General features: G+C 33.8%; 6 protein-coding genes across 13 annotated transcripts; 3 read left to right on the top strand and 3 right to left on the bottom strand.

Moving 5' to 3' along the window:
* Nucleotides 1-334: 334 nt before the first annotated feature.
* On the bottom strand, nt 335-19,628 carry LOC127737226 (uncharacterized). Its single transcript, XM_052247760.1, has 10 exons — nt 19,469-19,628; nt 17,089-17,196; nt 15,849-16,027; nt 13,982-14,056; nt 11,253-11,263; nt 11,130-11,209; nt 8,585-8,671; nt 6,243-6,350; nt 1,349-1,524; nt 335-443 (listed from the first exon to the last, which is right to left on the bottom strand). The coding sequence occupies exons 1-10, from the start codon at nt 19,542-19,544 to the stop codon at nt 357-359; spliced, it is 987 nt and encodes a 328-aa protein (XP_052103720.1). The 5' UTR covers nt 19,545-19,628; the 3' UTR covers nt 335-356.
* A 19,694-nt stretch (nt 19,629-39,322) lies between these two features.
* LOC127739368 (uncharacterized) lies at nt 39,323-48,424 on the bottom strand. The gene is made up of 2 exons (XM_052251064.1): nt 48,381-48,424; nt 39,323-41,893 (listed from the first exon to the last, which is right to left on the bottom strand). Exon 2 carries the CDS (start codon nt 41,890-41,892, stop codon nt 39,886-39,888), a length of 2,007 nt encoding a protein of 668 aa, XP_052107024.1. The 5' UTR covers nt 41,893; nt 48,381-48,424; the 3' UTR covers nt 39,323-39,885.
* Nucleotides 48,425-58,050: 9,626 nt separating this feature from the next.
* Nucleotides 58,051-61,858, top strand: LOC127739367 (uncharacterized). Its single transcript, XM_052251063.1, has 2 exons — nt 58,051-58,107; nt 59,520-61,858. The coding sequence occupies exon 2, from the start codon at nt 59,731-59,733 to the stop codon at nt 61,528-61,530; it is 1,800 nt and encodes a 599-aa protein (XP_052107023.1). The 5' UTR covers nt 58,051-58,107; nt 59,520-59,730; the 3' UTR covers nt 61,531-61,858.
* An 8,716-nt stretch (nt 61,859-70,574) lies between these two features.
* Nucleotides 70,575-102,496, top strand: LOC127739365 (uncharacterized). Of its 8 annotated transcripts, none has more exons than XR_008000418.1 (7): nt 82,687-82,733; nt 86,568-90,285; nt 91,751-93,546; nt 94,371-94,527; nt 98,687-98,855; nt 99,655-101,613; nt 101,886-102,496. XR_008000418.1 is itself a non-coding variant. In XM_052251062.1 (6 exons), exons 1-6 carry the CDS (start codon nt 70,621-70,623, stop codon nt 99,836-99,838), a joined length of 6,042 nt encoding a protein of 2,013 aa, XP_052107022.1. In that variant the 5' UTR covers nt 70,575-70,620; the 3' UTR covers nt 99,839-102,496. The 8 variants fall into 8 exon arrangements, 2 of the variants coding, with proteins under 2 accessions (XP_052107022.1, XP_052107021.1); XR_008000417.1 differs by having other exon boundaries at nt 101,795-102,496; XR_008000419.1 differs by having other exon boundaries at nt 99,655-101,715; nt 101,976-102,496.
* Nucleotides 102,497-108,272: 5,776 nt separating this feature from the next.
* LOC127739363 (lysophosphatidylserine lipase ABHD12-like) lies at nt 108,273-128,279 on the bottom strand. The gene is made up of 12 exons (XM_052251059.1): nt 128,113-128,279; nt 125,021-125,151; nt 124,259-124,364; nt 121,481-121,585; nt 120,800-120,876; nt 119,678-119,807; nt 119,231-119,268; nt 117,969-118,048; nt 117,358-117,440; nt 114,752-114,830; nt 113,860-113,987; nt 108,273-109,550 (listed from the first exon to the last, which is right to left on the bottom strand). Exons 1-12 carry the CDS (start codon nt 128,223-128,225, stop codon nt 109,520-109,522), a joined length of 1,101 nt encoding a protein of 366 aa, XP_052107019.1. The 5' UTR covers nt 128,226-128,279; the 3' UTR covers nt 108,273-109,519.
* Nucleotides 128,280-128,358: 79 nt separating this feature from the next.
* LOC127739364 (uncharacterized) lies at nt 128,359-137,472 on the top strand. Its single transcript, XM_052251060.1, has 5 exons — nt 128,359-128,887; nt 132,010-132,144; nt 132,485-132,614; nt 134,285-134,485; nt 137,273-137,472. The coding sequence occupies exons 1-5, from the start codon at nt 128,391-128,393 to the stop codon at nt 137,453-137,455; spliced, it is 1,146 nt and encodes a 381-aa protein (XP_052107020.1). The 5' UTR covers nt 128,359-128,390; the 3' UTR covers nt 137,456-137,472.
* Nucleotides 137,473-144,179: the final 6,707 nt, after the last annotated feature.

Raw genomic sequence — 144,179 nt, 5'->3', positions numbered from 1 at the left:
TATGGTGATAGTCAGAGGGAAAACAACAATATTGTATGGTGATAGTCAGAGGGAAAACAACAATATTGTATGGTGATAGTCAGAGGGAAAACAACAATATTGTATGGTGATAGTCAAAGGGAAAACAACAATATTGTATGGTGATAGTCAGCATCACATCAGGATTTTTATTTTTTCAAAACCGAGGTTACTATTCCTATAAATATACAAGAAGCTGTTATGAAGATTTTACTCCGGGTATTGTACTAATAGAAAAGCAAATAAATAGTCGTTGTTGTTTTATGACGTTAATTGTGCATGAAAATAAAAGAAGGTATAATTAAACATATATCAACACGGTTTAATCTAATTTATTATTAGTCTATTATTGTCATTGGAAATTCAAAACAAAACAAAAAGTCCTTGTTGGCAGCCCTCAAGTCCCATTGAACGGCAAGCTGGATCTGTAAAAGATATTATCAAAAAACAATTAATGAATTCATCAATGTGATATTTAATTAACTTCCTTAATATATACTTTTAATCGACCGGAATGAAGGGCGGGAGATTGAGACTGCCACTGAAAAACAATGGTATGCTGGATAAAGGCAACAAGCCACCTACAGAACCCTAAAAGAAATGTTGCAAGGGTTCTTTGACGTACAGAAAGCGTGGCACTCTCTTTGTCCGTCCCCATTTTGCCAGGACGTGGCAGCAAATGTATGTATCCGCACAGCCAAACGTTACTACTTTGACAAAGGTTTTACTGTCGGTCGGAGAAAAAAAGACCAAAGGTGACCATATTTCCTATTCTCAAGTCACACTTAAGTTTGTGTATAGGACGACCAGTGGAAACTGATAGGTCAATCCCCTGGTTATTTTTCTGGGTCTCATCATGTATTGTCTTTTTTTCAGAACCATACAAAAAAAATTGAGGCACTACTGATATCTGTTTGTCTTTTTCACGCGAAGTCGAAGACATGATAAATAAATAAATAGCATTCTTTAAGTATTTCTAAAATAATAATAAACACCACTGACCAAAAAAGTGTGTTTTTATATGAAACAAAAATCATTTCGAGTATCACTGAGGAGTTTTTGTAGACAAAACGCGTCTGGTGTACAAAGTTAGAAGCCTGGTACTATGATGAGTTTATCTACAATTTGTAAAATTGCGTCTGCCGCATATTTTTACAGTAGCGGGAACTTGCATACAAGAAAAAATAGTAGTTCTGAAGTTAAAATGCGATATAATTGAGTTTAAAGAATAAGTTTCCCTGTCTTAATTATCTGAACCTGTCACTTTTCAGTACACATAATCATTTAACAAATTAGCATAATTATTTGTTAGCAAGATATTGTCACTTACGTTCGGGTAACTCTTCATGACGAAAAATTCACTGCTGTATACATATTCCATATTTTGTTTGATAGGGCAGGTTATTCCGCAATCATTACAACCATTTGGATTAGGCATGTTGAATTTTATTGGAATGCCTGCGAGTATGCCAAAAATTTCGGCTTCCAGCGAGGCAGAACTTGCAGCTGCAAATATTAATACAAAAGTATGTTTTATAATATGAAATTAAATAACTAAATATGCACGTATTGCCACGCTGTAGTAAGATTTGTAAGATTTTGATTAAAAGCGGAATAGACATCGCCACCGTTTTTTCTACAAATATCATCGTACTTGTAAGTTGTTTATTTCACTTGTGTCACATATGAACCCGGGTTTCTAGTACTCAGTCTAGTTTTCTATGTAGTGTCCTGTCGACTGTTGTCTTTTCGTGGTTTTTCATTTTGTCAGATTTTCTTCGACCAATGATGTCTTATTAAGTCCCTTTTTCGTGTCTTCTGTCTCTTATTCACTTCTCCCGTAAATTCTTTTTATAGCAATGTTTACGACACCAGGGCTTTTCGAGTCAAAACCTAAATCGATATGATCTTCTGACTGAAAACTTTAAATATGTAGAATTGTTAAATGCTACCATTGGTGGCCTGCTCTTTGGTCGGGTTGTTGTCTCTTTGACACATTACCTGTTTCCATTCTCATTTTTATAAGATAATTTGATAAACTGTTAACACAGAGATATGTCTCGCCTATTTGTTATTTTGATCATGCAAATGTTGAAATTAAAATAGCAATACTTTAACATGTAAGTTATGCAAATATTCAAAGTCAATGAACCATGACTGAAGGTACAGGGCTAAACAATCTCCATGGAAATGAGATGTGTCAATGCTAATACAACTGCAAACCAAATACCATTGACTTTTCATAAGTCGTTCCCTTTAAACAAACCTAAAATCAAACATTAACTTGTAAACTATGTAAAAGTTTCAAAGTCAATGAACCATAATTAGGGGGTGGGGTTATATAATCTCCATGGAAATGAAACTTGCAAATGCCAATACATTTGCATACCGAATATCATTGACTTAACATCAGTGGTTACCCTTAAACTGACCTAATCACAAACTAATACATGAAAACTAAGCAAAAGTTTTAAAAGTCAATAGACCATGAATGAGGGGGCGGGGCCAAATAATCTCCATGGAAATGAGATATGCCAATGCTTATACAACTGCATACCAAATATCATTGACCTACCACTTGTGGTTCCCCATAAACTGACCTAATCAAAATCTAATACATGTAAACTAAGCAAAGTTCCAAAGTCAATAGACCTTGACTGAGGGGGCAGGGCTAAATAATCTCCATTGTAATGAGATGTGCTAATGTTAATACAACTGCATACCAAATATCATTGACCTACCACTAGTGGTTCCCCATAAACTGACCTAATCACAAACTAATACATGTAAACTAAGCAAAGTTTCAAAGTCATCAGACCTTGACTGAGGGGACGTGGCCAAATAATCCCCATGGAAATGAGATGTGCCAATGCTAATACAACTGCATACCAAATATCATTGACCTACCACTAACAGTTACCCTTAAACTGACCTAATCACAAACCAATACATGTAAACTAAGCAAAAGTTTCAAAGTCAATAAAGCATAAATAAGGGGGCTGGGCCAAATAATCTCCATGGTAATGAGATGTGCCAATGCTAATACAACTGCATACCAAATATCATTGACCTACCACTAGTGGTTCGCCATGAACTAAACCTAATCACAAACTAATACATTGTTGACGCCACCGCCGTCGACGCCGCCACCGCCGACGCCTTCGACGCCAGAAACAGCATACCTATGTCTCGCTTTTTGACTCCGTCAAGGCGAGACAAAAACTATGGTGCATTTCACCGACGTCTTTCAAGCGTTTGCTATCTACTTGATTAACAATTTAAGGATCAAGACCACCGAGGCTGTTAACTTAACTTAGTGACTAAAACCAAGGCGAAAGCCTTTTTTACCACCACTGCTAATTGTCTATCATTCCTTGAGGATACAATCCGCACAGTGATAACTGTTCAGTGCTTCAATCTTGACATAATTCAAATGATACATATTTTCACAGTTCACAAAATTAGGTAAGACAACGACCAATCATGTTTAGAATAACGCTAACGCTCGTACTTATTCATGAAGAAAGGGATTACCATTCTCTTACATATACTAAGTGTGTGTTAGTAGGGGTGAGGGGAAGGTGGAAAATAAATAGTTTCATCATAAATTTTGTGAGAAAAAAATGTTTCTGAAAGGAAGTGAACAAAATGGTTTAAATCCATTGAAATGAGGGGAAATACAACATTTAGTTTTGATAAAAAAAAATCTTGTTCCTGTTTGTTATATCTTTATATTAAAGTCGAAAAAAAACGAGAAAAAACCATGCCCCCAACAAAAGATAAATAATCAGTGCGATTAGCCTACAATGGTACTAAAAATAACGTTGCAACATCCTCAAGCAAAATTTGAATTTAGAGGACTTTTCCTGCATGCTTTGTTCGTGCCATCTGGGTTCATCATGATCTTTCCAAACTTTATCTCGGTGCAGCTAACTAATACATGAAAACTAAGCAAAAGTTTTAAAAGTCAATAGACCATGAATGAGGGGCGGGGCCAAATAATCTCCATGGAAATGAGATATGCCAATGCTTATACAACTGCATACCAAATATCATTGACCTACCACTTGTGGTTCCCCATAAACCGACCTAATCACACTCTAATACATGTAAACTAAGCAAAGTTCCAAAGTCAATAGACCTTGACTGAGGGGGCAGGGCTAAATAATCTTCATTGTAATGAGATGTGCTAATGTTAATACAACTGCATACCAAATATCATTGACCTACCACTAGTGGTTCCCCATAAACTGACCTAATCACAAACTAATACATGTAAACTAAGCAAAGTTTCAAAGTCATCAGACCTTGACTGATGGGACGTGGCCAAATAATCCCCATGGAAATGAGATGTGCCAATGCTAATACAACTGCATACCAAATATCATTGACCTACCACTAACAGTTACCCTTAAACTGACCTAATCACAAACCAATACATGTAAACTAAGCAAAAGTTTCAAAGTCAATAGACCATGACTGAGGGGTAAGGACCACATATTCTCCATGGACATGAGATGTGCTACTGCTTATACAACTGCATACCAAATATCATTGACCTACCACTAACAGTTACCCTTAAACTGACCTAATCACAAACAAATACATGAAAACTAAGCAAACGTTTCAAAGTCAATAGAGCATAAATAAGGGGGCGGGGTCAAATAATCTCCATGGAAATTTGATGTGCTACTGCTTATACAACTGCATACCAATTATCATTGACCTACCACTAACAGTTACCCTAAAACTGACCTAATCACAAACTAATACATGAAAACTAAGCAAAAGTTTCAAAGTCAATATATAGAGCATGAATAAGGGGGCGGGGCCAAATAATCTCCATAGAAATGAGATATGCCATGGCTTATACAACTGCATACCAAATATCATTGACCTGTCAACGTATATTTGTTCCGCCTAACAGAAGTTCCACTGGAAACTTTGTTATAAACAATGTCATAATATCTGTTCTTGTTGGAACAAATATTCTATACCATTTATTCCGTTAGGAACATTTACTGTAATATTTATTCCAGTGGAAATAATATTCCAGAATATTGTTTCCATTTGGAACTTATATTATGAAGGAACTTCTATTCCGTGACATAACTAGTGGTTCCCCATAAACTGACCTAATCACAAACTAATACATGTAAACTAATCAAAGTTTCAAAGTCAACTGACCTTTACTGAGGGGGCTGGGCCAAATAATCTCCATGGTAATGAGATGTGCCAATGCTAATACAACTGCATACCAAATATCATTGACCTACCACTAGTGGTTCGCCATGAAATGAACTAAACCTAATCACAAACTAATACATTGTTGACGCCACCGCCGTCGACGCCGCCACCGCCGACGCCTTCGACGCCAGAAACAGCATACCTATGTCTCGCTTTTTGACTCCGTCAAAGCGAGACAAAAACTATGGTGCATTTCACCGACGTCTTTCAAGCGTTTGCTATCTACTTGATTAACAATTTAAGGATCAAGACCACCGAGGCTGTTAACTTAACTTAGTGACTAAAACCAAGGCGAAAGCCTTTTTTACCACCACTGCTAATTGTCTATCATTCCTTGAGGATACAATCCGCACAGTGATAACTGTTCAGTGCTTCAATCTTGACATAATTCAAATGATACATATTTTCACAGTTCACAAAATTAGGTAAGACAACGACCAATCATGTTTAGAATAACGCTAACGCTCGTACTTATTCATGAAGAAAGGGATTACCATTCTCTTACATATACTAAGTGTGTGTTAGTAGGGGTGAGGGGAAGGTGGAAAATAAATAGTTTCATCATAAATTTTGTGAGAAAAAAATGTTTCTGAAAGGAAGTGAACAAAATGGTTTAAATCCATTGAAATGAGGGGAAATACAACATTTAGTTTTGATAAAAAAAAATCTTGTTCCTGTTTGTTATATCTTTATATTAAAGTCGAAAAAAAACGAGAAAAAACCATGCCCCCAACAAAAGATAAATAATCAGTGCGATTAGCCTACAATGGTACTAAAAATAACGTTGCAACATCCTCAAGCAAAATTTGAATTTAGAGGACTTTTCCTGCATGCTTTGTTCGTGCCATCTGGGTTCATCATGATCTTTCCAAACTTTATCTCGGTGCAGCTTATTCCTGGATTTCAGAGACACTGATGTTTCGTGTTCACAGAAACCAGTATCATATGTATGTTTATAATAACTACAAAATACGTACGTGAAACAAAATCCACTTTGACTGTTACATTTACACCATGATGGAAAACACACGGAAGTTTATCACAAGGATTAATGTTGACTTTTTTTACGTTCTGGGGTCCATCCTCTGAAAAAAAGAATGTGATATCAGTAATTAAAACTATTATTTAAGTTATGTTATCATTGTCATTTTGTTTAGTTTCTTCTGTTACCTATTCTAACATCGGACTCGGACTTCTTTTAAACTTAGTTTTACTGTGCGTATTGCTGTTTGTTTGTTTATTTTACATTGGCTAGAAGTATAGGGGGAGGGTTGAGATCTCACAAAACATGCTAAACCCCGCCGCATTTTTGCGCCTGTCCCAAGTCAGGAACTCTGGCCATTGTTAGTCTTGTATGTTTTTTTAATTTCGGTTCATTTATATGTTTCGGAGTTTATTGTGACGACCATTTTCTATGAACTAATACACATTTTTGTTTAGGGGCCAGCTGAAGCCCGCCTCGGGGTGGGGATTTCTCGCAGTGTTGAAGATCCATTAGTGCCCTTGGGCTGTTTTCTGCTCTTTGGTCGGGTTGTTGTCTCTTTGACACACTCCCCGTTTCCATTCTCAATTTTATACACAATTAAGAACTACCAGCATTCGTCCAAAAAGTCGGTATTTTTTTAATCGTGGCAAATCTTAAATATAATTGCGCCACGCTCGACGCAGCAAAGATTATTTCGACATGGAACTCTTAAGCAAAATCCTGGTTCCGTATCTGGAACATGAAACAAAAATTGAAAATGTTGTAAGATTGATAATGATACCTCTGTCAACCAATGATGATTAAAAAACGGAGTGCCTATTGTTCCGGCTAGCCAGAAGAATAGTTAACAAGAGGCTGTCAGAGCGACAGCAAACCGGATTTTTTAACATTTATTTGTGTCCTGGCATTTTTCACAAGGACCATAACTCCTGAACGGTAAAAGTGACAATCATCAATATTGAACTTGACCTCCATTTTGTCATCAGTAACAACATATTAAAATTTGAAAAGCTTTTGTTGAACGGTTCATGAGTTAAAGCACGGACACAACTGGAAAGACCATTTTCCAATCTTTCAAGAACCACAACTCCTGAACGGTGAAAGTGAAAATCGTCAATATTGAACTTGACCTCCAATTTGTCATCAGTAACAACATATTAAAATTTGAAAAGCTTTTGTTGAACGGTTCATGAGTTAAAGCACGGACACGACTGGAAAGACCATTTTTCAATCTTTCAAGAACCATAACTCCTGAACGGTGAAAGTTAAAATCGTCAATATTGAACTTGACCTCCACTTCGTCATCAGTAACAACATATTAAAATTTGAAAAGCTTTAGTTGAACGGTTCATGAGTAAATGCACGGACACTGTTTGGCAGCCGCCCGCCGTACATCCCCAAAGCAATAACCGATTTTTCCTTCGGAAATCCGGTTAAAAATCTCTATTTTTCCGGCCATCCGTTTGCGGATGCGCAAATGTTCAATATCAACAGAAGTATATCATGTGGCGCGGATTGCCGGAAGAATAGACATGTTTTACTATTTTTCCGGCTATAGCCGGAAGAATAGCCACTGCCATTAAAAAAAGAGATATATGATTACCAAACTGTACGGCACTGTACAATAACAAATGACAAGAGACATTTACACAGCTCTGCGTACTCTCAATTTAACTCAAGAGTACTAAAATCAATGCGAAGCTGATATATATATATAACACAGTGCTAATAAGTCCACATCTGAACGAATTTAATGAAAAACATCACAAGTCAATCAAAGAGTCCAAGAAAAGAGTGAGGACACACAGCGCTTTTTAGTTACTACAATTATCTTGTATATTTTTAGTTTCCAAAAATTATAACGTTATTTGCGCGGAATAGATTTTGGTCTTTGACGTTCCTTGTGAAAGCAGAAGCGGATGAACTGAGCGGAGAGAGGGATTTATGCTCGATAAAATTGCTTTTTATGACATTTTCCAGAATTTTTAATCCCCTCCCCCAACTTAATGTTTGCAAACTTTTTCATTAGGGCACTCCGGGTCCTCTTATGGAAATCCTGGATCCGCCATTGGAAGGCTATTCCTGAAAGACATGTCGTTTGAATCGGACTTTGAAAAGTGTATACCTGTATACGTGTAATGGCAAAAGCTTCTTCCCATACTTTCTCTCTATTATTGTTGGTCAAAATTATTATCAGTTTATGATATTATAGTTTATATACTGTTGTTATCAGTAAAGTATTAAATTCAAACAATGATCTACAATTTTAATCCATTTGATGATTTAAACTTGTTCGTATTATAATTTAAATAAATAAAACAAAGAAATACATACTGCAGTATTTGAATTGAATATCTATCGCTACCGACAACCCAGCAAACATCAGAAGAATCAGAGATGTTGTCGATGTTTCCATTTTTGTTCAGGACTCGTGAAGACCGCCGTTCCACGCGTGATTCCTTTAATTATCAGAATTCAATCCATTGTCTTTGGTTTTTATATAAAACTAAGTCACGTGAATGCACTGTGGGATAGTTCAATTACCTTCGGGTATATGGAAGACTGAATGGGTCAAAATTGGTGACGATCCAAAATATTTAAAGGTTAAAACTATTCAACTCACACAATATTCTAAAATGAAAATTATAGTCTTTTATTGACAGAAGAAAATAGAAAACTCGTAGTAATTTTTTTTATTAAATTTTTCAATAAAGGTATCCTTCTCCTGCAGCTCCCCCCCCCCCCCCCCCCCCCGTCCCCCAAAAAAAAATCCAAAAAAAATCCAAAAAAAAATCTAGAAATAATGTTATGGAAGACTGAAAAGGTAAAAAGTAGTGACGAAAAATATTCAAAAAATCCATTATGAAAATGATTGTCTTTTATTGACGGAGGAAAATAGAAATGTATGAAAATCATCCACACACACGGTCTAAGAATAGTTACAATCTCGTTAAAAATTTTGTTAATTTCAATTTTTTAATAAAGGTAGCCTCCTTTACCTCCCCAAAAAAACTAAAAACAGAATTAATTATTTTTGGTCAGCTCATTGATTATTTGTAAATTTAGTATGAAATCAATAAATAAAAAAGGCTCTCCCTTATGAGAGTCGGGTATGGATTAGAAAATAGAGAGGGCTAGAGAGAATAAAGGTGAAAAAAGGTGGTAAAACGAATAGAGAAAAAAAAGCATGAATATTAAAGATTTCGGACTGGCATGAAGACCACCTCTCCTAAATCCCTCTTAAATAATAAATGAAAATCGAGGGATCAGCATATAACTTAACTTGTCTGGTGGCCTAAGTATCATTGACCAAACTGGGGTGGGGTCGAGTAACGGACATTTTTTAAAACAACGCTTTCTCAATATTAGTATACAATATAAGTTTTCACTGTCATATTGTGTCTTTCACAATGCATGATATAGGAGAGTTAAATTATCCCCGAACCATATCAAATCATGCAACGATTAACTATGTGCTTGTCCCAAGCCTAGAACTTTGTCAGTGGCTGTGATTCTCGTTGTCTCTACAGTGTTTTGTTCAGTTGGGATTGTTGGTGACGAATCATTGTTTGATTCATTTCAAACTTTACTACACTCGTGGACTTCATGGCTTGCGTTATTCGCTATTCCTTTTTGGTAGGCAGTCGTTTGCCGATTGATGTCTCCCTTCGGTACACTTGTATTGTATACTTGCTGTCCCATTGACGTTTACCCCATCTTTGAATTTTGACATAAATAACCGTTGTCAAATAAGGCTTATATTTTTTCTTAATAGCAGATGTCATTTCTGTGTCATTTGGTCTCTGGTGGAGAGTTGTCTCATAAGAAATCATACAACATCTTCTTATTCTTAAAATCGAATTATATTTACAAAAAAAAGAAAATAGTGTAAGGGGGCAGTCAAAATTCATAAGTCCAATATAAAACCGACAACACCATCTTGGATTTGCAAACATATCTATAGTTTTTACAAAGCAAAGGATTGGCGAGAAAGCATTGATACTCTTGCATGTTCTAAATTTATATCATTATCTATCGTATTCTCAAATTTTTTCGATAAAATGAAAATAAGATCTAAATTTGGTAGAATTTGGTCTATCTTTGGATTTTTATCTACGAGACACTTGAATTTTATCAACCACTTCTTAAAATGACTATATTCGGAAACCATTAGACCGAATTGGATGCAATAGCTTAATGTGTATCAAACATGCAGCTAACCTCTGCGAAAGACACACCTTTTTATAAATATAGAACAACAATATCTATGTCATCATAACTAGTGTTATTGCAACTGTTAAGATTCATTTGTCAATTCACGTCATTTGACCAAAGTTGCTTTATTATATAGTTCCAAAAGGATGAAATAACGCCCCGAATAGTAATTTACTTTAACTATTTCAATACTATTTTTGACGGAATAAAAAGGCATAGAATAGTTCGTCAAAAAGGAACATTTTGCTTATATCTTCGTCAATTGAACTCTGGTGGATTGTTGTCTCAATGGCAATCATAGCACATCTTATTTTTATATTTATTCCAAGTTACAGTACGATGTCTAGATGAAGTTTACAGAATAGAGAATAATGGGTAAATAATAGAGAATAATGGGGAAATGATAAAAAATAATGCACAAAAAATATAAAGAACGGAGAAAGGTTAATAAAAAAAGAATAAAGAGTAATGGGATGCTAAAATAGTGTAGAACAATTGAAAAAAATAATTTAGAATAGAGATAAAAGAGACAAATGGCCTAAACAATTAAAGAATTAGTAATAACCCCGTTTACTCCGTTGATATATATATGTGTGTAGATGATGTTAAATAAGAAATTGTCCTAATTCAAGGTTTTAAGATGAATCTATGGGTTTGACAATACCTGTTGTAGTAGTTACATAGACAATACATGTTGTAGTAGTTAAATAGACAATACCTGTTGTAGTAGTTACATAGAAATACCTGTTGTAGTAGTTACATAGACAATACCTGTTGTAGTAGTTACATAGACAATACCTGTTGTAGTAGTTACATTTGTTTTAATTCACACAATTACGAAGACATGCTATTTGGAGGTGCAAAGACATTTTTACTGCCATTTCTTTTTTTTAATCAGAGGGGAACTAAGTGTTCCTTTTATTTATTTCTTCATTGTTATGCATTGCAATTTATGGTTTGAAGTGCACAAGGATAAAAAAACAAAACAATAACAGATATAGAACCTCTAACTAGGTCCAGAAGGAATAAGCAAGAAAGTAGTACATATCTTAAACAAAATAGTTCCTACGCATAGCTGTAACTTTGTCAATAAGTAAAATATTCAGGTAATTTTGGTATCAAATGAAAGCTTAGGGACAAATTTGAATAAGAGAGCATATTTTCCCTGTTGCTCAGATAATAAGTACATGTGTTTGAACTACCAAACTTCCAGGAATCAAGGCGTTCTAACATGCAATAAAAGGTATGTTCAATCTTTCAGCACAAGTTAAAGTCAGGATAAGGCATAGTTATGACATGAAAAGACTGTCACTTAATTTGAACTTAATACAAAATTACTATAATTATAGCTATGAGTGCTTGAAGTTTCAGAATTTAACATAGAAAGCAATGGGACTATAAATTAGTGGTGTCATGCCTAAATGTCTGAAGATTTATAAATGTCAAATTTTTTCAAAAGATTATTATTTTCTTTTCAAAATCTTTGAATATTGTGTTTTATCGGTTCTAACATTGCTGTTGTTGTTGATAATGAAAACATAACTAAGTGTGTATTGCTATACAATTATGAAAACTTATGGTCCATCATCCTGTTGATACAATAAACGTAGATTTTGGTAGTGAGCAAGATCATGCTTTTATATATATATATGACGACTCTGCACTCAATCCGATGGAGGTGTACTGATTAATACTTTAGTCTGGGAGAACAGGATTCATTTATTAGTTGCAATTGGTTTTTAACTAGCTTTCTGTAAATGGAAGTACTCTTAGGTCGGTAATGTGTGTCTTTCGTCTTTAATTTAACTATTTAAGTGCTTTGTGCCAAACTGATGAGCCGGTCAAACCATTTCTAATTGGTTTTTACTCTTTGTTCTTATGTTGTGCCGTTACACCACTGTCCATGGTTATGGGGATGGTTGTGCGCTCCCGAACATTTATTAAAAATATTAAATTAGCGGACATTCTTAATGAATCTTAATCCTAAATGTAACTTTTGCCAACTATTTTTTACTTAATAAAGAAGCAGTCGTTACCATCGCGAAATAAAATTGAGAATGGAAATGGGGAATATGTCAAAGAGACAACAACCCGACCAAAGAGCAGATAACAGCCGAAGGCCACAAGTGGTCTTCAACGCAGCGAGAAAATCCCGCACCCGGAGGTGGTCCTCAGCTGGCCCCTAAATAAAATTGTGTACTGGTTCAGTGGAAATGGACGTCACACTAAACTCCAAAACATATAAAGGAACTAAAATTAAAAAACATACAAGACTAACAAAGGCCAGAGGCTCCTGACTTGGGACAGGCGCAAAAATGCGGCGGGGTTAAACATGTTTTGTGAGATCTCAACCCTCCCCCTATACCTCTAGCCAATGTAGAATAAAGAAATACATAGCAATACGCACAGTAAAACTCAGTTTAAAAGAAGTCCGAGTCCGATGTCAGAATAGGTAACAAAAGAAACTAAGCAAAATGACAATGATACATAAATTAACAAAGGACTACTAGCAGTTACTGACATGCCAGCTCCAGACCTCAATTAAACTGATTGAAAGATTATGTCTTCATCATATGAAAATCAGGTACAATCCCTCCCGTTAGGGGTTTAGTATCATACCATCATAAAATATATGAGAAGAACATAACCCGTATCATGCCAACAACTGGTTTTAGAATAAATGTGTTTATTTCCGATGCAAAGACCCTATGAGTGAATCAATATTAATACCAAAATATGCAATCCTTAATGACTTGACAACAGTATCGAAACTATATCCTTTCCGAATAAGTCTGTTTAAAGGTTTGGTTAGCTTTTGAGGTGAATGCCGACATTTTTGTGCTTTGTGAAGAATATCACCATAAAATATTGGATGTGAAATACCTGAACGTATAAGATGTCTGCATGTTGATTTATATTAACGAATGATGTCCTTGTACCGATGATAAAATTTAGTAAATGTTTTGACTAGTTTGTGATATCGAAAACCCTGGTGTAATAATTTTTCAGTAATACAGAGATTTCTTTCGTTGAAATCAAATACGTTGTTACATACACGAGCGAATCGAACAAGTTGAGATATATAAACACCATAAGATGGTGACAAGGGAACGTCACCATCTAAAAATGGATAATTAACAATAGGAAATGAAAAATCATCTCTTGTATCATACATTTTGGTATTAAGCTTCCCGTTAAAGATATAGATATCAAGATCCAGGAAAGGGCAGTGTTCATTGTTAGTATTAGCTTTATTTAAAGTCAGTTCGGCAGGATAAATAAATATGCCGCATCGGTCAAAGTGTATATTTTTTGTACGTTTTATATGTATATGAATTTAATTGTTTATGGTAATAATTTGTTATATTCCTGTATGTATTTTGAATTGATCCATACGGATGTTATCGCAATAAGTATACGAATTGATAGAAAACTTGTTTATTTTACTAAATATAACAAAATGTTCAACGGTTTTAAGGATTTTCATTCACATGGCTATACATATATTTAGTTGACAATCTCTGTTGGGAACTTGAAGCATACCATATCGTGATGGTCATCCTTCACTTCGAACTCCACGGTTACTCTAACCTGAAAATAGATACAAGGCGCTTGAAAATGCCATAGAAATTGTCACTATTTAATTACAAATCAGTGCACGTAGTTTATTTTCGGCTTCTTGTTCACAACAATTGATAATTGTTTTTCGTTTATTGTTTTTATCATACATCAGGCCGCAGATCTTTTTTTCTCCTTTTGGATTGTTACATTTTTGACATCACAGGGCCTTGTACAGCATACTGTATACGGTATGGGTTTTGCTTATTGTTGAAAGTCGTACGATGACACCAAGTTGTTCACATCCTTATTCGTTGATCTTTGGTGGATACATATTTGTCACATTGGTAATCATACCATTTCTCCTTATTTAATACCGTCCACGTTTTTAAATTTATGAACATTCAAACAATTTCTAAATAAAAAGCATGAATATGATTAAAGGGCTAGAGGCCCATAGTAGTTTGACAACTCATTTTTGTAAAGATATTGAGGGGAAAATATATACAAAATCCTACAAGCCCTCCCCCAAAAATGAAATAATTATAACAAATCAAATGGTCCTTCCCCAAGTTACGACCAATGAAATGATGTGTAGATGTCTATTTGCTTCTTAATCTTAATTCTTGTATTGCTGATCATTTTTGACTTTTTGTCTATCATAGTTTCCAAATTATAAGCAAATAAGAAACCTTTGGTCAAAGATCGTTTTTAAGGGCAAGAACTCCTGAAAATTATTAGTTAGTATTTTTATAGAATTGTTTGCTGGTCATTTTAGCTGCTTATAGGCTCTGTTTATCCATTATTGTTTTCAAGATAATAGACAACATGCTTTATTTGTAAAATATCGTCCTATAAGTTCAATAACTACTATAAGGAGTTAGTTGATGGAATCAGTCATATAAGAATGCTTGTAGTTCTTATTTCTTGTAGTACTGATCATTTTTGTTTTTACGGTATATGTCTATTTTTTAAGATAATTGACGAAAAACAATTTGGTAAAATGTCGTCATTGAAGTTCAATACCTACTATCAGGAGAGAGTTAAGAGGTCATTGATATTAGCATTTTTGTAGTTGCTGTATTGCTCATTAATTTCGGTTTGACAGTTATGCCTGTTTTTCATCATTCTCAAGAAAAAAAATGAAACGCTAAAATTGGTAAAATATCGTTATGTAAGATCAAAAACTTCTACAAGGGGTATACGATGATTTCAGTCGTATTGACATTTTTGTTTAGATTTTTTCTATTGCTTATGATTTTTATAGCTATTCAGCATTTTTGCTATTCTGTTTGTTGTTTACAGATTATTCTATCTATAATGAGTTTCAATATAATAAATAAAATACTGACATTGATACAAATTTGTTCTCTAGTGAACAAAAAACTACTATAAGTCAAAATTGTTTTAAGGGGAACAGAGTCAAAGGAATCGTAAGATAATTTCAATGTAATTTGTTAATATGTTCTGAACAACATTTGTGCATCCGATTTACTGTATCAAAAATAATCTTATTGATATTTAGACAGTAATTTGTACTTTACCCTTATGTTCTATTTTTAGCAAAGATGGCCATGTTTTTTATACCTAAAATTTACAAACAATAATTCGAAAATAATCAACTTAAGTTTGGTTTGAATTGATTCAAAAGTTCCGGAAAAGTAAACGTTCGAAATAGTTTCGACGGACAAAAGGCAACAGACGACGACGGACGCCAAGTGATGTCTAAAAGGTGTGAAAAAAGTTTCATTTGTTTAAATGATTATTATGTATATAGTGTACAATACCATCAGAACACACCACATTCAGATCTAAAAATACGTACCAATGGAAATATCGGATTTACATATATTTGGTTTGAGTATACAATTGTTTCGCCATTCATGATTGGACAATGATCTACATTATGATTTGCACATGAATCCTTAGGGATTCCCAGAAATGGAATTGGTATAAATCCCAGAATTCCGTGAACTGATGTTGTTACTCGTCTTGTATCGACTTCTGCAATGATAAAAAAAGTATTAACAAAAATCCCTTAATTCATAGGCGGAAAGTCTATAAATCCTGACTAAACTAAATAAATTATTTGAATATATTTAACAGAAGCACAATTATCACATAGCAGAACACGGTGTAAGGAGGGAAAACTATCATTTCTCCTCCTGAAGACTAAAACTATCATTTCTCCTCCTGAAGACTAAAACTATCATTTCTGCTCCTGAAGACTAATGGCATAGTATTGCTTTTTACTGCGGTTATTTATATTCAACTAAATACTGTATATTTGACTCTGAAGCCTCTTAAATCCAATAAATTTAATCTAATCTTGGTGATTTACTGTATAATACAACAAGGTTCTGATAGCCACTGGCAAAGTATACGTAACTGAGCGATATTTCAGATATAATGATATTTTGTCAGTCCAACGAGTTCTAAACGTCATCGAATCCGATATATCATCCAATTACGTATACTTTGCCTTACATTAACTTAAATGGTAAGTCAAATTTCCTCTGATTTTATTTTACCACAGGGTCTGATCTTATATAGTGGCACATGTCGTGTTGCTCATCTCTAGTGAAGATCCGGTGAAAAATCGAATTCAGTGATGTCATCTAACTTAGGAAAAAGAACACTTAAAAATATCATTTTACGACGGAAATGACAAAATTGTCGTTAAATATCCATCTATTTTACAGTCCACTTTTAACCTTTTAAAAAGTTTGATGCACTAACATGTTAATATTATTGTCAGATCCCGTTGAATATACCATGTTTGTGCAATGCACTGGCGGCCATAGAGAGGCCATAGTTTGTCATACCCAATTGTTCCCCATTGCACAAAAATCTGAAATTGGAAGCAAAACATTTAAAATAGACTGGTTGCCTGTAATTGCTTACATCCACTTCATATAATCTTTGGTTTAAAGTTGTCTCATTGGCTGTCATATACCACATCTCCTTATTTTTATATAATGGTTAGAAGTAATCTAACTTATAAAATCGCGCGTTTCGGTACTCAATTGCGGTCGGATTTTCCAATTAAATATTATGTAACTTACTTGAAGTAAAGGTAATGGCGATTGTCACATTTGTTCCACGTTTCAATTTACAAGGTTCTGCTGTGCAAGGGCTGATGTCGATTGATTTGACAAGTCCGTCACGGGAACCTGAATATACAATGATTATCTGAGTAAAAAATTGCTTTTCCAAGCATGAACTTATATGATAAGAGTCTCTCTCTCTGTCTCTCTCTCTCTCTCTCTCTCTCTCTCTCTCTCTCTCTCTCTCTCTCTCGATTGATTTGACAAGTCCATCACGGGAACCTGAATATACAATGATTATCAGAGTAAAAAATTGCTTTTCCAAGCATGAACTTATATGATAAGAGTGTAACTCTCTCTCTCTCTCTCTCTCTCTCTCTCTCTCTCTCTCTCTCTCTCTCTCTCTCTCTCTCTCTCTCGATTGATTTGACAAGTCCATCACGGGAACCTGAATATACAATGATGATCAGAGTAAAAAATTGCTTTTCCAAGCATGAACTTATATGATAAGAGTGTATCTCTCTCTCTCTCTCTCTCTCTCTCTCTCTCTCTCTCTCTCTCTCTCTCTCTCTCTCTCTCTCGATTGATTTGACAAGTCCATCACGGGAACCTGAATATACAATGATTATCAGAGTAAAAAGTTGCTTTTCCAAGCATGAACTTATATGATAAGAGTGTATCTCTCTCTCTCTCTCTCTCTCTCTCTCTCTCTCTCTCTCTCTCTCTCTCTCTCTCTCTTTCTCTCTCAATGTATTGGCTATTCGTTTATCATATTTCTTATTGTATTAATTTTTAATTTTTGTATCTTTTAAGTATGATATGCCATTTCAAGAATAGTGTATAGGTCTTCTTTGATTAACTGTATACTCTTGTCAAACATTTTCCTCCGATGTATATACATACATCTGCTTCATGTAGATTATTCTGTAATAGTTGTGACTTATCAATAATGTATTATACTAAATTATATCATTCATGTTATGATAATAAATCAACGCGGTCACGTTTGTACAGTCGTTGAATAATTTGGAAGTTATATGCAAAACTATTTCGATCTATATTCGGTTGTCCTACATTTTATTCAATGCTTTAGATAAGCAGACTAAGTACTAAAATACGGAGTGTTATGACACACATTATTTGTACAGCAAAGTATTCTAATGTGACGCATTTGCCAATATGACGCCTTCGGAATATTTAATTCAAAATGAAATTGCATGTGGATGAAACATATATTTTGGTGTAAAGTGGCGTAGAAAACAACTGTCAGTGATGTTTTCAGTGAAAATCATTTTTATGATAATATTTTAAAGCGGACACGTTTGTTTAGTCATTAAATAACTTGGAAGGTATATGCAAAACTATTTTGATTCATAAGCGGTTGTCCTACTTTTATCAAATGCCTTAGATAAGCAAAATTAGTACTGAAATATGGAGTGCAATGACATACATTATCTATACAGCCAAGTAGGCTAATGTGCCAACTTCGGTATATTTTATCCAAAATGAAATTTTTGGCAAAAAGTTTAATTTTGGTTGAAAGTGATATGAAAAGCATCTGTTAGTATTGTTTTCAGAGAAAGGAATTTGATTGTCTGGTCATAAAGCAACACATTCTTTTTTAAGGCTAAAGTGGAATGTCCGACTGTTGAAATAGACTCCTAGTGACAGATTTTTAAACTTATAAAGCCATGTCCTGTCTTTGAATATATATAATTTATTATTGAATGTAATTACACAAAACATATGACACTTATCAAATATACCAAAGTTTAAATTGAACTGATGACTATTTACACAGTTTACAAATATTTTTACTCATTCTTGTAAGAGTTTTCATTTTGCATTTGAATAATGGATAGAAAAAGAAAACTTCTATTGAAGAAGACAGTTGTTTGATTTGCCATGATACAAAAAAAAATACCTTTAGAAAAAATAAATGAGGACCGCAGAAGACTCTCAAAGGTAAAGAACAGATCAGCTACGTGACAAAAGATCGAATCTTGAGACATAGCGTAGAGAATGAATTCTTTTTATTTATACTTATTGGAAATGTTACTCCGAATTAACAAATGAAAATAACATCAAAAGGTTATAACAAAACTTCTTATCCCTCTCTCTGTTGTGCAAATGGTCCTCTCGAGGTTGATTTGAGGTGTGGGTTAAATTGAGCGGAATGACTTATACTTTTTTTCTTTTTTCTTTTTTTTTGGGGGGGGGGGGGGGGGGGGGGGGGGGTTAATTAAAGGCAGACGTATTGTTTTTCACTTTTTTGAGCATTTTTAAACAACTACGTTACTAAAGAATTAAGGTATAAAATCATGGAAGATCATTTTACATACAAATATATTTTGAATAAATACATACAATTTTTTCAGCAAAATGAAATATTACTTACCACAGTCCTTGTAGTTATGAATGACGACAGCAGAAGCTGCGACCAACGCACAAGAGAAAATTAGGAACTTGATCATAATGTACAATGTCCAGTTGGTGTATGGTCAATTAGTAAAGCATTAGGATGATAACAGGCACTTCTTATAGTTGTATATTTCTCTTGGAATAGTTCATTCTAAATTCAACTGGAGGGTGACAAAGGTTGTCACTGTCTGAATTGTAAACTGTATCAACATGATTTAATTTTGAAATAAAAGATTTTGTTTAGAGGTAAGAATACATTAATGTAAAATATTAATTATTGAAAATTCCCAAAAGATATGATGCAGTAATTAAGATTATTGCTTTTCCTCCCCTACTCGATAGCAATTGAGATATTCCATAGTTTGATGTCACACGAGGACTTGTTACATGGCACCATATTCAACTTTAACTGATGGTCTGATAAATATAGAGCAAAGTTCATAAGCAAGAAAATAAAATCATACGACGTCTATTTCAAATATTACCAAAAAGGTAATCTATAACATAAATCTAATGATATTTTTACTTTATTTTATTTATAATATTTTGTTTCTGTCTTAAAATGCATGTGTGAGGATTTGATGATGATTTCCGTTTTTTTTTAATCCTGGGAACCATGCCCCAGGTATAACATACGCATTCTGATACCATTTGTTAAGTTTGCATGTCACTTGTGGTTTTAGTTTCAACTGGTTATTCCAAGTCTTTAAGAAGATTTCACTCATTTAACTAGTTATCAAGAAATTTGTTTTCGTTCATGATAATTCTGGCTACCTTATAGCAAATATCAAAATTCCGAAACCAATATGACACAATCCATATGTATAGTGTTCCCAGGTTTAATATTCTTGATGATATTATCCTGGACATTATATACAGATATACGTCGCAAGTACGGTGCATAGCAAAACAAGATCGCCGCCGCTTCGGTTATTCAGCGCGGCGTAAACTATGATTGATGGTGTGGTGTAATAATTATGCATGTTCCCTACCTAGCGGTCCCTTCTTTTCCTAAAAGTTTGTTTGCACTACCGCTTTGATCTTGTTGCTGTTGTTTTTGTTTTTGTTTTGCTTACCGTTCAGAAAAGGGCGTATATTGTGCAGGACAGAAAGGAGGTATGACAACAGCCATTAAAGTTTGGCTCCTGCAAAAATAGTAAAACAATTCATTCCTTTCAAAATTATATTATATTAGTTTTATTGATACATGAGTTGAAACAAGAAAGAGAGTTTCAAAGTTACCATTCATAATTGTAGACCAAATAACTTTAAAAGATAAAAAGAGAGGAAGAAAAGAATGAAGAGAGATAGAAACAGATTTATTGATGGTAATCCCGTAATTGGCCAAATTTTTCTGTATGATATTTACTTTCTGGTAGCTGTTTTATTTGGGTTTTTTTTATTTTTTGCTGAAGGTTGTATTAAATTTCATTCAATATTACTTATACATGCATGTCAGAATTATTTTTTTTTTGCTTTATCTTAAAAGAACGATGTACTTATATTTGAAGATTTTGAACTGGTCGTTCACAGTGTTCAATTAATTTACAACCAAAAAAATCCACTATGTAAATTGATTCTGTATAGTCATGGAATACAAAGTCCAAACATGTGTGTAGAAACTGCCGATATCTTCTGATTGGTTCTCTCTGATTAACTTACGATTTTATATCTTGTAAGTACTTTTAATATGCACGAATATTACTTCAGATAGACCAGTTTGGGTAAAGTGACCTTGCTAGATCGAAACCAGGGCAATTCTGTAATCTTATAAAGTGCTAATAATCATCAAAGAAATGAAATATGTACAATGTAGATCACACTTGAACAGTTACCATTTCTTCTTTAACGGTTACGAAGATGATAAGTCTTGCATTTAACCTCGAAGTTTAAGATTTAGGCCCATGACCTAATATCTATATTGAATATTTTTATAATTTATAGATGATATATGGTGAAACTTTTTTCATTTTGAAAACGTCATGGAGTGACTATTGCAAAATCGCCTCCATTTCCCAAACGACAGCTACTAATTTGATTTTTTGAGTCTTTCAAACTTCTTGCCTTTAAGAGACAACAACAGAGCTACCATAAATACTTGCACCTCATTTCCAGGTCATCCCATTTCTGATTTGATAAGGACTACTAAAAATGTTTTGTTAATTAGTACATGTTTATTACGCAAAAGAAACAACACACTCTAAACTAGTATGACTATATTCATAAAATAAGATAAACCTATATCAAATTGATTAAAACCTTTACCAAATTATTTCAATGATACAAAGATTTAGTTAGAAAGTTTAGCTGTGCCTATTTATAAAGACCGCTAATTTATACATGTTCCATGTAAACTTATTGATCCTTTTGTGAGCAACATGACGGGTACCACATGCGGAGCAGGATCTGCTTACCCTTCCGGAGCACCTGAGATCACCCCCAGTTTTTGGTGGGGTTCGTGTTGCTCAGTCTTTAGTTTTCTATGTTGTGTTTTGTGTACTATTGTTTGTCCGTTGGTCTTTTTCTTTTTGTGGCCATGGCATTGTTAGTTTGTTTTCGACTTGTGAGTTTGAATGTCGCCTCTCTTTTAATAAACTTATTCTTAAACGTTATCAATTCAACACAGTGGTACGTCTTTAGATATTGTTTTTATAGGTACTAACATTGATTTTGTTTTTGAAAAATTAAAACACAACTAAATAAATATTGCTATATATGTACAATATGTTTAGGGGCCAGCTGAAGGACGCCTCCGGGTGCGGGAATTTCTCGCTGCATTGAAGACCTGTTGGTGGCCTTCTGCTGTTGTCTGTTCTGTGGTCGGGTTGTTGTCTCTTTGACACATTCCCCATTTCCATTCTCAATTTTAAAGATTATGTTAAATCATGATCCAACATCCTGTCGATACTGTTTACTAATTGTTTGAGCAGTGCACAAGGTCAGGCGTTTTCCAAACTGTTTATGACGGCTAAATCCGTTGGATGTGTATTGATTGATACTTTAGTAAGTAGTGTAAAAAGGCCGATTCTGCGGTACTTTCCATTTTTAAGGGGAAATTTAGCATAAATCCAACTTTAGATTTTTTACAATGTAAATGGACTAGCATTTTAATTAGTCTAAGGGTAAATACAAATATGACTTTTGCAAATAATGGTAGAAACACCTTAAAGGGATGTAATCCTAGGGTAGAAACAAAATATGACTTTCGTACAAAAGATGGAGGAACTTAAAAGTTCAAAAATCACAGACAACGATTTTATCAACGATAATGTTTTTGAGGAAAAGGCAAAGGACCAGAGCCTGGAAACCCTAAAATGGAAGGAACTCCCAACCGGTGTGATTTATAAAATCCTGGAAGTGGTAGAAGTAGATGGGAAGTTTGGGAGGAGTAAGATCCTCACCTTGAAAAACAGAGGAGAAACGACAAGGGTGTGGGCTTGCAGTATACTGAACAGAGAGATGGAACCCTTGGAAGGAGCCTTTGTGAGAAGTACAGGCTTAGAAGTCAGTAAAAAGACCAAACAGAAGTACTTTTCTTGCAACCTTGTGAGAAAGTAAGTCCATATTTTTTTCTTAAATATTTTAAAAATTAGTTAAATTAAAAAACTTTTAAAAAATTATATACATGTTAATATTATTGAACCACAACTAAATATATATTTTAAATTTTTTGGTTTAAATATAAGTGGTAAATTCTTTTGTACAAAAAAAAAAAAAAAAAATAATGGGCCGGGTGGGGTACAAAAAAATTTTCCGATCCGACATTTCTGCCGGATTGGAAAAGTTTTTTTTTTTATGCTTGAAACGTCACACATCGTGAAGTGAAGCGGAATGGAACACATCGTGAAACGATGTGTGTAGTGAAGCGTAACGGAACGATGTGTGACGTTTTTTACGGCGCATGCGCATTTGATACGCACAAGATTTTAGTAATGCCCTTATTGTATAGCCAGTACGTCAATAACCTTTTAAAGCGGGCTTTAAGACGTTATCGTTTTGCAGTGTTGCTAACTGCCTTTGTGACGTTGTTTTGTTTGGATTATACAGAAATGAACGGAGAAGACTGGAAGGTATTTTGTACAATCATGGATGATTTCAGAAACTACTTATGCAACGCTTATCCTAGCGATCAGGAATTGAACGAGTACTGGACAAAACTCGAGCGCTTTGCTGAGCAATCAGCGAAAATATCGAAATGTGAAAAAGAGAGGAAAAAAATTGCACAGAAACGAACGAAGCAGGAAGAAAGGGAAATGTTCAAACGAAAATTGATGGAAAGTTACCAAGAACAAGAAGATGATGATTTAACAGAATTACCGCCTGATTTGCGAAATGAAAAGGACTGTATCACTAGAATTAAAAATCTACAGAAGAAAATCGTTCACACAAGACGAAATGTACTGTTCTATACGTTCGGACAAGGAGAAACTATTTTTGTTTTGAAACAAAAATTGAAGCTACATAAGGATGAGTTGTGTCCCTACTTCGCAAAGCACGAACTTGTGTATTCTGCTAGTTATATTTATAAACTGGTCAAATTTTACCAGATTGCTGATCTACATCAGAAAATATTGAAATGTAACTTACCAGTAAGAGACATTTTCAAACATCTCGACATGTTACATGAAATATGTATTGAACTTGAATGGTGACTTTTGATTAAATCAATACATGAATATCTCGGTCCTTTTAAGGACCACCCACATTATTAAAAAAGAGTCTAAATCTTGTATCACAGGCTTTTTTTTTTTACAGCGTGAAAATAGTATTACGGTGTGAGACTTTTTATAGCGGGAAAGTAGTATTACGGCGTGAGACTTTTTCGGCGGGAAAAGAGTATAACGGCGTGAGACTTTTTATGGCGGCAAAAGAGTATTACGGCGTGAGACTTTTTATAGCGGGAAAATAGTATTACGGCGTGAGACTTTTACGGCGGGAAAAGAGTATAACGGCATGAGACTTTTTATAGCGGGAAAAGAGTATTACGGCGTGAGACTTTTACGGCGGGAAAATAGTATTACAGCGTGAGACTTTTTATAGCGGGAAAAGAGTATTACGGCGGGAAAAGAGTATAACGGCGTGAGACTTTTACGGAGAAAGCTCCTCACTGAAACTGGATAGGGGTTGTCGCAGCTGATCTTTCTCATTGTAGTAGTTCTTGAGGCAGGTAACGATTTTCCCAAACTCAGCATTATCGATCTGTTCATCGTCAGCCAAAGCAGTACTGATACGTTGTTCGACCAAGGATTTTGTGGACTGTACCAATCGCAAGGTGTCGCGGTGTTTCTTCTTCTTTTTTATTATACGCCTTGAGATCAGTGTGAGTACCATCACGGCAGTGGCACTCAAGCAAGCTAGGGATCCTAGGGGAAGGGAGGCTATAGCACCTATACCGGTCAAAGCTGAACCCATGGTCGAGTCGTTTATAGTTGTTTAAGGTACGTTGATACTTATGAATATCCGCGTTGAGTTGGTCTTCCATACATTCGACTCTGGTCTGTCGGTATCCAGAATCTAAATCATCCATTTATTTATAGGAGCATACCGAGGAGGGGAATATTTTTGAAGGGGCTGTTAGCACCTAAGATTAGACCAGCTCCGTCGTGGAATTGCTGACCACGCTTCAAGTAGAGTCCATCACCATAGGTGATCCGGGCGTTTGAAGGTTTGAGGTAGAGACCGTTGCCACTAGGTTTCACGGTGCAAACGCATCCACCACGTTTCAGGTACAATCCAGATCCTAAGGCCTTGTTGACGGCTACACCACCAAGACCACTCAAGGCTCCAACACCCAAGGCGGGTAGAATGGTTTTTGCTAACATGGGGAGTGCCCTCATTGCCAGCCCCGCCAGCATGGGTAGGAAGCCACCCACCTTCTGCATGTTTTCCTTCAATTGGGTCGCACTTAACTCTAAGACCATGCCACCAGTACCCTTCTGTAGGAGCTTGGTAATCTTTTGAACCTGGCGGGTGGTGAGCAACATCTTGTGTTCGCCTTGCAGGTTTGCGTGGGACAAACGAATGGAGACCGGACAACCTTTTTTAGCCGCCCGTTGTAGTTTATCAGCTTGACCTTTTGTTAAGTTCAAACCTTGTTCGTGATAAGTCATTTATTTATACCTCACGAAGATGAAAGCGGATGGAGAGATGTTCACCCCTGAAATCGATGGGCCTACCGTCTTGATCGGTGAGATACGTTTGCATGCGATTGATGGTTCGCAAGATCACTGGCAAGTATACTAGATTTCTGGGGGTTTGAATGATCTTCATACCAAGACCGTCTGCGGGAAAGAAGCTGTAGATGGTAGACTGCTGTGTACCATTCACATAACTTCCATGGATGATATCACTATTCACCAGAATGCTGTTGATGCTGATGATATTCACAATGTGTTCCCCTTCCGTATAGCCGTTTGTGGTTATATCGTACGTGTAAATCTGCCGCTCAAAGCCCAAGACGGTGTTGATGCTATTGACAACGTTGAAATCTACTTGATAGTGTCTGGCGAGGGTCAGCGTTGCTCTTAGGGTTGCCCGGTTGGCATCGATGATGATCTTTGTTTTGTGTTTGTTGAGCCGTAGCCGCCGCTGGATCTCATTGTTAATGTCTTCGATGTTATAGGAACCTATGTTCAGTGCGATGGGAAACCAGTTGGCACCATCGTCGGGGGAGTAGCGGAAGGAATTGTTACCTGTATGAATGTTGGGGATGGAGTTATAGGTTTCTAGGTTTATCAATGCCATCTCGTAGGCCTTGGATTCCTTGAGTGGTAGTGGGGGGCTGAACCGGGTAAGGATTTGGCTATCGTTTCCAGAGACGATGAAGGAAAACCCATGCTTGGGGTCGGTGTTATTAGCAATTTGCTGCAACAATGTGTTATCCATTTATTTATGGTTAACCATTGTCACATATTTTTGCTTCCACTCTTCGATACCGTCATACTGCTCCTTGAGTTGTTTACCAGCCTTCACTACGATCGCATAGACTTCGGCGGGGCGACTGGCAAAGAGGAGTTGTAGGTGAATTTTATCCATTTACCTTTTAGTACACGACGTTCATCTTCTGACCATCGGATTCAAACTGTAGGATTCTATCTGAAATGACAAGTGCAAACGCTTCGGTGTTGGCTGGAACATTACGGGCGAATTCGGCTCCGATCTGAATATCCACCGTGGATTCTTTGAGACGCTCAGACTGATGACTCACATCAATCACAAACAAGGGGTACAAGTCGATGAAATCGGAGGGATTGATACCACCATTACTGAGGAGAGTGTCCATGTTATGGAATTTCTTTCTGAAGTCGGAGGCCTCTTTGAACACTCTGGCGATCCTATTTTCGTTGAAAGCTGCATTATAGTCGACTGCTGGATAACGTTCAGCCTTGAGGGTGACATTGATATTTCGCAATCGACAGTGATCGAACACGGAAGCATTATGGGTTTGGTCACTACTTTTGTTGGTTTGGAAGGCAACAATGATATATCTAGGCTTTTCGCGACCACTCTTGGCAGCTAGACGCCAGTTAAACTGTGAGGCTTGGGGAACGGCTATGGAATCACACTGTCTCATGCGAAATCCACAGTGGATTTTGGATTTACTTTGGATGGTTTTGTACAGTTGCATTTTATTTTCGTCTGAGGGGGTGACGTGAGGAACAAACCACGATAATTTACTTAGGACAATCTTTGCCGGATCGTTGACGGCAGCTGCTCTCAAAATGGCATTAGCATTTGAATCGCGAACGAGTGAGAGTTCGTGCCTAAACCCGTACACTATTTTGTTTTAATCATCTGCGAATCCAAAAATATGTTTTAGGGGGATGGCAAACGAAAACGATCCTTTGTTGGTGGGCTTGGTGATAATGTATCCATGGCGGGCTGCAAATCCAATGTTCTCAGCCTCAGCATCGGTGGAAGAATCCTTATACCACAGTTGGTTGAGACCCTGCGATTTGGAGAAGTCGTCGGGGTAGGTTAACATTCCGAGCATAGTGGTGGCAATGCCGGGGTCGTTAATATGTTCGATCTGCTGAGCGGAAAGCCTGTAACTGATGCTTTTGAAGAGATACATGATACCATTATGGGTGAGCGACACAAGATCGCCATCGGCATATGCTGTGTCATCATTCTTGAGAAGTCGACCTTCTACCACGAGATAACTCTCGGCGGGGTGTAGGAACAAATCCTGGGTTTCGATGTTGATTCGGATTTCAGCACCGGCATTGTTCAGCTGGGCACCGGCTTGTGGTTCGTATTCTCGAACCTGATATTCCTGGAGACTTTCGTCGAAGGTCAACCCTTCGGTGATTGTAAGGATGTCAGACATAATGTATTTATTTATAGCGTTGGACGAAGTCGTGGTTGGTTTTGATACCAGAGCCGGAAATTAGATAGTTTAACCGAACTTGCTCTGGCTTCTTGCGTTGAACACTAGGCTGTTGAGGTGTTTTAATACGTTTTCTGGGGCGGGTCACTTTACCAACCACATGGTCGACGGCTTTGGAAGCCCCTTTTTCAACACCTTTCAAGGCCGCATTGGTGGCAGCACTCACGGCCTTACTTCCTATGGTTTGGGCGGCAGAGGAAGTAAACATGCGTCCAGCCAAACTGGCGATTGTGTCAAATAGTCCTTTACCACCGTAGGCGTACTTTCGAGCATAACCTTTCTTGATTTGCAACATTTATTTATAGGATACTACGATGAAACGCCTTATATTCATCGATACTAATATGTCTACCCCTTTTCATAGCATCGATAATCGACACAATTTCGTTGCGCACACCATTATTTCCTGCTTGGTATGCTGCAGCACACAGTTCCAAGCGATCGAGAAGCTGCTTGAAGTTGGAAGGAAGAAATATGGTTTGCAGCCCACTACCAAACTTATCCTTCTTGTAGATGTGGGATACGATTTCCTTCCACTGGTAACCCTTATTCGCCTTCGGGGTTCTCGAGAGGGTGGAATTGCCTTGATACATGGCACCGGAACTTTTCAGAATCTGTGCATAGTCCTCTAGGTCTTCGGGCTCAAACGATTTTGGATTCTTTTTCACCCTGAGTTCCCAGAGGCCAAGGGTTCCTTTGTACCTCACACCATCTACAAAAATATCATCGCCGTCAAACGTAACTGGTGAGCTTCCGATGAAGATACCATCGTTTTCAGATCGCAATCCAAAGGTGTGGTCGGCGGAAGGAGTCATACTGAGCTGCAAATACTGCTGTGCTCGAGGTCCGAGGACGGTGTCTGTAGGTGGTGCGATGGGTAGTGGGTCGGCAAACTCGGGCGGTGGAGGAGGGAGGGCTGGCACTGCTGCAGGTAAATCTTCGATTGTTTTGGTGATTTTTGAAGCTGCTTCCCGCTGAGCCTCAACCACAGGCTTGAGCACCCTGGAAAGGTCTCGGCTGAGCCCAATCTTGTCGAGACGATGTTGCATGTTGCTGGCTTGAATGCTCCGCTTAGTTTCATGCAACTCCTTTGCAAGTGCCTCACGCTGCTTAGGGTCGGTAATCTTGATATACGTCATTTATTTATAGGAGCGAACGCTGTTAAACGCCCCTAAGCGTTGGTGTGAACGCCCCTAAGCGTTGGTGTGAACGCCCCTAAGCGTAGGTTCGAACGCCCCATAGCGTTGGTTCGAACGCCCTTGAACGTCCCATAGCGTTTGATAGCGTTTGAACGAACGCCCCTAAGTGTTAGGTAAAACGCTCCCAAGCACCGTAGGGAAGCCCCAAACGCTTTTCCCAAATGCGTTTGGTATTGTCCAAACAATCCAAGGAGCAGAAATGTCTGTATTCATCTTTGAGGAAGTCAAAACCCTTGCTCCCGATTTTTACACCCGACCAGAGCTTTACGAATTTGGGCATGTATATATCTACTTTAACACCACACTGGTAACATGTGACAAATTCAGGCATATCTTCTTTGCAAGGTGTCAACTTAGCATCACATTCCGGACGATCCTTTTTAAATTCAAGGTTCAAGTGTCTTTTGCATTTGTTTTCACCCGGTTTGCATGGGTGTGTGCACTGATGGCTTCGAATCGTCTTGGTAGGGCATTGGGGTTGTGGGGGACGCTGAACCTTACCATACAGACGGTCGGAGTTCCATGCGTTGAAATCACCTCCACCGCTATAGATCGGGCGGGTGATCACGAGACCGCATTTGAAACATATACTCCTTTGTTCGACTGGGTTCCACTCAAACTTACATTTTATGCATAACCAAATACGCTTTGGCTTAATAGGATCCATAGAACCAAACTCCAGCTCCAGTTTCATCTTATTCTCCGACTCCTCACTGCCCAACTCCTCATTCTCCAAAATTTTAAAGAATTTTTCATACTGATCCATATTTACAGCAACAATATTGGATGCCATCCCTTTATTATAATTAGTTTACATAAAACTCTTCTAATTTACATCGGTATTTCCCTGCTGACTTGGGGCTTGTGAGATCGATGGTTACAAATCCATAAGGTTGGGACCAGCAATGCTTACACAGAGCGTCAAATTGTTCCTTGGTAAGATCGTTGCAGTGATCGCGCTGAATATGATCGAGATTCTTAGCATCTTGCTGGAAGAGGCAGAGGAAGTTTGCATTTTCTCGGATCGTTTGTCGGGGTAGTTTGAAGTAGTTCTGACATAGGTAGAAACAATCGACGTTGTTGTGGCGACCGCGCACGTAGTAGTCTTCACACGTGTTCTGTTTGCTCAGCATCAAATCGTCGAACACCATGAGGTTCTTGCGACTGGGGTCGAGTTCCCGGGGGTCTGGTACATCGTTCCCTTGCTCGAAGAAAACAGTGTCAATACCACTCGGGTGTCGTGGTGGTGGTAAGGCGTCGACCACATCGATCAACGAGTAGGGTGAATTGCTCTTACACTGTAGGAGGTCTCGGATATCTTCCTTAGGGAAGCCTTTTCCCAGCACTTGCTGCAACAGTTGGTAGATGGGCTGGTGAAGCGATTTTCCGAAGACGTATAATCGATCGTAGTCGAGCCATCCATCGCGCAGGAGTAGGTTGTTCAATAGCGTTGTTTTACCACAGTCCGACTTCCCAATGATCAACCCTCTGATTGACCGCTGCGGTAGGAGGTAGTGATTTTTGGGAGCGTTGGCACTGTAGGAAATGTCTTCGACGTTCATTTATTTAAATAAAATAACGATGATCTTCTGCGTAAAATGTCGTAGGAAGACGGACACAGTTAACCCTGGAGAAACAATACCAGCAACGGGCGACGTAGGAAGGTTGGCAACTGCAAGGTGTGCGGTGCCAAGAAGTCTCAGTTTGTTGCTACAACCGGTGCAGGGTTCATGAACAAACTAATCAACCGATTACCCATGGAAATGCATCTACCCGGACACAACTTTACCGGGCCAGGGACTAAACTTAGCAAGCGACTACTCCCCGATGGCACCCCAAAGGCTTGGTCAAAACCCATTAATCGAGTGGACCAAGCTGCATATCACCACGATCTCTGTTATGCCCAGCATAAGGATACCGCTTCACGCAACTCCATCTGTGACAAAGCTATGCTAGCCTCGCTTAACACCATTCCCAACCCTACCACACGCGAACGCATGGACCGCAGCATCGTCGGACCCATCATCGGTACCAAAGCTCGATTTGGTCTGGGTATTAAAAAAAAAAGTTCGCTGGACCGATGATTTAGCTGAGGAGTTGCACAAACCAGTTCGACGTAAGTTTCAAAAACGCCGTGTGGTAGTGGGTGGTGTGGATGAGACCTGGGCGGCCGACCTTGTTGATATGAGTGCCTTTTCTAGGGACAACAAGGGAAATAAGTTCATCCTGAGCATCATCGATGTCTTCTCCAAATATCGCTGGTTGATACCACTCAAAAACAAGAAGGGGGTGACGGTGCGGGATGCCTTTCAAGCGGTGTTCAAGGAGCGTATGCCCAAGAAGCTTTGGACAGACAAAGGCACTGAGTTTTACAACAAGGATGTAAATCAGCTGCTTCAAAAGCATGATATTGAGCTCTACTCCACCGAAAATGAGGAGAAGTCGAGTGTGGTTGAGCGCTGGAATCGCACCATGAAAGAGAAGATGTTCAAATATTTCTCGGCCAACTCTACACGCACCTACATCAATGTCCTGGACAATCTTGTTCGCCAGTACAATACCACCAAGCACCGATCCATCAAGATGACTCCTGTTGCCGCAAGTCACAAGGAGCATGAAAACAAGGTGTATTGGAACCTTTACGGCAGCATACCTCCCATGAAACCACCACGATTTCGTGCTGGCGACAAAGTCCGATTCACCAAGAAGAAAGGTACATTCGAGAAGGGATACACACCCCGCTGGACCGAGGAAGTATTCACCATTTCCCTATAGCTAGTGTTAAACACTCAGCCGCCCACTTATCGCCTCAAGGATTTCAGCGGTGAGGAAATTCAGGGATCCTTCTATGAGCCCGAACTTCAAAAGACTGATCAGGACGTCTACCGCATAGAGAAGATCCTCCGCAGGCGAACCAAGAACGGAATTAATGAGGTGTTTGTGAAGTGGAAGGGTTATCCTAAGAATTTTAACTCGTGGGTCCCGCAATCAGATCTACAATAATCCTCAACAACCTTTCCGGTCTCAACCTTGAGACTGGAAAGATTTGGAAAACTAAGCATGCTTCAATTCGACAAAAACCCTCAATGCATCCAAATCCGACTGTAGACGATCGTAAAGGGCTTTGGTGATGGGTTCGTTGTCAGTTCGTGGGAGTTGGAGATTCAGCACATGAAACTTTTGCATGTCCAAGTCTGTTTTCATCTTACCACCGTTGGTTGAGACGCATTCTGATTTGTCGACTTTACCATTTTCTACGGCCATCAGTTTTTTGGTGAGTTCTTTGATTGATGAGTCATACTCATTTTGCATTCGCTTGATGGTCATCCGCATCTGTTTACACTCAGAATCTAATTCATCAATATCTTTCATACCATCTTTCAACTGTTGGGTCACCCACCGTTTTGTCACGGCATCTGAGCTTTCCCTGGGATGTCCTAGGCTAGTAATCCGATTGTCGTTCATATCCAATTCCTGCAGCATCCGCCAGACGGATTCGCGCTTTCTTGCATGAGATCCAAACTTATCCATTTATTTATAGAGTGAAAAGATTGTATTTTCCAGCGATTTTCCAGTCGCCAGCAATTTCAACACGAATAGGCAAAAGTGACCACACACCACCGAGCCTCGCTGCTGTAATTCATCGGTGCTATATCGAATTTCAGGCTGTAAGTAGTTTACCATCTCGTCAGGCGGTGGCAATCCATAAGAGTCAAAGTAATACTTTACCGGCCCACGTTTATATCAACAAGTCAAATGCGTTCCAGGACCCTCCCAGCTATCGTGATTCAAGATTCCACATTCGATGCGGCGCGGGCTGGGTGGTAGGGTATCTCGCATGAACACCCCTCTGAAACATGGGATTTTTAGGTTTTTGGTGGCTTTCACGAGGTCTACATTCGAAAGAGGTTTATTGGGGAGGGTTATGTTGTGCACACGTATGCTGCTCATTTATTTAATCCTAGCTTGCTGAGGTGTTGTAAAATCCTGTAATAATTTTTGGTAAATCTATCATCGCTAAGATCTTTTCAGCTTCTTGTTCTTTAATCTCTTCAGCCTTTCTCTTCTCCAAACGGTCTCTAAGTTTATCTTGTTTTTCATAAAGTTCCATCTTCTGGCGATATTCATTAATACATTCTTGACCCGAACCAGCATACCTGGTGAATTTTGTATAATTGTTGCGTTTACTTTTACCCATTACTTTATTTATATGAATCAAAAGTGGCCTTTAAATATCCTTTTCGATTTTGTAATGTCCATGGGCAAGAGTACTGATCCCATCCTCCAGAATATGTCGCTTGTCATCTTTGGCCGAGAGTGCTATTTTGTTGATTTCGTCGGTGTAGATCTGGTGAAGGCGGCTGCGGATGATGTTCATCGGCTTATATATTTCCAGCTGAGTGTCTAGACATTGTTTGTACTCATCAAAGGTGATGTTTTGTTTGATGACAGACTTTGTTACTCCTTTTGCTCTCTTGGTGGTAGTGTTGTCGTTCATCTTGTAGGAGTATAACTTTGCCCGAAGACCTACAAACTCTGTCATCACTTTACCACCACACTCGTCCTTAAACATTCCAACCACCTTTTTGTTTACACCGGTGGGAATGCCTGAAGGATGTTCGGTAGGGTAGCTGGAGGTATCGAATTTTTCTTGGACGTGTGGTGTAATGTCCTTGTAAAAGTCCTCGGTCTTAATCTCATAGGCCAAGCTGTCAGTGTCGGTAAAGAGCAGCTGGGCGTTGTCACCGTACATCTTCCTGATGAAACCGTAGTGAAAGTCATACATCAGGGTCTTTGAGATGTCCAGAATGCAGGCTCCCAAATACACAGGCTTATCAAACTTAAGCTTGGTCTTTTTCATGTGGACGGCTGCTAAGTTGTTGGTAAAGACGACCCGACGATCGAAGTTGGGTTTGGCCACAAGCTTAAGTGCCTGCTTCTCACTATTGACCAGTTTGACGTCCACCCTCTTGCGGATGTTCTCCATGGTCTTTCCGAAAACTGAGACATTCATAAGTTTGAAAAAGTCCTTCTCAGAATCGGTCTTAGCTTTGGTGCGGAGAGCGGTGTTAAGATCGATGTAGTGTTTGAGCCATGGGGATTGTCTAAACCTGATAACCCGACGTGTTTTGGTGAGTTTCATGCCCATCGTCAGGTACATTTTGAGATTTCCGTAGTGGAGAGTATACTTTTCGCACTTACCTAGGTGAGGCACTAGCTTTCGCACCTTATTTATCTCCACATTCCCTGGAGCTAGTGGATAGTCATTGTGAGCATCATGAAGCTTTTCGGGGTACTCGAAATCACACTCCACCATGGCACCATATTTATGGTCATCGGGGTACTCTAGGATCTCCTCAATCTCCTCTGACTCTACCCACTCAAAGTCTCCCGTGGGCAGAGATTGTACCATCGCCCATCCGTAGAGGTTGTTATCGTCAAGATAGGTCAAATACTTAGTTGGCTGGGAGCTATCAAAATTCTTCATGTAGGGATTGTTAGCCTTGCCATGTCGATGAGAGATCGTGGCGACACCTCCTCTGGTTGCATTCTCAAACATCATCAGCATATCAGGGTCCGAGAGGAGTTCTAGTCTCACTCCTGTACATTTTAGCATTGCATCATAGGATAGTCCTGGAGATGTGAAATAGTGTGCAGGGTCGAGTTTATAGTTAGCCATACATATATTCCTAAAGTCCTCAAAAATATCCTCCAATATGGCTACATCACTTTCCAGGTATAGATTGTGGTAGTCCCGCAAAGTCTTACACCTAAATTCCTTAAACACCTGCTGAGCATGTGCATAGTCCTCGTCGCTGATGTGTGAGCCATAGAGTTTGCTGAAGAATTCCTCCTTGGGTGGTAGTTGTGTTTCCTCTAGCTTGGCAGGTCGATCCATGTAATCATAGGGATATACTCCCTTCCTGATCATCAGTTCATATCGATCGCCAAAGCACTTCTTTATTGCCCCGAATTGTTCCTTTGTAAGATTCCCTGCCAAGGTTTCCAGGGAGTTCGGTAGAAACCTGTATGAATCTATAAATCTCATCTCCAATGCTCCATCTACTTCTTTCGAGAAGCTGATGTATTTCTCATCGGTGTTAAGGATGCAGTTTATCTTACCTTCTCCAACTTCTAATTCGCTCACAAAAAGATGGGCGTCGTATCCACTCAAGTTGTGGAAAACAATGGGTACATGTCTTGGAAGTTGGAAGTCCAAGTTGCACTGGTTGTGTGCTGCGCCGCCATACTTACCTCTGAGGTGATCGTGGTCGCGAACCTTGTCACCAGCTAATTCACCACCGCAAATGTGACAGTTTGTGGTTGCTTCAAAAATCTCCTTATCAGCGTCGGTCATCTCTATAGGTTTGTTTTCCTTGTAAAGCTTAGCAATCTCCCTAACTTCCTGCTCCATGCACTGTACAAACTTTTTAGCTGCATCCTCTCCATAGTAGATGACTGAGTCTTTGTAATCACCGTGAGCATATTTCACCCTATAGCAAAAACCTGATGGTCGATGTTGTTGATATGCCTTTGTGTAGGCCTGTGATGGATCTGGCTGGCAAGTGTCGACCTTCTCCGTAAAACACTCGAAATCCGCATAAATGACGAATGGAACCCTCATCAACTTTTTGTGGTTATGGAAGGCTATGTGGGTTCCTTCCTGTGGCATCTCGATCCTTACTGCATCCTTCTGACTGCAATACTCCATATGCTCATCCAGGAGATCCTGTCTTGAGAAGTGAGACAAACACCTGCGGCAAAAGAACAGTTCATGACCATGCTCTGAGATTTGACAGCTCAAAAGTCGAGATAGGCTCTTAATCCAGCAATAGTGCTGCTTGCTTTCATTTGTCAGGAACAAAAGATCCACATGTCTCGAACCTGTATTCTTAGATATTCTGAGGGGATATATTTGGAGGTCCTCTTCTTCATCTTCACCCTTCTTTACACCGTCAAAGCCATAGACGTTAATGTTTAGGTCGGTGTTCTGCCTCTCAAATTTGTCAATGGCCTTTAGCGAGACTGGAAACTCAATGCCATCAAAATTGAACTCATCAGCCCACTTTTTGTACTGACCCACCCATTTGGTACAGTTTTTGTCAACTTCCTCATGATGTAGGCCTGAAAGAATGGCCCAGCGTAAGCATTCCTGATCAGTATTCTGCACATTGATGATAGCTTTCTTTTGAGCGAGCGGTTTTGGCAATGCTATGTAGGAACTGCCCTTGAGAGGTTTAAACTTGTTTAAGTGGATTTCTAGCTTTTCAATATGACCAAATGTCCACCCACTACCTTCACGCATGTATTTAGCCATATTTTCTTTGACCTTGTCGACCATAAATGCTATTTCCAACTCAAGGTCTGTGGATTCGGTGATGGTGGTAAGGGTTGATCTAAAGTGGGGAATGACGTAGATATTTTCTCCGGTCGCTGGGTTTGTTTTTACCATCTCCACCTGTAGTACTAATTGCACTTTTAGGGCCTTCTTTTTGGTGAGTGCATCTGAAATTGTGCTGGCGATAGTGCTTTGACTTACATTAAAAAACGTTAGCATATCATGCTGTTTCAAGGGTTCAATGGTGATTGTGCCAAATACACCTTTCAATGCATCGCGTCGGTTAACAATTTTGATTTCCTCTTCAACGGGGGCATTTTCAATGTTCTTCTTCACCAGTTCGGTCAGGTCAGCTCTCCCTAGTCGGGAATAGTTGGTAATTCCCCGTTTTTTGGCAATGGTCTTCAGTTCCTTTTTGGTAAAAACCTCTTCGCGAGTAAATTTGTGGGCAGTATTGGTCTCAATTAACTTAACCAATTCCCCCTTGGGTTTCCTACTATATCCCTTAAGATCCTCCTTCTTTGCGATTTTTCGAAGTTCTTTTATGGTGGTTTTCTTCACCACAATATTCCCTACAACTGGATTATCCTCCTGCTGGCATGGTTCTTTACTGTGTCTCCAGCAAAGCCAATCTTTCCCTGGTTTACTCTTACAAAACTGCCCCTTCTTTCTTTTTAGTGGAGCACCACAAGTTTTGAGTTCTTCATTTTCTTTGAACTGATCCATATTTATATCAACACTATTGGATGCCATCTCTTTATTTATTTCAATTTCATCCATCTTACTTGTAGCAACACAGTCCTTTAAGGTGTTTCTACTATTGTTTGCAAAAGCCATATTTTGTTTCTACCCTAGGATTACATCCCTTTAAGGTGTTTCTACCATTATTTGCAAAAGTCATATTTGTATTTACCCTTAGACTAATTAAAATGCTAGTCCATTTACATTGTAAAAAATCTAAAGTTGGATTTATGCCAAATTTCCCCTTAAAAATGGAAAGTGCCGCAGAATCGGCCTTTTTACACTACTTTAGTATGGGATAACATGATTTATTTATTAGTTGTAATTGGTGTTTGAACTAGCATTCAGTAACTGCGAGTTCTCTTATTTCGGGGCTTTGTGTCTATTGTTTTTATGTCAGTTGTTTTTGTGTCTCGCACCGATTTTTCAGTTAAGGTAATTGCAACTGATTTTTACAGTTTGTTCTTATGTAGTTCTGTTAAACCACTGCCCCAGGTTAGAGGAGGGTTGAGCACTCACATACATATTTAACCCCGCCACATTCTACATTGGTCTGTCCCAACTCAGGAGCCAGGAACGAGTTTCACCAAATATCTTACGACTAAAGGTGATCGTAAGTATACTAGACTTACGATCAATTTTAGTCGTAAGATTTTTTGTGAAACTCGTTCCTGTAGTACAGAGGTTGTCGTTGGTTCATGTCTGTCATTCGTAAATTGTTTTGTTATAAGTTTGGCCGTTAGTTTTCTCGTTTGAATTGATTCACATTGTTCATATCGGTGCCTTTTTTAGCCAACTAAACGGTATCTCATTGTTGAAGGCCGAACGGTGGCCTATAATTGCTTACTACCACTTTGTTTCAACTCTAGTGGATAGTTGTCTCATTGGTAATCATACCACATCTCCTCATTTTTATTTGTAAAGATTACAGAATTTTCTATTTTTACATTTCAGGGGTCAGGGATCAGTTGATGCTCATTTCATGCTTTGTCATTTGTCTGTCTATATGTAAAACACATTCCCCATTGAATGTGTACAGATTCGTTGTGTATCAGAATTTATACTTACATCCCAAGAGAACTCTGGTGTTGACCCTATGAAACAGTAGTTTTAGCAGCCAATTTTGTTCAATTTTGTCCAAATAGGCTAAGAAACATCGCTGATGAAGTATTCACTTGCAAGTGAATAATTCGACCTCATTGAATCTGTATTCAGGATAAAAAAACTACTTTTGGCGATTTTTCCCGTATGATTTATACAGAAATTAATTCCTATCATAGAATTTAACCAAATACCAGCTTCTTAGTAAAAAATTTATTAGTTTTAAAGTTACTTTTTCATCGAAAGTAATGCATCGTGCGGCGGGGTGTCAGAATTTGCATCTCAAGGGGTTGAGCCATTGATTAAAACAAGAATAGATTTGCCTATAATTTTTATCCTAAAACTTGCATAAGAAATCTCAAAATCTGCAACACAGAAAACTAGGGAGAGGTGTTTGAGAAAACGGAGCACTGGAAACGTCTGCTTTCGCTTGATGGAAATAGATTATGGTTCGGTTCCTTCCGTGCAGTACATTATTTAGTGCTAACAATTCTCAAAAAAGAAATTTTGATACTTTTACTTACCTTGATCGCTTTATCTCCGCTTCAAAACCGCCACCCCGTGTCAAACATAGCCGACACCCCATATGTGGCGTTCTACACGGTGTATTAGAATATTTTTTTTTGTAATTTGGATATACGTATTAGTATGTTATAAATCAAATATGAGAATTCGAGTCTAATCGGTGAACATGAATTTGACAGCTAATGCACCTTTAAAACAATCTATTATACTCTATTGGATATGTATTACCAAAGAGAGGTGATTTACACTTTAATAGACCGCTAGTTTAAACGACATTGACGTTTTCAAACTATAAATGTACATAGTCAACAAAAGGATTTGTAGAACTGATGTACTGTTGATAAAGATCAAATTTAAATAAAGTAAAGAAGAAAGGCCTTTGAAATGCATTTAGATATTAACTTTAAAATAACTTTGGTTCAGATATCCATAACAAGCCGACCGTCTGTATAAAAACACAGCCACAAACATGACAAATATTTTGTCCATAAAAATAATAGGTATATTTATTTTGATAACGAGTTACCTTGCATATCATTTCATGTACTTTATTTTTAGTTCAAATTTGGTTATATTACTTCACAAGTATTTATACATCTTTTTCTTGCAATGTTTTGATGAAGGTTTCTCAGAAAAGCGCGTTGGACGCACTAAATTCCTATTTTTAATACATTTTTTATGCAAAATATGCAAAGTATTAATATATTTTCTTGAATACGTTTTTGATTTTATGGCAATTCATTAAAATTTTGGAAATGTTTTAAATGTATTATTTTAACTCCAAAATTCAAATTCCAAAATTAATCGACTATCAGATATTTGCCCGTGTGAGAGAAACAAAAGTTGAATGCAATGACAATCTATTTTTAAATCCCTGCTCATTAGTAAACCATTGAAATTTTGAAGCACTGCGTGTCCAGTAAACACTTTCGCATGCAGTAGTTGATCATGTTGAAGAGATAAATTAGAATAAATGATTCATGTTTTCAAAGTTCATAAAATGGAAAATATTATCTTGCGAACAAGTTGAACTTATCAAATGTTCAGAACACACAATGAATCAGGAAGTTAGCCTTTAGCTTGTTTCTGTAAGATTTGTATTAAACTTCAGACGGGTGTTTGGCAGTAAACTCTTTAAGCTTCCCGACCATTTCATGGCATCTCATAGCGCTTGGAATGTCATTTGCCAGTTCATATGCTGCTCTTAAATACTTGTAAGATATGTATCGGAAATACGGATCCTTGACTGTTCGATTATTTTCTACAGCATCTTTTAAATCTAACACTGCCTTACTGCGACCGGAATTTTCTTTCGTTCCGACAAAACACAAAACCCTTAAAAAATGGATTAGAGTTTCTGGTGGACATGTTATGTACTGTTGTGATGGAACTGTGAAAAGCCAGCTTATTCTGTTGTCAAGATATTTGGTGACCTCTTTTTCTGGCGATTTGATCTGGATAAAAGACGTCATTGTGCAATGTCTCAATTTTCGAAAAAAATTGCCCCTGAACACCACTTTCGTCTGCATATGATTTCTGAAATCCACCATCTGGAGATGTGTTCTCCACCAAATCATTATTTTATTTCTGGTACACTTCAAAGGGAGAAATTCAAGAACAGTCAATGCTTTTCTATATTGCCTATTGATATAAAAAACTAAAGCTAGGCATATCCAGCCTGTAACTGCGTCCGCATTTGTAGTCCAGATGGCTTCAAATTGACGACGCCTCTGTTCTAAATAACTAAGTTTGTTATTTACTACAAAAGAGGTGTACAGTGTTGACCGTGCTCGCTCATATATACTTCGAACTAAAAACAAGAGGTAAAGATTTTTCTCTCTCGTTGAAGTCGAATACATTATTTCTCTAATACATTTTTCCGTGATTTCACGATTCATATACTGTGGCTCAGGTAAATAGGATGAAAGCAAAGGCAGTAATGCAAAATCAAACGATGTTAACCCAATAGGAATACCACTGTCTAGCTTAAGCTTAAGGGAACCTGATAATGAAGCACATTGTAATAAATACTGAAGTCCATTGATACTGATATCAACCAGTAGGTTTGACAGATTAGTTAGTGACTGTTCAGTAGCAGTGCACTTAATCATATTGCAATTTGGTATAAAATAGTTAGGAAAAAACCTGAATTTGATATAATACGAGAGCCGTTTAATACATTGCAGAAAACACTTATACAGATTTTCTGGGGACCATACGATAGGATTCATCTCCTCTGATATCCATAATAATGTAGTTTTAACTAAATATGATGTCATGATGTCATCTTTTGATTTTAGCCTGATAAACTCCTTCAACATCATTTTCAAACAAGCATAGCAAACCATTTGTACATGGTTCCACGAATGTATCAGATCTTTCTCTGTCATAGTAAAAGATATTCTCCATTCGTCAGGATGCACGTCGACGGAATCTGTTTTGTTTCCTACTGGAACAAGTAGTATTCCTCTTTCCATTTGCCTGGTTATCATATGGTCTGTGTAGCAATGGTATGATCTTTTACGGGAAAACCAAGGCATTGCAGATTCAGGCCAGGATTGACAAACTATGCTGAATGCTTGGTCAAGTCGATTGCTTGAAATACATGGTCCTGTAAGGTCGTGGGCGCCCATCGTACACATGCAAGAGTTATACCGCTGCAGTATTACGGACCTTTGTTCGCCTTTCATCCATTCTCTAAACTGGCTACTTGAAAATAAGAGTCCATCATTGGCAATTTTTATCCAAGGATCTCTCCATTGTGGGTGGTTTTTATCATGTATCCACAGTCTTGCATATCCTGGTGATGACATCTCATAATCCATAAATAGAACTGCCTTTCTCTTATCGATGTTTACCACACTCGTAGCCAATTTATACGCCATGAACTTAGACATAGTCCGCACAACATCTAGGTCGCTTCCATTCATGAAAAGTCCCTCTGCTTTACTGCCACTACAAATCTGTGTGTGAATTTCAGAAAATGGAGGAGTATTAAATACTTCGTCATGTATTTTGAAAAAAAGTCTTCTATATTCAACAACTTTTTCTGAACCAACTATCTCTGCACACATCAGTTTGTACAATTCTTCAGAAGTAAGCTTCATTCTGAAAGTACAAGCAATTATTTAATAATTCAGTTTGAAATATCAGTCTATCAATGCTTGGTCAACTATAAATATCTTTGTACACATAATATCAAAATGAGTTTTAATAAACATTCCAATTATCCAGACCAAATATTTCATCCCCTTCCTTCAGCATATAATTTCGATTTCACGCCCCTCTGACTAATACATAAAATTTTTTTTAGTCTAGAAGACAATCTTGGTTTATTTGTCAACAATACTGAACAAGTAGCCTTCATAATTTCTTTTGTTTTTTAATGTTTGTTTTTTTTTTCGTGAAACAAGGGTTAACAGATACATAATTCTTCAGATAAAATTTTCTTCACTTGTTTTATTTGCGTGTTGTTGTGATCTTTCGGAGGGTATCTTTTTATGGGTTACAGCCAAATACAAGTATTTAAATGTTATCTGTTTTTAAAATTTCATCGGAATTCGTAAAAAACAATGGACCTTTTGAAATTTTAAAAAGGTGTGAAGTTCGGTAACTGAACATGTTTAGTCATTGAATAAATTGTTTAGAGTAGAGAAAAACTGTTTTAATCTTAAATTTTCAACACGAATATTGCCAACAAGAACTTAAATTCAGGCAAAGTAGTTACTGATTTTCAAATCTCATAAATCGAAAAAGAAGATACAAATCAAGGTAACAAACAAAAACTGATGAAATCGTAAGAACTCCAAAAGCCTCGACAGGGTAAGCGTCTCTTGACATGTATGTATCAATCGCCATGTAAATCAACACTCAGTCTAAATCGGAAATAGGAAACAATCGGTAAATTTACATTTCCGACGACTTTTCTGTTATCTGTAGATTTAAAATCGCTAGTGAGTTGAGACGCATACACATCTTATCGGTCAACTGATTCGTGAAAGTGATCGTATAACTCACGTAGAATCGATTTCATTTGTTTTCCGGTTATCACAGTTTTTTAGGCCTAGATGTATTTTGATTATCGGTTTTTATATATATCCTATATCTCGATTTATTCGTATGACACGTAGAAAACTTTTGCAATGCTAAAACACTAGTTTCTAATTAAAAAGATGGAAGCCAACTGATGGAGATGGAAAATATTATGTTCAATTGGTTCAATTATAAGGTTAAATATTGGGAAAAAAATACATATCCATAAAAAAGTATTATTGCTATTCTACATCTTGAAATTTGTTTCTATGACCAAACACTGACAGGGGATTCGTTCCCTGTATTGATATTGCTTTGTAAGCACTTCCTTCTGAATTTTTATTTCATGTTTATTCATAATTTTAACAAACAAAGAAGATTTTGAAGTAGTAGAAATAAATTGATGTTTTTCATTTGTTTGTATGTTTTTATCTTTTAAACTTAGTTTTAATTTTTTATTCTAAAAAGGAATATTACACACCTATTTTCATCAACGTTTTATGTTATTGACTCTCAAATTTTTATTATAAAGTTTATTCCAGAATAACTGTGCTTATTTTATTATTTGTTGACTTTAGTTACTGATGTTATTGTATTGTTAACCGGTATAGAGTTTTCCCCTTTTCTTTTAAAATAAATTTGTAAATCAAGTCCAAAAAAATACAAACTAAAATATGTTTTATGTGATTGAAAACATCATAGCAGTTTCATTTGATTTTTGATTTTCAATGAAGTTGTTTTCATGCTCAACATGTGAGTTGTCATTGTTGAAGCTGACCAAATTATTGTGTTAATCTTCCCTCTCTCTCTCTCTCTCTTCTGATTCACTAACTCCTTTAGATTTCTAAATTTGAATTTTTAAAGGATATTCATAAATTGGAATAAACCGCATTTAGTCCTATGTTTTTTGGTTTTGATAAACAAAAATCCGTATTGCTTTCTTATACTAATTCTTACGTTCAGAAAGATGAAGATCTTTTGGACAGTTCTAAATTTTCAAATTCTGTCAGATAATGAAATAATTTTAATCCAAACTACGAGAAACATATGGACTATCCCACAATTTATACGGGAAAAAGAGGGAACAATTCAGACCTTCAAAATATGATGGTGAAGGATCCAGAAAATTCAGTATACTGCATACAAAGCTAAGGCATCAATGCAGTTCCCTAAATGCTGACCTAAATAAGATACATATAGTGAATGATATTAAATGCTCTTTCGGTTCTCCAATCAATTGAAGATGCCGTCCATTACTTTCTAAAATGACGACTATATTACAACCAATCTCTTGTTGATAGTCATACGCATTGGTATTGAAACGCTATTGTTTGGAAAGATGCCTTTAATTACGAAACTAACTCTTAATTTTTTTTTATAAGATTCGTTGTTTCATTAAACATTCAAAAAGATTTGAATAATTCCAAGTCAGCAGTTTTATCTTTTTTGTTTATTTTTAGCTTTCCTTTCTTTTGTCATGCCAATGTGTCATTTCTTCATTTTTTTTTCTATAACCCAAGCTTTATTATTTATGTGTTTGCTGTCAGTCTATATGTGTATTGTATATGTAAGGAGAGGGCTTAATACAAGTTGTTAGAACTTGTGTCAAACCCTATTGGAATTTGATGCGACTATCATACAAATGAGAGGTTTAGCTAGGTATAAAACCAGGTTCAATCCACCATTTTCTACATAAGAAAATGCCTGTACCAAGTCAGGAATATGACAGTTGTTATCCATTCGTTTGATGTGTTTGAGCTTTTGATTTTGCCATTTGATTATGACTTATATCTAGAAATTGACTATGAGGGTCGGTTGAAAACAAAACTTTACGACAAAAGAGATGATTTCAGCTTCCCAATTGTGAATTTTTATTTTTAAACCAAGAGTTCCAAATGGTGAAGTTGAAATCATCACTTTATAAATTTTACGGACGCCATCACGAGTTGGTTGACCGTTTTGTAATATCCTTTTCACAGATGATATCGGATATGTTCCTTATGTCGTAACTACAGTCCCGTCCCTTTTCACGAATGTGACCTACCGAATTAGACTATTTACCCCTATTTGTGACATTTTTACCTATTGTTTTTGTTTGTTTTGTTCACACATCGTTGTCAATATAATGGAATTTGATGCGACTGTCATACAAGTGAGAGGTTTAGCTAGCTTTAAAACCAGGTTTAATCCACCATTTTCTACATAAGAAAATGCCTGTACCAAGTCAGGAATTTGACAGTTGTTATCCATTCGTTTGATGTGTTTGAGCTTTTGATTTTGCCATTTGATTATGACTTATATCTAGAAATTGACTATGAGGGTCGGTTGAAAACAAAACTTTACGACAAAAGAGATGATTTCAGCTTCCCAAATGTGAATTTTCATTTTTAAACCAAGAGTTCTAAATGGTGAAGTTGAAATCATCACTTTATAAATTTACGGACGCCATCACGACTTGGTTGACCGTTATGGAATATCCGTTTCACAGATGATATCGAATATGTTCCTTATGTCGTAACTACAGTCCCGTTCCCTTTTCACGAATGTGACCTACCGAATTAGACTATTTACCCCTATTTGTGACATTTGTACCTATTGTTTTTGTTTGTTTTGTTCACACATCGTTGTCAATATAATGGAATTTGATGCGACTGTCATACAAGTGAGAGGTTTAGCTAGCTTTAAAACCAGGTTCAATCCACCATTTTCTACATAAGAAAATGCCTGTACCAAGTCAGGAATATGACAGTTGTTATCCATTCGTTTGATGTGTTTGAGCTTTTGGTTTTGCCATTTGATTAGGGACTTTCCTTTTTGAATTTTCCTCGGAGTTCAGTATTTTTGTGATTTTACTTTTTGCTTGATTATTGCAATAAAATATTATTAGATTACATATTTCCTTTTTCAGACATACAGCTCTTTAACTGTTTCGTTTATTAAACATACTTCGCTTTCAATAATCGGCTTTGAGCGTTATTGATGAAGGTAATTCCAGAAAAGCGCTTCGCACGCATGAAATTTATCAAGTGTTGTTTTTATTTTTTACAATTTGGCTGTCGATTTGAAAATAAAATAACAGTTGAAATAGTTAGGATTCTTAAAAAAAAAAAGGAAGATCGAAGAAAATAACGATTAGTCAAATATGTAATTAGTCATCTAAAAAGAGTTCAATTATTCCGGAATGGATGAAGTATTATGAAATATCTAATACGAGGCAGGTGATAATTACAAAGAGGACCGTACAATTTTCGTGATTTTTTTGTAACAGATATATACTCATTTCTTGGAAACTGTTTGCTTTACAACATGACAACCTTCGTTAACCGCGTTGATGCGCAAGTGCAACTGCTGCCAAAACAAGTTACCGATTTTGAGTTCATTATAAATTTTTTTTTTTTCTTTTTATTGATTTTCCTAATGTTATGAGGACTTCGTCCTTTATTATTGGTCAAATATTCTCAATGATCTGCCTACGACACAAAAAGGACTAAAAAAACATAACATTACCACCTAATACACATACAGTTGATCACTGTTCCCTTAGGTGTTGCACGATTTAACGAGTAATTCTAAGTCGTCCCTTTTTCTTAAGTATGATATACTAGCGGAAACAAGATACTGCACTTCACAATATATTACTAATATTTCAAGCATTTTCTTTATATCTTTACAATTTGGATAACTGACTTAAGTTGATGTTTTCAGAATGTTGGAAAGTGTATAATTCCTATTTTTAAACCTCGAGGTTGTGACTGTGAAAAAGGTGTTCCCATAACAGCAAACAAAATTTTCTTGTTAATTAGAGATTATAGAAATGTTTTACACAATATTCGGCAAACAATTTCGTGCGCTCAATAGTTCGAAAGATGAGCATGTGATCAAGAACCATACGAAAATTCTTTGAGCATAGCTGGATACCATCAAAAACATTATTTGAAAAAAAAATGTGACAAATTATAATTCAATCCTTTCTAGACAGTTACGCATAAATACTAAAGCAAGAAATGTTAAAAAAAAAAAAAAAACAACAAACCAATGTTTTGATTTTTCGTAAAAATTGAAAACTTCGTTTTTGTACTTGCCTAACAAAAGTCAATGGCTGTATGTCATACGGAAACTTAAATGTAAACACGTGGAGCTTATTTAAGATATTTGAAATTCACTTTTCAATTAAGGTTTTAGATTCGTGGTTCAATATCTAAAGCTTTATTATCCCTAGGTACACCATTCATACACACATATACGATATAATTAAAACCCAATTGTTCAGAGAACAATTGAAGGTCTTTCCGCTAAAAAAAAACATGTAATTTGATAAGAAAATATAAAAATCGAGTTAAAAATGTCATTTTCAGTGTCAGATGATAGCTAACTGTGCGCTGATTCCAAAAATATATGGTTTCAATACACTTCTGTTTGAAATAAGGGAGATAATTTGTTAATTCCGGTTTGAAATATGTCACTTCCGGTATAATATGATAGTTTACTTGACACTGATTCCCAAAATATATGGTTCTATATACTTTTACATTAAATAAGTACAAAAAATAGCTACTTCCGGTTCACACTAGGTCACTTCTGGTTGGCCTTTTCAAGGTCATATGGCTTGCAACTTATGCAAGAAGTCCTATGGCTCTATCATTTACAAATATAAAGTTAAAGCAAAGGTCAAAATTTGTAACTTTAAATTTACCTATGAACTTGACCTAAATTTCAAGGTCATAAATTAAGGACCTTAAATCAAAAGACCCTAGGTCTGCACTATATATGGTGAATGAGTTATATTACCATACAGCTAGTTTTAAATATGACAGGGGAAGAAACTCCCATTTTATGTCAACGTACCCGTTCAACCAAAATGTATGTGTAACGATATGTCGCAAATAACAATTTAGTAAAAATATTTTGTCGATATCTTATACGGCTTCTGATAATAAGTAATAACAAGTCAAAATCAAAACTTAGAACATGACCTTGACCTTAGACCTTGACATAATTTTTCTTTTAGTGGACCAAGGACCTCAAATCAAAACACCCTAGGTCTCTATCACTTATGGTTAACAAGTTAAAAAAAAAATCACTTATTCCAAATACATAAAGGGGAATAACTCTCATATAGAGTCTTCGTAAGACTTTGATCAAAACAAAACGTAACATTCTGAGGATATAATGAGCAATTTAGAAAAATAAATTTGTCGCTTTCTTTTACGGTTGCGAAGGAGATCTCATAACAAGAAAAACAGTGTTTGGGGATATAACACTTACAAAGAAAAGTGTTAGATTAAACAGGGTCAGCTTCAAAAGCGTATAAACTGTACAATATCATATACAAAATATTTAAGCGACATCTTTTGAAACATCAATACAGCGCAAGAAAAAAATTAGGCGGAAGAAAAAAAAAGAAAAACAAATAATCATAACAAAAGCAAAAGGTCTTTCCACGGAAAAGTGGAAAGACCTAATAATACTGTAATGACAATACATTTATGAGAAAATTACATGTAAGAAAGTAAATAGTTCCTAGAGAAATAAGTTTCCGAAAGAATTGTATGGCCTTACCTACATCAAGGTGTGCTTGTAGCTGCTTTCAAAATAAAAATGGCCACTATCAACAATCGTTTATTTGATCCTTTTATTCAGCACTCCTCCATAACATTGAATAGAATTCCAAGAATATGACTAAACAGTAAATGTGTTTATAAATATCATTTAGGTTGTTTCTTAAATTTTCAATGCTCTATTTGTCATACGAGAAGTAAGTTTAGATCTGCTTTTAATGAAAATTGACTTGAAATAAAGAAAATGTTTAAACTTTACACATGAATTCAGTATTTACAACACATTTATATATTGGTAAAAAAGGGTTTAATGTTATTTCAAAGAATAATAATCAAATTGTTTCATGGAAGGGAAGTGATAAAATTACAATAACATCGTTGCACTGCATGCATTTCTCTACATCATATCTGACACTATGTATCCTTCAGATTTAATGTAGGCAGTATCATGCTTTTCAGGAAAACAACGAAACTAGAATGATTAAAATATAATTTGATTTTTCATTGTTGTCTCGACATTTTGTGTGTATTGCAAAAAATGTATCGTGTATTTATACATTATACACATTCTTTGTTATAATAACAGTTATGCAGAGGAATTTGACAGACCCTGCTTCTAAATCATACACAATTTAAAGAAGTTTTTCCCGTGTCCCATGGAAAGCATCTTAGGGTCTTTCTCTAAGCATCTGCACAACGTTAAAATAGTCTTCGAACATAATGGACTATGGCGTACTATCATGTTTGCATCTTCAACATTGCCTAAGGAGATGGGACTTTACTTTCTTAATTTATCAACGGGGAATTTCATATAAGTATGTTATAATCATGTCATATCGAATCATTGACTATTGCTACAATCAGTTATTATATTAAATGGAGCTAAAGCTGTCAGAACTCATTTTGTTAAACTTCATATATATTTATAATCAGACTGATTATCGGTGTATCCATTTGCAAAATATGCTATTTCTAAAATTGGCATGTTTTCAATCGTGAATTCTCCTACATTTTACATGTTATTACATAAGACTGGAACAAAATTTGACAGAATTACTCCGTATACCATTAGATATAAACTCATCATAGATACCAAGATTAAAATTGTGTACGCCAGACGTGTGTTTCGTCTACAAAAGACTCATCAGTTACGTTCAAATCAGAATAGTTAAAAGGGCCAAATAAAGTACGAAGTTGAAAAGCACTGATTACCCAAAATTTTGAGAGGTTTAGATGTTATACATCAGTATAGTGTTTAATCAGATTGGAGTTTTCATATGCTTTCTACGTCTGGAAAGGTTTGTAAAAGTAATAGCCCTTCCAGTAAAAAGATTGGATCGATACTTTACAGAATTAATTCTTACCAGATGCATGCAGTTGTACACCTCGTGTTTATCTTAAATAAGATTAATCTCAGTTGTTTCTCATTTCCAAATTTTGACTTTTTTCATATGGGAAAGTTTGTCAACAAATTTCATCTACAGTTTTTACATTATTTTCATTGAACTGGAACGCAACATGACAGAATCACTTCATACGTTCAAGTTTTCGTAGCCACACTCCCTTCTTTTCCTCAAATGTAACCTACCGAATTAGACTTATCACCGGGGTTTGTACTTACATGAGCAACACGACGGGTGTCACATGTGAAACATGATCTAGTTATACCTCCGGAGCACCTGACAACACCCCAGGTTATTGGAAGGGTTCCTGTTGCTCATTCGTACTTTTCTATGTTAGAGCACCTGAGAACACCCCAGGTTATTGGAAGGGTTCCTGTTGCTCATTCGTACTTTTCTATGTTAGAGCACCTGAGAACACCCCAGGTTATTGGAAGGGTTCCTGTTGCTCATTCGTACTTTTCTATGTTAGAGCACCTGAGTACACCCCAGGTTATTGACAGGGTTCCTGTTGCTCATTCGTACTTTTCTATGTTAGAGCACCTGAGAACACCCCAGGTTATTGGAAGGGTTCCTGTTGCTCATTCGTACTTTTCTATGTTAGAGCACCTGAGAACACCCCAGGTTATTGGAAGGGTTCCTGTTGCTCATTCGTACTTTTCTATGTTAGAGCACCTGAGAACACCCCAGGTTATTGGAAGGGTTCCTGTTGCTCATTCGTACTTTTCTATGTTAGAGCACCTGAGAATACCCCAGGTTATTGGAAGGGTTCCTGTTGCTCATTCGTACTTTTCTATGTTAGAGCACCTGAGAACACCCCAGGTTATTGGAAGGGTTCCTGTTGCTCATTCGTACTTTTCTATTTTAGAGCACCTGACAACACCCCAGGTTATTGGAAGGGTTCCTGTTACTCATTTGTACTTTTCTATGTTAGAGCACCTGAGAACACCCCAGGTTATTGGAAGGGTTCCTGTTGCTCATTCGTACTTTTCTATGTTAGAGCACCTGACAACACCCCAGGTTATTGGAAGGGTTCCTGTTGCTCATTCGTACTTTTCTATGTTAGAGCACCTGAGAACACCCCAGGTTATTGGAAGGGTTCCTGTTGCTCTTCGTACTTTTCTATGTTAGAGCACCTGAGAACACCCCAGGTTATTGGAAGGGTTCCTGTTGCTCTTCGTACTTTTCTATGTTAGAGCACCTGAGAACACCCCAGGTTATTGGAAGGGTTCCTGTTGCTCTTCGTACTTTTCTATGTTAGAGCACCTGAGAACACCCCAGGTTATTGGAAGGGTTCCTGTTGCTCATTCGTACTTTTCTATGTTACGTTACGTATACTGTTGTTTGTCTTTTGTAGTTGGCATTTTTAGTTCTTTTTTTACTTGTGATTTTGGATGTCCATTTGAAATTGTACGTATCTCTTTTTCATACCATGATTTTTGTTCCAGTTGCTATTTTACGGTTCTTTATGACTTGGACTTGGAGGGGAATATGTTGTTTTTGTTCAACAGATTTAGTTTTATCATTTTAATATTCTAGAATTTTATATCACGTGACTTCCGGTATGGACGCACACGCAAAAAATTAGAGGAAAGAAAATTGTGCTTTTCCTAGAACCACAGGCCGGAGTGAAGTATATAACTGAGTTCTTTTGAGACAATTAATACAAATAACAATGGCACTTAACCTGTGTGACCCAAAAATCAAGGTAATTCTCCAAAATGACATCATAGAGAAACATTACTCCGCGGATTGTCTCCCGCAAAAAACTTGTTGATCAAAGCACTGAGAAATCTTGTAGGTGCCTATATGAACACATTGACGCTACAATTTATGAAAAGGAAGCCCGAATGGTGGCTTACCGCACAACTCACGAAAGACTACAACCGTGGATTAAAGCCCTGAACCTGTATTTTTACGAATTTTTGGGCAAAAAAAGTGACAATGTAGAAAACCCCAAAATCATCTCTTCATCCACGACACTTAAGTCTTTTACCATTGATGTGAAAAATAACAAAGAAGAAAGACTATACAAATTAACATTCTTTATAAAAACAGGACTCATACAGGTACAGGGGAGTCACCATCATGACTTTATCCAATCAGATTTTCCGAATTTAATGTTGATAATTAGGGAATTTTCTGGGACTCTCCCCACAGAAATAAATAGCAAGGATATCATGTCACAATCCCATGAACTGGATGATTATACTATTGTTAAGGAGGTTATTAACACTAAGGCAAGCCAACATAACATCAATGATACTGATGGCATCAGCTGTGGTAGTGGTGAGACAGTTACGGACATACATGTATCTCATGATCAACCCACAAAATTGCTCCCATCTACAACTCTAACTGATTTAAATAATAACAGTTCATGTATAATTGATAAATGTGACTTAGAAAGGATGGGATCCTGTTTCTCTAATGCCATTCTGAAGTTAGAAAATAGTTGTATGGACAACACTGATAAAATAATCACTGCTCTTAACTCAAAGATAGATACCTTAAAGTCAACAAGTAACATGATTAAATCTCAAGCAGATGGGAACATTTCCATATTAGAAAACAAGCTACATCATCTGAAGGATGAATTATCTCATAATAAAAGATTGCTAAATGAGACAGTTAAGAAATACCGTCTCCAGTTCCAACTATGCACAAGAAACTTATGAACACAGAATAAGGGATAAGAATGATGAAATTCAATGCCTCAATCTATCAGTCAAAGAAACTTTCTTCAAAACTTAATATCTAGAGAGATGAAATAATTGAATTAAAAATGCAACTCGCAACAATGATAGATTCTGGAATACAATTTAAAGCTGACATCCCAATAAGCCCATCAAACGCCAACCTGACCGTCTTACGTGTTGGAACATCTAACACTGAGGGAATTAATGCACCGAAACTTACAAATATAGCTGAAGTCAACAAAGTAACAAAATATACAATGCAGCAAGCCACTGAATATCTAGCAACAGTTACAACTCCACCTATAGTCTTAGCACTTCATTTGCTAACTAATTACCTGAAGACCAAAAAATCAGCAGCATGTGTTGATGAAATGTTTGATCTAACATCACTCATCTTTTCAAAATGGCCACTTATTAAAATTGTTGTTTCATTCACAACACCAAGATGTGACACCATTAATAATTCAACAAATGGGCAGATAATCAATGTTTTGTTGAAACAGAAGTTTTCTGGTATGGATAATGTCTACTTTGCAGAACATAGCAATATGCTTCTCTATGGTAATCCAAATAAAGATCTTATACGCAAGGATGGCTACCATCTTAATGACAAAGGAATTTCAATCTTAGCCGGCAATATAAAACGAGCCGTACATGCTGCATTAGATGTGCCTTTACCTAGCCGTCGCTCAAGAAGCCAATCATAGTCATGGAAGACCAAAGGACGTGGGCGTGGTCAACGGCATAACTGAAAAGCACAATTTGCAGTTCTCTATAAAATGTATATAATTTAAAGAGATTGTGTGTCAATTTTTATGATTTACTGATATAGTAAATATCAAATTGTCATTTGATTACATATATTGTGTTTTACAATTGCTATACACTTTTTTTTTCAAGTAAAAATGGTTCACAAAGCAATTATCTATACACAGATTCATTTGCAAGGAATAAATCCCCAAGTTTAACATAAAGTAAAACAGGTAAATTCCTGTTGTTTTTTTTTAGCTCAATCTTACCTAAATTTGATTTATAACTGATTCAGTTAAATTTAAAAGAATAAGGAAAACGTTTCTTATCACTCTTTTTTTTTTTTGTGCTGTACATAGTCATTTATTTTTTTATTTCTTGAGTGTTACCTGTTAGGTTTATCAATAAAATGCCAATCAATTCAAGATCTAGTGCATGTATCAAAATGTGCTTTTGGAACACAGGGGGCTTAATATCTAGAACTAATGATAAGACAACAGACCCACTCTTTTTAAAAGAAATAAACAAATATGATATAGTTTTTCTAGCTGAAACACATCTGGGATATAATGCCAACATTTTTAACATTGGTCAATTTCATTATCACCCAGTATGTAGACCAACATCAAAGCACAATAATCGTCATTTTGGCGGTTTGGAAATTTTGAGAAAGCCAGCTGTAAAAACTCATGTTAAGATATTAAGAAATACTAATCCTGACTATCAATGGATTAAACTTGATATGGATTTTTTTGGTTTTGACAATGATTTATATATTTGTATTGTTTATTATCCACCTAGTGGCTCAGCATACACCAAGGGTCTAGATAAAGATATCCTGGATTGTATTGAAGCAGATATATGTAAATATCAGAGGGTAGGAAACATTCTTCTTTACGGGGACTTTAATGCAAGAATATCAGTACAATATGATTTCATTTTACATGATGACCACCGATACACGCCAGTCTATGATAATTATCCTACTGATAAAAAAATACTCAATAAATATAGTCCAGATATGACCATAGATACAAGAGGCAAAGAACTATTGGATTTATGTGTGAGTCAACAAATACGAATCCTTTATGCTCGCACCCTTGGTGATATGTTTGGCCAATATACATGTTATACTCCTAATGGAGCAAGTGTGGTAGATTATATTATGGTGTCGGAGGGTATCCTGGATCAGGTTTTACATTTTAAGGTAGCTGACTTTATACCTACCTTATCAGATACTCATTGCAAGCTGGAATGGACAATGTCAGCTAGGTACACTATACAAAAAGATGATAATGTCTGTATACAACCTATGGAACCAAATTTTATTTGGTCTGATGATTCTTCTTATAAGTTCCAGCTTGCAATGTGTTCATCAGATATACTAAAACAAGCTTTTAGAGTTTAACAATAATTGTATTAAAGACACACAAGTGTCAGTGGATGAAGCGACGACAGAACTTTCTGATCTTATATTGTCAGCTGCACATTCATCTCTCAAAAAGCCAAAATTTATAAAAACTTCTCCCTCAAAACCTAAAAATAAAAAATGGTTTGACAAAGATCTTGGGAAAACTAGACAAAACCTCATCAGATATGCTCGTATATATAGCAAATTTCCAAAACACAATTTCGTGAGAAACCATTACTACAAACTTTATCGAGAGTATAAAAAGCTACGTAAGTTTAAATATAGACAGCATAGGCAGTCAATATTGACCCAGTTGGAATCTCTTCATGAGAATAATCCAAAGCTTTATTGGAATCTTGTTAATGACTTGAGAGATATGAGAGAAAGAGACAAAAAAAGTTCTGCCGTTGACCCATCCACCTGGGTAAATCACTTCAAAAATTTAAATGAAGTAAAAGACAATTTCAAACAACGCCTTAGCCAACTTGATAAATTACTAGACAGTCTACAAAAAGAAAAAATCTTTAATGAACTTGACATGCTTATCAGTCAAGAAGAAATTTCTAAAGCTATATCAAAACTAAAATATAACAAGTTGCCAGGACTAGATCATTTATCTAATAACATGCTTAAATGTGGGCAAACTGCTCTTATTCCTTGTATTCATAAGCTATTTAATGCTTTTCTGTCAAGTGGTAATTATCCCTGTGCTTGGGCTCTTGGATATATTACACCAGTACATAAATCTAACGATATATCTGATCCAAATAATTACAGGGGTATTGCAGTAACTAGTGCCATAGGAAAATTATTCAACAGTGTGTTAGATAATAGGCTTGATGTATTTATGGATAAGCACAATATCATACATGAGTGTCAGATAGGTTTTACAAGAAAGGCTAGAACTTGTGATCATTTATTTATTTTGAAATGTATTATAGATGAATATTGTAATTCAAAAGACGGTAGGGTGTATGCCTGCTTTGTTGACTTTCAAAAGGCTTTTGACACTGTTATTCACACCGGATTGAAAATTAAGCTTTTAAAAATTGGTGTAGGCACATTATTTTACAATATCATTAAGCAAATGTATGAGGTAAGCAAATCGTGCATTCGAATTAAGAACAGCATTACTGATTTCTTCCCTATACAGCTTGGAGTTAAACAGGGAGATAATATAAGTCCTAACCTGTTTAAGGTTTTCATCAATGACCTTCCCAACTATTTGGAAAAATCTCTGGACCCTGTAAATATAAATGGGCGACATATCCATTATCTGATGTATGCCGATGATATCATTTTACTATCTACTACAGCTACTGGTCTTCAGTCAAAACTTGATATTATGGGAAAATATTGTCAAGATTGGTGTCTTACTCTCAACCCAAATAAAACAAAAATTGTGATTTTCAACAAAGCAGGCAGACATATCTGCCTCAAATTTAAATACAAAGAATATGATATAGAATGTGTACAACATTGTAAATATCTAGGTGTGTATTTTAGTGCTTCATGTATATTCTCCTATGCTCAGAATGAATTATACAAGAAAGCTTTAAAAGCATATTTTAAACTTAGAAAAGATTTATTATCTCTAAATCCTAGCTTAAATACTTGTATACATGTTTTTGATCATACTATTAAGCCTATTCTTCTTTATGGAAGTGAAATTTGGAGCTCATTTAATCCCTTTATAGCAAAATTTAGATCTGGAAACCAGTTAACATTAGATAAAATTTATTCGAATTTAACTTGTGAAAAGCTACACAGTAAATTTTGTAAATTTATTCTGGGTGTGCACAAAAAAAACACAAATTTTGCAGCCTTATCTGAACTTGGTCGGTTTCCACTGTACTTTGACTTAGTCAAATCTATTTTGAATTATTGGCTTAGACTAGAAAATTTAGACTCATTTCCTTTATTTCAAGATGCATACCAGCATTCAAAAACTTTATTTTCTCAGCATAAATCGTCATGGTATGGCTCTCTCCAACAAATTTTAAAATCTCTTCCTGGGTTTGCAAACCTAAATTATGGGAAAATTATTTCAAAAATACCATCAGGAAAATATTGAAAGAGACATGCATAAAAATTTGGAAGGATCAACTGACCAAGAATTCAGAAGGGAAGCTCCGCACTTATGTAAAATTTAAGAATAATTATGGTTTCGAAAAACATCTAAATATCATGTCCAATTTTGAACTTAGGAGATCATAAACAAAATTTAGGGTGTCACCTCACCATTTGCAGATTGAAATAGGACGATACCAGGGTACTCCTCCACACCTTAGACTATGTCAGCAGTGTAACTCTGGTAATATTGAAGATGAAGTTCATTTTCTCTTTTATTGCACAAAATAAAAGGAAGACAGACACCATTTATATCACATTATTTCGGAATCATGTCCCAATTTCATTAACTTAAATTCCCAAGAGAAATTGCTATGGCTGCTGTCTTGTGAAAACTTAGCGGTATTAAAAGAGTTGTGTATATTCCTGGTTAAACACTGCAAATAGCAGATTTATATGACATGTTTCGCATAATTAGCAATTGTTGTTATTTAAAAAGAAATAAATAATTATTTGTTAATTGACCGGATTCAGTTTCTCTATTTATTTTGTTCATCTGCTTCTGACACGGGGAGGATTGCTGTTATTGCCTATCGCAATCAACTGTATATCCTAGAGCACCGTCCCTTGGTGTCTCCTGCAGATGAACAAATTTCCATCTTTATAGATAATAATTTAAGTTTGTTCAAACTTTATTATTAATATCTTTTTTTTTTCTTTTTTTTTACACTGCTGGACATAGAAATAATACGGCCGGGTAATAAGGAAGGAAGGGAAAAAAATACTCAAGAGTACTTTTAATGTATTTTTGTTATTAATGCTATTTTCATTTGTCTATTATAATATCTGTCACGTTATATACTGTACAATGTCTCATGTTTGTTGCTTATACTATCATAATTGTTAATTGTAAATGCCCTTACTGGGACCCTGATTGGAATAATAAAATATTTGATTTGATTTGATTTGATTTGGTAGTACTAGAAACGGCGAATTTGTTAAAACTCTGAATTAAGACTGTAAACGTTGTATAAAAATTGTTGATATTCTCTTATTCCTGCAATAGACATTTGGATTGTTGACAGTGAATTGAATTTAAACGGCGGTACTCTTTAGTCATTGTTGGATACGATATTGCTGTTAACTCAAGTAGGCAAACGAACCTAATTTCAATAATACAATGTAGCGATAAATTGTGTCAAAACATTACTACATGTTGTCGTATACCGAATGTTCTTGAATGAACCGACAACATACAATTAGTATGTTCAGTACATAAAATATATGTAAATTAACATATGTTATACGTGAGAATATAACACACATAACAGATGTGTAACAGCCAGTATGGTGTAAAAATAGAAATAACTCTTACTTGTATCATCGGCATGGAAGACAACAGGTAAGGTTAATAAGCTGAACAATCTTCTGGATATCGTTTTAAAAAGGCAGAAAATACTAAGGTGACAATCAAAATTCGTAGTCGAAGATAAAAATGCAGTGGCATAATCAGTTTATTTTCGACTTATGTGTTTAAATCTTATAATGCCATGGCACAAAACGAAAAACGACGAAAAGACAAACAAGTCTACGACAAAGTACATATATATGATAGAAAACTAGAGACAACATGCGAAACACGTTGTATTGCTTACGGCAAGTACAAAGTCAGTAAAATAGAATTTACTAGGTAAATAAGTAAACTTACTGTCCATGGGATTACTAGCCATTTTAGCATGCTAGTAAAACTTAATATATATGGTAGAAAGTAAACTTACTTGCAGCTGCTACTCAGACTTTATCAAACGTTACCAGTGTTTGAGCAGAAAGTTGATAAACCAGGGGTATGTCAAAGAAAGTCTCGTCCTTTTTCTGCAAAATTTCATCGGAAGATATCAAGACCTTGTTGATAAATATTCCGTATCAACTTCACAAATAATACATGATGGTCTTGAAGTATAGATTCTAGGTACTGACGTTGTTTATCATCTTAATTACGTGTTATAGTGTTCTTTTTATTTGTCTTTGTTTTATTTTTAACCTTTACTGTTTAGTCCATTTTTTTGTAATATCCTTTGGCGTGGCTCGGTATTTATATAATGGAATTCTATGCGACTGTCATACAAGTGAGAGGGTTAGCTAGCTATAAAACCAGGTTTAATCAACCATTTTCTTCATAAGGAAATGCCTGTACCAAGTCAGGAATATGACAGTTGTTTCCATTCGTTTGATGTGTTTGAGCTTTTGATTTTGCCATTTGATAAGGGACTTTCCGTTTTGAATTTTCCTTGGAGTTCGGCATTTTTTTATTTTACTTTTTACCATAAAGACTAGTAACTGTAACTACAAAGACTAAAACATAAACTCATCATAGATACCATGTTTAAACAAGTTTACGCCAGACGCGCGTTTCGACTATAAAAGACTCATCAGTGACAACCGAATAAAAAAAGATAAAAAGGACAAATGAAGTACAATGAGCATTGAGGACCCAAAATTCCGAAAGATTTTTCGAAATTCAACTAAGGTAATCTATTCCTGGGGTAGAAAATCCTTACTATTTTGAGCAATTAAAAGTTTTTTTAATAGTTAATGTATAATCATGACCATATCAATGATAATTCATGTCAACACAGGGTCTGACTACTGGGTTGGTAAATAAGAAAATGTACCAGTTAGAATTTTTCCTTTACTAGGTAAGCTAGCATATCTACTAGGTACATTCTGTTAGTGCGTATACAGATACGTATACTGTAGAATTAAAAATCTTTCACAATATAAATTATTTCTTTCTTTTATTCACTTTCTTTTCAGAATGAAACTGAGTTCCGTGGAACTCTTCAAATTGATTTGTGAGGAGATAGTTGGTTCGGAAAAAATTGTTGAATATAGAAGACTCTTTTTCAAGGTTTTTGACAATGTTTTCAATACTCCTCCTTTTTCTGAAATTCATACACAAATTTGCAGTGGTAGTAAAGCCGAGTGACTTTTCCTTAGCGGAAGTGATCTAGATGTTGTGCGTACAATGGTGAAATTCATAGCGTACAAATGTGGTACGACAGAGGCAAACATCGATACGAAGAAAGCCGTTCTATTTATAAATTCTGATTTAGCATCACCAGGATATGCTTTTCTATGGATACATGATAAAAACCACCCAGAATGGAGAGACGCTTGGATAAAAAGAACTTATGATGGGCACCTTTTTTCAAGCAGAGGGTTTAAAGAATGGATCAAAGTCGAACAAAAATCCAAAATACTCGAGCGATATAACTCATGCACATGCACAATGGATGCTCATGACCTAAATGGACCATGTATATCGAACACTCGACTTGACCAAGCAATTAGCATTGTCTGTAATTCTTGGCCTGAATCTGCCATGCCATGGGCTTCTCGTAAAAGACCCTACCGTATCCTTACACAAGATATGATAAATAGCCAAATCAATAGAGGAGTACTGCTTGTGCCAATGGGCAACAAAACGGAATCAGTTGATGCGAATCCTGACGAATGGAGAATATCATTTGCATTAACAGAAAAAGATTTAATACATTCTTGGAACCATGTACAAATGGTTTGTTATGCTTGCTTGAAGATAGTTCTGAAGGAATATGTCAAACCAAAATCTAGAGGAGATGATGTCTTGACATCGTATTTGATTAAGACTACATTATTATGGATCTCAGAGGAAATAAGACCAGAATCATGGACACCAGAGAATCTAACTCTTTGTTTTCGCCAATGCATTAATCGTCTATCGTATTATTTCAAATACAAGGTTTTCCCAAATTACTTTATTCCGGATTGCAATATGATAAAATGCACTACTACTGAACAGTCGTTGACTATCTTGTCTGCCATGTTGAATGATATCGGTGACAATGCGATTGCTTGCTTGCTACAGTGTGCATCCTTATCGGGTTTAGTTAAGCTCAAGTTGGACAGATGTATATCGAATGGTTTGACGTCGTTTGATTTAGCAGTGCTGCCTTTGTTTTCGTCCTATTTACCGGAAATTTCAGCAAGTCCTTTGATCTTGATAAAATGTATAAAACATATAACGTCTTTGACTTCAGTAGAAATGAAAAACCTGTATCTGATGACTTTAATTCAAAGTGCGTATGAGCGAGCCCGGTCAACGGTATACAACAACCTTGCGTTCAAAAACAAGATTAGCTACATTGATCAAAGGCGTCTTCAAGTTGATGCTCTCTTGTCTACGAACTGTGATGCAGTTACAGGGTGGATATACATGGCTTTGCTATTTTATATCAATAGTCAATATGACAGGGCATTGCTCGTTCTTGAATTTCTCCGTTTGAAATGTACCAGAAATAAAATAATGGTGGGTTGGAGATCAAATCTACGAATGGATGAATTACTGAGAATTCGAGAACAGAACAAAATGATATTTAGGGGCAATTTCTTCCGAAAATTGAGACATTGCACAATGAAGTCTTTCGTCCAGATACAGTCACCACAAAGAGAGGTAATGGGATACCTTGATCATAGAGTGCTCTGGCTTTTTACAGTTCCATCACAGAACTACATTACATGTCCACCAGAAACCCTAATCCATTATTTGCGATTTTTATGTTTCATTGGCATCAGAGATAAGCCCGGTTGTGAACAGAGTGTTCATGCTTTGAAAGATGCGGTTGAAAATAATCAAACCGACAAAGACCCGTATTTTCGGTACATATCTTACATATATTTAAGACGAGTGTATGAGCTGATGAATGATAGAGACAATGCTAAACGATGTCATGCAAAAGTAGTGGAACTTTCAAAATTTATCCCTAGAGTTCCGTCCGAAGTTTAGAAACAATCTTGTTCAAACGTTTAATCTGACGGTTGTGGATAACCTTATTGTCCTGACTTAACACTGACTTATATTTGTGATCTTTAAGAAAATGTTGTTGTAAACAGCTTGTTTATTCTTATAATAGTTATAAAGGTTATTTTTAAGAAGTTTTTTTTGTATGCAAGGACTTTTTGTTAAGGTTGTTAGTATGTCGGATTCATATTTGTGATGTCTGATGAAATGAGTTTACACACGTATAAACCTTATGATTGACACGATGATAACCAACGAAATACGACTTGACAATAAAATACAGCATTAGAATTATTGCATCATGATGCATAAATGTTTGGGAGTTGTAAAGAAAAATCATTTTAAATGGTAATAGTGTGGGCTTTTTTTCCATTCTAATTTTCTCCCGTATTTGAGCGATTCTCGAAAGTCCTTTTTTATTTGCATTTCATGTTGTTAATACATTTTTAAAGTTCAAAGATGGCAGGCAAGTGTGTCCCATATGAACTTATATACTAATATCAGTTTATATTATCGCTATTTTACGAAATTTTCCTTTGATCTTACTGACTAATAATTTCCTTTCTCAGCACAGTACAATATGAAAAATTATCGCTAGAAACTAAGAGCGCACGTGCCGTTGTCAATGTAAATTAACAACGTCGTCATAGGTAAAAAGTTAAATCACAAAAAATACTGAACTCCAAGGAAAATTCAAAACGGAAAGTCCCTAATCAAATGGCAAAATCAAAAGCACAAACACATCAAACGAATGGACAATAACTGTCATATTCCTGACTTGGTACAGGCATTTTCTTATGTAGAAAATGGTGGATTGAACCTGGTTTTATAGCTAGCTAAACCTCTCGCTTGTATGACAGTCGCATATAAAATAGCGATAAACAGATTATCATTGGTCATCTCAACTCGATTGCTTTTCTCACTTTCGCCGTACCGGCTCAAGCGAGAAAATCAATCTCGTTGAGATGACCACCGATAATCTATAATTATCATATTAGTCTGCAGGTAAATTAGTGTCTATGAGGGTCTGGAAGGGGGTTTACAAAATTGAGAAAATGAACCAAGACCAGAGAAAAAAATGACAAAAAATATTTAAAAGAGAAATATTGGATGTTTAAATATAAATAAAATGTAGAATAAGGGGGAAACTAAATATATAGAGTAGCAAAGAATGGTCCAAAATATTACAGAATACAGAAATGGAGATCCTCCCATCCAGACCCTCATCTATAGGTCAATAGCATGGCCGTAAAAAGGAGATAAACTAGGACTCCAACATTTACTTTCGCAAACTTAACTGTAGCATGTGTAACCAAAAGATGGATTCAAATTCCACATATACACTTAATATGTCGGTAGTGCTGAAATAAATTTTATCATTTAATTTTCAGGAGTTTCTATCATGCTTAAAGCTTTACATCCAGCTGGCTTCCAATGTAAATATATATATGTAAAGCTCAATGTATGTATAGTATAGACTGGTTTCCCTTATATTGCAAGCATATAAATTGCATGTATGGCATCAAACAGGGAAGGCACTTATATTGAGTCGAAGAAATGATTTGTTTTCTTCTTTATGCCAAGAGTGCAAGAATGTGAAATTATATGAAGCGAATAATGGTCAGCAAAATAAAGATTAGAGCAAAAAAGACATAAACTTGTGATGTCAATTTCTATGTTAAACTTCACCGGGATCGCTCCGAGCTAAAAATTCCAAACGGGAGGTGAAAATCGACAAACTTAAACTAGAGTCGCTTTTCCTTAACATAACCCTAGAACCCTTTGGTAGAAATGTATATTAAAAAGTTAAACGAGGAAATCGAAATCTTGTTTGTCAAAGATTTAATTTCACTGTCGGCTTGCAGTTTCCCTATTTTGTTTTGATATACTGACGGACCTTAAAAACGCAACACTAAATTATTCTTTTAAATTATCATTTTCAAATATGCAATTTTTGTAAAATAAATGTATATATATATATATATATATATATATATATATAAACATCAATTTCATTCATTACTTCATTGTGTAAAAAAAGTTTGCAGTTCGAAAGTTGAATTACGTCATGTTCAATGTTCAAATCACGTGGTATGCACTACAACCCTGGTTTTCACATTACCAATGGATCGATGTGTCACCGTTGAAGGCAATGACTGCCTGTAACCAACTCTCAAATGATTGCCAGAAAGGTCAACCAATTCTGTTGGGCATGTTTTGAGTTCTGTTTTGTACTTTCTGATTTGGCCTCTGTCCCACCCATTAAAGTGTGTTTTGGCAATTATGCGGTTTAAACTTTAGGGCTTAAAATGTTTTTTCTGCAGTCGATTCTTTGCCATTTCAGTATATATATATATAGGAAACAATTATCGACTAATTATCGTGTGAATCTGTCTGCCATGGCATTCGACGACTTGATTAGCAGTTGATGTTGCGGCCGTAAACATATCTCGCAAATGACGTTGCGTAATCAAATTTTATTGACGAGGCGTTGTCACTACATATTGCTCTGGTCATGGGTGGTCATCAACAAATCCCCGTCTGCTTGTACCTTTGTGAGGACAGTAAGATGAGTTTCTGACGTGAATATTGTCTAGCAACAGCACGTTCACGTATTCCTGTCTGCAATATACACCTTATCGCTATTTATTCCAATTCGGATAAGTTCTGAAATTACACAACTGTTTCATCCAGTTGAAGCTATCTGGGGCCCTGTTTAAACAATGTATTATGCATAAAACTTTTTAAAAAGACATGTTTAAACCATCGTAGACACTTCAAACAAAGCATTTTAATGATTTTAATTTGTGTTTTAAAAAAATGGATCATAATCTATCAATGTTTCAAAATGTTCGCCTCTAAACTTTTTCCTCTCTCAGCTCGTTACTGATGACCTTTGTTTTTTCGACACTTGACCCAAACAGGAAGTTGTCTAAGTGACTGTTTTTTTCCAGATTGGACTAAATAGCGATAATGTGTATTCTTATGGCCTAATTCAGATTTTGATTGCTCAATCTCGGCAATATGGAGATGCAACAATTTTTTACTGATTTAAGTGTGGGTATGGATTGAAAGAACTGTTTCACGAAGAAAAACATTTAGAAAAAAGCATTTATTGGTCATTTATAGTTCAGTCTAGGTAGTCGAGTGGTCTAGAGCGCTGGACACGGTGCAGGTGGTGTTGTCTCGATATCCCAATAGCATGAGTTCGAATCCCGGCGAGGGAAGAACAAAAATTTGCTTCCGCAAATTTGCAGATTTAACATTCTTGTGCTGATATTTAGAGTATTTATATATATATAAACATATACAAAATAATACACATATAGTAAACGTTGTGGTTAAACTATTAAATTTAACACTTTGTTAAAAATATAATGACTTGTAAGAGTATTTGAAAGCAGATACAGTTTTATAGAGATATGAAAGTCCCTGACATGGCAAATGCAATACAATTCAAACTAGAAAACTAACGGCCCAATCATGATTTATGTACAAAACAATAAACTAAAAACCAATATCAAATGATATACAGCAACAAACAACAACCACTGAATTACAGGCTCCTGACTTGGGATAGACACATACAGAGTGTGGCGGGATTAAACATATTTTCTGGTGCAAATCCCTCCCCTTTTAACCTGGGACAGTGAAATAACAGTACAACTTGTGTTATCATTTTTTGTGGCTTCAAACTTCATTTCAGTGTTTGTTTCATGTTAGTCAAGACCATATTCTGTTTTTTGTTGGACAAGGAGAACGACATTATAAAGGGTTGATGGTTTGATATCTTTAAGGTTTTCTCGACTGGTTTTTCTGATTATGCCCCTTTTTAATTATTTCATATAAAAACACTGATAATACTTATAGTTGTTTCCTTACACGATTAATCGTATATGTCGTTTATAAAGCTTTAAATATATATTAGGGATGTCAACGAGTACTCGAGTACTCGATTATCGCTCGGTAGTACCGAGTATCGAATACCAAAATGATACTCGACTAATCGGTTTCCTGTTAGAATGTTGTTGCTTTCTTAAGCTTTAACAAAAATTATTCTTATTGAGAGCGCCTCCCGGGAAATTAAATATTAATCAAAATTAATCAAAATCAAACTACGTTTCGAATGTTTGTGTTAAATTGTCATCTAAAATCCCTCCGAACAGAGGTATACTATGAACAAGAGCACCTTTCCAAGGCTTACACTTTTAGCTAATCTTAGTCATTCCCCCACCTCTGTACCATAGAGCAAATATTTTCATCAGCAGGACTGTTACAAAGTTGATAAATCGCCTCGTCCCAGAAAAAGATGACAAGATAATATTTCTAAATAAGAACAAATTCGTTGCACCCTGTGTCGACCCTCAGAGAATGGTTAAAGGCATCAGTAAGTTCTAATCATCACTCCTTCGTTGATCACTAAATGTGTTTTTTTACGGTTCCCAAATACTGTTGTTTGAGTAATCATTTTTTCTAAAGATGTTTATTAATTAATTGATTAGATTATTGCCAGTTTACTTATTCATGTTAATTGGTACAAGTAGAAAATGAGCTATTAATTAAGGTATAAAATTCCTGGAACTATTTTCTGGTCCTAGGTAATAATGTTAAGGGTGTTACGTCCATAAAACAACGACCCACAATACATAAAATGGGTATAATTTTGTGTTTCCATTTTGTTGATGTTTTTCCGAGCGAGTACTCGAGTATCGCTCGGTAAATCCAACGAGTACTCGATTAGTATTTCTTTACCGAGTTGACATCCCTAATATATATATATGGTTGGATAAATGTTCTCAAGTAACAACATGTAGTTCTCAGTCCGGATTCTGAAATACAAGATAAGACCATGTATAAGCCTTTAACACTATCAGAACACACAAGTGGTTATATAAACATAACATACCATATTGCATTAGTGACAAAGAGAAACATACTATATACACACGCCTAAAACCCAAATAATATAGATAACAAAACAGTTAGAAGAATGCAGGAAAACACCTTAATAATGGACACAACAATAAATTTCTAAATTAATTTTAAAAACATAGGAATATTTCTATACTGAGCGGAACAGGACATACTTATTTCTTTTGTAATATACGGGAATCATCGGAACTTACTTGTAAATTCGACTATAGTTGAATCGTTACATGGACTTACATATGAATAGATAGTGAAACTTACACGTAAAACATTCTTGCAAAGGTGACAAAAAGAAATGGTGCCTTTTCAAGACGACCTACATGTATAAGGGGACGACCATTAATTTGATATTCTGGGGGGGGGGGGGGGGCAGGAGGATTTGTTTTGGATGGGTTATTTATTTTTGTGGACCAAAAGGACAGATTATTGATTTTCTGCACTGTTGAAGCATGATTTTTCATTTTCATTAAAACAAGGGACTGATTATTTATTTTCACAATTATATTTATAATATTTGAAAACATACAATTTTTAAATTCTTAAATAAATAACATAGTCAATTAAGTCAGAGACATATATACACATGTGTAAAAAAAAAATCAGCGAAGAGTCTGTGGTTCGCTGAAGGCCCCAAGAAGCTATAGAAAAAATGGCGCAAAATCATGCATTATGCGCGTTTCCCAGACCCTTTCTTAATCTGAAACGCAAGTTCTGTTTTAATTTTTTGACAATATTCTGGTCTCAAAGCAAAATATATAGATTCAGTGTAAGACTTTTAGTTTTTAGGGACAACATCAAAAGACCAATATGTAGGACAAAGCAAAAAAATTTCAGTTTGCAGAAAACCTTTTATACCTGTCAATTATGTTTTTTTTTCAAATTAAGTTAAGAGGGGGCTGATTATCATTGATATAACTATGTCAAGTCAGTTTTTATAACACATTTCAATTACAACTTGATGTAGTTCCTAACTGGGATACAATCTAAAGTAGTTTGTAATAGGCAAAAGGTCCTTAAATATAATAAAACTCAAGTTTAAAACATAATTACTAAATTACAAATAGAATGCAACACTAAGAGAATAGTCATAAAGAAGGGCAATCAATGAACAAAAGACGAACCCGGGAAGAGATAAAACACAAAACGAAACATTATAGACAATCAACACTGAAAAATAAAAATAAATGAGAAACATGGATCTCAAAAAACAGGGGCTACGTCAGAGGGTGAACAGAACTTGCTTCTTGCAAGACACTTGCCATGAAAACAATTTGATATGAAGACAAGCTTTTATTTTGAAATTTCCAACATGAGGCATTTGCCTCAATGTAGTTACGGCCTTGTAATAAAAGTGAGGTAAATGTTCACGAGACAATATACCTCAAGTGAAATGAAACTCATTTTCAAACATTTCACATACATTAATATTTATATTATTAAAAGATTTGGGAAGTTTTTCCCGAAAAAAATATGAAAAAAAGACGAATTTTGGAAGAATCTGGTGCCGTGATCTCATACTTCAGAATAGCATTTATAAAATGACTTAAAAGACCTGCCAAGTTATTTTCAATACATTGTAAGTCAGGTTATTTATTTTCAAACTACCACAGAACAAACCATTCATTTTGTTATTATCAAGGCTGAGTTATTTATTTTCAAAATCCTCCTCCCCCCCCCCCCCCCCCCAGAATATCAAATTGTCGTCCCCTAACTATAGCATTTCCCCTTTGTGATGATATATTGGATGTTGTGACGCCAAAATTGTATTGTTTTTTTATTTATTCCTAAAACTCTCTCATGGATCTCTTAATTCATCTTTAGACGAACCTTTAACGCACATTAAATAAAAATCGTGCGAATCACTCGTTTTCAAATAAAGTTTCAAAAACTCAAATTTTGAGGGCAAATCACAGTCTCAAGTATAATCTCTTTATGCATCACATGAAATCAAAACAAACCTTTTTTCTTATCATTTTTAAGGTGTTTTAATATTAATGGGAAAAAACACAAGCTTCAAGAATATATGATAAACTTTTTTAAATTTTACTGGCTTAAATGAAACATTGTTTAGCATATTCTTTAATATTATTCTAATTATAAAACTATATGTAACAAACTTTACTTTGTATATATAAGAAAATAAGAATATGTGGTATGATTGCAAGGCAACGAGATAACTCTTTATTATAGACTAAATGACATAGAAGTTAACAACTCATTTGTTTTTCGTTTATTGTTTTGTACATATATCATGCCTTTATTTTTATCGTTTGAATTGTTTTACATTCGCAATATTGGGGCCAATTATAGCTTACTATACGATATGGGTTACGCTCATTGTTGAAGGCAATTGTATGTAGTTCACCGTACGGTCTTCGACAATGACCGTAACCCATATTGCATAATTGGTCCCAAAATCGCGAATGACAAATGTAAACAATTCAAACGAGAAAACTAAAAGCATGATATATGTACAAAACAATAAACGAACAAAAAAAATTACAATATACAGCAACAAACGACAACGACTGAATTACAGGCTCATGACTTGCATAGGCCAGGCACATACAGAATGTGTCAGGTTAAACATTTTTGCTGGCGCTAATCCCTTCCTGTGACAGTGGTGTAACAGTTCAACATAGGAGCAAACTATATAAAACTCAGCTGAAAACGGGGCTTGACTCATCACGGATCGAAACAAAGCATTTACTTACTTACTTAATCCTCTTCGTGCGTACTTGCACATGAGGCCACTGTGGTTTCCGTAATCAGCTTCTTTTTACTCTGCCTGGTGATTAGCCATGCGAGAAACCTACTACCTGCAGGATGGAGTTTTGCTGTCTGGATTTTCCTTCCCATAGACAATTGCCTACTATGGCTGACGAGCTCCATCTTATCTTCCCGGCTTTTCTTTCTGGGTCTGCTCCCATAGCCTTTGATCTTCCCAAATCTAACCACAAGGCAGTAGTTCTATTTACCCATAGTTGGGACAAAGTTGATGAGTGCAAGGGCGTGTCCACGCGCCGATGGGCCTACACACTGCATCTCTAGGGTCCTTGCTGCTCCGAGATCCTCTACAATAATGCCTAGGATGCTAGATCCTAGTTACCATATGCCGTCGCGGGGAGGCGTTAGAAGGGTTGAATATTGTAGAGGCTATGTACTGGCAGAAAGACTAACACACTCGGCTTTCTTTTCACCTGCAAAGCAGGCTAGCCAGCGGTGATAAAGAGCCTATGGCTCTAACCACACTAGACGCTTACACAATCCTGTGTTACAAACCACCAGCACACCATATAAAAACCATAAAAAAAACCAAATACACAAAGTACAGACCTGTGAATACTCGCAATTACAGAAAGCTAGTTCATAGCAAGGATTTGTATAGTGGGATGTCACTATACAAATCCTTGTTCAAAGCCAATAACAACTAATAGACTGAAATCATGTATCTAAGACAAAAATTTTACCGTTTGTACTACCGTTGACAGAGACGATATATGATCATATATATATATATGTCGTTGATAAAGTCTGTGAAATTTAGTTTAAATCAAGTCAGTGTTTAATTGATATTCAAGGGTACGTTTTACTGCTTTTATCAGCTTCAAACAGCTTGAACAGAGATATATGTCTATGACTAGAACAAATAGATTAAAACAGTTTGTTTCTTTTCTTTTTTTATTTGTTTGTTTTTGTTTTTTTGTGTGGTGAAAATGCTCTTTTTATCAACCGTGGACTCAATGAAATTTACTGGAACATTATGATGATTAATATTCCAAAGCTGATCTGAAGTTTTCTCTCTTAAAAAAAATCCGTTATACCTGGGACATTTACACTAACTAATATACTGGGTGTCACGCCACATGACTGGTCATTGACTTTACCAAATACGAAAATAATTTTAACAGTTTGAGTATATTTTGTAAATTTAGTTGTTTTTAAATGAATCAATTTTACAGTTAGATAGTCATCAGAGTGGGATCATGATAATTATTTTATGGAAACACACAGCTTATCATATCTATTCCCATTTATTTATGTAAAATTAGGTATTCATCAAACAAATACAAGTATACCATGAATGACAATTTTTTTTTATTACTAAACCACACATTTCCGTCTGAAGCAGACAGGAAACGGAGTATGGCATCCCCAGTCTCGGTAATATGCATTTAAGCGTAGCAAATAGGCACCAGAGTCCAATCTGCATAGCAAATACATGCAACAGAATTGTCGACTTTGGTTGATATCGACCTGGACTGAATATAAACATTGATATTCGGTCATTGGCCAGATCTCGATCACTATCTTCCCTTTGCTTGTTTTTGTCTGGTTTTCAAATATACATGTATATTGCAACAGATGGTATCTCACATACATTTAAATATAAACTCCACTCTATAATATATCATTATAGAGTCTAATCAATTAATATCATCGTTGAGGAGACCACTGACTGTATATAAGCTGAAAAAGGGGGAGGGCAAACAATTATAAAATCCCATATCACCTTGTTGACATTCCATTGAGTTCCTATTTTTATAATAAATTACATAGGTTGATCAAAGATCAAACAGTGTAAATTATGTCATTGATCAATTAACTGTTATTGTGACATAATATCATAAGCACTGTGACAATTAAAATGTACGGGAAATACACATGTGACATATCCAACTATAGCAGTCATCACGTGACATTGGCGACGTCACACATCACCCGTATCATGCCCAAGTAAAATGTATAGAAATGCACAGGGGCTTTCAGGAATCGATAAAATAAATTACTTTAAGTTCATGATAAAAAAAGTGTGGAAATATATAGTAATTCCTCATATATTTAGAAATATATTTATGCCTTTTGGAAAAGTTTAAATTTTGGTCTTCTCCCTTCCAAATGCTTTTAAAAATTTGTCTTGTTGCCTCGATAATTCACACTGTTAAATCATCCAACTCTGATAAATATTGGATTTTCTGTCGTGTTAAACCTTAAATTGCGATTTAAACAAAACAGATGGAAAAATTGTTGAAATATGTGCTTATTACTATATTCATAAGTATTTGAAATATCGTACATGCAATAGTTTAATTTTTTATTACGTCCCTTCCAAATTGATTTGAAAATTAGCTATTTTCAGAAAATCGGGTATTATTTTTCAAGATGGCGACCACATTGACAGCGTGGGCCGACTTGGTAAAAATATGTTTTGTAAGATTGTTACAATGAAAATCAAATAACTGTTGGATGCTCGCGTTTTCAGTCATTGTCTTACCTTAAAGCAGCATAGAATCAAACATTGGTTCCTTTTGATAAACATGATAAAGCTGATACATGCTGTTGTTTTTTTATAAAAATTTAAAAAAATGGCGACCAAATAATTTTCAAACGTAGACGATGTTCGACACTTATTTTGTCCATGCAAATAATTCAATTTAATTTCACTGTTTATATTGCAATTAAATATGACACGTTATTGTCACTATAATGATAGCCAAGGACATAGCTAGACTAAGGAGATATTAAGTCATAACATCAACGTAATCAAAGAAAACAAACATGGCACCTAATCACGATGTAAGTTTTGACAATACCTATGTAGATGTATGTTATGACAATACCTATGTTGATTAGTGTTGTCAGATTCTCAATGAAATTCATTACGATATTATTTTATATTTATAAAAGAAGACCTCGAATGGATATTAACCGAGGTGAAATAACTATATTTTTTCAATTTTCTTTAAACCATTCATTGGGTAACTAGTAAATTTTACATAATCCTAATTAAACCAGTAACATGCAGAGTTATCGAACGTAATTATGACTGGAATAGTTGCATATGAATCATTGATGTCATTTACACCAATTGACCCTCAACCAGCTTAACTTATTTATAAATAAAAGAGCGAAAAATTTAACACTTTGAACAAAGTTTGAATGTCAAACATTATCATCTGTTTATATTTTCCTAGCATTAAACTATATTTTTCTCTGTTAAATTGTATAAATGTACCAATACAGTGTAATTCACCTTATCAGAATCTAAAGGACTATGGGTAATCTCATCATGTTCATACACCAAAATGAAAATAACGTTATGTCATGGGCTCAATGTCCATTCTTCTTCTTCTTTATATACAGAAAACATCAACTGGTTTAGAAAGTTTTAAACCAATCACAACGTTTGGGTATACGCTTTTGAAAATATTACCCTGAATGCATTAGATTCTGAAACGGCGAATTGCAAACTTGTCTCTGTTTCAAACTTCATCAGTTTAGTTTAACATATTTTATTTGCAAAAGATTGCAAAAAGGATTTGACACAAGTTAGTCCAACTTAGATCATCTTTCTCCTCAGATACATTTGTACAAATTACAATATTATATAATTGACTATAGAATTTCGAGCATGCAAATATATAAATTCATTATTACATAATTAAAAAAAACACCTGTTATTTAAGAGACATATATAAACATACAATATACATGATATAGAAAAAGGAAAGATAGGAAAAAAAGGAAGAGAAAAATATGCAGATGTGTGTATGTGGACCACTACATTCAGTTATACTCATGATTAAACAAGAAACTTCTGGTCTTTTTAACATACATGTAGACAAAAACATTTCTAAATATTTCTGCCTTCTTTTACTTTATGGGTCCCGACATTTTTGGTATTAAATTTTGCATCCTCACATCCTTTTATCTGATTTCTGTATAGATATTGAGTAAAACTTTAAAAAACACATCACTTTTTTGGACGCTGCTCAATCTATATATAGGTGGTTTTAATGGGACCCTAAAGTAAAAGAGTGCACTAATGCTTGCTTTTACTTTAGGGGTCCCACAACCTATATACAAGCCAATACTATATAAACAATACAACAGTATATAATAAAACAACAGCACAATGCATTTTAAATACACTTTATAATGTGTGGCCCTCCATTTTTTAATAGTAATGTTGGGACCCCTAAAGTAAAAGAAGACCAATATTTCTTTATTTTGCTCATTTGCCATATTGATATATCTCTAAATCCAATACAAGGTCAGCTGGTAACCAGATAAGACTCTTCCTAAAAATATGACTTTTGTAAAATTGTATAAAGGACATTTAAAGAAGAAATGTTCAGAATCTTCATGAGGAAACCCACAGCGACAAGATAGATTGGATACAATATTTATTTAAAAAGAAATCAAAATTGAGGAAGACAGCTGATTATCTAAATTGTGTTAAAATAATAGTGAAGTTTCTTAGACCAAAGGCATAGTAACTAGGAACCGTTTCATTACATACTCTGGACCTCTTTTATGCTCACCTAGACCAAATTGAAAACATATTCTTCAAAACTAGAGCAAAGTTTCTTCTCAGTTTGTTATTGCATTAATAAAGAGTATATAAAGCAAATGTAAATTTGTAGATGTTCCATACTCAAACCTCAAACGATGCACTGTTAGTTAACAGAACTTTTGACATGTACAAACATCAAACGATGCACTGTTAGTTAACAGAACTTTTGACATGTACAAACATCAAACTATGCACTGTTAGTTAACAGAACTTTGATGTACAAACCTCAAACTATGGACTGTTAGTTAACAGAACTTTGATGTACAAACCTCAAACTATGGACTGTTAACAGAACTTTAATGTACATTTGTGTACAATGTATGAGTACAAGGATCCATATGATGCGTATCAAAAGTATGAAATAATGGTTTTCATACAAGTCATTGTCCTGATTCTCCAATGATTATCTCAAAATTTGCCTTGAGTTACAAAGTCTAAAAAGAACAAAAACAGAATGGAAGAAACTGTTTGGCTGCCTCAATTTAATTTAGGAAGCCCTGATGACAAGCCCTGAAATGAAAGTCTGGATGTTTTTTTTTCAGAATAGAGAATAATGGATTAATTATATAAGAATACAGAAAAATTGGCCAAAAAATAAAGAATAGAGGAAAATAAGCCAAAATGCTTAAGAATATAGACAAATGAGGTGCTGAAATATAAACAATATCTAGAATAATGGGGTGCTGAAAAAAAAGAATAGAGATTAATGGGGTGCTGAAAAAAAAGAATAGAGATTAATAGGGTGCTGAAAAAAAAGAATAGAGAATAATGGGGTGCTGTACGGGATATATTATGGTATACCGTTGACCGTCTGTCTGTTGTCAACATGTTGGACATTAATTCAAAAAAGCTTTAACCAATATTCTCGAAACTTTGGTGAATTGTTTATATCTATTGACATGAGCTCCCTTTCGTTTTTTATAAATTTCAGATTTACTGTTTCTGAGTTTCGGGGTTTTATTCATTAAAAAAGGGGGGATTTTCCAGTTTTCCGACAATAACTCAAGAATGCTTTCACCAACTTGCAAGAAATTTTGGTGAATTGTTTATATCTATTGACATGAGCTCCCTTTGGATTTTTATAAATTTTAGATTTTACTTTTCCCAGTTACAGGGTTTTATTCATCAAAAAAGGGTGGTTTTCCAGTTTTCGGACAATAACTAAAAAATGCTTTCAGCAGTTCTCATGAAACTTTGGTGAATTGTTTATATCTGTTGATGTAAGCTCCCTTTAGAATTTTATAAATTTTAGATTTTACATTTCTGAGTTTTGGGGTTTTATTCATTTAAAAAGGGGGGATTTTCCAGTTTTTGGACAATAACTCAAAAGTGCTTTCAGCAGTTCTCATGAAACTTTGCTGAATTAATTATAGCTAATAATGTAATCTCCCTATTGATTTTCATAAATTTCAAATATGACATTGAGAAGAAATTGATCTTTATTTGTTTATAGTCTGACAACAGATTTACTAAGTATTGCATAGCAGCACAGTGTATTGCACAACAGCAAGAAATCTTTAATTGAATATAAATTCAATTCATATAACCAATTTCAAGTTCTTTGACTACATTTATTCAGAAACCTATAATATGTCAAATATTTAATTACAATCCAAATTCAGACCTGTATCAAGCTTGTCCATTTTTGCCCCAACTGTTCAGGGTTGGACCTCTGCAGGTGTATCCAGCTGCGCTCAGCGAAGCAGTTTATTTTATTACCGGTTAATTATTTGAAATAAATGACTACCAAACAGTTAATCATTTGAAGAAAAATAATTTTGCAATAATTGATGTTGTCATTTTAAGATTTCAGTTTATTTATATATATATATATATCAACAATAAAATTAAGTTGTATAAATGGTGTCACTATGTTTGTAATTGTCAAACTACATTGTAGTATAACAATACTATTGTCTTAATCTACAGAAATTGATCATGTCTACTAGGTAACAGAAATAACAATGTCACTAGGTCACCTGTAACTTATCTCTTGAATAAGGACTATGTTGGGTATAAGAGCTTGCTTACTACAGGCTCTTCATAATCATTTTGTTAAATTATTCTACAAAGAAGGGAAACAATTCACATACATGTATTACTTTGAATATTGTAGATTGTTTAGGTAGTCTTGAGCTATTTCTTTGTACAGCAGAACAACTTGTAGTTATCTTCACTTCACACATATATATATATATCTTGACAAACAAATAAAAACGCAATAGATTGTGGGAACAATTCATATCTATTGTACTGTCAGTCACCCTCCCTACCATGAACTGAAACGTCTCCTAAGATTAAGTAGGTAAATTATGTTAAAATCAAGACTTGCATCAAAAATATCCCAATATGAGAGACAATGGCGTCATTTTTCCCTAGAGCTTTCAGCTCTTTGATTTTTATATTCTTTGACAACAACATGTTCATTCTTTATTAACTAAATCATTGTTTGAGCTCTTTATTACATTATCTACATTCTAAATATGTTTTGCAAATGAAACAAATGACAATTTCCTATAATTTTTTTTTACCATGTTTACATTGACATAAGGTAGAATAGGAAACAGTGTTCTCCCCAGGCTGCTTTTGTGCTGAAACAAAACTTAAAATTGGTTGAAAACATAGTCTGTGTATAATTTAGAAGTTTTTTTTTTTTCAGTTCCATCAAAATAAAGATAACAATTGAGAATTAAAATATTTTTGGCATATTGCCATAAAGATTGGGCTCATTAGGTAGACACAATTATATAACTTTATTGGCCCTGCTAACATGTCACCAGAAAACTTAATTTGCAACCATCAAGTTGCCAATTGATGCCTGAAAATCTTCAAGTGCACAACTGTTTTCTCAAACAATGTATGCATGTCAAGCTTTAATTTATAGTGTTTACCTCAATAGATTTTTAATTAGCTTGATGAGTGTTGATTGAAAATTTAACTGTTTTGACCCTTTGAAATTTATGTAAATTATGAGGAAAATTGCTTTGTAAGTGCTCTCCTACTTAACATTGTAACTTGCATCATGAAGAATACAGAATACTTTTTTCTGAGCAGATTTACTACAGTGATATCCATAAATTAGGGTTTAAGCTTGATTCACATAAGCCTTATTGCAGCATTAAAATCTTTCTGCATTAATCCATAGGTTCTTGGGGATATGACAATTTTTTTCAGCCCTCCCCTTTTTTCTAAAATCTTAATTTTTTTGTTTTCTCTTAGTTTCAATTATTTTCACATTTTTCTGTGATATATTATTAACATATATGTACTAGAAATAACATGTATTTACTATTTACTATCAATTCCTAGTTTACTATCCACAGCGGTCACTGATAATATATAAAGAGAGACATGTCAGGGTTACCATATCATTACCATTTCCCTAGGACTTAAAATAACTTGAATATAAAATGAAGATGTGGTATGATTGCCAATGAGACAACTCTCCACAAGAGACCAAATGACACAGAAATTAACAACTATAGGTCACCTTTGAAGTTTTATTTACAGTTACAATGCTGGAGACTGTCTCTATCTTTATTTCCTGACCATTACTTAAGTGGATTCATTCTTTCTTCCAATACCATGAATACAGGTTCCTTAATTACTTTTGTTCGTTGATTCCTCTCTTTCAGGAAAATCGATCTTGCTTAATTTAATGCTGAATCTAATCAATTATTATTTTCTAAGCTTAACAAGTGGTGAATATAATTTATTTCACATTTTATTTCTAAAACCCTAACATAAATTGGATGTACAATTGTATTACGGTATATCCTTGTCCTTCTGTCTGTTATAAGTGTACAGTGTACACACAATGTACAAAAGCTAGAGAATGCTTTGGTAAAATATAATGAAACTTGAAGGAAATTGAATCTGTGAAAGAAAGCTCATTTTGTTCCTATTCTTTCCCAAGGCATCAAATCCATCCACCAGGATGTAAATCGGATTAACCACTAACACTCTAAAATTTAGTTCCCAATACTTTTGAAAGCTGCAGGAAACCAGAATCTCATAATTCTATGTAATTTATACATGTATACATGTATACATGCACAAATGAAATTGTAAAAACAGTTTGGTCATATGTTTAAGAGCAGTTTATTCAAGTACATGAAGGGGCCTCATATTTAAAAAAATTATGACGTCTTGAAAGGCTATTTTGATTTTTTGCTGTGACAATAGCCTTTCAAGACATTATAATAATTTGGATTAGGGCCTCAGTGGCCAAGTGATCTAAGTAGTTCATATAAAGTATCACTAGCCTGTCATTGCGCTGTCGCAGGTTGTGAGGTCGAACCCTTCACATGACATTTTTTTTCTTGTTGGAAAAGTGCATTTTCAATGCCTATTTCTTGAAAATATAAAATCAAAATTCCAAAAAATCCTTTCAAAATTCCTCTTTTCTTCTTTCTTCCATCATGTCTATACATAAAAAAAGACGTAAAAAATTCCTGCACCTTCTTAAATTGAAAATTTGAAATACACAATATATTAAAATAATTTGCCTAAAAAAAAATAAAATCTCCATGAACAATAGAATAAAACCATTATATCCATGTTATTGTAAGATTTATATGGAAATAATAATTACCCTGTGCAAGTATTCCATCTGCCAACTATTCATCTTCATTATTAATTGTTCAATGCAGCATGACTTTTTATCAAAATTAATAACCAATTAATCCTTTGTAATTAGAAAAATAGTATACCTACATGTACATGTATGTTTGAACATAGAAATACCCCCCCCCCCCTCAAAAAAAAATTAAAAAATTAAACAGGTAAATTTGGAGGGACAAATATATTTGTTTCAAGTCTCTTAATAGATTGGTCCCAGGTTTATTGATGAACTACAACATGTACAATGAGTAATCTTTATTTGGTAATTTCTTCTGTTTGAAACTGTGAACATAAGTTGATAAAAAAATTAAATTCCAACTCAACAGAAACTGTTATGTGAATGAAGTGACTGACTAACATTGACAAAAAATATGTAAAGGCATTAAATTTTTTTTTTGTTTTATTGGGAAAATTTAGAAGATTGATTCTACTGGCTGATAGATTTTTTATTTCATTCCAACATTTTCCCTGTCAAAAATCCATAAAAATTTAAATTTTGAAACAATAACAGTTTAATTGTTATTTTTAAAAGTGATTTACAAACCACTACTCATTTGGGGAATACTTTATATATAGTTTAATATTCACAGAATTTTTATGGAGTCTTCCCCAATATGATTTCCTTGTTTCATTTCATAGAGACTCAACTTGGGAATTTTACCAGTATAAATACAGTATGAGAGCAGTCAAAATGAATTTCAGGAAGACTCATAGTAAAGGGAGAAGTAGTACTAAATTTTAATGCAATCATAAATTGGAGACATATATATAAATGTTGAAAACATGCCACACAACTCTTTGTTTTGACCTTTTAAAAATGTTCAGAGCATATGAACTTTCCATTCCAGTTTATGATTTTTTTTCTGAAACTTCATGGTAAAAGAGACACAATGGTGTGCATAAAATGAGATCTTAGGGGAAATTGCATTGTGTAGTTTACACAAGTGAAACATAATACACTAAGGTAGTTTTAATAATGACATTGACTTATCTCCCCTGATTGGCATTTAAATAAGGAAAATCAATATTGGGATAAATATGATTGTTCTGTGGTAGATTTACCAATAATCATTGGCCAGGTTTGTGTCCTTTACCTAATTATTGTTATTAACCAGATGTTTACTAACTATTTTTTAAGGCTTTTGGCTTTTAACAGGACATGAATTAGGGAAATTTGTTTATACTATATTAATTATACTAGAAAAATGTAAAAATTGTTCAGGGTTTTCCAAGGTTATCGGTTATGGATCTCTTGTGATACGTCAGCTTATAGGTGATGTGTTAATTATTGAGATATTTCATTGAAAATGTTTGAAAACTCTTTTTAAATGTTAGTTTATTTATTGGAAGATTTGATTTTACGTTTTATAGTGTTTTTAAATTAAGCGAATGATTAATTACTAAACAATAATTAGTATAAATAGAGTTGGGGATGTGATTTATAGAAGCAATTTCTCATGGAATCATAATAAAATGACAGTCATGATGACAGTTCTACATATCTATAATCAATAGGTGGAAATTACTGTAGGTAAGTATAGAATACTCTGGTTATGAAATGTTATGGAAAGGCTGATTAATATTTCAAGTTCTTCTGATATCATGTATATATTTTTGCAAAATTTCATGTTATAAAAATTATTGGCATGACATTATTTAACAGGGATGGTGTCAAAGAACAAATTTGATCAACACTATTTTATTCGCGTGTATATGTTTAGCATAAAAAAAAAATGATTTGTGCAAATTGTAATATATTTTTTTAAACATGTCAAATGAAGACTTAAAGCATGTAAAAGCGGTAATTTATAATACCAGAAATTTGTGAAGGAAAATGCATTTTATTATATAATCATGTTCAGTGTATAAGAACAATGCAAAGTTTGACTGTTATTGTGGTTTAAAGGTCAATTGAGCGATGAGTCCTGTATACAATAGGTAATACTTTTGTTGAGAGTCGAAGCCTTAATGAATGAGGAAGTGTTATAAATTTAAAAAAAATATTTTGTGGAAGGTGAAGTTTAACAGTTTACTGGGTGTCAGAAGAATCATATTATATACATAAGTTTTATGTGTTAAACTTTAGATTAGAATAGAAAATAATTCAATATAATATCTCTTTTTCTGAAATATTATTTATTGAATCTTCTTGAAATAGACACATTTGTATAGTGTGCACCTGAAATTGGTGAAAATTATTCTTAATATTGTCATCTTGTCATAAAAAATCTTTTTTAGTGTTATCTTTTCTTATATAAATTGAAATTCTTCATGAACACATCATGGACAGTGATTATTAGAATAGAATATTAAAGAAATAGATAAAAACAGCAGCCAAATGAGTATAGAACCTTCAAACTTTCCATTTTCTGTATTTAGTTTAGAAGATATTTATCATGCTGTTGAATAGTCAGGAATAAAATCATTGTATTAAAGAGTCTTCAAAAATAACTTTATGACTTTTTTCCTGTTATATCAACATTTATTAGTGGACAGTTGTAATATTAATTAAACTTTTGACACCTGCTTGCCATATAATAGGTAATGACCTGATAATCGAGTCACATGTTATTCTGTTTACCTGTTAAAATCAAATCTTTTTCAAGAAAAAATATGTTGATTTAACTGATATAGCAATTTTATATCCATACCTTAATTATGTTATATAGCATTACCCCATAGAACTAAATTAATCATTATTTATATGTTAATAGTTAATAAAACATATCAATATCATTCCTTTTTTATAAACTGAATCATGCAATAGGAATAAAGTTAAAAATATTTCCCCTATCAAATAATGTTTAACTAGAATTGATAGTTAAATCTGTCAAAAAAAAACATGAAAATTTCAATCTACCAGTATTGACCAGTTGAGGAGTATTGTCCGGGGCAGTAAATACCGCCGGTAAATACCAGGGGCGGTATTTACCGCCCAACCTTGTTTTCAAACTAAGCCCAGTCCGTAATTTCGTTGAAATTGTTTTCCAATGCAATTTTAATTTTCATTTAATTTACGAAATAATCATAATCATATGGTCAACAAATTTGTTTTGACATGAAAGTGTTTCAGTCTAACATCTCTAACTGGTGTTTAGTGCTGAAGTTTGTGCTGAGTTTGATTTTTGTTGATTTTCATTCGTAATTCAAGACTTGAATGACAACTTACTGATACAGTGATAATGTAGCTGTTGATATATAGCATTTGCGGTCACAAGCCCACATTATCAATTTTAATTTGTACATGTAGTAGCAAGGCTGATACGTATACATGTATAATGACAAACTTACTTGAACAACCAAATACATGTTGCACATTGGATATGAATTAATTGAACTTTAATGTTAGATGTGAAAAGATATTTTGCATATACATGTATATTACAACTTAATATGAATATGGGATGTAAAAGCATACATTTTCTGATTAAGATAACAGGTGTTTAAAACACTTTTTGTTATACAGTTCATCAACTATACATGATCAGACTATTCAGATAGTATTTTATATTTCCATTTTGGCATTACCTACTCTTTAGATTTCTATTTGTCCTTTACACATAAAACATGATCATTTTATCAGAGTTGTTCAGTCCTTAGACGACAATGTGTAACTGGGCAGCAATATTGCCTGGTGAATGAGTAAGGCCATAATTTTAAAAAATCCTAGGTTTTCTTCCTTACCAAACTCCACTTTTTAGAGCTAATTAATTTTTTGCTAGTTTCTTTGAATTTGTTAGACACTTTTAAAAATTATGGTAAACAAATAAAATAAGATCTGAATTAACAAATATGAGCTCAATGAGAATTTAGGATATTTTTTTTAATTTGGCCTAATATACATACATTTGTACATGTACATTTTGTGTACATGTATGTCTGACTGTTAAAAAGGATTTCAATCTTTCAATGTGCAATACAACTTTTTTCATAAGTAACATATATAGACATGATAAGCATGATAAATACTTACTTCTACATTAAATGAACTTACAATAATAGTACATATATACATTGTAACATGTATGATATATTTTTCCAACATTTGATATAACTTTTAAATTAGTTGATAAAAACTAGCTTCAGTTATTTTTCAGTTTATTCTCTGTTTTATTATTTATTAGCCATAGAAATATTTTATAAGATGAATTTGTTATTGGATTACACATTATTTTTGGTGATGTGTATTGAGGCATAACAATGTTATTTTCATTGATCGGATGTACAGGTGTTGTACATGTGGTGGTCGTAACAAATGTCTTCAGGGAAGATGAAGAAGGTACGTGTCTTCTCGTGTACAATTTTCTGTACTAATTACATTTTTTGTCTTCATGTACAGTTTTTAGTACTTGTTACATTTTAAGTCACCAGGTCACGTTTGATGATTTTTTGATACAAATACTGATACTGTTATGTAATATTGTAATTAGATGTGTTCTGGAGTTTAATCTTTGTATGTGGCAAGGCCTAAGGGCTCAAATTAAATATTAATTTTATTAAATTGTCTGGTAAAAGTCCTTTGAAATATTTGTACAATGTAATGCTGCTTGTTTTTCTTTCTTTAGTGCACTTAGAATTGACTTTATATTAGTTTTTGTACATGTTCAATGTGTGTACTTGTGTCATATGTTTTAATCCAAAATTTGGATGGATTTGTAAATTTTTGAAATAGGAAAACTGTCATTTCCCTCAGGGAAGTTGCAGTGTATTCAAAGTTTTCAAATGAAATGTGTGTGTGTATAGAAATTCACAGAACTTAGTGTGTGTACTGTTTAATATGTCAAGTTGCATGTTATATATGCTTGCAGTTTTAACAAAGAGAAGGGTGTCCTTTGAACGAGATGAGGAACAACAACCTAAGCCTTTTCCATTTTTGAATAATTTATTTTAGTTAATTATGGGATCTGCCTTCTCATGCATACAGTGATGCTCACACAAATCTCTCTTCCATCCCTCAATTCGCAACATCAACAAACTGTGCTTGATGTTGCTATCATCAAGATCATGCAGAGACCTTGAAATTATAGTTATTGATTGGAAAGTCCTATTTAACACTGATCTGCATGAGGATAAAAGAATTTTTCCACTGCAAAAATTTGTAAACTAATGAATTTTCTTTCTTTTTTTCTTCTTCTTCCATATACTGCCCACATTCAACTTTCTGAATATACTGGCAAATTTTTCTTTTTTTCTTTCTTCCTTTTATTTACTGATGATGGTTTCATTTGTGTAATTTGATCAGAATACATGTATAACAGTCATGGGTAATACTTATACAAGTAATTTTTATTTACTTGAAGTTGTATTAGTGAATTTGCAAGATTTTTATTTTATTTTCAAGGTTTGAATTATCTCCCCTTTATCTTCTCCAAAAATTTACTTATACAAGTCTTTTTTTCCCACCCCTTAAATTCTCAAGTTTTGGGTGGTCAAAACCTGCCTAAACAGAATTTTTCTGTTTTGCTAATTAATTTTTAATTACTTTCAACCTTTTATCTCATGAACAAAGCAAAGAAATCTATTGTGCACAGCTGTTAAGTAACTGCATAAAGGCCTTCAAAAATAACTCCCTGGAGACTTGCAAATGAGCAGTATTTTGAAGATAACAGACAAATGAGATTTTCATTGTCCATGAAATTATACTTTTATGAATAGTAAAGACAATTATTATTGACAGACAATTAATCGCGCCATTAGAGCAATGTATTCAAGAGTAGAAGTAAACAAGACTTTTTTACCATTACATGTATAAGTAAAAAATAATCTGAATGTCTAAGGGGTATAACTCTACCTACAAAATCGTAGCGGAGTCGAGTGATATGAAAAATTATTGCTAGAAACTATAGGAGCATGTGGCGTTGCTAATGAAATTGACATGAAATTGACAACGTCGTCATAGGTAAAATAGCGATAAACAGATTATCATTGGTCATCTCAACTCGATTGCTTTTCTCACTTTCGCCGTACCAGCTCAAGCGAGAAAATCAATCTCGTTGAGATTATCAACGATAATCTATAATTCTCCTAGTACAAATTCAAATTTATAATTTCATATCTGTACCAAATTATCTAACTCTTAAAGGTTTATAAGATAAAAATTTGTTGTATACAAGTCATGTTAAATTAAATATTATTCCAGTCCATTTTAATCAAACCCCTCAAGGTATAAAGTTATATGTGTATCTGTTGTAATTTTATATCTATAAAACCCATTATTATTTTTTCGCACCAGTTATGATGTTTCATTTTTGACAGGATACAATAGATTTCATTTCAACTGAACTGTGACTTCAATTCATCAGTTTATGAAAAAGTAAAAACATCCCACCGAAGAGTAACCTTTAATGGACATTTAAAATGTTCAAAGATGTAGGTTTATAAATGTAATGTATGGGTGGTTAAGAGAACATTTTTTTTACAATGTTTTAATTTATTTTAAAAGTTTAATAGCAAAAAGAAATGAATATATATGACCACAATAACAAATGAACATTGTTGAACTTAATGAACTGATTTTTGGAAGGTTGAATTTAAAGCAGTTGTGATTTAAAAATAAAGTTGACAACAAAGAAACTTTTAAATTTTACCGACAGATTTTTGTTTTTAGAAACCAATACATTATAAATTATACAGGATAAAGACTGATTCTATTGCATAAACATGATAAATAATATAACCAAAAAAGAATGAGCATTTTTGTACATGTCTGAAACAAATATTAATGTACTCTATATCCTCTTTTAATTGACACCAATCTAATTTGAGAAAGTGTTGGGTTTTGAACAATGAAGTCCATATTTCTCAGATGATAAACATGTACATGTATGAAGCTTGTTTCAGTTGTCTCACCTTAGCAATTATGAATTAGATTTATGGAATTTCTAAAAAATATATAAAAGTAAATGAAAACAAAAAGGAATTGACTTTTTACAAGAACCAGTACTACAAAAATGTTGCTATAATATTTTTAATACTAGATGGCAATCTATGTACTACTTAATATTTAAATTTATTCAGAATTTACAGTACTGACAAGAGACTGACACCCATGATAATTTACAGTGATAGTCCTCAGTGGTATTTCCATATAACTGTTGTGTTTTATTTATGAATTATCCATTTCTCTTTATCTTCACAGATACGTTTTTTTTAAACTTTTTAGATGTAGTCATACAAAACAATATCCATTTAATTTGACATATTCTTGATGATTTATATTGCCCTTAATTAGCTTCTCATGAAAGTTGCATAAATAAATAATTTGCAACAATTAGTTTAATATGGTATTCAACGCTTAAAAAGTACCATTAAAGACGCAGATACCAATATTCTTGTGAATTATCATAGTTATCGTGCATATGGGTAAAGTCAGGGTCCTCAGTGGCCGAGTGGTCTAAGTAGTCGTACATTTTGTAATACTGTCATACTGTATCACTAGCCTGTCAACAGTGAGGTTGTGAGTTTTAATCCTGCAAGTGGCAGGTGCGCTCCACTCCAATCTTAATTGACTAGGAATCTGTCAGTTTTCCTACCGAAGGTCAGTGGTTCTTTCTGGGTGCTCCTTCTTCCTACACCAATAAAAACTGACTGCCACAAAATAGCAGAATAGTGTTAATAGTGGCTTTAAGCACCAAATAATCAATCAATCATGGTTATAGTCTGTATAAGTACGTTAATGTAAAAGCATTAGTGAAATACCTATAAAATACATTTGTACCTGGTTGTTTTGAAGATAGCTGTCTCATATTTGTTTTTGTTTACTGTTTTATTATAAATCAGGCATTTAGTTTTTTGGTTTGAAATGTTTCATATTTTGTTATGTCAGAGTTTTTTATACATGTTATAGCTTCTTACAGGGTATCCCATGGTATGGGGTTTGCCCAATGTTGAAGAAGGCTGTACAGTAACCTATAGCTTCTTACAGGGTATCCCATGGTATCCCATGGTATGGGGTTTGCTCATTGTTGAAGAAGGCTGTACAGTAACCATGGTAACCTATAGTTTCTTACATCTACATCATTTTGGCTCTGGTGAATATTTGTCTCATTGGTAATCATACCACATCTCTTTATTTTATATCTATAGGTATTCAATACATTTTTTATAATTGCAGGGAGATGAAGCCAAAAAAGAAGAGGTAATTGCCAATACCTGTAACAATGCAGAACGTGTCAACAATGTGCTAATAAAAGAAGAATTGGATCAGACTCAAGATATTCAGAAATCTTTAAATGTAAATAGTGACAAAGACACTGAAAAGGACCCCAATTCTGTGCAGCAAACTAACTGTTGTCAAACAAACAAACATACTTTAAGTCTAGAAAGCTCCAATGAAGATAAGAACTGTGTGTTACAGCCAACCAGTAGGGCAACAGACAAACAATCAAACATCTCTGTAACTCATGATTACACTAATGTTAACGTTACTGAGCATGGAGATGAACAGTTATTGTCAGTGAGTAGTAGGTCAAGCCATGAACATTTACTGTCAGTGTGTAATAGGTCAAGCGATGACAAGTTACTGTCAGTGAGTAATAGGTCAAGCCATGACAAGTTACTGTCAGTGAGTAATAGGTCAACCAATGACAAGTTACTGTCTGGTCCATGTTTAGAACATTTAAAACATCAGATTGTTAGTAATATAGAACAGTGCAGTATTAGTGCTCAGAAGAAAGATGAAAGTTCTAAAAGGGATTCAGAAAAATGTTTAGATGATGACATTTCTAAATCTAGTGTTAATCTTGTAGACAAAGAATGCTCTAATGAAAGTCCGGTATTAGTTAAAGAATCCTCATTTGAAAATAAAACATCAGATAAACAAATTTCAGAGGAAAGTGAAATAATAGTGAAAGACTCGTCACTTGATAACAAAACATTGGAAAAGGAAACTTCACATAAAAATAAAATAAAAGTTGAAGACTTGTCACTTAGAAATAAAGCATTGGAAATTCTTACTTTAAATGAAAATGAAATAATAGTAAAAGACTCTTCATTTGAAAATAAAAGAACGGAAAAAGTAAATTTAAATAAAATAGAAATAATAGTGAAAGACTCATCACTTGAAAATAAAACATCAGAAAAGGAAACTTCAAATGAAAATGAAACAATTGAGAATCAGTCTGGTTTAGGTGATCAATCAGAGGAGGACAGTGTAGGATTTGATTATTCTGGGAAGGAGGAAGAATCTGAATTCACAAAAGACGATAACGTTCCAAAATCTGTTGCTACGAAACTCGAATGTGACAACAAAAGTCTGTCTAAAATAGCTGATTCTGAAATTGAGCAGGAAAACAATGGAACTGGACAACTTTACATTAAATCTCATGTACAACCTCTAGAACCTGCTTCCTCATCCTGTTTAAAAGATGGCGGGTCAGATAAAAAACAGAATCAGCAAATTACAGATTCAAAATCGGTAACATGTGATAAAACTGTTCAAATCGGTCAAGGTTTTTCTAGTAAACACAATTCTAAAAATATTCAAGCTCGTCGTTTGAAACTTGATGCTTTAGTTGCTAACATCAAATCACTTAAAACTGCAGAACTTCAGGACAATTTGCATGATGAAGTTGATGCAAGTTTGGATACGCCTTTAACGAAAGTTTTAGAGAGTTCATCAGAGTCAGATCAGGACACTTCTCACTACATAAGTAATTCCACAATTCAAGTAAAAGAAGAGAAAAAGGACCAGAGTGAATGTGTTAAATCAGAAAATAGTACTCTGTCAGAAACATCTGAATCAGAAGAAAAAAATATTGTTGATAAAAATTTTGAAAAAGTAGAAGGACAAAGTTCAGTTTTGAAAACTAAAATTAAAGTTGAAGATTCTTACTGTTGTGCTAATGTCAGAGTAGCAACTGATTTAAATTTTACTAAAGCAGCAGAAAATTTAAGTGATGAAGTTCAAGATTTGAAGTTAAAACTTGAAGTAGAAAACTATGAAGAAAAACATACAAAAACTTCAAATTTTGATAGTGATGAATTAAATAAATCAAAAGTATCAGAAAAGAAAAATGATGAAGCTCAAGATTTAATTAAGAATAGAACTAGTGATAGTGGAAAAGGGTTAGTCTCAAATGAAAATTCAGTTAATGAAGTTGAAGATTTTAAATCAAAAGCATTGACTAAAAGTGGTGACACAAAAAATAAAGTTGAAGATTTGAACCCTAACAACACTTCATACTGTGACAATGCTTCATTGCCAACTGATAATACAAAGTCTGAAATAGGCTGTGAAGATGTGGATGAAGATATTGAAATTGATGTAGAAAATTTGGACGATATCAGTGATAATTTATTGCTATTTCAGAATGCAGACAATAATAAATTGCCATCTGATAATATCGATATAAAAAGTGATTCTGAAGCAGAGATAATTAAGGACACTCATCATGCTCATAATGAATCCGGTGAAAAATCTAAACCTCAGTTTTTAAAACCTCCAATTTTTCATTTTGATAGTCAAGGAGATAAGAAAATTAGTGATGTTATTGGGAACAAACAAGCAGTTGTTTTCTTAGGAGAACGTGTCACAAAAGACAGGAGTGTAGAAGAGGCAAATAAACTTACAAAACTGGCTGACCTTTCTCAAGATTCAAATCAAGATGAGACTAGTAAACTAACCAAACTGGCAAATGTTAAGCCTAAGAAACCAGTCAAAAAAATTGAAATGATTCGTCAACCCGTTCGTAGAATAAAACGTGTGGCCAGCTTGAACGCGTTAGCTATGGTTAACATTTTATTTGGGAAAGAGGAATCTCCCAGAAGTCAGAAATCTTCTGAAAGCAAAGTTGCCAACAAGAAAGTGATATCAAATAAAAGTTTGTCAAAAGCAAAAATGCTTCTAGAGGCAAAAGTTAAAAGTATCCTGAAGAAAGCAAAATCCGATGATCAATTCAGTGAAAATGTCAGAGTAAAGAAGGAAAAAACTTCTCCAGGAAAGATAACTCAAATTCAAAAGTCATTAGCGAAACTAACACTGGATTCACCCCCGTCAAAGCTGGTTACAAAAGTCGTTTCTCCAAAGATGTTAGCAAAAACATCACCATCAAAGCTAACCTCACCTTGTAAATCCCCTTCTAAAGTTTCATCCCCATCGAAATCTCCAACCAAAATTTCTCCTCCAAAGTCACCATCTAAAGTTTCAAAATCACCAGCTAAGACAAAACCCAAGACAAGTGCTGAGAAAACTAAAACTAAAAATTTAAAGGAAGCAAAAATAGGAAAAAAGAAAATTGGTGATAAAAAAGAAGCAAAAAGAAAGATTTCTGACAGTGAAAAAGCTGTGAACAAAAACAAATTATTGTCCGTTGAAGATAAAATTAAAAAGCCCAGAAAAAAGAAGGGAGAGCTAATGAGAGCAGCAAGAACCCATTCTTTTCCCGAGGCTAAAACGAAATCAAACATTGCAAACAGTATTGATACAAGCAAGGACCAAAATGGTGCTAAATGTGTCAACTGTCAAAATGCATTGACTGGACAGTCAAAAATTGACTCAAGTAACAGTCACAAACAGGACGATAAAAGTGCTGGTACTTACATAGACAGCAATGTACAATATAATATGGGACACATTGAAAGTGGAAATTACAGTACGCATAGCTATGGCGTTATTCAGAATCTGACAGGAACATGTGTTCATTGCTCTCAGAACATGTATAGTTCTCAAGGACCAAGTGGTTTTATTGGTGGGATAATGGGTCAGCCAGGAGGTTTAGTAAGTCCATGTCCAACCTTTACAATTGGAAGTGTTCCCATGGTGCAGTATCATCATCCTTTTAGTGCTGGTTATCCAATACAGTATCAGAGTCACAACACACTTCCTCATTGTGGTGAGTACAAGTCATAACACACTACCTCATTGTGGTGAGTACAAGTCACAACACACTACCTCATTGTGGTGAGTACAAGTCATAACACACTCATTGTGATGAGTACAAGTCATAACACACTACCTCATTGTGGTGAGTACAAGTCACAACACACTACCTCATTGTGGTGAGTACAGGTCAAAACGCACTTCCTTATTGTGGTAATTCAAGTCATAACACACTACTTCATTGTGGTAATTCAAGTCGTAACACACTACCTCATTGTGGTGAGTACAAGTCATAACACACTACCTCATTGCGGTGAGTACAAGTCATAACCAACTACCTCATTGTGGTGAGTACAAGTCATAACCAACTACCTCATTGTGGTGAGTACAAGTCGTAACCCACTACATCATTGTGGTGAGTCAATGTCATAACCAACTACCTCATTGTGGTGAGTACAAGTCATAACACACTCCTCATTGTGATGAGTACAAGTCATAACCCACTACCTCATTGTGGTGAGTACAAGTCATAACACACTACCTCATTGTAGTGTGTCAAAGTCAACAATAAAACAACCAAAAGATTTTCTAAAGGGCAACATGCAGTCTTCAAAAATAAATGTGTCTATATAATCATGATAATCACTGTCAAGCTGTAAATAATGATGAAATTGTTCAGTGTTTTAAAGATTTGAGTAGGTTTACAGAAACAATCAGAGATCTGCCAACAATGCCCAACAACACCAAATTTTGGAAAAACAACATTAAGACATGGCACAAGACAATCACTTACAATGTTTCTTACTTGAAACAGGCACATGAATCAATGAGTAGCAGCTTGGTTAAAAAACTTTTACTCTCAACCTTACGCTTTTAAATCGATCTTTTGACTTACAAAATAATCATAAAGAACAGATACAAAATAATCATAACAGAACAGATAATAAACCTTACATCTATTTTGGAATCTCCAACACTTTACCAGAGATTTTGCGACAATTGAACTATTGATGTCATACAACAATCACTTGTGCATTGTTACGTTAGACATTTACTCTTATGACATCAAAATTGTGAGGTACTGGTGGACAATTTGGGATAAGGTGTTTCAAAATTAGTGTAGGCATTAGAGGAAAAGCACTGAAATCTTTAAAGTAACAATTTGATATAGATAACAAAAATACAATTACAAATAATGAAATAATCAATTTACAATATCATCATGATCATATGTTATAAAAAAAAACACTGTTAAAACTGCTCACAGTTATTTAAAGCAAGCTCATGTACTTCATTTTGTACTTAGCCTGCTGTTAAGAAATTATGCCATCCTATTTTCTTAACTGTTTCAAATTTACTTTTATGAATATAAAGGTAAGAATAAGCATCTTTCAATTACCATAATAATTTGATATGGTTCTTACTCATGATTTTGTTAAGAATGTTTTGTTTATGTTATTTATATCTATCTGTTACAGGTTGTCCATCATGTTACTATTACACTCCTACAGCCTCTCCGTTACATCATGACACTTGCCATCACAATGTTCCTCCTCCATCGTACACTGCACTTCGTGATGTCAAAGATCCAGGACATACGGGAGGTCGTGATAGTGGGGATCCCAAACGTTCATCACTACAAAACATTGGAGATTCCACACATGCATTGCTTAAAGAACCTGGGGATTCATCACGTGCAGCAAAGCTTGACGATATGGATCCCGAAATAGATGTTGTTGGAAATGCAACATCATTTCATCCCGTGTCTAATAGTTTTAATACTTCTAAGGGATGTAATGAGGATTTAGATGTTGAAATTGATGTTGTGGGTGGTGTGCCACCTTTGACCTTTTGTGAGAAGGATATTATAATAGATACAGTGAAAAAGAAGAAAAAGAAAGAAAATGAGATAAAAACACCAAAAAGTGAAAAATCAGGGAAAAAGAAAGATAAACCATCAACTTCTGATAAAGAAAATAAAGCAAAAAGTACAAAGAAAAGGAAAGATAGTGAGGAAAATGAAAGTGATAAAAATGTTAAGAGGAAATTAGAATTAAAAGAAGGTGAAGAAAAATCCAAATGTTCTGAGGAATCTCCGAAAACAACAAAATCTACAAAGAAGAAAAGTGTTAGTGAATCGTCAGGGGAGATAATCACTAAACCCTCCAAAAAGAAATCAGTAAGTGATTCTACCGATGATACTAAAAAAGTGAAAAAGAAAAGTTCTAGTGAATCAACAACAGAATGTAAAATAAAAAAGAAAAGTACTGATGAAGAAAAAACAGCGAAAAATAAAAGCTTAAGTGAGTTATCCAAGGAAATAAAACTGGGGAAAATGAAAAGCTTAGCCGAGGCGTCCAATGTAGTAAAAACAGGAAAAAAGAAAAGGTTTAGCGAGTCATCTGATGCAAAAGTAATTGTGAAAAAGAAAAGCTTGAGTGAGTTGTCAGATTCAGTAAAAACAGGGAAAAAGAAAAACTTGAGTGAGTCATCAGATTCAGTAAAAACAGGGAAAAGGAAAAGCTTTAGTGAGTCAGGTGATGAAGTGAACATGGTGAAAAAGAAAAGTTTGGAAGAGTCACCTAATGAAGTTAAAACTGTAAAAAAGAAAAGTTCAAAAGTGTCACAAGAAGAGGTAAAAACAGTGAAAAAGAAAAGCTCATGTGAATCACCAGATGAAAATAGACCTGCAAAGAAGAAAAAATTAAGTCTATCTTCAGAAGAAATAAACAGTTCAACAAAGAAAAGTCCAAAAACACCAACAGTTGACACTGCAAGTGTTAAAGGTGGAAAGAAAAAAACAGTTAGCAAATCAGAAAATCAATCAGCTGACAGTATACAAAGAAAGCCAAATAAATCTTTGGATAAAGTAGAAAACAAAAAACCTACAAAACGGAAAAGTACTGATGATGTTTTTACAAATGATTCCAAATCTGAAGCAAAACAAAGAAAAATTTCGAAGACTGAAAATACAAAATCGTCCAAAGATAAAGTACAGCTATATAATAGAAGTAAAAGTGTGGATGCTAAAGTCTTAAAAGATAAAAATGAGATATCTAAAACTTATCCAAAAAGGCGACGTGTAGCATCCATTGATCGGCAGCTCAGTACCATGAGTACTGAATCTGTAGTCATCCCGAGGAAAAAATCGTCTTCATCAACCAAAATAACATCTGCTGTAACAAATGAGAAGAAAAAGACAGAAATTAAGAAAGTGAAGAAAAGAAATCATAACTGGGAATTTAAATTTCCGCCTGAAAAACGAAAAATTATGGTACGTATGATAAATTTTTGTAAATGACGTAACAAAAGTTTAAAAAAAATGAAAAATAATGGTTGTGACAGTTAGGTTAAGTCCATATTTGAAAACATAATCATGATAAATAAACCTGACAAATGTTACGTGCATAAATGCTTGCATCAGATAAATATAACATTGTATTGATACTGAAAGAGTATCTATGCTTTTGAAAACATGAAATAGTTTCTCAGAGCTACAATCTCATGGAAAGGCAATAGCCCTGTGAACAGATGTTGCCGAGATAATTCCTTGAGTTTGAAAGACAACAGACATGTTAGATAACCTGTTTATGATTATTTTCCAAGGCAACATCAATGATATGATCTTATGACATCATGTACTTTTTTGTACTTAAATGAGAAATACCTAGCTCTGTAAACTGTAAACAAATGGTACAAAAAATTTGAAATGGAAAATTATTAAATACATATATAATAGGAGTAATGTCAATGAGACAGACGTCTGACAATTCACTAAACGCTACAGCTCACGCAAGTCAGTCACATATGGATTTTGACATTTCTATCTGGTGGTCGAACCACTCTTGACCTCATGATCAAGTTTTTATAAAAATATTGAAAACATAAGCTTAACTAATTTTTGTAAAGTGTTTAAATATTATATATGTTACCACTCCATACATACAATAGGGGGAAGGGCTGTAGGGGACTATATAACCGTTTTGCCTTTTCTGTGCCCACTCCTACCTTGGACTGCGAGAACAGGACAATATCCACATGATGTGTAGTATGTATTGTACATTGTAATACATGAATAAACATTTTCTCTATTTACAGGTCTCAGGATCAATGGTAGAGAGACAGTGTTATCCAGCTATCATTCATACCGATGGTGATATCATTTATATCCGTGATGTCGTCATCCTACGCTCAGGTCCACGTAAAACAGACATTCCATACCTAGGAAAGGTGACAGCTTTCTGGGAAGAAAATGGTTAGTGCTTAATGCATATTACTAAATGTTAAGTTTTGGACTTTGAAAAAACATCATGACCATAGGATTTGTCTAGATTTTGTTGGTATTAAAAGATCAAAATTAAAAAGTTTAAAAAAAATATTTAGAACTAAGACATAAACTTATACTTTCATGAATAGTAGACAATTATTAGAATAGAGACACTAATACTGTCTATTTTAGCAATGGAATCAATAGAAATTCAAGAAAAGAAGGAAATATGACTTTCTTATACTTCATGTACTTGAAGGACTAATTATATAAGGGAGATAACTCTTAAGAAAATTAATTACCTGTATCAGTAAAGTACTTGTATAGGTATTACCCCTGACAGGCATTGTGTGGCTGGAGCATAGTACAATGATGACTTACAGATAGAGTATGTGTTTCGTTCTGTTGACATTTCACAATTAGGCTACAGACACATTGAGATTTACTACTTCAGTATGAGATTATTTTGTCATTTGTGCAAGTTTAAAAATATTATATTTTGAAATGCACTAGTTATTCCTAGGTATTTCAATACTAGGAAAAATTATAATTGAGTTATCTTTCTTGGTTCTTGTGTGCTCCTACTCTTTGGTGGATTATATACAGTAGGAGCACATTCAATTAATGGCCAACCGATTTGTTATTCTTTTTCATAAGTGAGGGCAGGCAAAGACAAAATACATCTGAATGAAACATTTTTAACGGAATTCAAGAAAAACAATGTGTTTGAATAAGTTCATTGCGGTTTTTGTCTTTCTGTCAATTACGTTTCATCATGAAACTACAGTAAACGTGTGGTATGAACAATTCCATACGAAATGATGAAATGCTGGCTGACTGATTCATCAGCATAAGATAAAGAAATATCATTAAATGAAAGAGCTTAAAAAATCAATGGTATAATATAAAAAAGGAAATGAACAATTATGCTGCTTGATGTAGTTTTTATATGACTGCAAACAAATTTTTGTGGTCGTATATTGGTATGACGTTGGCGTCGTCGTCGTCATTGTCCGGCGTCGTCGTCCGAAGACACATTAGTTTTCGCACTCTAACTTTAGTTTAAGTGAATGGATTTCTATGAAATTTTACCATAAGGTTCAATACCACAAAAGGAAGGTTGGGATTGATTTTGGGGGTTATGGTACCAACAGTTAAGGAATTAGGGGCCAAAAATAAGCATTTTTGTAACTTCCAGACATAACTTATGTGTTAGTGTATGGATCTCTCTGACATTGTACAAGAGGTTCCATATCACAAAGGGAATGCGGGGATTGATTTCCGGGGTAATTGCCTCATAATTTTAGGAATTAGGGGCCAATAAAGGGGCAAAAAACAAGCATTTTTCTAGTTTCATGACAATAACTTGTGTGCAAGTGTATGGATCTTTATGAAATTGTACCACAAGGTTCCATATCACAAAGGGAAAGCTGGAATTGAGTTTAGGGGTAATTGCCCATAATGTTTAGGAATAAGGGGCCAAAAATTAAGCATTTTTGTCGAGCCTGCGACTTTTTTCGCAGAAAGCTCGACATAGGGATAGTGATCCGGCAGTGGCGGCGGCGTTAGCTAACTTCTTAAAAGCTTTATATTTTAGAAGGTGGAAGACCTGGATGCTTCATACTTTGTATATGGATGCCTCAGGTTACGAAGTTTCCGTCAGTCACATGTCCAATGTCCTTGACCTCATTTTCATGGTTCAGTGACTACTTGGAAAAAAAGTTAAAATTTTTGCAATGTTAAATTCTCTCTTATTATAAGTAGTAGGATAACTATATTTGGTATGTGCGTACCTTGCAAGGTCCTCATGCCCGTCAGACAGTTTTCACTTGACCTCGACCTCATTTCATGGATCAGTGAACAAGGTTAAGTTTTGGTGGTCAAGTCCATATCTCAGATACTATAAGCAATAGGTCTAGTATATTCGGTGTATGGAAGGACTGTAAGGTGTACATGTCCAACTGGCAGGTGTCATCTGACCTTGACCTCATTTTCATGGTTCAGTGGTTATAGTTAAGTTTTTGTGTTTTGGTCTGTTTTTCCTTTACTGTATGCAATAGGTCTACTTTATTTGGTGTATGGAATGATTGTAAGGTGTACATGTCTAGCTGGCAGGTGTCATCTGACCTTGACCTCGTTTTCATGGTTCAGTGGTCAAAGTTAAGTTTTTGAGTTTTGGTCTTTTTTTCTAATACTATATGCAATAGTTTAACTATAGTTGGTGTATGGAAATATTTCATGATCTATATGTCAGTCACGCAGGTTTTATTTGACCTTGACCTCATTTTCAAGGTTCATTGCTCAGTGTTAAGTTTTTGTGTTTTGGTCTGTTTTTCTTAAACTATAAGCAATAGGTCTACTATATTTGTTGTATGGAAGAATTGTTAACTGTACATGCCTGCCTGGCATGGTTTATCTGACCTTGACCTCATTTTCATGGTTCATTGGTCAATGTTTAGTTTACTTGGTTAATGTTAAGTTTATGTGACAGTTGTAATAAAGCTTTATATTCAGGACTATCAACATAATATCAATGATTAGTAAAGAAGGCGAGACATTTCAGCGTGTGCACTCTTGTTCTAGTTTCCAGACAATAACTTGTGTTCAAGTGTATGGATCTCTCTGAAATTGTAGTGCAAGGTACCATATTACAAAGGGAAGGCTGGGATTGATTTTGGGGGTAATTTCCTCTAAATCTTAGGAATTAGGGTCCAAAAAGGGGGCAAAAAACAAGCATTTTTCTAGTTTCAGGACAATAACTTGTGTGTAAGTGTGTGGATCTTTATGAAATTGTACTACAAGGTTCCATATCACAAAGGTAAAGCTGGAATTGAGTTTGGGGGTAATTGCCCAAAACGTTTAGGAATAAGGGGCAAAAAAGGGGCAAAAGTTAAGCATTTTTCTAGTTTCCAGACAATAACTTGTGTTCAAGTGTATGGATCTCTCTGAAATTGTACCGCAAGGTACCATATTACAAAGAGAAGGTCGGGATTGATTTTGGGGGTAATTTCCTCTAAATTTTAGGAATTAGGGGCAAAAAAGGGGCAAAAAAACAAGCGTTTTTTCTAGATTCAGGACAATAACTTGTGTGTAAGTGTATGGATCTTTATAATGAAATTGTACTACAAGGTTCCATATCACAAAGGGAAAGCTGGGTTTGAGTTTGGGGGTAATTGCCCTAAACGTTTAGGAATTTGGGGCCAAAAAACAAGCATTTTTCTAGTTTCCAGACAATGACTTGTGTTCAAGTGTATGGATCTCTCTGAAATTGTACTGCAAGGTACCATACCACAAAGGGAAGGCTGGGATTGAGTTTGGGGGTGTTTAATCATAAGGGGGTTCCTTTTTTTCTTTAAAATTTTCCATTTTAAATTGGTTATTTCTGATTTATATATAAAAGCAAATAATAATGATATGGTTTGAATAGGTAAATTAAAAATTTTTTAAGTTCTTAGACCACATTCATTCTGTGTCAGAAACCTATGCTGTGTCAAATATTTAATCACAATCCAAATTCAGTGCTGTATCAAGCTTGAATGTTGTGTCCATACTTGCCCCAACTGTTCAGGGTCGACCTCTGCCGTCGTATCAAGCTGCCCCCAGCGGAGCATTTTATCTACTAAGTTATAATTCAAAAACAAAACAGAAAAATGAAAAAAAAAATCGCAGCATTAAGGAAGTAAATAAGACAGAGAGAGGGGGTGGTAAAAAAAGGAAGTAAATAAGACAGAGAGAGGGGGTGGTAAAAAAAGGAAGTAAATAAGACAGAGAGAGGGGGTGGTAAAAAAAGGAAATAAATAAGACAAGAGAGAGGGGGTGGTAAAAAAAGGAAGTAAATAAGACAGAGAGAGGGGGTGGTAAAAAATGGAAATAAATAAGACAGAGAGAGGGGGTGGTAAAAAAAGAAAATAAATAAGACAGAGAGAGGGGGTGGTAAAAAAAGGAAATAAATAAGACAGAGAGAGGGGGTGGTAAAAAAAGAAAATAAATAAGACAGAGAGAGGGGGTTGTAAAAAACATTTAATTACCTGAGTAATAAAAAAAAGATATGAAAGAATATTGAATAAAACGATTCTGTTTTATTTTGTGATCAATAACGGACAAAAACATGCCATTTGTGTTCATGTTTGTGACTTTTATTCTTCAGATGAGATGATGATGGGTTTACTATGGTACTATCACCCAGAACATACAGACTCTGGTCGCCTTCCTCACCATCTACAGAATGAAATCTTTGCTTCTAAACATCGTGATGAGAACAGTGTGGCTTGTATTGACGATAGAGGATACGTACTGACATATAATGAATACTGCAGGTACGATTGTGTTTTATGTCTATTTAATGTAACTATGCAAATTACTCACAGAGCATGCAGATAGAATGTTGGTTTTAAGGAGATTGTTAAAATGCCTTCTACCCTCCGATATTGGTTTAAATGGAAAAGCCCTTAGTAATAACTTGTTAATAATATGAGTTACCTTGTTGGTAAAACCTCTAAATTCAGTTTAAGACATTATAATTCTATGTTTTTTAATAGAGAACATTGTATTTTGTATCTTAAATGAAAAGGTGAACATACCATCATTAAAAGACAAGCTATTCTGTTGCTATTATGTATTATATATCATGATTTTATGTAGTGTTGAATATTGAACTAAAATTCTCACCAAGCACCTGTTTGTATGAAATCCTGTTTTAAAGTAATTGTAAAATGAGATAATGCTCATGAGACCAATTAACACAAAATGCCAGATACAATTACAAAAATTTACAAGTTATAGCACCTCCCATTAAAACAATATTCCCTTATCATGTGTACATTTTGTTTTGCTTTCTCTTATTCCTAGCCAATTATAGACTTTCCAATACATGTTGATTATATTTTGTAAATCAATAAGTTGTTTGATTCTTCTTATTTCTTCATTGGTCAACATTCAATAATGAAAAAAGGCTACCGTGTCTGATGGTATCTTAACAGTAAACAAAATCTCTGCAAATCTTTGGATCACTCAGTATCTGGTACGATACAATATTTCTCAATTGGAGTCCTTTCTTAACTGTTTTAAGTATTTACATGTATTTCAAGTCATTGTATATTTTATTTTGCTTTATAGGTACAGAGCTGAGAAATGCAGAGTAGAGTGTAATCTTTCTCCTAGGCCAATGGTAGTTCCTGTCCTAGAAGATAATCCCAGATCTCAGAGAATCCCTGTTCCAGATGTGGATAGTAATACAGTTTATATGTGTAGACAGGTTTATGACTTTAAATTGAAAAGAATTCTGAAAAATCCTTCATAGCGTTAGGGATTATTTTGAACATGAAAATACTTTGTACATATATATATTTGTACTTCAGGTTTTATTTTTAACCATGTAAAAGAAGCTGCTCTTGCGTTAAACAAGTTTTTTTACTTCAATTTTATTTCTTCAAATAAATATACCATTATTTTCTCTATGATGCATACTATGAGTCAATGAAATAGAATTTCCATAAGTAGGCAAAAATCTTGAAAAAAAGTACCCAAATGCTCTTCTATCTTTTAATGAAAACACAAATTTAGTTTATTTTAATTTTCTGTAATATGAGATTTTTAGGAAAAAATTCTTTGTTTTACATACAAGGTTGGGTGGGCATTTGACACTCGTTTGCTAGCAGGCTTTTAAAAAAAATTATAAGATTGATTGCTTTACAACTTGCAACTTTTTACATTTGATATTTTTGGGTTTTTTTGTAGAGTTTATCTGATAGTATAAGTCATAAATTTTACTAATTGTCTATTTTGTTACAAGTTCAGTTGTAGATTTACACAATTTTTATCTTTTCTAGGTAAGAATTAATTATGAGGGCTATATAATGCGATAATGGTGCATTTTATAAATTGCAAAGTAATGCTTTGTTGGAACCTTTTTTAGTAGTTTCTGTTATGAGAAGCACTGTTATGTTACACTAAATTTTCTTGTATCTAACATTTGATAAGGTGCCATGTTCTCAATTCATAAACGTTTTATATCATACTCATTTGTTTTTCATTTTGTATGAAAATTTTTATTGTGTTCAAGGAAATTTCATTTTGTACATGAAATTTTTGGACTTGAGCGTTTGTTGTCATATGATATTTGTGCAAATCTTTTTGTTTTTCTAGTCCCATAAAAGCACAATTGTTAGTTTTGTTGTAAATTTTTATTTGATGTTTATGTTACAAATGCATTTATATATTGTTGTTATTTTGATTTATGAAATTCTTAAAGTGTATGTCATGTTGTTACCAGGGAAACTGTTTTATTGTGAATGATTTTAAATGTGATGTCTTTTTTGTAGAAAATCTCTAAACTTTATGTTAAGTTTGTATATATTGTATTGTTGTACAAATTATAAAAATTGTTGTTGGGGAAAAATGTTACAAATTGATGTACTATGTGTTGACAAAAGTCTAAGATCTGTTTTCAATTGGGATTGTAAAAAGTTACCTCCCTTTTGGGTTTTATAAGAGTTGTCTTTCTTGTTTGCATGTATGTATCTTCTGTTAAAGTTTGGTGAGAGTTTTTTAAATGTTATGAGGTAATGATACAATGAAAGAATTAGGGGTATCTTTGATTTTGAGTTTTAACTTGCCTATGTCATTTGGTTATACCCTTCTTTTCCTATTCTATTATCAAACTTATAAATAAGATAAAATTTGTATGAACTGCTCTAAGTTTCAACAGATAAGGGGAGATAATTTTATTCTACATCAAACATGTCATATGGTTGGAGTTGCTTCCTTTTAAGTAAATCTTGAAGGTAATTGGAAAAAATATATTAAGAACCTGAAAAGAAGGTAATTGGTTTGAACATTGTGTTAAAGTCGAAAACATGATATTTAGAAAAGTGCTGTACTAGAATCTCTGTTTTAAATGTATGTTGTGTGATTATTTGGTATATAAACATTTATACCAATGGGGAAGAATGTGTGTCATAATGCAGGATGTCATAGGTTAAGAGGTCAATGTAAGGTTTGCATGATTTGTTGGTATAACATTTATACCACTGAGCCAGAATGTGTGTCATAATGGAGGATGTCAGAGGTTAAAAGGTCAATGTCAGGGTAATGTGGTTTGTTGGTATAACATTTATACCACTGGGGAAGAATGCGTGTCACAATGGAGAATGTCAGAGGTTAAAAGGTCAATGTCAGGTTTGCATGATTTGTTGGTATAACATATATACCACTGGAAAGAATGTGTGTCATAATGGAGGATGTCAGAGGTTAAAAGGTCAATGCCAGGGTTGTGTGATTTGTTGGTATAACATTTATACCACTCGGGAAGAATGTGCGTCATAATGGAGAATGTCAGAGGTTAAAAGGTCAATGTCAGGTTTGTGTTATTTGTTGGTATAACATTTATACCAGTGGGAAAGAATGCAAGATGTCAGAGGTTAAAAGTTCAATATAAGGTTTGTGTGATTTGTTGGTATAACATTTATACCACTGGGAAAGAATGTGTCATAATGCAGGATGTCAGAGGTTAAAAGGTCAATGTTAGGGTTGTGTAATTTTTTGTTTTAACATTTATACCACTGGGGCAGAATGTTTGTCATAATGAAAGATATCAAAGGTTTAAAGGTCACTGAAATTTTGTAGTCACTTAAAAGATATTCAGGTCTACTTAGAATAACTTGAGAAGCATATTTATAATGGACATTCAAAAGAAGACATATTAATGGTCTTTATACAAAGGTGCATTTTATGAAAAAATTCCTGCGGGATTATTTGGGAGTGATCCTTCTATTCTTTTTTAGCCTGAAAATCAGGTCAGTTGGAATTCAAAATAAGGGAGGTAGCTTTATAATTTTTTTTTAGGGGGGGGGGGGGGGGATTCTTCATGCAAGCCAATTAGAATTTGTTGTTTTATTGAACTCTTAAGGATGTTTACTACTTTTTAAAAGCCTGTTATAAATTGATGATATATAAATAATGGAAACAAAAAAGCACAAAAAAAATGAAAAGTCTGCATCCTTGATTTCGATATATAAGCCATTGAGCAGGAAATGAATCTCGAGATTTTCATATATTTTACATTGGCACCTTTTTTCTTTCAAAAACTTTAAATAAGGATTTTATAGGATTTTTAAATATAGCTCTTTAACTATATACACATATATGTAATAAGATTATGAAAAGAAAAGTAGGGGTTAGCAGCCAAAATTTTTAATGACACTACATGGATAAAACAAGTGGATTCCGAATATCTGACAAAAAGTCAATAACAAGAGCAGTGAACATCCTTAAATTCCTGTTTAACTAGTACTGTTTACCATAATCAATGCATGAAAATACCCCCCCCCCCCCCCCCCCCCCCCCCCTTTTCTATAGGCTTGTATCAGACTTGGGCAGATCTACAAAATAAAAAATCAACGAAAATTCAAATTTTCCTCAACCCATGAAAATCAGTTTCCTCAAAAATTAAATGAATCCACAGAAAGTCTAAGTTTGTCGTTGATTGATGTCAAAAGTACTGTCTCAATTGTTATTACTGTAAGGTTCACAACTTTGCTGATTAAGTGATATTTGTTTGATACTACGCAAAATGGATAATTTACTGCATGAAATTTTCTTAAAACTTTTGGAGGTATGAACAGATTTGCCTAATAAAAAACTTTAAAAAGATGAGCTGTAGAAGGGTTAACAAAGTGATATTTAGCATGGTTAAATGTTGCATGTGAAATGCTAAATGTAAATATTACAATCATTAGGATTTTTCATTTTTTATACATGTATGTTCAAATGTACAAAAAGAACACATTTGACTTAATATATAATAGATTATTATTAAAGTTTGTAGGTTCATTTTCCATGATAAAATTTCTGTATTATTTAAGAGACATGAGAAATGTTTTCATTCACCTACATTTTCCACTTTTCAGTGCAGATACAATCTTTAATGGAAAACTTATTGGATAACATTTTTCACAGACATAAATGTCAAATATCCAATTAGATTCAATGGTTTATTCTATTTTGTAACTTATTTACATGAATTTAAAACCTTACTATCGGTTTATTTCTTTTGGGAGAGGAGGGAGTGGGAAGTATCAAATAAATTTTGATTTTATTAAAATATTTGATTATCTGGTGAACTAAAAATCCTAAAACATTGAAGAATGTTGTTTGCTAATAATAACATGATGGCTTTAACCTACCATAGTATACTAGCCTTGTATGTTTAATTTATTCTAATGCAAAGTTCACAAATATAAAATTTCTCAACCAAGTCCTTTTCTTTAAAAAGGGCCCCAAAGACGGAGGGATTGAGTCAAAAAAAGCAGTTATCTATTTAATATTCAACATATATATGGAAAACATAGAATGAATGAAATTGATTCTTTAAAATACATTCATACAGAATGGACCAGCCTTTTGTCTTTATAGTAGAAAATACAGTTTCTGATCATTTGTTAGAATTGCAATCTGGGGGCATGTAATAGAGTTTGTCTGATATTGTTAGGGTTAGAGATTTAACAATTGTTTCATGGATTTGTCCACCAATAAACTAACCACCACAAATTTTGGAAAATTATAGATATTTATGTTTAGTTAGAACAGACATGCCATTTTTTTTAAAAAATAAGTAGAATGAAATTTTATCATGTGTAATTTAGAAATCATGGTTCATGTATCTATGATGGTGCCTACTGTTCAAGTAATGTTAGGCAACTTGAAATAAAAAAAAATATCACTTTTAACTTGCAGTTGTTGTCAATTCTATATATCTGTCAAAAGTTGTTTAATGCCATGCGTGTAACTGGTTAGGAAAAGCCCATTTATGTTATTGGCCAAATAAATCAAAATGTACATGACTATATATAAATTTATTCCATAATACTGTGAAAATTGCATTGATCAAAATTCTCATATCACATTTTGTTGGAATAATACAAAATATAACAAGACATATTGTTACACCATAGAAGACAAAGGAGAGGGAGTGCCATTCATAAGTCAGTGATAAAAAATCAATCATTTAACAAAAAAGTTGTAAAAATAAAATTTCAAAAAAAATGTGAAAAGCATCAATAATAGAATTAGAAAGTGCCAATAAAACCTTACAAGCTGTGATAAAACAATAAAACAAATGCGTCAGATAGAAATAGACCTTATGCAAGTGCATGTGTACATAGATATAAGAAGATGTGGTATGAGTGCCAATGAGACAACTCTCCATCCAAGTCAAAATTTATAAAAGTAAACCATTATAGGTCAAAGTACGGTCTTCAACACGGAGCCTTGGCTCACACCGAACAGCAAGCTATAAAGGGCCCCAAAATTACTAGTGTAAAACCATTCAAACGGGAAACCCAACGATCTAATCTATATAAAAAACGAGAAACACTTATAAATCTGATCAACAAAAGACAACTACTGAAATTTTGGATCATTCAAATACGAAATAAAAGATGAATTTTGGTCAGTTTTGTAGGGTTCTTATATCAAATCAATTTTCAATCAGTTACAGACTTTCCGTTGAGATTTTTTCAACTGAAATAGGTTGACAGTTGTATTGATATTTATTTGCCTAAGGTCAATTTCTATCTGACGCAGCTCATATCTCTATTGAAATACATATATCAGATTAAAAATTTTAATATAAAAGAAATTAGTTGCACAGCATAGAAATCAAGTGTTGTAATTCATTTTAAAGTATTCACAATTTGATATAATAATATAAATATTCATATTTTTTCAGTCAAAATTAGTAGTAAAAAATGCTTACATGTAATTTATTTATATTACTTGAACTTATGCATATCTAAAAATTGTGTGCAAATTTAAAATATATCTCAAACACTTAATTTTCTTGGGCCTTTACTCCCACGTTGGTTTACAGAACTGTGATCATAAAATGCACTAAAATTATCTAATCCCATTGTCCTGCATATCATTGGAGGTATTAAATGTCATTTATTGTATTACTCAAAATAAATAAGATAGGTAAAAATCATACTCATAATCACTTGTTAACAATATGTACACTAAAAATCACTCATTAACATTTATATATATATATAACACAAGTATCAATAACAAACATTTTAAAAAATATATACATATATTAGTGCTTCCTGCAGCTTTTATAAATGGTTGGGTAACCTTTTACTAAGAGGGCACATTGAGTGACAGTTGTCATCTTTAGGACACTCTAATGATACGTTGAATAGATCTTTTAATTTCAAAATCAATTAATGTATTTTTTACACCCTCCCCCAAACATAGTTTTGGAGGGTATATTAGAAACCCTGTCAGTCCATCCCTCGGTCTGTTTTGTCAACACAACTTGTCCAAAATGGCTGGACGGATATTGATGAAACTTACCACTGTTGTAAAACACGACTCAATGACGTACAGGAGGGAATTTAATCCTGGTCTAACATTTCAAAGGGGAGATAATTGAATTTTGAAGGTTAGCTTATCCTTTTGGGAGTTGATTCACAGGGGGATCATTGCAATTTCATCAAATTGTAATCAATCAGCTGGTTGTAGTCCGAGGAGATATGGATAAGGTTTGAAACAAAATTCTAAAAATATGAGATTACAAAATCAGATTGTCAAGATGCACCCTTCTATCTATGGAAATGGTTTAAGAAACAGCTTTTAAAATACTGAAAGTTGACTATTTTTGCCAATTTAAAATTTTTCGTACTTTTGGTGGAAAACCTTTGAGCCCTATAAAATTATTGCTCCTTTTTTTTTTTTGGTTCGGAAATCCTCTTATACAAACACACAGAGATATAATGAATTTATCTTCATCACAAATTCAGCCACAAAAAAAAACCCTCATAAAATCTTCCCACTTTAAAGTAAAAAGTGATAATTGATAAACTCAGATCTAAGTGATTTGGGACAAAAACAATGATATTATTTTATACATGGAATGTATATTCCCAGTTCGTAAAAACCGTAGAAATTGATATTCATAATATAAGATCGAAAATATGGACATGCATCTTTTTAAAACAAGCTTCACTACTTTGATGTATAATAACAATAGTAATAGTTGGGTCAACTTTTATCACTCGTGACCAACACTACTTTTCATATCTTCACCTCGCGTTAACAAATAATTTGATAATTCAGCTCCAAACTGACAAACATGAACAGACTATAACAGCAGTAACACTGAGGTCAACTCATGACTTGACTTCAAAAATGGCCATGATTAATTTTCAGATCTTTCACATGCATAACAAATAAAAGAAAAATAGTAATTATATTCAAATCCAAACTGACAAAAGAGTAAACAGCTTATAACAGCAGTAACATGGAGGTCAACACACATCATGACTTAAATAAACAGCTGCGCCATGAGCGCATGATACGCCCTTCGTCTTGTGTGTGAATTTTTATGCAATAAGCATAAATAGTTTCTGACATACGGCGTGACATGCGAAAACCCCCTTTTTTTTTTTACAAAAAACTCAATATCTCAAAAATAAAATTTTGAATCAAAACCAAAAAGTATACAGATCTTTAGATTAATATAACTAAGGAGTGTGTAAAATTTTAAGCAATAATCATAAATCGTTTTTGAGATAAGGGGCGACATGTGAAAACCCCCCGTTTAAAAAAAAAAAAAATCAATATCTCAAAAATAAAATTTTGAATCAAAACCAAAAAGTATACAGATCTTTAGATTAATATAACTAAGAAGTGTGTAAAATTTTAAGCAATAATCATAAATCGTTTTTGAGATACGGCGCGACATGTGAAAAACCCCACCCCCTTTTATTACAAAATACTCAATAACTCAAAAATAAAATTTTGAATCATCACCAAAAAGTATACAGATCTTAAGGTTAATATAAATAAGAAGTGTGTAAAGTTTTAAGCAATAATCATAAACTGTTTTTGAGATACGGCGCGACATGTGAAAAACCCCTCCCCCTTTTTTTAACAAAATACTCAATATCTCTAAAATAAAATTTTGAATCATCACCAAAAAGTATACAGATCTTAAGATTAATATAACTAAGAAGTGTGTAAAGTTTTAAGCAATAATCATAAATTGTTTTTGAGATTTGGCGTGACATGTGAAAAAAAACACACACCTGTTTTTGTTACTAAGTCCCATAACTCAAAAAGTTTTAATCTTATTTTCACCAAAAAGTATACAGATCGTTTGACCATCATAAGAAACAACTATATTAAGTTTCATGAAATTTGGATAAGTCATTCTCAAGAGCACGGTGCGACATGTTTACGTCGGACAGACAGACGGACAGACAGACGGACTGACACCGGACATTTGTATAACATAATACGTCCCGTCAAAAATTGACGGGCGTATAAAAATTGGCCACCATTACTTTTAAGAATTACACAAGTATATAAAAATAACTAAAATAAAATTCAAAATCAAAACTGATGAAAGTGTAAACAGCTAATTACAGCAGTAACATTGAGGAAAACTGTTTTCATGATTGACTTCAAACATGGCCATGAATACTTTTCAGATCTTGTACAAGAATGAAAAATAGTAATGAAGTTCAAATACAAACTGATGAAAGAGTTAACAGCTAATAACAAGCAGTAATATTGAGGTCAACTCTTACCATGACTAAAAACAATTGGCTACCATTACTTTTCAGATCTTTACACAGTATAACCAAATGGTCAAATCCAACAGAGAAAATTGTAAACAGCTATTATAGAATAATGTTACAGAAAAAATTATAAAACTAGTTGTGTATATTAAAAAACTGTTGTACTAATCTTGTTTAGAATTAAATTAGAAAAATGTACATGTATTAGCAGAACTCATAAATTAATAAATATTCTCTATTCAGATGCATGATGAGGAAATACTAACATCCACATTAATTGGGAAACCCCTAAAAATCATTTTAACAAAAAAATATAATTAGGGTGCACAATACCATCAAGAACTGTATAATCTTTGAAAGTTTTGAGGATTTTTTATGGTGGCAGATGGAAGATGTACAGAGAACAGGAAAAGGATCATCACTCATCACTATATCCCTCATACCATACACATTTGAATATGATATGCTCACATATATAATACCAAACATTATCCTTTACAGTGCTTCTGAAACCTAATTCAATAAAAAAAACTATATCTATTTCAAGAAAAGTTTTGAGCCTGACTAAAATATAATGTTATATTTGTACATTTAAGATTTAAAATTTTTGGCATTATTAGTATGTTGAACACAAAGGCATATGTAATAATGAACATTTTACACTACCACTTAAATGAGTTTGAAAAAATACCCTACTATGTTACATAGTAAAAAACTTTTTTAATACATGGATTGTCATTCTTGTGCTAAAAAATTATCAAAATGAATTTTATAAATTTCCTTAAAATGCAAGCTCTACAGACATGTAAACATAAATCATTAGATCTATAATGGTCTGATGACATACATGTAATAACAATGAGACAACTAATATAGTGGCACACTTGAAAACATGACTTTTTCAAAAGCATAATACATAGAGATAAAAATAATTTTTCTTTACTTCTGGTTTCAAATATGTTGTTATAATTTACATTCTTTCACAAAAGCTTTGCTAACATTTGCCACTCCCTATTGATAACATTTGCCACTCCCTATTGCTAACATTTGCCACTCCCTATAAATAAATGAACAAAAAATGTGTGTATTTAAGTTTGAAAAAATTTACCAGATTTACAAACGATGAAGTTGAATCTAAACAGGATGTTGCCAAAATATACCAACTTTTTCAAAACCTATAATATTGAACACAATAAAATTTGTAGTTGTGATTGTAGCCATAATGTCTTGATTCACCTTTTTTGGCACAAATGCTTGGATATATAACCAAAGAATAACATATTACATGATGACTTAAACAAGGAAATCATGTTAAATAGATAACCATAAATGCTTGATGAAGATCTTCTGAGGACTACTGTTGAGAAAGACTGTGGGTATATCACTGAAGATCAATATCATTACTTCTGACATGTCTCATGCATAAAATTCCTGAAAAAGATTTAAAAAAAACTATATTAACTTTGGCAAAAATTCTAAATACATTATAGGATAATGATATTTAAAAAAAAATGGGTACATATTTTTCCAAACTCATATCATTATCCAGAAAACATTCAATTCTTCTGGGGGACATACCAGTACATGTATTATGACAAAATAAATGTCTGCCATTTTGATGTATCTATTTGCGTAAGTGGGCATATTGTTTAAAAAATTCGTATGGGTTCCTCGCCTACTTTTGCTGTTAATCGTAGGCTCAACAAAAATGAGGAAAAAAATTAATAAAAATATTCCTCTTGATTGTAAGTAGCTTCTGTCCAAGTTTGGTAAAAATCCAGGATAGTTTATGAATCTAATAAATGTTTTAAAAACTTAAACTGCAGACTGTATGTAATGTTAACTGGAAGAAAAACTAAGTCCATTTATAAGTAAAATACGGAAAAAATGGAACAAAATTTCCTTCTAGATACTAGCTTTTAATCATAAACAAGCTTCTGTCCAAGTTTGGTACAAATCCAGGATAGTTTAAGAAAGTTGTTAAAATTTTAAAAACTTTAACCACAGAGTGAATGTAATGTTTCCTGGCAGAAAAACTAAGTCCATTTATAAGTAAAATACGGAAAAAATGGATTTTTTTTTTTACAAAATTTACTTCTGGATACTATCTTATGATCATAAACAAGCTTCTTTCCAAGTTTGGTAGAAATCCAGGATAGTTTAAGAAAGTTATTAAAATTTCAAAAACTTTAACCACAGAGTGAATGTAATGTTTCCTGGCAGAAAAACTAAGTCCATTTATAAGTAAAATACAGAAAAAATGGATTTTTTTTTTTTACAAAATTTACTTTTGAATATTATCTTATGATCATAAACAAGCTTCTGTCCAAGTTTGGTAGAAATCCAGGATAGTTTAAGAAAGTTATTAAAATTTCAAAAACTTTAACCTCAGAGTGAATATTTGTGGACGCCGCCGCCGATGACAACAACAACGACGACGGAATGTAGGATCGCTATGTCTCGCTTTTTCGACAAAAGTCGAAGGCTTGACAAAAAGAGACACATAAGTAAGGAAAACAAGAGTGCACACACTGAAATGTCTTGCCTCCTTTACTGACAATTGGTTTTATGTTGATAGTCCTAAACATAAAGTTTTACATAAACTTAACATGATCCAAGAAAGTGAGGTCAAGGTCAGATAAAACAAGCAAGAAATACATGTACACCTTACAATCATGCCATACACCAAATATAGTTGACCTATTGCTAGTAGAATACAAGAACCATTCCAAACAATGAAATGTTTTATATTGACCAATGAACCATGAAAATGAGGTCAAGGTCAGATGAACCCTGCCAGACAGAGTCCATGGCTTCCAAAACGGTCATATATTCCGGACATTGTCCAGCTGGGAAAAGCATGAAATGGACATCTACTTTTAGTTTTTAAGGCTTTCTTAAGAGACGGTCATTTTAACATAATTCCAAAAAAAATTGAAAGTTTATGCGATCTTTTTGACCTGACCTTTTGCCTTAAACAGCCACACATTTCCAGTCATAATAATGACATGATGAATAAGTACTATCAAAACAAACCCTACTTTAATACCTTCTCATTTTAATCAAGGATAATTAGTTGTCAGACAGCTGAAATTTACCTGTTCAGGTGACAGGTAAACTATTTTGTACCGGACATTAATCGGTCTATTCAAAGAAATTTCTTACATTTCAGCGGTTTGCATCTAATTAATTTATTCAAAACGATTGAAATTATCAGAAATATTTTTATAAATATGATTTGATGAAAAATTGCTTTGTAAACGTACACAGATTTTACTTATTCGTCTCTGTTCCATGTTTTACCATTGTCAAGTCAACATCCGGTATTAGGAAAATGTGCTTTTTAAAAACAAAAGTAAAGTTTTTGACAACGTTATTTTGCACAAATAAAGAGTCTTAGGCAGATATTAATACGCTGTTGTTGCACACTTCGAATAATGCACTGTCAATTTAACAGTTTACATCAGAACATCGAATTTATATCAAAGTAAAGTTTAATATCGTTTTAATGTCAATCATTGGTTACTTGATGGCCAACTGATTACCATAATTACCTTTTGTTACTAAGTCTTAAGGGATTAAAATCGGGATAAGACATAAAATGTCCGGCTGGCTCAAATATTTTTTGGAAGCCCTGAGACAGACATGTTCATCTTACAATCATTCTGTACACCGAATATAGTTGAGCTATTGCATATAGTATGTAAGAAATAAACTTAACCAGGAAAACTTAACACTGACCAATGAACCATTGAAATGAGGTCAAGGTCAGATGATACCTGCCAGACAGACATATACACCTTACAATCATTCCATACACGAAATATAGTTGACCTATTGCTTATAGTTAAAGAAAAATAGACCAAAACACAAAAAATTTTCATTGTGCAATGAAATGTAAAAATGAGGTCAAGTTTAAATAGAATGCTTCGCTGAGCGCAGCCTGATACGGCCGCAGAGGTCGAACCCTAAACAGTTGGTACAAATTTGGACACAATATTCCAGCTTGATACTGTCGGACTTTGGATTGTGATCAAATTTTTGACATAATATATAGAATTCTGACACAAAATAAATGTGGTCAAAGATCTTACAAATCTATTGCGCAATACTGTGCAATTGAAGATTTCTTCTTGAAACTTTTCAAAAATTCAAAATTTGAAAAAAAAATATGAATCCTCTAAAAAAATTGGGAAAAAAAATCCCCCCCCCCCCTCCAACTTTTTGATACCCCCTTGGAGCAATAACCTCAAAACTTGATCCCAGCCTTTCCTTTGTAGTATGGAACCTTGTAGTACAATTTCAGAGAGATCCATACACTTAAACACAAGTTATTGTCTGGAAACTAGAAAAATGCTTGTTTTTGGCCCTTTTTTGGTCCCTTATTCCTACATATTTGGGCTATTAATTCCAAACTCAATCCTAGCCTTCCCTTTGTGATATGGAACCTTGTGGTACAATGTCAGAGAGATCCATACACTTACACACAAGTTATTGTCTGGAAACTAGAAAAATGCTTGTTTTTGGCCCCTTTTTGGCCCTTAATTCCTAAACTGTTGGCCCCATAACCCCTAAAATAAATCTCAACCTTCTACTTGTGATATTAAACATTGTCGTACAATTTCAGAGCAATTGAAATACTTATACACAAGTTATTATCCGGAAACTAAAAAATGCTTGTTTATGGCCCCTTTTGGGCCCCTAATTCCTAAACGGTTGGGACCATCATCCCCAAAATCAATCCCAACCTTCCTTTTGTGGTATTGAACCTTCTTAAAAATTTTCATAGAGATCTATTCACTTAAACTAAAGTTATTGTCCAGAAACCAATGCGTCATCAGACGACGACATCATACCATTATACGATCCCAAAAAATTTTTTGCAGTTGTATAAAATAACCTGCCAGACTGACATGTACATCATAAAATATTTCCATACACCAAATATAGTTGACCTATTGCATACAATATTAGAAAAACAGACCAAAACACATAAATGTAACTATAACCACTGAACTATGAAAATGAGGTCAAGGTCAGATGACACCTGCCAGTTGGACATCTACCTCTTACAACCATTCCATACACCAAATATAGTAAACTTATTGCTTATAGTATCCAAGATATGAACTTGACCATGAAAACTTAACCTTGTTCACTGATCCAAGAAATGAGGTCGAGGTCAAGTGAATACTGTCTGACAGGCATGGGGACCTTGCAAGGTATGCACATACGAAATATTGTTATCATATTACTCATAATAAGAGAGAAATTAACATTACAGAAAAAACCTTAACTTTTCTTTTAAGTAGTCACTGAACCATGAAAATGAGGTCAAGGACAATGGACATATGACAGACAGAAACTTCATAACATAAGGCATCTATATACAAAGTATGAAGGATCCAGGTCTTCTACTTTCTGAAATATTACGCTTTAAGGTAGTTAGCTAATGCCACTGCCGAATCACTTTCACTATGTCAAGCTTTCTGCGACAGAAGTCGCAGGCTCGAAAAAAACCTGAAGTGAATGTAAATCTCATTTTCATTTGAACTCATTTTAGATGTTTCATGTAACTATTTCTTTATCAAAAGACCGCTAGCATTGTCTTTTAGATGTTTCCATGACCAAGGCCTCACAATGACTTTCAAATGAAGTGCTGCAATAAAGATACTGTTTCATTGCTAAGTGCAATTAGGAATTTTGTGTCATAAATTAATAATTTTTAGATTAAACTTACTTGATAATATTTGGTATTTCCAGAGCTTTGAATATATGTTTATGTCCAAGACCTTCAGATGCATTAAATGATATAAACTCTATAGAGGCACTGCCTGTTGTTCTGGTCTTCTCAGCAGCTTCATATAACTATAACAAAAACAACTTCAGAATGAATGGCAGTTTCTAAACATTAACACACATAACATTGAAATGTATAAACTCTGAAGAAGTATTGGATATTGTCTTGGTCTTTTAAGCAACATCACAGAAATAGAAGTCGAAATATTAATAAAATATCCAGACTATAGTCAAAATGGCTGTCCAATATTATAAACCAACTTATTTTTCCCAGATTCTTTTTTTTGCCCTTTTAATGGATTTCTAGGAATGTTTTTTCGCTTTTTTCTAACATTGTTGTTGTATGCATTTAAGAGAAGATTCAAGTTTGACATATTAACAACAATCTGTATTCTCTATATCTTTCAAATCATGAAAGCCTAGAAAAATAAATAGCATGCGAAATAAGTTTTCCCCTTCATTTCTTTCTTTTATATTAAAAAATTCTCTCAGCCCTTCTTTATTTCAAGTCTACAATTACAAATGCACTGATTATAATCATGGAAGATATTACTTGCACAATGATTGAAAATGAACAATTTTTCTTCATCTATTACGTAGGTTCCAACATCCTCAGGAAAGTTGATCAAATATTAAATCGGAAATTCTTTTTAGGTTTAATAATAATAGTCATTTAGCTCCTTAATGTTTCTTTGTATCTATACATCCCTGGCTTTTCAGTTTTTAAGTTTTTCATCAGTGTTCCTGATGAAGGTATATCCTGTAAAGTGCTTTGTACGCACAACATATATAAAGAGTTATTTTCCTTATATATCAATGACCGATCAACTAACCTTTCTTCCAAGCTCATAAGGAACAATTTCATCATCTTCAGCATGGATCATCATCAAAGGGGATGTTACTTGAGCAATGCTACAAAAAAAGTACAATAAATGGGATTTCAAATAAATTCTGTTTGTGTGCCGTGTTTCTTATGTAAATTTGTCACAACACTATCAAATGCTTAAGAAAACACGTCCATAGGACACCGTGTTCGCTCACACTATCACATTTCCATGTTCAGTCAGTTACGAAATTTGGGTGGATTTGATTGTTAATTTGCCTCATATCTTACAAAGTTTACATTATAATGAACATGTGTAATAAATTTCAATATACAATATCAGGTCAATGTCAGAAAAATATAATCTTTTTAGTATGAGGCTGAGAAACTGGGGAAGGGCGAGGTTGTACCGAGCCCTTCCCCAGTTTTGTGCCAAATACAATAAAGTTTATATTTTTCTGACATTGACCTAATATTGTTTTTATACTGCAATTAAATTAATACATTGATAGCTATTTAAGTTGTAACACAAATTTCAAACTTATTTTCATCCCTTAATGAATGAAATTGACATTGCACAAAATATAGCTGTGTTACTATATTTAGGAAATAAACACAACTACTTGCAGTATAAAGCAAGTTAACAATCCAATGAATGTTAATATTGTGTTAAGTGGCTTATGTTTTACAATATCTATGCATTAAGAGGTATCCTGATTTATAAGAGATACTCTTTAATTCATCATTTTTTTCTAAGCATTCAGTAATTCAAAACTAAAATAGTCTGTGTTATTGAGAAATTTAAAATATATTAATGCAAAAAATGGACACAAACCGGAATTTTAAGAGTTATCTTTCTCCAGCTATGTCTACCTCCTTAAATACTGATGCTGTGGATTTATTTGATTTTCGTAGGTACCAATTTTTTCATGGATTGGAGAAAAAATGTATTTTCAAGGATATTTGATTTAATGGTTTTTCCAGAGTCTGCACACAAACATATAAAAAGCTGTACTTCAATGAACATTTAAAGTCATGGTTTACCTGTATCCACAAAAACTGATATCTCAAGAATAATTATGAATCCACAGTAAATCAAGATGATGATTTTCTTATTTGAATTGTTTCACATTTTGTCATATCAGTTCCTTTTATAGTATACTATGCAGTATGGGTTTTGCTCATTGTTGAAGGCTGTACAGTAATCAATAGTTGCTTACATATCATCATTAGGGTTCTTTTGGGTGGATAGTTGTCTCATTGGCAATCATACCACATCTCCTAATTTTTATATAGTTAAAACATTTTTTAAGCTTGCTGTGATAATATTCAATCAAAACTTCATGGCATCATTGATAATTTCAGGTCAATCTTCAAATCAATGAGTTGCAACTTTAAGGACATCACAAAGTTGTGATTTCAGATATTCAGACTGACTAAGCAAAATGATATATATGTATAGAAATATGACAAATTTATAATAATAAAGGTCAGTCTTCCAGCTAGGTCGTTTTCACAGGGCAGTCCGCCCGCCCTTTCCCGAGTGCCACACTGTGCCCTTTTTACAGTTTCCAGGGCGCCCTGCCTTTTTGAAGATCGATTGCATATTTTTTTGTTCGCTGTGAACCACCAATTACGAAATTTTACCTGGCGACAAGTTTTTGACTTTGTTTACAACCCCAAACTAATCAACGGTTACAACAGGTGTCATAATTTGTTGTTACAGCTAATCCGTTTATCGGATGGGTCATAAATGATCATCAACATTAATTCATTCAAAGAGAATCGGTCAGTGGGCATTTGTCTTTGAAGAAATGTACATACGACAACTTCGGCACAATTTGCAATGTTTACCGTAGTTTCATGGAGAAAACGTAATTGACAGGAAAGACGAAAACCATAATCAACTTGTTAAAAACATCGTTTTACTTGTTTTCCGTAAAAAAAAATAGCAATTCAGATGTATTTGTCTTTGACTGCCCTCATTTTTTATACGAAAATAACAAAATCGACAGCCATTGTTGATCGTATTTACCATTTTCTACGTACTGTTTATAATCCTCCAAAGAAGGAGCACACCCGAATAAAGAAAGATAACTCAACCTAATTTTTTCCTAGCATTGAGTTACTTACTAAAGATATTCTAAAATATGTCTACATACTTCTGGCCTTAGAATTTATATGTTAAGGTCTTTTGAGTTATGGGAAAAGTTAAAGAGGGTCTTAGTAGCAGGATTGATAGGGTGCCTTGGTCATCTTTTCTGTATTCTTTATTTTAAGGTATATTGTATGAATATTGTTGAATATTGTCCTGATTGATTTTTATATTGCACAAGCTTGGGATTTTAATATTTATTTTGCAAGGAATAATATTCACTAATATTCATGCAATTACCATGTTTACCCTTTTATTGTATTGGAAAGCTTGGAAATTGTTAAAAACTATATTTGTGACATCTGATGATGTCATCAAACATGATGATTTATTTGTACTAGTGCAATATGAAATAATATTGCCCACCAACACTTGGTTACATCCTGCATGAAATAAACTGTTCCTATACAATAAAGGGTATTATATATGTATAATCTTGAACAATATATAGATGTACTTACTTCTCGTCACTACTGAAGTAGATACCATTCTCAGCTATTGTGTCTATAAATATTTCTTTAAACATTGGCATAAATCTGAACAACTGAAATAAACAGCAAACAATTCTATATCTAATATATAACTGCACTTGTAGAATAATTGTTGACCTTTCAGCTTTTGAATGGGTCACTGAAGTTCACTAACTATAGTATAGTGATTAATATAATTATGATTTAAGCCATCTCAAAGATTGTACTAGATATAATGATAACAGTTGCATACTCAATGACAAAAATATACGGTACAAATAAAATAGTTCCATATAAAATAGTCAAAACATTAAATACTATGATTAACATAATACATATGCATTATGAACATAAAACAATACATGATATTTAACCAGGCTAAATATAATCCCTTAACAGATATCCTGCCAAATGCTGGATTAAACTCTTTTTTATAGGTGTGAAGATCAAACATCTTTATACATAAAGGATATTGCAGTGAATTGCAGGTTATTGAGCAGTCTTGATAGTTCAAAATCTGTATTGATGAATTCTTTATGGCAAATCTTTAGAAGTTCAAGTTCTATTTTCAGTTTAGTTTCCCTAGCAAATTGTATACTCACAGCAGTGAATGGATGTCTTATAGCAGCATCTCTGATGTTGTTAAATGGAGATTCTAATACTACTCCATCAGGATCCTCATCTAAAAAATAAATAATATATTGTTATTGAAATAATGAATAACAAGAATGTGTCCATAGTACATGGATGCCCCACTCGCACTATCATTTTCTATGTTCAGTGGACCGTGAAATTGGGGTCAAAACTCTAATTTGGCATTAAAATTAGAAAGATCATATCATAGCAAACATGAGTACTAAGTTGCAAGTTGATTGGACTTCAACTTCATCAAAAACTACCTTGACCAAAAACCTTAACCTAAAGTGGGACAGACAGCGAACCGACGGACAAACGAATAGACGCACTGCCCAAAAAAATTATGCCCCTAGGTGGGGCATAAAAAGAAAATACATACAGTCAGCTGCTATAAAGGTCACCTCTAATCCTGTCTTGTCAAGTCTCCTTCCTTTTGTCCTGTTTTTTTTAGCCTCAATTCAAAGGTAACTAGTTCTCTTATGTGGTCATTTTAACAGCTTTTAAGGGTGAACTTTTAATATATGCAGGTTTGACTGTAATATGTCCATTTGTAAAGGTCAATTTCGGTTCTTTTTTTTTTATTTCTATATAATCCTAGTACAAATTTATAATACATTCACAATCACAATATCGGATTTAGGCATATACATTTTACATAGAAATGTTCATTGGGGCCTAGCTGTCATAAGAACTCCACGATTAATTTTCTTCTTTCAAAATTTGCTTACAATATCAATGTGCATCAACTTTTATCAGACAGAAATAAATGACTAATTGTGAATACTGACCTGTGCATAGTATGCATGGACCCTAGTTGCAGCAGTAGCAATAACATATGTAATTGAGGATGAGTTATTTCCCTTGGTAGTCCTGTTGTAGCTGTTGCTGATTAATTTAACAACCCAAATTGATTCAAGCTGGTCTGAGAAAAGGTCCTAACTAGATAGTTGTGATGAATTATGCAAGGCTTATAGGAAATTACCATTTTTTCAGAAAAAAACCTTATCTTGACTTAAGTCTAGTGGCATCAAGTTGAAATTGGTGATTTATGAAGTAATTAAGACAAAAAGGGTAAACTTTTTATACAGTACAACCATTTTACCATAAAATTTATATTTTTCTCATAAAAACCAAATAAGAATATAGATTTTACATGTTTTCTGAACAACAGTACTTCTGATAATAATGAAAAGCCATGAATAAATACATAAATACTGTATACACTTACTTTTAAGACATAGTAACCTGGCAAGTTTTGTTGTAATCCTACAAAATCAAACATAATTTTTTTTACATTGATGATCACAAGAATTAGTGTTGAGTACTTGCATGTCAGTCTGCAATGACATATATTATAAAAATCCAATTATGTCATTTACAACTCATGATTATTTACTTTTCAAAGTCGAAACAGTTAATCCTGTCTTGTCAGGTTAACCTCTTCTTGTCCTGATTTTTTAACTTCAATTCAAACGTCACTCTCAGGCTAAACTAAATTAACCTTATTATAACCTTACACATATCTTAGACTTAATCCTAACACTTAAACCTGAAACTAAAACAACCCCTTACCTAATAATAAATGTATACTGAATCATAACCCTCAAGACCCCTAAAGGAAAAGAAGGCCAAGATAATGGATCGAATTGCATGAGACAATAATGATAAAACTTACGCAGTGCCAAGAGAATGCCCCCAGAGTATGACTGTTGAATCTTTACTTCTTTCCTTTATCCATTTATACATGAAGTATCCATCCTCCACAACACCGTCCTCTGTGGGATGTCCTTTGGAATCACCATACCCTGTAAATAAAAAATCTTCTAGTTACTCTTTTTCATTAGGCAATAAATAACTAATTGTAAATTTTCTTTATCAAATCAGCTTATAATCAGTTAATATTTCAATTTACATAAACTTGAGGCAGAATTCTTTCAACATTAAAAACTTACATTAAGGTTTATTGTTTATTTTCTTCAAAATAAACGAAAACAACATGATAAAAGTGTCATGTGCCTGAAGTGCTTTTCTTGAATTACCTTCATCAGGAACGCTCAAAGCTAAATATTAATTGAAAGCCAAGGATGAATAAAAACTGAAACAGTTGAAGAGCTATATTACCAAAAACAATTAGTAAAAATAACAAACTTTTAACAGACATATATATTGCAGCTATTCTTCGGACAAGTTGGAAGACTGATTTGAAGACAACACAAAAAGAATGCATGCAAGTTGTGCTAAGTATCCTAAGTATCAGGGAAAAAAACAGGAAGTAGGATTTTAGAGAGATCCAAAAAGGGTACCCATATTTTCATTTTTCACTCATAGCTATTGAGCTGCTGACCTAATATGAAGTATTTCTCTTTAGAAGTATTGGGAGATAAGTGTGATTAAAACTTTTTAATATCATTCAACACATTGAAAAAGTCAAAGTATTGGCAAATAGAAAGTAGGTGTTGGACATATCTGAATAAAATCCTGAAACATTGCAACTTATCACTGTCTAGTTATTCTACCCAATGTGGAATTATAGATGAAGCCAGAATGTTTTCTCAGATTTTCAATATGCCCAAATTAAGGTTTATCTATGAAAAACAAAACTCAAATAGAATTTTTAATTAAAATTGAGAGGCATTTACTGCAAAGAAACTTGCTAAAAACATGTTTGTTTTAAATTGTATATATTGTTCTTAACACATGTTTAGCCAAAGAATAATATTATAGTGACCCCTTAATTAACAAAGGCTTAGAAAAAAGGAAGTTAGTTTTTTTTTTATATTATAAACCTATGATTTACCTCTATAGTCAAAAGCTACTACATGGAAATCTAATGAGGCCAGTAACTTCAAAAGCTGCACTCTGTGCCATCCTCCCCTGTAAATAAAAACAATGTACAATGTATTTTATTTCAGATGAGATCATTTCTCTTAAAATTTACACTAGACATAAAACATTTATTGCCAAGTGACAAATAAAGCTCACATTTGACCAGTGGTCCATGCAAATAAGCTAAATAGGGGAAATAATTATAGTTTTCACAGTATTTTCAAATACATGTAGCACTGTTTTCTTAAAATTTACCTATTTGACCTAAAATTGCTGCTTTATATATAGTTTTCTGTTTAAATAGATATAAGCTAAGGTTTTATCTAGAAACTTATTTTACACACAATGTGCATCTATGAAAAATACACCTTGTGGAAAAATATCTTTTTGGGTAAAGCCTTTGCACAACTGGCACATATCTAAATATTAATGAAAAGATCTAAAAAATGAGACCATTTTGATAGTTTAGCACAAAATGCATGGAGTTTGAAACACTTATGAAAGTATACAATACAAAATATAAATACAATGTACATGTACTGATGATTGACATATATCTATTATATTTTTATTTTCAAATTCAGGGGCTAAAACATGGCCATATTACATTCTTCTTTGTCAGAAGTTGGAGACTTATTTTGTGTGGCCTTACCTTGTACCAGTTGTTCCATGAAGATAGAGTATAACCTTCTTCCCATTGCCTAACAGTTTATCAAAATCACCTCCTTCTTCTACTGATGAGTTGGGCAAAATCTGCCTGTAGAAATAAATAAACTGTTACCACAGAGATATGTCTCGCCTTTTTGTAATTTTGATAATGCAAATGTTGAAATTAAAACAACAATACTTTAACATGTAAGGTATGCAAATATTTCAAGTCGATGAACCATGACTGAAGGTACATGGCTAAACAATCTCCATGGAATGAGATGTGCCAATGCTAATACAACTGCATACCAAATACCATTATTATAAGTCGTTCCCTTTAAACAAACCTAAACAAAAACATTAACATTAACTTGTAAACTATGTAAAAGTTTCAAAGTCAATGAACCATGATCAGGGATGGGGCTATATAATCTCGATGGAAACAATACTTGCAAATGCCAATAAATTTGCATACCAAATATCACTGACTTAACATTAGCAGTTCATCTTAAACTGATCTAATCACAAACTTATACATGTAAACTAAGCAAAAGTTTCAAAGTAAATAGATCATGACTGAGGGGGCAGGGCCAAATATTCTCCATGGAAATAGGATGTGCTAATGCTTATACAACTGAACACCAATTAACATTGGCCTACCACTGATGGTTCCCCTTGAACTGACCTAATCACAAACTAATACATGTTAACTTAGCAAAATTTTCAAAGTCTATAAACCATGACTAAGGGGGCGGAACCAAAAAATCTCCTTGGAAATGAGATATGCCAATGCTTATACAACTGCATACCAAATATCATTGACCTACCACTTGTGGTTCCCCATAAATTGACCTAATCACAAACTAATACATGTAAACTATGAAAAGTTTCAAAGTCAATAGACCTTGACTGAGTGGGCGGGGCCAAATAATCTCCATGGTAATGAGATGTGCCAATGCTAATACAACTGCATACCAAATATCATTGACCTACCATTAGTGGTTCACCAAAGCTAGACCTAATCACAAACTTATACATTGTTGACTACGATGTCGCCGCAGACAACAGCATATCTATGTCTCGCTTTTTTACTCCGTCAAGGCGAGACAAAAACACAACAAAATGATTTGACATGTATGTAGACCTACTATGAGGGTAGTAATGCCCTTTACCGTCAGTCGTCAAACGGTAATTTTTGGCTACCGTTGGCGTCAAATTGGTTAAAATTTTACCTTGATTCGTCAAAATATCATTATCATGATTCGTCAGGTTTTAAATAATTATCGATACCGTCATTTTTGGAAAAAATTTAACGTGATTCGTCAAAATCAGTCGATTCTTTTTTATCATCTAAAAGAAAGTGTATATTTAATCGTCATGCACCAAAAATTACCATTAACGTCAGTTGGCAAGAATTTTTACAGTTATTCGTCATGCAGGTTCCCCCATTACAACCCTTTACTATGATGTACAAAATATATAAAATTTCCTGCAAATGGTAAAAATTTACATTGTTTATACCAATAAACAAGAGTGCACATGCTGAAATGTCTCGCCTTCTTTACTAATCATTGATATTATGTTGATAGTCCTAAATATAAAGCTTTATTACAACTGTCACATAAACTTAACATTAACCAATGAACCATGAAAATGAGGTCAAGGTCAGATGAACCATGCTAGGCAGGCATGTACAGCTAACAATTCTTCCATACAACAAATATAGTTGACCTATTGCTTATAGTTTAAGAAAAACAGACCAAAACACAAAAACTTAACACTGAGCAATGAACCTTGAAAATGAGGTCAAGGTCAAATAAAACCTGCGTGACTGACATATAGATCATAAAATATTTCCATACACCAAATATAGTTGAACTATTGCATATAGTATTAGAAAAAAAGACCAAAACTCAAAAACTTAACTATGACCACTGAACCATGAAAATGAGGTCAAGGTCAGATGACACCTGCCAGCTAGACATGTACACCTTACAATCATTCCATACACCAAATATAGTAGACCTATTGCATACAGTATAAGAAAAACAGACCAAAACACAAAATCTTAACTTTAACCACTGAACCATGAAAATGAGGTCAAGGTCAGATGACACCTGCCAGTTGGACATGTACACCTTACAATCCTTCCATACACCGAATATACTAGACCTATTGCTTACAGTATCTGAGATATGGACTTGACCACCAAAACTTAACCTTGTTCACTGATCCATGAAATGAGGTCGAGGTCAAGTGAAAACTGTCTGACGGGCATGAGGACCTTGCAAGGTACGCACATACCAAATATAGTTATCCTATCACTTAAAATAAGAGAGAATTTAACATTACAAAAAATCTTAACTTTTTTTTCAAGTAGTCACTGAACCATGAAAATAAGGTCAAGAACAATGGACATATGATTGAAGGAAACTTCGTAACATGAGGCATCTATATACAAAGTATGAAGCATCCAGGTCTTCCACCTTCTAAAATATAAAGCTTTTAAGAAGTTAGCTAAGGCCGTCGCCGCCGGATCACTATCCCTATGTCGAGCTTTCTGCGACAAAAGTCGCAGGCTCGACAAAAATATGTTACAAGATTCCCATTTAAAGGTGAGCGCAAATTCTGTTTGCATTCCATTCTTATCAATTTTCAGACTTGTACATTCACTTATGCAAGTAAACATACAAAACATTAAGTGTACATGTTGTTGTACATGTAATATTGTCAGAACATCATGCAATGTCTATTTCAATTGTGTTCAGAACTAAGTACCTACCAAACACCTATTCTACTATCCTCATTTACATCTAAATAAAAGTTTCTAGCTCCCCTCAGTCCAAACTCCCATGGCTTAGTCAAGTCAATAAATGGTGGCCATCTTACTGAAAAAGAATGAAATACATGTATATTGGTATTTATAAAAACAGTGATATTCAAGGGTTTAAAATAGTTTAACTAATAAGCTTAGTGGTTAAATTTAAGATTACAATCCCATATTACTGGTAGCTTATTTCATAAAAATCATTCAGTTTTTTTAATGGTTGTTTGTTACATGTACATTTTGTACATGTATGTACAATGAGTGTGTTGGTTTTTTTGTCTTTCTGAAACATTGTTCTTTCTTAATCTTTAATTCAAAGCTATTTGCAGTTTTATATATACAGTATGTATATTTTTTGTAAACTGTCACCATGATAATGCCAATATACACTTACATTGTGTTGAAATTAATGATTGTCATCAATCAGCAGACTTCTGAAAACCTCTATTTCTACTTCAGTTAAAAATATATCACTTGAAGTCTTTCATTTTGTGAATTGTTTTGTTATTCAATATTGTTGTGTGTCCTTTTTTCCTTTTCTTGGTCATGACATCGTCTGTCTTTCTTGTACTTTAGATTTTTAAAGTTAGCTTTGTATTTTCTGTCTCTTTTTCAGAGCTCATTAACATTGTACCAATATTAAGGTGCATTTTTCACTTTATCTCCAGCCTTCATTCTGACTTTTTCTTCCCCTTTTCACTTTTAGGGATAACTTACCCATATTAAGGAACACCATCTTGGAGTGTATCCATGGATTTGTTTTCACAAACACAGGGATGATAACATATAGAAAGAATAAAAGTCCACAGATCTGCTTCAGGAATCTTTTTAAAATATGTCTGTAGAAGCTGCGAAAAGAATTAAATAACAAATAAATGTAATATAGTATTTTTTTTATACATTTTGTTTTTTTAATGAACTTCTGTCCATCAAGATCAAATATATAAGTGTGTCTTTCCTACAATTTAAATTTTATACTATGACAAGAGAAATTAAAGGTGTTTCTGTCAATCCTCAGAAAAAAATTAAACAAAGTAAATTGTAGACAATTTTTAGTGAAGTCTTTTTCATAGAGTAAACAGATTTTATTTCAATTAACAGAACTTTTGACCAGAATCAATTAATTGTACATGTTATAAGGGTTTCAATGTTTTTAATATTTTTTTAGGTATCGTGTCCGTTTGCCCTGATTACATGTTCGTCCTGAGTTCGTTCACCCATAGAGTCCGTTCTCCCTGGGTTCGTTCTCCCTACTTTTATTAAAAAATATTAATATTAAGGGTATTAAAGTTTAATAAACTTATTCAGATATTTTTATGTTATAAATTCTTGAAATTCATGAAAACACATGGAAATATTTAAAACTGATGGTGCGTTTTGGAGCATTAATTGTTCATAATAATAATTCTCACTGATTGTTGTAATGATTGTCTTTGATGGATCAATTATAAAAACAACATTTTGTTTTGATATTGAACTTAAGTGAGCTTGGAATGAGTAAAAACAATGATGTACAAATTGAAAAACACGAAAAGGATTTATAAATTCATTTATTATTATACTGCATACATGTAAATTGACTGACTGATTGATTAAAATCGTTTACAAATATCAATAAAGATAAATACATCATGTACATTGTATTCCAGTATTCTACTATGCAAATCAAAGGAAAATAAATATGTTGTTGCAGCAATACAAATATTCGGCGAATTTTTTAACAAACTTTAACATACTCTGTTCAAATAATAAACATTATGCAACTAGATAATAATAAAAAAAAAATAAAAATCACTGTGAATGGACCCTGGGTGAACAGGTAGTAGGTCAAATGTGAATCAGGATGGATGGACCCGGATTCATTAATTTATAAGTATTAAATGTTTAAAAGTATGATCAAGAATTTTCATACAAACGAGCATCCAAAATGTACTAAATATAAATGTTGCATTCTTTAAAACAGGAAAGAGAAAAAAGTTTAAAACTGTGAAAATGTACATTTACTATATATCATACCAAATAAGAATTTAGACGTAATGTACATGTACTGTTGACTTACATGTATGATTTAACCAGAATATTTATAAATTATTTGTATTTATTTTATGTCAGAAATGTCTTACACTGGATGCAATAATTAATTCAAACAAATTTTTATGACAGCCTTAATGATTGATTGTTGGTTGCTTAACGTCCAGTGGCAAATATTTCATGCATGTTCTGGACGAGAACAAGTTAACAATAAATACAATAGGTAGGTCTTGTAATAGTGGCCATCCGGGATGATGGTCGGGGAAATTTGGACTGCCACTGGAAAATGAGGGTATATTGGATGGTATCAGGTCCGTTCGCGCCCAATACACGTTCGCACCCTACACGTTCGCATCCCACACGTTCGCCCCCTAGGTCCGTTCGCACCCTACACGTTCACACCCTTTTTTTTTTTATTAAAAAACCTGATAAATTTTTAGATATTTTGTAGATTTTTATATCAAAATATTTTTATTTTCATAAATAAAAATTCGGGAATTTTTAAATGAACTATTCTTTTAAATTGATTTGATGATTAATTATTAAATGTTAATTATGTATGATTACTGTTAATTGGTATTTATACACAGCCTAATTTGGTGTTATTGTTGAGTGTTTAAAAATCATGATTGTTGTCATGGTTGTTTTAACTATGTAAATACTGCATGTATTTAGCTTGGTATGAGTAAAACTTTGAAGATATTAAATAAAAAACATGAAAGATAATTGTTTTTAACAGCTTGGCTCCTTTGATCCCATGTGTGTCAGAATCCCACTTCATTCATAAACAATGAAAAAAAATATTTATAGCAATACACTATCCAAAACATGATTACGAATTATTCAGCACATATAAAAAACGTTTTCATAATCCCAATTCCTTTTGAAACAATAAAAAAGAAATATTTAAAGCAATACACTAACCAAAACATGATTAAGATTTTATCAACACATGCAAAAAACGTTGTCAGAATCTCACTTTATTTAGAAACAATGAAAACAAATATTTATAACAATACGCTAGCCAAAACATGATTAAAAATTATTCAACACAAAAATAAAATACTGGTCGTCAGAATCTCACTTTATTTAAAAACAATGAAAAAAAATGTTTATAGCAATATATTTACCATGACACAAAAAAAACCTTGTCAGAATCTCACTTTATTTAGAAACAATGAAAAAATATATATTTATAGCAATACACTTACCAAAACTCGTTTACAAATTATTAAACACAAAACCAATAAAAATTGGGCGCGAACGTGTAGGGTGCGAACGGACTCTGGGTGCAAACGTGTAGGGTGCAAAAGTGAAAGGGGGGCGAACGTGCATGGGGGCGAACGTGATTGGGCGCGAACGGACCCGGATTCATATTGGATAGGGACAGAAATTTTGCCTTGCAACAGGCCACCTACGGACCCCTCAAAGAGTTGTTGCAAGGTTCTTAACCTCAGGGACTTACTTTCTATACTATTAGTATAGAAAGTCCCTGTTAACCTGTTAACGTGCAAAGAGAGCCTTATTGAGAAACCTAATAATTTATTAGTTTTTTTTATAATTCCCTGAGTTTTAACCTGTGTGTATCGTCAGATTTAATCGTAATCATGTTAATCTTTATTTGTAACAGTATTTAAATTACATAACAATGTGTGTACCGACATATTTACATTTCGCCAAGGGCTATTGTTGACCGATCGATATCATGGATATGCTGGTCATGTCGCTTCAATTTTTTACAGACTTCATTGTTTTTCAATTTCACTCGCTAATCTTACCCTTTATTTTCCGTTTCCTTTTTAGTTATCTTCGGAGAACCATTCTTTTGTTCCTTGGCTTTATTTTCTTTCGCCTCTGAATTAACAGTTTTCCTCTGTCTAACGTTTGACATGACTCTCCAACTCCGGTCTGTAATGTTATGATGGACTTTGCCCTTAGTGCTCCCGTCAGATGTCAAATGCAATTTCATTGGCCAATATTTTTGTGACCAATTGTCGACAACATTTCAATGTAAATAAAGTAACACGTGCGTTTCTAAAAATAATACAAGGCCAGAATGGCGGAATATACAGACTTCAAATTTCCAACATCAAATACAACAGCAGATGCCAATGCCCCACTTTCTTCAGCTTCCATACCAAACTCAAATGAACACTTCCCATCACAAAACGTTAATGTGCTTTCACGAACAGTGGATAAGTGCACTTCAAACTGGACATCACACACTCTTCACACTCTGCAGATAGAGCCAGTCACAACAGAAGTTTACACTCCAATGCAATTGTTTTCGTTTACTTTCAGTGACAATGCGATAGATAGTTCTGCATCGAAAGAAACAATTGACAAGTGTAAAAATTTAATTATCAACTCAAGATGCCCACTTCATAAATTAGACATTGATGACTTAGAAAATTCAGATACTTTTGAAAGTTTCAGATTGCTGATGGATAAATCTTTAAATGGACAGTGGTCGCACAAGGTTGATTTGTGGAATATTTCACCACATACTTTTGCAGATAAGCTAGACAAGCTCCAAACAAGAATGTGTCAAAAGTAATTTGAATATTCCAGTTAGAAATATTAATATAATAAAATAGTTTGAATGAATTTTAATGTTCACAAGCCCTAGTCATAGGGACTTGACTACAGGTTAGATATATAGCCCGTTAATCGTCTACGTGCATTTAAAAAAAAGGTATGCCCCTACTATATATATCTGACCTGTAGTCAAGTCCCTATGGCCCTAGTAGGCATATACAGACATCATGGTTATGTGATGCTATATCACTCTAATTTGAAATATTTTTCTTATAGATATTTTTATGTATGTTATGCTATAATTTCTTAAGAAAATAAAGATGCCACTTAAAATTGGAATAGGTAACCCTCAAGGGGTGGGGGTCACTGAAATAGGTAACTTTTACAAGCTTAATGATATATGATACTATTAAAGGTCGAGAAATAAAGATGAAATATATGACAAGGTTGCAAATTGAAATGGAATCATATGTATACTGTACATTAAATAAAGTTGAGGATGAGCTGTATACACTTTGTGACTGAATGCCCACTATATGTTGATAACAGAAATGAGGTTTTTACTGAAATTTCTTTAACCTGCAATAATTTTCAATCTTCAGACAATTTTTAAAAGTTTTCATGGCTATTTTCACAAGAAAATTTAAATGTATATAAATGTTTGGGAAAGTATTTATCAAAAAATCTAGAGATAAGGATAAGTTCAAAGATACTGTAAATGCAAATTAGCCACAAATATACAGATTGTGAGTGGTATATGATTTTGAATGGTATATTTTATAGATGTTATTTGTATTATCTGGTTCTGTCCTGGCCTTTTATAGCATTTTAATAGTGTTAAATGGTGTTGTTTTCTTATTTGTCTCTAAATTTATGTCTAATCTTATATGTATTTGTATGTAATGTGATGAAAGCTCTTTATAGGGCCCTTTAATTGGAAAATAAAATATTCTTATATATTCTTATATGGATCTTTCTCAGATGATATAAAAGTTAGTCATAAATTCATCAGATATTTGTTAAATCTATTTATCCACTCATGAAATATATAGAGAAAGCATGATGGCTGTAGATAGTTTTTGTCAAAAAATATATGATAGTGTATGTTTTTGTGTTGTTAAAAAAATATATCAAGAAGTCAGGGTACTTAATGCATTGTATCTCAGCTCCTCGCCCCTACTACAAAAAGGTTGAACCCCCCCCCCCCCCCCCCCCCCCCCTCAAGATGTTCTATCATGTCTGTATGAAATATATGGGACACTACACTAAAGAGAAATGTCAAATGAATTTATGTCATCCATAAGTACAGAGTATAGTCAGAGAATATAGTTAACCATATACATACATACTTTAAAACACTCACAACTTGGACAAATAGGAAAGGTTTTAAAATTTTACCTGTGGGGCTAGTTTGTCAAAAACTTTGTTGCAGATTAAAAAAAGTAACAGATCCTTGTCATACATACTCAGGTTAACTATTTGTGGTTATTGTATATTGTTTGTAATTTGTCACTAAATCACAATGACAAAGTTAAGTGTTGTAATCTATCCTCTGCATTTCTATATCACATATGTAGACAATGGTAGATGAAAATGATTGACCATAATCCATGATTTTTTTGTATTACATGTACATGTATATGTTTTTAAAATTCTTTTACCAAGCATAAATTCAATTCCCATACATCTGTTCTTTATTTTTTTAAATGGATATAAATCATACATTGTCATATTGTGTTTGAATTGATACCTAATACTTTAAACTACAATGTAACAAATAAAAAAAGAAGAAAGGAATCTTTCATTTGCCTGTAAAAATGTAACAGACTGAGTGTTCTTTCATTTGCCATATGCTAGCCCATGTGCATATAAATAAATTAACTAGCCCAAACAATTAAATTACTTTAGTTAAAAATATTACCTACTACTGTAATATTAATTGTTTATATGTATGTATTTATACAATAATATGTAATTCAGTTAAGAAGCTAGAGTTATTTCCCTTCAATCACTGCTTATTGTTAGAAGGCATACACACAATGTATATATATTTTATAAGTATAAGGGGGATTTTTTTTTATCTATCATTGAGTGGGAGACAACTATCATATGATTGTAAATGCCTCAAAGAGAACTACTGTCACCCTGAAAGGTGGTGTGAAATTGGAGCATGTACTTCTATTAGATCATTTTTGGCATTAAACAATGTATTAAATCATTATACAGTGGGAAAAATAATCCTGGTTCTACTGTGTATTATAGAAACTAACTTTTTAGACTCTTATAATACAATAATTCCTCTTATTTTGTGTCAGTAAGATGACCTACCTTTTCCCATTGCTAAGTGACAAAATATTAGATTTTGATCAAATCTGAATTATATAAAGAATTCTGATTAGTTAGAAAGACATTTGATATTGTGAACTACCCTACCTTAAAGTGTAGTATGCCAGTTTTACCTGTTCCTTGGGTAATATCACATGTGTTACTAATACAAGAACATGCAGATTCTTTTCAGTTTTCATGAAATGTCTCAGTGGTACTTGTGTTTGTAGTTTAAGAAATATCACCGTTGAATCATTTACAACTTGGTTTTCTGTTGAATTTGAAATTAAATCAATTATTTTACATGTTTTCATAGGTGGCATTTTTTAAAACAACTTCTTATTCTACTAATATAAATAGACATGGGTAAAAATCAATGAGACAGCAAAATTAACCAATAGGCAGGATAGACAGTTGGCTATTCAAATATGCCAAGCTTAGCTTTAAATATTCTTTGGTACATGTAATACATTAAAAAGAATCAATCAAGATCTACCTAAAACATATACAATACCAAAGTCTCAATATAACAGAAACACTAAGATATGCATATTTTTATAAAATATCTAGCTTAATCATGTTAGTTCTTATTACAGACTTCACTTCACTTTTGATAATTTGTGTAATAAATGCAGCAAAATGGCCAATGCATATTTTTTTACATTAAGCGAAATTATCTGTTATGATGAGCCGATGTAATTTCCAATTTTTCTTCAAGTATCATTTATAAACTGTTAATGAAAATGGGGAAGCATCAATATGATAACTGTGAGGATTATTATATTTATAACAAAATATTCCATTCATTTCAGATTTCAAGTACATGGAGAGTTATTTGCACACCAGCTAATATTTATGAATATGGCAAAAAAGAAAGCTTCACTCACAAAAGCAATGTATGGAAAGCTGTTTGAACTTTTTGCAGGTCTATTTGGGTTAAACACTATGTAAGTATTTAAAAATTAAATGAAGATCTTAAAATAAAAAAAATTATAGAATGTGATTCAAATCACAGGAATGTACACCAACATCAGAAAATAAAGAACTTTTTATTCATGGTGACTTGGATTGAGAGTTGTCTCATTGCCACTCATACCACATCTTCTTATTTGGAAACATCTTAATGTTTACATAAATATTAAATAATGCCAAAATTTGTTTTATTTTCATTTTTAACCATTGTTTAATTACAGAAAGGTATGATGATATTTATAAGCATATTGAAAATAATACTTTGTCACATGCTTGGATTTCGACCAATAACTGCTTTAAATTGTTGATATTCAGAACTGAGTCAGATTCTCATCCAATACAAATTGGTGATACAGATGTGACATCAACAAGAGACATTATTTTTCCTGATCTGGTCAACTCAGATGAAAACAATGAAGATATGAATGTTATTGCATTGTGTAAGGTAAATACATTTATATATTAAACAAACAAATCATTTATGTAGTTCAGTACTGACATGATTTCTAACATATTTTTTTTAATTTCATGTTGGTAGATTTAAGAAATTATTCAATTGTAATTTGTATACTGTGGATTTATTATTATTTGTTGGATACCAATTTTAATAGATTTTGTTTTTATAGATTAACCACAAATTTAAATGTTTAATTTACATAGTAGACATTTTCTACAGGCTTGTATACAGACTTTGGATAATTCAGGAAATCCAAAACCACAAAACGACAAGTGTTTCTCAATACACGGAAATTGGTATTCATAAAATTGAATTATCCCACAGTAACACGATATAATATTAAAACAAATAATAGATAAGTTTTATTCAATTAAACAAACTGGACATCATAGACACATGAGTATTATTTTCAAAATAGCTATAGTTTCAGAGTTGAATTGTATTTGAGCAATTTAAGTCATCATCTAAACCAGAAATGAAACTTAACAATTTTTGCAATATATAGATTTTAGAGTAGGTAAAATATATTAAAATGTATTTTAAATATCAGTTGCAACTCAAATTTGAAGCATTTTGATGGAGTTATTTAAAGTTGGCTATATAAAATCTCTTAAAATCTTCATAAGTTATAATGTAAAAGATTATGTAAACAAGACAAAATTATCTGCTTGATAGCAAATATACCAAAAAAGTATTGAGGAAGTACAGAAAACAGACGGGGGACCCACTTATGCAAGACAGAATCAATCTTACTTGTTGAAATAAGAATTAAATTAACATGAGATGTCTCTCTTTACCATGAGTATCATAATTTAACTTGCCCAAGGTGGCAGGAACCAGTTATTTTATAATAAATCTTAAAACATTTATTGATTAATTTTTCTAAGAATTCATTAAAAAAAATATAAAAATGAAATTTGTGGTTTTGGGTAATTAAGATGTGTGTGTACTTGTGCAGCTGTGTGAATAGAGAGAATAACCGGAAATTTTGTGTATGTACACCATGCTGATTTCTAAATTTACACATGTATTGAAAACAAGTCAAAACAATTTGATATACCCTCATACAAACCTGATTCTCACCTTCACAATCCTGCTAATGCCAGTGAAATAATGCTTCGCTAAATTTCAAGAGATAAATGAAAATTCAATGAATTAGATTCATTCCATCAAACTCTCAAGATATTTTTGTTTACATAGAACTGATTTATTCCCCCTCTTTGAATGGATGAAATCAAGAGGGGATGTCAATATTGAAATATTAATAGTGTTGGCTGAAAACATACAAGTAATGCTGATACTACTTGTACAAGTAAGACATGCATAGGAGTGAATCTTATTTAACAAGTCATTTGAACCTTATTTATATAAGAAATATAAAAATGAGGAGCCATGGTATGATTGCTAATTTGAAAACTATTCAAAGACTAAGGACAAAGATGTGAAGATTTATATGTCACTGTAGAACCTTCAACAATGAGCGAAAACCAATATCTTATAATTAGCTATAAAAACACAGTTATGACATTTTGTGAAACAATTTGAAAGACAAAACCAATTGCCTGATTTTAACTATACTGCAGTGAGAAAAAAACAAAGTAATATCAACTGCTAATATGTAAACGTTTGATAATTATTTCAAGTATTTTTTGCATTAGGTAACCAATGATTTTCAAACTGCACACGGTACAAATGAAGTTGTTAAACCTGTGAATTGTGGACATAAAAGAAAGAGGTCTGAAGTAGGTGTAACACATATCTGTGACATGCTGATTGGTCAAATTGGTGGAGACTTATTAGCTAATATACCTCTGTCAAAGTATAATGGCATCCTGGGAATAATTGTTCAGAAAACATTTGTAAGTAAAGTAGTATGCAGCATTTTATAGTTTACCTTGCCACAGTTTTTTTAAGTGGAATTGTGAGCTATTGCATGGCATGTGTTGTCCATCTGTCATCTCAGTCTCTGTTAAGAAACTTTCTTCTTTGAAACTGCTTTGCTATAATATTTGAATCTAATTTTGTCAGTCATCCTCCAGGAATAATATTAGATGGTTACTTGCTCCTTCCAAGTAGCTATTGTATTTGGTGTTTACAGAAAAGTTAATAATTTGCCAAATCTTCAGAAAAATGGGCACAAAAAACAAAGAATAGAGAAAAAGTAGGGCAAAATAATGAAGAATAGAGAATAATGGGGTACAAAAATATAAAGAATAGAGAAAATTGTGTGCTAAAATATAAAGAATAGAGAATTATGGACAAAAAATCTAAAGAATAGAGACAATGACCTACAAAACTAAAGAATACAGAAATGAAGGACCGTCTATCAAGCCTCTTGACTATAGTATCTGTGCAAAATGGTTTTCTAAACATTGGGATAAAATAGAGTCAAGATGTTTAAGTGTACTATTTAAGATTTACTTCTGAGTAGCACTCAGATCCAAAAGTATGGAATGCCAAATTTTTATACAATGTTATACATTGGATATAACATGTGAAAAAGGGATCTAAACAGAAAACTGTAGATCCTTAACTAGTTTTGTGGTTTTTGAGGGTATAGATTATAATAAACAATTAATTTCCCCATAGGCGACAATGATAGCCTTTTTCGAGATACAGACTTTAGAAAGCTGATTTTTTTAACGAAACCTTGCCAGAATTAAAGAAAAGTTATTAGGACAGTATTTTTTGGTCCAAAAAATATAGGTTCGCGTTGCTTTTCTTAGCGTAATTTGTACTTATCTCCCATGCCTATCAATTTTGCACTTAAAAATACGTGTCTCATCCTAGCGTTTAAAAGACATCTCAGTTCCGTTAGGGCTAAGGAAAATAATTTATTTGGCCTTTGGTATAATGCAGAATGCACGAAGTCTCTAATTACAAAAAATAACGGGCGCACATATCAACCAATCAGGATTAGCTATACTCTTAATTCTGAATACCATGTTATGCTCATAAAATGGCTGCGCCCATAAAATCTAATGGTGTATTGTAACCTATACGCTATTTAATACTTTCTAGAATCATGCAATTCATAGTTCGTTAGATGCATAAATATATATGCCACACAAAAATCATCTTCAAAACGTTCTGGCATTACTCTCTGAATTTTCACAATTTTTTATCAGAGGTAACCCCAGTCAAAAAATGTGAAAAAAAAATTTCTGATTTTTTCAGTAAATGCGGTACTGCTAAAAAGGGCCTGAAGATAATGTCCACTTTCTCCAATGATTCTTTATATGTCATCAAGTACTGATTATATTGATACCAAAACCGATCCAATATGTAACTACTACGGTGAATTTTGAACAACAGTTTTAAATGAAACCATTTTCGTATAAAAGTACATTTTTGAAACAGACTATAGCATTACAAAATATGAAAAATGTGTAAATATTTGTGTTGAAACATCGAAAACTATTCGTTAACAACGAAATGTCATGCCTATTCTAATTTTTATAGTCTGCCATTCGAGTGAACATTTCAATGTTCGAAGGGGATCGTTTCTGTACATTTTCACTGAATTTGGTAATTTCGATAACAGCACTTGGATCGAGATTGTCATGTTTAAAAATCGATTTGTATATCCAAACTCTAGACGTGTATGTGCTTTTTACAAACAAATCAGCAGAAGTTCAGAAAATGACATATTCTCTCCACAGTAAGTCAAAAGTCGAACACACCCTTGTTTCTAAGGTAAAACGCTATACAAATATGAAACAGACTATAGCTTAAAAACTAGTTAATCAATAATTCATTTGTCACCAAAAAATACGGTTTCACATCAAATATCAAGTAAAATTACTGTTTTTGACACTTTTTGAGCACTATGATAAAGAAATGTCGACGCTGTATAGATTATAATAAACAATTAATTTCCCCATAGGCGACAATGATAGCCTTTTTCGAGATACAGACTTTAGAAAGCTGATTTTTTTAACGAAACCTTGCCAGAATTAAAGAAAAGTTATTAGGACAGTATTTTTTGGTCCAAAAAATATAGGTTCGCGTTGCTTTTCTTAGCGTAATTTGTACTTATCTCCCATGCCTATCAATTTTGCACTTAAAAATACGTGTCTCATCCTAGCGTTTAAAAGACATCTCAGTTCCGTTAGGGCTAAGGAAAATAATTTATTTGGCCTTTGGTATAATGCAGAATGCACGAAGTCTCTAATTACAAAAAATAACGGGCGCACATATCAACCAATCAGGATTAGCTATACTCTTAATTCTGAATACCATGTTATGCTCATAAAATGGCTGCGCCCATAAAATCTAATGGTGTATTGTAACCTACAGATAAGTCTTAAATTTAAATGGTCAACAAAGTATAAATTTTCAATAAGGCTTAGGCATGTGTATACAAAATTTGTCATAACTACAAACTAAGTATGGCTGTTTAAACTATATATATGTTATAAAATTGTGAAAAGAAAAGTAGGGGTTAGCGGGTAATTTTTTTTTATTGGCACTACATGGATAACATCAGAGGATTCCGAAATATCTGACAAAAATTCAAAAACAACAGGAGCGAACATCCTTAAAGTCTTAGTATATGTAAGAATTGGAACATCTTTAAGAACATATGATTGACAATAAATGAAATTGAATGATGTTTTTATGTAATTTGCCTTTTACTTTGACAGATTACATTTGTCCAATTACGATGTGATCAAGTACAGTTTGATAGAATAAAGAAGAAAGAAACCAATTTTGCTAGTAAACCAGTAATATTCTTCAGCAAACCATACAATTATCTTAAAGCAAGTGACAGAAATGAACTCATAGAACCATTGTTAAGACTTGCATTTCTTCAGTTTAGTCGCTAACAGTGACATTAGTTATTATGAAGAAGTATTTTCATACATTTTATTATGTTTATGTTCCAAAATAAAATGTGTATACATTATTAGCATAATTGATGTTTCAGATTGTTATTTTAAATTAAGGATGTTCGCTACTCTGTTTCAGAATAACAAGCTTTTTAAAAGACTGTTATAAGTTGATAGTATATAAATAAAGGAACTAAAAAAGCAGAAAAAAATGAAGGGTCCGTGTGCTTGTTTTCGAGATATAAGCCAATAAAATTTGGCTGGAAATGATTCTCTCTAGATTTTTCTTACATTTAACATTGGTACCTTTTTTCATTCAAAAACTATGAAAAAATAACAAGGATTTTATAAGATTTTCAAAGATGGCATTTTAAACTATATGTAATCAAATTATGGGAAAAAAAGTAGGGGTTAGTGGGCAAAAAATTTTTAATGGCACTACATGGATAAAACTAGAGGATTCCGAATATCTGGCAAAAATTCAAAGACAAGAGGAGCGAACATCCTTAAGTCAGTTATTTTAGTAAAAAAAAAGATGTTGTATTCTGGCTATATACAGGGAAGGTTGTTTTGTTTCATCTTTATAGTTGACATGAGCAGTTTCCATATTAAGCACTTCTTTATCATCTACACACCCATTATCCATATTCCATTCAGGCTTGTAATCAACTGCAATGATGTAAAAGGGTATGTTATAATTATTTGCAAGTTCTAAGTGCTAAAAGGCTGTGTAAAATTGATAGCTATTGAATGCAAACCCAAAATTATTCAAGTGGAACTCCAGTGAGGCTACCTAAATAAAGGTCAATTACATCTTGCCTGATACACAATTATCACCCTTTAATTCTCATTGTCTACAAATATAGTCCCTAGTGTTGACAATGTATTACCTAAACCTTCCCAATTTATTTTTTTCATGTTTTATGCATCAAATAGCAATAAGGGGATGAAATTACATTAAAAACATTTGGGTCATGAATTTGAAATAAAGTAGTGATTTGGTCCAGTGGAAAGAGGTAAAAAATTAGTATGTCTGAAGCTGTCCGACTGAATTGAAGCCCCCTCAAATACAATTGTCCATATTTTGAGTTAAAGCGGAAATCCGATGAAGTTTTGTATAATTTTGATATAATTTGTCCCAAAAGTAGTACACCACAATGTAAAAATATTATTGAGAAAACACGGATGCGATTTTTTAAATTTGCAATTATTGTTTAAAAGAAATACACAACAAATCAATTGTGTTATCATACCTTTTGTTTGGTTTTGTTGATTTTATAACCAAACAAAAGGTAGTTGACCTTTATTACGGTATATATGTAACTTTCTATGGAGTTCCACCCGAATAATCTTAGATTTGACAAAATGGTATTTGATCCACATTCTAGGGTACTTTTTTAGTTGCTACTGGTCTTTAAAATTTATTTATCAATTTAGCTATAACATAGTTTTGTTGCTGAGGCGCATATGTATAGTAACTTCATGATTGTAAAAGAGCTTTAGTGTATGAAAATATGAAAATGTGTAAAGCCCTTTAATCACTCATTCCGTTGATTGATAACTTTTGATTTTGTCAGCTTTTATGGACTTCCCCTTTTTAGCTCACCTGGCCTAAAAGGCCAAGTGAGCTTTTCTCATCACTTGGCGTCAGGCGTCCGGCATCGTCCTCCATCGTCGTAAACTTTTACAAAAATCTTCTCCTCTGAAACTACTGGACCAAATTTAACCAAACGTAGCCACAATCATCATTAGGGTATCTTGTTTGAAAAATGTGTCCGATGATCCCGCCTGTCAACCAACATGGCCAACACGGCTAAAAATAGAACATAGGAGTAAAATGCAGCTTTTATCTCTTAAACTAAAGCATTTAGAGCAAATCTGACATGTGGTAAAATGTTTATCAGATTAAGATCTATCTGCCCTGAAATTTTCAGACAAATCAGACAACCTGTAGTTGGGTTGCTGCCCCTGAATTGGTAATTTTAAGGAAATTTTGCAGTTTTTGGTTATTATCTTCAATATTATTATAGATAGAGATAAACTGTAAACTGTAAACAGCAATAATGTTCAGCAAAGTAGGATCTACAAATAAGTCAACATGACTAAAATGGTCAATTGACCCCTTAAGGAGTTATTGCCCTTTATAGTCAATTTTTAACAATTTTTTGTAAATTTTTGTAATCTTTTACAAAAATCTTCTCCTCTGAAACTACTGAGACAAATTTAACCAAACTTGGCCACAATCATCATAAGGGTATCTAGTTAAAAAATAGTGTCCGATGATCCAGCCTTCCAACCAACATGGCTACAAATAGAACATAGGGGTAAAAAGTTTTGTCTATTATTTTTTGAACTGTTGAACTGTTAAATATAAAATTTCAATCCTGGTATCTTTGATGAGTTTATTTACAACCACTGGGTCGATGCCACTGCTGGTGGAGTTTTAATTCCCCGAGGGTATCACCAGCCCAGTAGTCAGCACTTCTGTGTTGACTTGAGTTATCATTGATATGTTCATAATTATAAATTTAGTGTTAACAAAACTTTGAATTTTTGAAATACTAAGGCTTTTCTACCTCCCTTAGCTGTATTTGGCAAAACTTTTAGGAATGTTTGGTCCTCAATGCTCTTCATCTTCGTACTTTATTTGGCATTTTATCATTTTTTGATTCGAGCATCACTGATGAGTCTTTTGTAGACGAAACGCGCGTCTGGCGTAAATATAAAATTTCAATCCTGGTATCTATGATGAGTTTATTTATAAATAGAGAAAATCTGAAAGGGGCAAAAATGTTCAGAAAAATGAGCTCTACCAATTGTCCATATACGTCAAATCTGTTAGACAAATTCTTATAGGAGTTATTTCCCATAAATGACAAATTTTACCATTTTTTTGATTTTTAAAATTGAGAATGGAAATGGGGAATGTGTCAAAGAGACAACAACCCGACCATAGAACAGACAACAGCAGAAGGTCACCAACAGGTCTTCAATGCAGCGAGAAATTCCCGCACCCGGAGGCGTCCTTCAGCTGGCCCCTAAACAAATATATATACTAGTTCAGTGATAATGAACGCCATACTAAACTCCAAATTGTACACAAGAAACTAAAATTAAAAATAATACAAGACTGACAAAGGCTAGAGGCTCCTGACTTGGGACAGGCGCAAAAATGCGGCGGGGTTAAACATGTTTATGAGATCTCAACCCTCCCCCTATACCTCTAGCCAATGTAGAAAAGTAAACGCATAACAATACGCACATTAAAATTCAGTTCAAGAGAAGTCCGAGTCTGATGTCAGAAGATGTAACCAAAGAAAATAAACAAAATGACAATAATACATAAATAACAACAGACTACTAGCAGTTAACTGACATGCCAGCTCCAGACTTCAATTAAACTGATTGAAAGATTATGTCTTCATCATATGAATATCAGGCACAATCCTTCCCGTTAGGGGTTTAGTATCATACCATCATAACATATATGAGAAGAACATAACCCGTGTCATGCCAACAACTGGTTTTTAAATAAATGTGTTTAGTGCCGATGCAAAGACCCTATATATTTTTTGCCTATTATCATAAAATTTATAATATTTAGAGAGAAACATTTTTTTTTCCGTTATGCCTTATATGATTTAAATTATAATAGATAAATAAACACTTTAAATCACAAAACTGATCAGCAAGGCAAGTTCTATTAAAAAGTCAAATTTTGCTGATATAGTTAAAAGTAGACTGTCACTCTTTATAGGAGTGATTGCTCTTAAATGAGAATTTTTTTAACCCTCTTTTGTGTTTTGAGCAAAAACTAAAGAAGATAGAGAGAGACTAAACAGACTAAAAGATCAGTAATACAAGATCAACAAAATAGAGATTTTTGTCATGAAGTCTATTCTCGTCTACAGTGTTGGAGAGTGTCCTTTGTTTGATTTGCACATAGACCAAAGTGAGCATGCATATCCTGCTCCACATGTAGCACCTATCATGCAAATCCACAACCAGTCAAAATGCCACAGTCGGGAATATGACACAATCGGTAACATACAGATCAAACGACTATTCTGCAATCTAAAGATCTAAGACCAAGAAAACATGTCGCTAGTGAATTGACATAAATACGTATCGTATCGGTCACTGTAAAACTTGTGTAGTTTCGGTTTTCCATTTCCATCAATGTGTCCGATTGTGACATTTTGACTGAGAGTGGATTAGCATGATGGTTGATGGTTGATGCATGCATAATAGGAGACGCTTACCCTGTCGACGCACCCAGTTTCGCTACTTTTGGAGTTCATGCGATTCCCTCAGTTTTAAGTTTTTATTTTCTTCGATCAAAAGACAAACAACAGTACACAAAACACAACATGGAAAACCAAAAAACAGAGCCACACTAACCTCCCCAAAAACCGGGGTTGATCTCAGGTGCTACGGAAAGGTAGGCAGATTCTGCTCACCCGTATTAATTAAGATGGAAAAGTATAATGCAACAAAACAGGGCAAGACATTGAAATAGCTTTAATTTTCTAAAAGGCACTTTAACATTTAAGGAATAACTGTAATATTTTTCTGTCTATGAAGAAATAACATCAAAAATGTGGTGCACACTGAATAACCCGCGTAGCGTAGCGAAAGATACCAAAGGGATATTCAAAGTCGAAAACAAACGGACAATGTCATGGTAAAAAACGAAAAACGACGAAAAAACAAACAACAGTTACTGTACATAAAAAATAACACAGAAAACTAAAGACTGAACAACAAAGGTTCCGAAAAAGATGGAAAAAATTAAGGCGGAGTTTTTATGATATTTAACGAACATTACAACCAAATAAGTCAAGTTATTACTTGTTTTATTGATTATTTAATCAATACTGGTTTTGATTTAATTAGTCGTGCTAAACCAAATTTGCCTTCATACATAAAGTAACATAAAGGTGCCAAGCGCTTGACTAATCTTGTTGACAACTTTTCATGGTGTACAATGGAAATACATGTAGCAACGGAATCGTCTAGCAATATTTGCATTACATCATATAGGAACTTTCAAGACTATAATTAGAATCTTAAAACTTTCATTTCAGTCAGTTTATTAAAAAAACACTGAGAGAATAGAATATATCCCAGTTTTAAAACAAAAACAAAATATTCGCTTTCATTAAATTTTGTGAAATTTTGTGAAAACCATTTTATCATTTTTGAACTGTCATTTTCAAGTGAAACTTAAACACCCAACAACACAGCACAAACACAAACACCAACACACGAACACGCACTTAGTTTTAGTGCACATTGGTGGCAGCGGTGGGATCTACTGTGTGTGACGTCAACGAATTTGATACTGATTAAGCAATAGTGACACTAAGAAGGACAACATGGAAATCAACTCAGGCTCCAATGCTCTCTCACGTTAGGCAGAATTGCTTTAGAAATCAAATATTTTACCCAGCAGATTCTGGGTTAGGTAGTTTGCCTGCCACTGGTACTCTCTGTGATGTTCGAACGGAGACTATGACAGATATCCGGTGTAGCTGGAGAATCGGGTATTGTTCACCCAGGAACAAATCAGGAGAGAGCTGTCAAGGAGATTAGCAATACGCAAAGTGACAGAGTGAATGGTTGGAAGAAATTTTGGCAAATATGGGTTAGTTTGCTTACACTCAGTAACGACCTCGTCGCAACAGCATTGATTTATTTCCCTAACAGCCGGGTTGTACAGAAATCTCAGGAATACGTTATGATTGGACTATTAGTGATAATATGACTATTAATTTGTACAATTGTTTTGAATTTGATATGGAATTCCGTTCTTTATGATAAACAAACAGAAAACGCTCCACAAAACATGTTCCGGGAAAAGACGAAGCCCTGATGACATTCGTAGAAGGTATATTTGACATTCAAAAGCCCTGATGACATTCGTAGAAGGTATATTTATTCGTAGAAGGTATATATGACATTCGTAGAAGGTATATTTATTTAATGTAACGCCAGTATTACAAATCTAATCTTGAATAAATCCTAATCCTATCTGTGTTGGATTAAGTTGTTTTATGTAATGTTTCCGTTTTTATTCTGTAGTTAGTCCCCACTTCGGTTTTATCATATATATCTATTATATAGTCATTTTATAAAATTTACTGTTTGCAAAATTATAAATTATTCTAAATAATAAGGATGTTCTTGTCCCAGGCAGAAAACCCTGGCCGTGGTAGGCGCAACTTTTTGGAAGTTTTGGTCCTCGGTGCTCTTCAGCTTTGTACTTGTTTTGGCTTTCAAACTTTTTTCATCTGAGCGTCACTGGTTGGTCTTGTGTGGACGAGACGCACGTCTGGCGTATTGAATTTTAAGCCTAGTACCTTTTGTTAGCTATTATTCGTGTGTTTCTTTGTCCTATTTGTTCTCCCATTTATTTGTATTGTGGTCCTGTCATGCGATGTTGTCGTTTTGGTGTTGTGTTTGACGTTGCCATAAAAGCGAGAGGTTTGGCATGCCACAAAACCATGTTCAACCCACCATTTTGTTCTTTAAATGTCCTGTACCAAGTCAGGAAAATGGCCATTGTTATATTATAGTTCGTTTCTGTGTGTGTTACATTTTAATGTTGTGTTTTTGTTGTGTCGTTGTTCTCCTCTTATATTTGATGCGTTTCCCTCAGTTTTAGTTTGTAACCCGGATTTGTTTTTATCTCTATCGATATACTACTGTTGCCTTTATA

Source organism: Mytilus californianus, unplaced genomic scaffold, assembly GCF_021869535.1.
Source record: "Mytilus californianus isolate M0D057914Y unplaced genomic scaffold, xbMytCali1.0.p SCAF_4, whole genome shotgun sequence".
Classification (NCBI taxonomy): Eukaryota; Metazoa; Mollusca; class Bivalvia; order Mytilida; family Mytilidae; genus Mytilus; species Mytilus californianus.
The sequence above is the reverse complement of the archived record's forward strand: the minus strand, read 5'-3'. Positions and strand labels throughout refer to the sequence as shown.

Excerpts from the sequence above, each read along its gene's own strand:
- LOC127737226 (XM_052247760.1), bottom strand. The coding sequence starts at position 19,544 with ATGATCAAGTTCCTAATTTTCTCTTGTGCGTTGGTCGCAGCTTCTGCT. Across the intron at positions 17,197-19,468 it reads TCATAACTACAAGGACTGTG|GTTCCCGTGACGGACTTGTC; the intron begins GTAAGTAATATT and ends TTGTATATTCAG. Across the intron at positions 16,028-17,088 it reads CGCCATTACCTTTACTTCAA|AAGTCGATACAAGACGAGTA; the intron begins GTAAGTTACATA and ends TTATCATTGCAG.
- LOC127739368 (XM_052251064.1), bottom strand. The coding sequence starts at position 41,892 with ATGAAGCTTACTTCTGAAGAATTGTACAAACTGATGTGTGCAGAGATA.
- LOC127739367 (XM_052251063.1), top strand. The coding sequence starts at position 59,731 with ATGGTGAAATTCATAGCGTACAAATGTGGTACGACAGAGGCAAACATC.
- LOC127739365 (XM_052251061.1), top strand. The coding sequence starts at position 82,710 with ATGTCTTCAGGGAAGATGAAGAAG. Across the intron at positions 93,547-94,370 it reads CTGAAAAACGAAAAATTATG|GTCTCAGGATCAATGGTAGA; the intron begins GTACGTATGATA and ends CTCTATTTACAG. Across the intron at positions 94,528-98,686 it reads AGCTTTCTGGGAAGAAAATG|ATGAGATGATGATGGGTTTA; the intron begins GTTAGTGCTTAA and ends TTTATTCTTCAG.
- LOC127739363 (XM_052251059.1), bottom strand. The coding sequence starts at position 128,225 with ATGTCAAACGTTAGACAGAGGAAAACTGTTAATTCAGAGGCGAAAGAA. Across the intron at positions 121,586-124,258 it reads GATAGTAGAATAGGTGTTTG|GCAGATTTTGCCCAACTCAT; the intron begins GTAGGTACTTAG and ends TTATTTCTACAG. Across the intron at positions 119,808-120,799 it reads AGTAGCTTTTGACTATAGAG|GGTATGGTGATTCCAAAGGA; the intron begins GTAAATCATAGG and ends TTTTATTTACAG.
- LOC127739364 (XM_052251060.1), top strand. The coding sequence starts at position 128,391 with ATGGCGGAATATACAGACTTCAAATTTCCAACATCAAATACAACAGCA. Across the intron at positions 132,145-132,484 it reads CTATTTGGGTTAAACACTAT|AACTGAGTCAGATTCTCATC; the intron begins GTAAGTATTTAA and ends GTTGATATTCAG. Across the intron at positions 132,615-134,284 it reads ATGTTATTGCATTGTGTAAG|GTAACCAATGATTTTCAAAC; the intron begins GTAAATACATTT and ends TTTTTGCATTAG.